Source organism: Notamacropus eugenii, chromosome 6 (genome assembly GCF_028372415.1).
Source record: "Notamacropus eugenii isolate mMacEug1 chromosome 6, mMacEug1.pri_v2, whole genome shotgun sequence".
In the NCBI taxonomy this organism is placed as follows: Eukaryota; Metazoa; Chordata; class Mammalia; order Diprotodontia; family Macropodidae; genus Notamacropus; species Notamacropus eugenii.
The window spans coordinates 237,383,172-237,527,350 of record NC_092877.1 but is presented as its reverse complement, the minus strand read 5'-3'; the positions used below and the strand labels follow the sequence as shown (position 1 = coordinate 237,527,350).

General features: G+C 37.1%; 1 long non-coding RNA gene across 1 annotated transcript; it reads left to right on the top strand.

Moving 5' to 3' along the window:
• The first annotated feature begins 28,098 nt into the window (after positions 1 to 28,098).
• LOC140512775 (uncharacterized) lies at positions 28,099 to 123,370 on the top strand. The gene is made up of 4 exons (XR_011969908.1): positions 28,099 to 28,569; positions 30,000 to 30,185; positions 44,589 to 44,675; positions 122,371 to 123,370. It is a non-coding gene; the product is annotated as an uncharacterized lncRNA (long non-coding RNA).
• Positions 123,371 to 144,179: the final 20,809 nt, after the last annotated feature.

Genomic DNA, 144,179 nt, shown 5'->3' with positions numbered 1-144,179 from the left:
CTATGATCAGGGTCCCCATTCCCTTGTGGCTGCAAATTCTGGTATACTAGTGCTCCTTTTAACTCTAGGACTGCCATAGAGGATTGCAATCTAGATCCCTGTACAGGCAATGCAACAGAGTCTTGCACCCAGTGCCAGCAAAAGGATTCCTGTAATCTCCTTCTGACCAGTTGCCCAACCCCCTTACTGTCTGTGAACTAAGAGCTCTGGAAACTGCTGGGCTGCAGCTAATTCAGTCACTCCCCCAAGGCCTAATGATGGTTCAGCTTGCACTGAAGCTAGAGTGTGCTCCACTCCCACCTTAGTACAACATACATTTCCTGTTGATGTTCTAAGTGGTCTTGGGATGGAAAATTGTTTCACCACATTCTTTTGTGGGTTTTGCCATTCCAGAAATCATTTTGAGGTGTTACCTAAAGTTGCTTGGAAGGGAATTTGGAAGTTCAGTGAGTCCCTGCCTTTTCTCTGCCATCTTAGCTCTGCCCCTTATTATTCCTTTTCTAACATATTCAAGTATCTTCCTTCTTTATAACTATTTACAAAACATTTAAAAAAAACTAGTTTGGTATTCTGTACTTCCACAGATTGAGGGTTTGTGATTTTTTTTTTGACAAAAAAAATGGATAATTCCCTTGGTGATGAAAATTTCTCACTTTAGGTATAAAAATACCCCTGTATCCCTTTTTTCCTCTGAGCAGTTATCATTAGTATGCTATCCAGCTAAAGTGCCACCATCTGCCCTGCAACCGATAATGGCTGGTAAGAGTAGGATGTGGTGACCATAGTGGTTCTCTGATTATGACTGTGATTGACAAGTGTCCTAAACCACTTCCTTTTCATATCCTCAGGTAATGCTAGCTCCTTGGTTTGGGGACTTCCTCATTTCACATAGCACTTTTTAAAAGATGATTTTCTTTCCAAATCTAACCTCTTTCCACAATGAAAATAAAAGCAAAATTCCAATAGAATTTTTTTAAAGCCAAAGTATTAGGATGCAAAATCCCAAGGGTATAATTTAAGACACTTTGATGATTATAATAGAACACAAGTCTGTTCTAAAAGCTGATATTAAAATCAATTTCTTCCTTTCCCCACTCTGCTCTCATTTCTTCCAACCCTTTCTGAGTCTCCCCTTAGGCTTCCTTATCTAGCTCATGGGAACTGGCAGCTATGGAAAATCACACTTACAACAACATCTCTTTCCACAGTCTTCCAGGATTTGTTGTAAACAGGTTTCCCTTTAATGATTTTTGTAAATCATGCCACATAACCATTGGCCTCTCAGAGGAAAACTGATCTCTCTTTAAATGATTTAAGAGCCATATACAGTTTCAGTCTTCCATGGTTTGTATATGTCACAACACAATTAGTTCTATAAAAATCATGTTTGACAAGACAATATAGAAATTTCCTCTCAATATATTTCACAAAAATCTAAGTATTCATAATTATAAACCTCCTAGAGCTTAGTTAGGATAAGGATCAGGCTGTTATGTTTGTTTGTTTATTTGTTAGTTTGGACAGTTAAGTAAAGATTTACTTAACCATAGCAGGGGAAGAATATTCAACATAGATATTCAGCAGGGATACCACTTTTATTCAACTGAGCACAGCTCCCTCTTCAGTGTTCATTCCAGGCTGCTGATCTACTGAAAGTCTTCATAACTTTAATTTATTTTTTTTTTTAATTCTCAACAGAATTTTAAACAAAATAAGCATTTCTGATTACATTGCAGAATAGAAGGGATATCATTGTTATTCAGTTGTGTTCAACTCTTTGGAGTTTTCTTGGCAAAGATACTGAAGTGGTTCATCATTTCCTTTTCTAGCCCATTTTACAGATGAGGAGACTGAGACAAATAAGAGTAAGGGACTTGCCCAGGGTCACACAGCTAGTAAGTGTCTGAGGCTGGATTTGAATTCTGGAAGATGAATCTTCCTGATTCTAAGTTCAGAGCTGTATTCACTGTGCCACCTAGCTGCCTATAGAAGGAACAGGAAGAAGGAATAAGCATTAATATGGCCCCTAAAATACCTCAGGCACTGGCCTAAACACTTTATATATATTACCTCATTTGATCCTCATAAGTGTTATTATTACCCCCATCTTACAGTTAAGGAAACTGAAGCAAACAGAGATTAATTAAGTGACTTGCACAGATCCTGCAGCTAGTAAGTGTCCGAGGCCAGACTTGAATTTATCTTCCTAACTCTAGCCTCACTGGTCTATTCACTGGGTTACCTAGCTGCCGAAAGAGAGGATTATACCTGAAATTCTACACTTCTGGCTCTAACATTCTGTAGTTCTAGAGTATAATATAGTCTGAAACCAAGAAGGGGAGAGGGTCTGCAGAGTCAAGGCCCTTGCACATGGATGGCTCTTGCACTGCACTACCCCAACAGATCTGTGATCTCCTCAATGTGGTCATTGTCTTCAGTGAAGAAAGTCATAACCTTAAAATCCTTTCTCATCTTGTGTAGCTGTCATTCAAATGCAAGTCCCAAGACTTCTTGGTGGCTCCTCTCCTACCATGATAATGGTAGAAGCTTAGTTTAAAATGGCACCTAAATTTGGAAGCAGTCACATGAAGATAAGAGTTAGCATTTGGAAAGTTTGTTTAATTTTCACCTTCTTTACCTTAAATTCTAATTTAGAATCTTAAAGCAAGTTCCATCTTTTGAAACTACATATTTATCTCCCCTCCTTTTTAATCATATTGGGATGTTATGATGTTAGCAGAGTAACAGATGGCAGTTGCTGTGTTCTACAGAAACCTCACATTAAGGAATCATAAGTAATTGCAATAAATAAAATAAGAGGAACTTGATATGACACTTCAGGAATAAAGGTTAGCCTCAAACGGAAATTCATCTAAAAAAATGATTGCATACAAAACAGAAATATTATAAAATGTCACACATGATTATCTATTCACTTTCTGTTTTAAGAAATGGAGATTGCAAAAGAAATGGGGTTTGCTTTTGGTATGTCCAACTTGCAAACAGAAATGTCTTTTAGCAAACAGAACTTCCTGACCTGAAAATAGGACTTTTAAAATTTGAACAAGATCCCTCCTTTTTTCGATGGTCTTGAGTCATTTATTCCTTTAAAATTTGTTTCATAAACCAGAACTTAAACCTCAAAAAGTTTGGAATTTAGGTTTGCCAAAGTAGCTAGGACTATGATACTGAGGCAACACTTCTCTGAACCTTGAAAGAATCTTCCAACCTCTTCCTGGCTCTTCTCTTAAACTGAAACAATAACCTTATTTCCTCATTTATTTTCATCACATCTCTTAATATGGCAGTCTACTTCAGGCTTTATTATCTCCACTGTAGTGATAGGGAATAAGGACCAAAAATAGAAGAGAGAAATAGAGAAAGAGAGACAGAGACAGAGACAGAGAGAGAGACAGATGGAGAGAGAAAGAGAGAGAAGAAAGAAAGAAAGAAAGAAAGAAAGAAAGAAAGAAAGAAAGAAAGAAAGAAAGAAAGAAAGAAAGAAGGAGAGAAGGAGAGAGAGAGGAAGGAAGGAAGGAAGGAAGGAAGGAAGGAAGGAAGGAAGGAAGGAAGGAAGGAAGGAAGGAAGGAAGGAAGGAAGGAAGGAAGGAAGGAAAGGTTCACTCTCCTGGGGGAAGGGAGCCATTCAGGCTCTCTGAAACCAAAACAATAAACTGAAGAGTTAAATATTTCTGTTAAACTAGTTATATAGCTTTACGTAGACAAAATAACCAGTTATGTTTGTATATTTTTACTGGATTAAACATTTTTAAGAACTGAATTTAGCCCACTGATTATACACCTTAACATATGAATTCATTCATTCAACAAACAATAACTACAGTTATGTAACACTGTAAGATTCAGGAAACATTTTATGTATACAGTTTAATCTAAACTGGTCTATCACTTCAATAAGACAATCCTTATACTCCTAGTCACTCAGATTTTCAACCTTAGTGTTATCCTCAACTCCTCGTCCTAACTCATTTTACATACCTAACCCACTGCAAAGCCTTGTCATTTTCCCCTGACTATTTCTCTTATACCTTTGTTTATAACTCTCATTGTTCACACAGCTACCACTCTAGTTCAGGCTCTCATCACCTTTTACCTAGGCTATTTCAATAACCTCCTAGTTAGTCTCCAATCTCTCATTCCATCGTCTACACAGGTGTCAAAATGATCTTATTAAAATATAGATCTGACCATGTCATCCCCTTTCAATAAAGACCAGTGGCTCCCTATTATTTCTAGGATCAAATAAAATTCCTCCTTTTTGGCATTTAAAGCTCTTAATAATCTGTCTCCTTTCCTATCTTTCCAGTATTCTTACACATTACTCTCATCAAAACACTCTTAGATGCAGCCATAATAAAATGCTTGTTCTTCTTTGCATGAGATATGTCATCACCCATCTCCATGCTTTTGCAGTGGCTATCCCCCATGTCTGGAACTCTCCCCTCCCCCAACCTTTACATCCTAGAATCCCTGGTTTTCTTTAAGTCAGTTCAAGTGAAGTCTTCAGCAGGAGGCTTTTCAGGGTATCCCAATAGTTAATATTTTTTTCCTCAAAGGTTAATTTATATCTCCTTTATATGTATTTTGTATATAGTTATATATGGATCTGTTATCTCCCCCTTTAGAATGAAAACCTAATGAGGTCAGGAACTGTTTTACTGTTATTTTTCTTTGTATCTCCAACACCTAACACATTATCTGGTATATAATAGGCACTTCATAAATGCTTGCTTGTTTATCTCACAATACCACTGTGAATTAGATGTTGTTATGACTATTTTGTTACTGTTTAATTGATTGGTCAAATATAAATCTTTGTGACCCCATTTGGGGTTTTCTTGAAAAGGATACTGGTGTGGTTTACCATTTCCTTCTCCAGTTCATTTTACAGATGGGGAAACTGAGGCAGAACTAAGCATCAGGGAAACATAACCAGTAAGTATCTGAGGTCAAATCTGAACAGAGGCCGTCCTAACTCCAGAGCCAGCACTCTAACCACTGTGCCCTTTAGTTGCCCCCATGACCACTTTACCAATGAGGAAAAGTGAGATTCAGAAAGGATAAGTGACGTCTTAGAGTCACATAAGTATAAAATATATAAGGCAGGATTGAAACTTGGGTCTTCCTAACTCCACCTCTAGCACTCTTTAATAATCCAAAATCTCTGACCTTTTTAAATTCACAAAATGTCCCACTAGTCAATAGGGGAGAAAGGCAAGAGGCAGAGGCTCTCTCCTCTCCCTATTCCACAACTCATGCTCTAAGTAGTTTCCTCTTTGGAGCTTTGTTTAAGGTTCTATCATCATAGCTGACCCAACACTCAATCCTGGTTCTACAATGGCTTGCTATTTTACCATGTACTCAAAAAATATAACAATATCTTCTTCAGCCAATTCCAATCCACTGTAATATTACGATTTCATTAAGTGTGAAGAGAAGAGTTTTAGAATGAAATTAATTTCCTCTGCAATGGAAGGATGAAAAGGATAGGATATTTACTGACTATTTTTATATATTTAAGTTGAGTTCTGAGAAACTTGGATTCAGAGTAAGGATTCAGGATAAATGCAAAACTAATACAGTAAATGCTGTGAATGAAAAAAATGAGATTGAATATAAAAAGAAATTATGTCACTTAGAAGTGTAAATCTAAAAACTAATTATGGGTGAGGAAATACAGAAAAAATGTCAAGTTCTAAATTTTACTGAAAATCTGTGTGACTTATAAAAAACCAACAAAATACCTGTGAGTGTAATATCATTTCACATGGTATAATTTTTTTTCTATTTCTTCAGTAGGAAGAATTTAATAAGAACAACTACTGAGCTATTAAAACCCAGTTCAATCTTATTCAGTCTTCATTCTCTTTAAACTCTCTGGTTCTTTTGATATCATATGCCCGTGCCTCCTTGGCACTGATCATTCTCAGTCCTCCTCCTATGTGACTGAACACTCTTTATAGGTCTATTTTGTTGTATAATTATTCATCTTCTACCCTCTTAATGTTGATATTCAATGGGCTCTGTGCTGAATTTCTTCTCTCTCTCTCTCTCTCTCTCTCTCTCTCTCTCTCTCTCTCTCTCTCTCTCTCTCTCTCTCTCTCTCTCCCCTTTTTATCTACCACCCCCTTTCCCCCTTTCTCTTTTCCTCCCCCTACCTCCCAGTGTCCAGCCTTGGTTCATTGGACATCTTTATTTGAATGTTCCCTAGATACCTTGACTTTGACATCTCTTCAAATGAATGCATTATATTTTCCCCTACATCTTTCAAAATCTCCTCCAAATTCCTTTTTTTGTATTAGAGACGTCAGCACATTTCCTGAACTTTAAAACACCAAGAGTCATCTTCAACTCTTTCCTTTACATCAATCCCCTCTCCCTATATCCACTTAGTTGCCTAGTGTAATCAATTTTATCTCTTTTTGAGATATCTCTCAAATCTGTCCTCTTCTCTCTAGTCGCACTACTACTACACTAAAGGCCTTCAGCACCTCCTTCCTGGACTATTGACTCCTAATTAGGGTCCCTTTGTCCCTCTCTAATCCATCTTCCACACAGTCAAAATCATTTTCCTCAGACAAATATCTGATCATGGAATTCCTTGGCTCAAAAGTCTCCAGTACCTTGCCACTTCACCATAAAATACACAAACACTTCAGTCTGTCATTTAAAGGCCTCCACAATATGGTTCCTATCTAACTTTCTATCTGTACTTCAAACCATTCTCCTTGACCCACTCTATGAGCCAACCCAATTGGACTTCTACTACCTTCTCCCTGAACTTGTTCTTTTGTTTGGTAATTTGTGTTAAGAATGGGTCTCTCCATCTTACCCAAACTGGAAGTGCAGAGGCCACTCACAGCCCCAGTCCCATCCTCATCATCATGGGACCTCTGATTTAATCCATCTCTAACTTGAACTGCTTCACTCCCCCTTAGGCAACATGACACTACCCCTCATTTGCTTCCCCCAGGGGCATCAGTACCAAATTTAATGCCAATACCTGATTGATTCAGCCTACTACTATAGTCTAGAAAACCTAGGCTCAAGAGATCTGTCAACGTGAGCCTTCCCTACATCAGGAATAGCAAGCATGTGCCACTACAGCAGGTTTCAAGTACTGGTTACTACATTTCCTGACTTTTCCCATTTTTATAGGTAACTATGGGGTATGGTAGATAGAGTGGTGGGCCTAGAGTCAGGAAGACCTTTGTTCAAAACCAGCTTCAGGGGCGGAGCCAAGATGGCAGAGTAGAAAGACACACATACACATAGCTCCGAACCCACAACCCATAGAACATCTGTAAATAGCAACTCACTGAGAATTCTGCAGGACCAGAGGCCACAGAACATTGGAGCAAAGGAGATTTCTGTTCCAGAGGGACCTGCAAACCTCTCGCAAAAAGGTCCTTTGTGCCACGGACTGGGCGCCACAGACTGGGAGCCAAGTACAGCCCTGCCGTGGCCGTGGCACCAAGATGAGCAGATCCAAGCGGGCTTCAGGGATGGGATCTCCAGCAGCTGCGCGGGTCCCTCCACCCACAGGTGATGGGGGTCAGTGAGAGGGTCTCTTTGGCGGGTCGAGAGGGGAGTGGGGTGCCCCCATAACTCAGGCCCCCTTGGGAGGCAGAAGCAGAGGTGGGAGCAGACCAGGGCTCCCAAAGCAGGCAGGAACCTGGATCCATTGTTGAAGGTCTCTGCATAAACCCCCTGAGGGAACTGAGCCCCTGAGGCATCCCTGCCCCCACCTGAACACCTGAACTTAATCTCACACTGAATAGCAGCCCTGCCCCCACCCAAAGCCCTGAGGCTGGGAAACAGCATTTGAATCTCAGACCCAAAGCGCTGGCTGGGAGGATCCGGAGGCCAAGTAGGTGTGAAGAGAATATTCAGAAGTCAAGTCACTGGCTGGGAAAATGCCCAGAAAAGGGAAAAGAAATAAGACTATAGAAGGTTACTTTCTTGGTGAACAGGCATTTCCTCCCTTCCTTTCTGATGAGGAAGAACAATGCTTAAAATGCTTACCATCAGGGAAAGACACAGCAGTCAAGGCTTCTGTATCCCAGCCCACTCAATGGGCTCAGGCCATGGAAGAGCTCAAAAAGGATTTTGAAAATCAAGTTAGAGAGGTGGAGGAAAAGCTGGGAAGAGAAATGAGAGACATGCAGTCAAAGCATGAACAGCAGGTCAGCACTCTGCTAAAGGAGACCCAAAAAAATGCTGAAGAAAATAACACCTTGAAAAATAGGCTAACTCAATTGCCAAAAGAGGTTCAAAAAGCCAATGAGAAGAAAAATGCTTTCAAAAGCAGAATTAGCCAAATGGAGAAGGAGCTTCAAAAGCTCACTGAAGAAAATAGTTCTTTCAAAATTAGAATGGAACAGATAGAGGCTAATGACTTTATGAGAAACCAAGAAATCACAAAACAAAATCAAAAGAATGAAAAAATGGAAGATAATGTGAAATATCTCATTGGAAAAACAACTGACCTGGAAAATAGATCCAGGAGACACAATTTAAAAATTATGGGACTACCTGAAAGCCATGATCAAAAAAAGAGCCTAGACATCATCTTTCATGAAATTATCAAGGAAAAGTGCCCTGAGATTCTAGAACCAGAGGGCAAAATAAATATTCAAGGAATCCACAGAACACCACCTGAAAGAGATCCAAAAAGAGAAACTCCTAGGAACATTGTGGCCAAATTCCAGAGTTCCCAGGTTAAGGAGAAAATATTGCAAGCAGCTAGAAAGAAACAATTCAAGTATTGTGGAAATACAATCAGGATAACACAAGATCTAGCAGCTTCTACATTAAGGGATCGAAGGGCATGGAATAGGATATTCCAGAAGTCAAAGGAACTAGGACTAAAACTAAGAATCACCTACCCAGCAAAACTGAGTATAATACTTCAGGGGAAAAATTGGTCTTTCAATGAAATAGATGACTTTCAAGCATTCTTGGTGAAAAGACCAGAGCTGAAAAGAAAATTTGACTTTCAAACACAAGAATGAAGAGAACCATGAAAAGGTGAACAGCAAAGAGAAGTCATAAGGGACTTACTAAAGTTGAACTGTTTACATTCCTACATGGAAAGACAATATTTGTAACTCTTGAAACTTTTCAGTATCTGGGTACTGGGTGGGATTACACACACACACACACACACACACATGCACACACGCACACACACATAGAGACAGAGTGCACAGTGAATTGAAGAGGATGGGATCATATCTTAAAAAAATGAAATCAAGCAGTGAGAGAGAAATATATTGGGAGGAGAAAGGAAGAAATTGAATGGGGCAAATTATCTCTCATAAAAGAGGCAGGCAAAAGACTTTTTAGTGGAGGGAAAAAGAGGGGAGGTGAGAGAAAAACATGAAGCTTACTCTCATCACATTCCACTAAAGGAAGGAATAAAATGCACACTCATTTTGGTATGAAAACCTATCTTACAATACAGGAAAGTGGGGGACAAGGGGAGAAGCAGGGTGGGGGGGATGATGGAAGGGAGGACATAGGGAGGAGGGAGCAATTTGAGGTCAACACTCATGGGGAGGGATAGGATCAAACGAGAATAGAAGTAATGGGGGACAGGATAGGATGGAGGGAAATATAGTTAGTCTTATACAACACAACTATTATGGAAGTCATTTGCAAAACTACACAGATTTGGCCTATATTGAATTGCTTGCCCTCCAAAGGGAAGGGGTGGGGAGGGAGGGAGGTAAAGAAGTTGGAACTCAAAGTGTTAGGAACAACTGTCGAGTAATGTTCTTGCCACTAGGCAATAAGAAATACAGGTAAAGCGGTAAAGAAAGCTATCTGGCCCTACAGGACAAAAGAGAAGATAGAGACAAGGGCAGAGAGGGATGATAGAAGAGAGACCAGATTGGTCATAGGGGCAATTAGAATGCTTGGTGTTTGGTGGGGGAGGGGACAAAAGGGGAGAAAATTTGGAACCCAAAATTTTGTTAAAATGAATGTTAAAAGTTAAATAAATTAATTAATAAAAAAAAAAAAAAACAGCTTCAGATACTTGGTAGCTATGTGACCACTGGGCAAGTCACTCAATCTCAGTCTGCCTCTGTTTCTTTAACTGTAAAATGGTGATAAAATAGTACCTATCTCCCAGGGTTGTTGCTAGGATAAAATGAAATAATATTTGTAAAACACTTAGCAAAGTGTCTGGTACACAGTAGGCATTTTCTCCCTTCTCCCCTCCCATAAGCTGTTCCCCTTAAAACAGGTAGGGAGTGGATATTGTTCTGCAATTTTTGTCTTTCTTCAAGGTTCAACTTGGTCGTGACTTTTATTTCATATCCTGTCCTGATATCTATAATTTTGAGTACTCTACCAATTCAATAGCATTATACTTGTACATATACTGTATCTAAGTTCCCTGAGGACAGCAACTGTATGGTTGTGTCTTTCAATCCCAAACACAGTGCCTTGTATAATAATAGCTAACATTCATATAGCACTTTAAATCACCTGAGTCAATCCTTATAACAAGCTTGTGTTAGGTGTTATTAACTTCCTCATTTTACAGATGAAGAAACTGATGCAGGAAGCTATTAAGTGACCTACCCAGCGTTACCCAGTAGGAGGTAGAATTTGAACTCAGGTCTTTCTGACCCCAGGCCCTGAGCTTTATCTGCTGCACCACCTAACAGCCTCACAATAGATACCTAATAAATGTTTGTTGAATTGGAAGAATACTTTGACAATCATATAATTTTTATGTATCTTTCATATTAGTTAATGTTACTGATAGAAGTACAAAAAAATAAACCAAGAATGCACATGACCAAAAAAGTCTACTAAGAGCTGGAGGTTTGTTGTTTTATCCCCATTCCTGAACAGCTAAACTTTAAGCAAAGAGATAACCTCCAAAGGAATTTAATTCTGCATGTGTGCTGACCCAACAGTAAAAGTCCCTTTTTCAATTTCACAAAAAATAAATGATGGAGATAGATTGCTCATTGGAGGACATCTGCACTGACAGCATCAGGGTGGATTGATGAGACAACAGTTCTCTTCCTATTTCTAGCCACCATGATGGATGGGATATCCAGAACACAAACAAAATAAATATAATGCAATTTGTAGCATTTTGAAAACTTATTCATCCCCTTCCTCATTCTTAGTAACAAAAAAAAAATTGTTTTATGAAGATATTTTACCAAAGTTAGAAAGAAAGGCTCTTTGAAGACAGTTTGGTACAGTGGAAAAAGACATGTGAATGTGGGCTCATACGCTGCCTGCTATATAGTATGCACTTAATATACTATCTATCTATCTATCTATCTATCTATCTATCTATCTATCTATCTATCTATCTATCCTTTCCCTCCACATTCGCCTTTAAAGGACTAGAATCCCTTTGCTTGAACCATTTTTATTTTTCTTCTTTTTAATTTATGCAAAACAGAGGCAACAAACATTCCTGAGTACTGCCCCCAAATAGAGTTCTTATCTGAGTTTAACATGTTTACGTTTTAATAAAAAAAGAAATACATGAACATGTTTGTCTCTTTAGTCTTTTTTTTTGGAGATAATCAGGGTTAAATGACTTGCCCAGGGTCACATAGCTAATAGCTGTCTGAGGCAGGTTCTCCTGACTCCAGAGTTAAAGCTCTATCCATTGTGCCACCTAGCTACCCCTCTGTATAGTTTTCTAAGCCACAGGGAACCTTATTATGGTTTAATGGCCCTCATTTTCTATTTGAGTTTGATACTACTGAAGTAGAGACAGAATGATGGAATGGAAAACAAGCTTGATTAAGAAACAGAGACCTGGATGTGAATTCTGGTTCTGCCACTTACTAGATGGGTAAAGTTGGGCAAGGCACTTGATCTGTAGGGCTTAACTTCCTCAACATAAAATGAGAAGAAGGATATCACTCAATGATCTCTAAGATCCCTTCCAGCCCTAAATTAATGGTTCAGCTTTAGCTCTATATTTCATTTCATCTGATTTTCTTCTAATACACATCAATTTCATATTCAGCAAGTCATCTCCCAAGATGTCCTCTGCAATTGTATTAATATACATGACTTTTCCTATACAACAATGATTATTGAGTTTGTCCTTCATTCTCAAAGAGGACCATGATATCAGCAAAATGACGACATGACTTGTATTTGATGTTGATTTGAAGGAGGGTTGTACAAGGTCATCAGCCTCACTTTCTCTTCCAGAGCCACCTGGATGAAGTGACCAGATATTCATCAGGATGACTAGAGATGGTCCAGAATGCAATGGGGAGCCCTGGCCCTTTTAGGCTTCGGCCTTTTCAGGTACTCTTTTAGAGTGAGGTAATGACCATTCAGTGAATAGGTCTCTTTAAGAAGTAATCAGAAGATGGTGGAGTAGAAAGTCACATAAACACAGGCTCTCCCCACACAGCCCAAAAAAGACCTGTAGAGAGGGACTCTCAACAAATTCTGGAGCAGCAGAAGTGCAGAACAACAGAGAGGAGGAGATTTCCAGCCCAGGGTGACCTGAAAGGCCCATGGGAAATGTCTGTTGCACCCAGCGCAGAGTGGATCCCAGCCCAGCCTTGGCCATAGGCCTGGCTCCCAAACAGCCCTCAGGGGCGGAATCTCCAGTTGCGGAATCCCCAGTCCCAGCAGCATCAGGTCCACAGATCCCTCAACCCACAGGCACCAAAGGTCAGTGATGGGGCTTTGTCAGTTGGCCAGGAAGGGAGAAGGGCGTTCCCACAGCTCTGGCCTTAGGTAGCCACCACAGAGGCCATATCAGTAGGAGCAGAACCACATCCATTGTTGGAACATAAAAACCCTGGGGGCACTGAGGAGCTGATTCTTGCCTCAGCCCTGTGTAGAGGCCCTGGGGGAGCTGGTCTTTGTCTACCACTGAATGGTGGCCCTGCCCATCCAGCTTCTCTGAAAATCAGCCCCCAGTGCTGACTTGGCAGAACTGGAGGCCAGGTGACTGTGGAGAGGTAACTGCTAAGATTCTGGGCACAAAAATCCCTCTCTGTGCCCAGACAAGTACACGCTTGATTGTGCCACCTTGGAGGAACTGAGATTTTACAAATTGGCAGAGTATACTCTACTCTTGACAAAGGGCCCAAAAGTCAAGTAACTGGTTGGGAAAATGCCCAAAAAAGGGGAAAAAAATAAGACTATAGAAGGTTACTTTCTTGGTGAACAGATATCTTCTCCCATCCTTTCAGATGAGGAAGAACAATGCTTACCATCAGGGAAAGAGATAAAAATCAACGCTTCTGTATCTCAAACATCCAAAATAAATATTCAATGGGCTCAGGCCATGGAAGAGTTCAAAAAGGAGTTTGAAAATCAAGTAAGAGAGGTGGAGGAAAAATTGGGAAGAGAAATGAGAGAGATGCAAGAAAAGCATGAAAAGCAGGTCAACACCTTGCTAAAGGAGACCCAAAAAATGCTGAAGAAAATAACACCTTGAAAAATAGGCTAACTCAATTGCCAAAAGAGGTCCAAAAAGTCAATGAGGAGAAGAATGCTTTAAAAAGGAGAATTAGCTAAATGGAAAAGTAGGTTCAAAAGCTCACTGAAGAAAATAGTTATTTCAAAATTAGAATGGAACAAATGGAGGCTTATGACTTTATGAGAAACCAAGAAATCACAAAACAAAATCAAAAGAATGAAAAAATGGAAGATAATGTGAAATATCTCATTGGAAAAACAACTGACCTGGAAAATAGATCCAGGAGACACAATTTAAAAATTATGGGACTACCTGAAAGCCATGATCAAAAAAAGAGCCTAGACATCATCTTTCATGAAATTATCAAGGAAAACTGCCCTGATATTCTAGAACCAGGAGGGCAAAATAAATATTGAAAGGATCTGCCAATCACATCCTGAAAGAGATCCAAAAAGAGAAACTCCTAGAAACATTGTAGCCAAATTCCAGAGTTCCCTGATCAAGAAGAAAATATTGCAAGCAGTTAGAAAGAAACCATTCAAGTATTGTAGCAATACAATCAGGATAACACAAGATCTAGCAACTTCTACATTAAGGGATCAAAGGGCGTGGAATATGATATTCCAGAACTCAAGGGAACATGCACTAAAACCAAGAATTACCTACCCAGAAAAACTGAAATAGAGGACTTTCAAGCATTCTTGATGAAAAGACCAGAGCTAAAAAGAAAATTTGACTTTCAAACACAAGAATCAGGAGAAGCATGAAAAGATAAACAGTAAAGAGAAGTCATAAGGGACTTACTAAAACTGAACTGTTTACGTTCCTACAGGGAAAGACAGTATTTGTAACTCTTGAAACTTTTTTCAGTATCTGGGTAGTTGGTGGGATTACACACACACACACACACACACACACACACACACAGAGAGAGAGAGAGAGAGAGAGAGAGAGAGAGAGAGAGAGAGAGAGAGAGACAGCACAGGGTGAATTGAATAGGATGGGATCATATATTAAAATAATGAAATTAAGCGGTGAGAGAGAAATATATTAGGAGGAATGTTTTTTAAAAACATGAAGCTTACTCTCATCATATTCGAAACAGGTTTAGGTTTTAGGGAATGGGGCAAATTATCTCTCATAAAACAGGCAAGTAAAAGACTTTTCAGTGGAAGGAAAAAGGGGGGAGGTGAGAGAAAAAACATGAAGCTTACTCTCATCACATTTGACTCAAGGAAAGAATAAAATGCACACTCATTTTGGTATGAAAATCTATCTTACAATACAGGAAAGTGGGGAAGAAGGGGATAAGCAGGGTGGAGGGGATTATGGAAGGGAGGGCAGTGGGAGGAGGGAGCAATTAGAAGTTAACACTCTTGGGGAGGGACAGGATCAAAAGAGAGACTAGAAGCAATGGGGGGCAGGATAGGATGGAGGGAAATATAGTCTTACACTACATGACTATTATGTAAGTCATTTCCCAAACTACACAGATATGGCCTCTATTGAATTACTTGCCTTCCCAAAGGGAATAGGAGGGGAGGGAGGGATGAAGAGAAGTTGGAAACTCTAAGTTTTAGGAACAACTGTTGAGTATTGTTCTTGCAACTAGGAAATAAGAAATACAGGTAATGGTGTATAGAAATTTATCTTGCCCTACAGGACAAAAGAGAAGATGGGGATATGGGAAGGGAGGGATGTTAGAAGGGAGGACAGATTGGTGATAGGGGTAATTAGAATGCTTGGTGTTTTGGGATGGCAGAGGGGAGAAATGGGGAGAAAATTTGGAACCCAAAATTTTGTGGAAATGAATGTTGAAAACTTAAATAAATAAATTTAAATATTATATATATATATATGTATATATATATATACATATATATATATATATATGTATATATATATATATATATAAAAGAAGTAGTCAAGGGATGACCCCTTTAAGTAGAAAAACAAAAAATAAGTTAGAAGAGCAAGACCCTCAGGGTTGGTGTTCCAAAGAGAAACAGCTACCACTCATAGTCATTCTAAGCCAAGAGGGCCAAAAAACAGAAATTAAGTGGAGCTTGGGCAGGGAACTATTGTGGTCCAATCTATGGGCTTCAGAGAGAAACAGGTTTAGGTTTTACAGAAAGAAAAGAAAAGGAAAGAAAAGAAGAGAAAAGGAGAGAAACGAAAAGGAAAGAAAAGAAGAGAAGAGAAAAGAAAAGAAAAGAAAAGAAAAAAGAAAAGAAAAGAAAAAAAGAAAGAGAAAAGAAAAAAAGAAAAGAAAAAGAAATCTAGGCAGTAAACCCCAAGTTAACTAGGAAGTTTCTGGCCACCAAAATTTACCTTCCTTTGGAGAGGACAAGGAAAGGGAGAGGGAGAAGGAGAGGACAAGCTGAGTTACCCAGCTAGCTGGGTCCCCCTTCAGGCAGCTTAGGTCTACTACAGTAATGAACATTATAACAAGAAAGGGACCATGCGCACATCTCTTGTAACACAAAATTCCTTTACTCCATTTTACCTTTATGAGTTCTGGGGTTTGTATCACAAAAGAGGAGTAGGAGTAGTATAAGGCAAATGACAACAAAAAAGCAAAACCTCTCAGACATATAGCTGTCCTTCAGTCTTTTCTTTGACTGCTAGCGCCTTCTTACCTGTCTACAATTATACCACACATAGTCCCTCCAGTCATAAAGAAATTCTTCCTCTGAACTTTCTTCCCTCTACAGCGACTTTGCCATCTCCACGTTCCCCTTCATAAACAAACTTATTGAAAAAATTACCTACTTATAGCATCCATTTTCTCACCACTTAGTGTCCCCTGAATCTTTTGTCATTTTTTTGTCATCTATTCCCACCACTCAAACCTGCTAATCACTAAATCAAATGTCTTCTATCCAATACTGATCTGCTCTCACAGCTCCCTTTTGCTAGATACTCTCTCCTTTCTTGGCATTTGAGACATCACCATTTTTTGAAAAAATAAGAATATTTGCCCATTTCCAGACCTGTGAGATGTCTCTTATTCTCCATGTTTTCAAAGTCTATGAACAATGAGCAATTACATCAACTCATTTGTTAAGGATGATTTACATTCATGAAAACCAGGTGCCCTTTTACAATCTCCTTGATTGTCTTGGATTTTTTTGTTTCATTTTTAAATTTTTTTTTTTTTTACCATTTTTGTTGTATTCCTCCCAGGCCTAAAATAGTTCTCCTTTGGTAAAGAAAATGGAGGTAAAATAAGAGTGAGCAGTTTGTACTACTCTCCATCTTCTGTTGGTAGTTAATTTATTTTTTAAATTTTTAATAGCTGGCATTTGTATAGCACTTTAAGATTTGCAAAGCATTGTGCATGTCTTATTTCATTTGATCCTTACAGCAACACTGAGAGCTCAGTGCTGTTACTATCCTTATTTTATAGATGAAAAAAATTGAGGCAGAGATGTCATGTCACTTACTCAGGGTCATACAACCAGTATCTAAGATAGGATTTCAGCTCAGTTTTTCCCGAGTTCAAGCCCAACACTGTACTGATTTCTCCACTATAGCAAACTTGTGAAATGGAAACTCCTCCTACCAATGCAGATCAATGCCTTCTCTGTAACTTATATGGCCTTATAGAGTTGTTTGGGGTGCCGAAATTACTGTGATTTGCATAAGGTCAAATAGCCAGTGTGAGTCAGAGGTGAGTTTTAAACTGGAGTCTTCCCTAGGCTGGCTCTCAAGACCATAGACAATAGAAACCTTGTGTCTCATAAATAACCCTACAGAACTGTGAGATATATCCCAGACCAACTTCCAGGCCTCCACTATTGAGCCCTTTTACTCAGGCATTCTTAAATTCTACCTCATATAACCATACAGGGAGCTTGGACTAGGTTGTATCTGTACACTCAGCTCATTCTTTATATATGTATGCATGTATGTATGTATGTAGATAGATAGACAGACAGACAGACAGACAGACATAGATAGATAGATAGATAGATAGATATAGATAGGTAGGTAGATGATAGATAGACAGATAGATAGATAGATAGATAGATAGATAGATAGATAGATAGATAGATAGATAGATAGATAGATAAATAGACAGACATAGAATTTATTGCAGAAAAAATAGCTTCACACTGAAGTTTATAATTGCTTGTCACATTCACATATCTTCCAAATTAAACAAATCCCCTAAAAAAAACTCCTTTCAATTTGCATCAGTTCAGTCAAAGCAACAGATGGTCAAAGTCTCTGTTCTTCTCTCAGGCTTCTTTTCTGTACAGAATTTCTCTGCTGTTCAAAGCAGTGTCTTACTCTGCCCAGATCAGTTAGAGAAGGAAAGTCCAAGGTGCCAACTAAAAAAAGATAAGCCACTGCTGGCAGAGTAGACAGGATGAGAGAATGTAGCACAACTCTTCTGAGAAATAATAGTTTTTAAAAAATCAATCAACAAGCATATCTGCTGTGGCACCATTTCAATAATAGCTATGATGTCCAAGGGGGATACATCAGATGAAACTGATTAGGGAGAGTTGAAGACAGAGTAAATCAATATCGCACTCTGATCCTCTGGGTGATTCTAAAGTAAGCAAAGTGAACCTCTGTAGATGTTCCCCCCTCCTTTTATTTATCCTACAAAAAACAAAAACCCAACTTTTTTCTCCCTAGACATTGCACAGGTGTATGGGTCTCTTTCATTCACTTGTTGGCTTTTCATATTTAAATGTTTTCTTTGGTTTCTGTTTTTTGATCCTTGACTTGGTATTAATTGATTTGAAGCTGTTAGTTCTTCAAGGTGTATGTGCATATTAATTCTGAGTGACAGACAAGCCTTCAAGAATTAAAGGAATAAAGTTCTTTTGCTAGAATTTCAGGCCATGTGGCCCCTGGGTGGGGAAGTTATTTTTAAACAAGGGGCAGATCCAACATTCCTCAGTCCGTGTCATTTCAGTATGTCAGGAGTGGCCTGTTTTCCTTGCCCATAAGGCCTGCCTTGTTCAAGAGCTTCTTGAACATGGACCAGCCCCCAAGATCTGTCCTACTTAGAGGTGAAACAGGGATAACCAAACTGAATAGGCTCCCCTGACCAGGGATACTTCAATAATTTTAGAGACTCTATAAAGGACCCATATCCAAGAGTCTGACTGGCAGGGAGATAGGACATAGAGACACAGAAATTCAGTGGGCAGGTGCTGAACTTAAATAGGTTAAGAAGGTCCAAAAGGACCAAAGTAGTTCAAAAAGGAATAGGAAGAAAAGCCCTAAGGCCCATGCACAAGGAAAATCCCAAGTCAGGACTGCTGAGAGAGAAAAATCACTAAAAAGAGGGACAGAACTTCTGGGATAAAGGCAATGTCCAAGGCAACAGCTGTCATGTTGAATGCCAAGGAATGTCTAGAACAAGCTGGGGGCTATGGGACCCTGGACAACTGCGGGCCTGTGCTAGGAGATGACAGCAGCCTGGCAAAGAGTAAATGGTGGTAGAGACCAGAACCTGGATAAAAGCCCAGATGCCACAGTGGGGGAGAAAACAGATCCTAGGGAAGAGGAGGGCAGCTGACATGGAACTGGCTCCAATACTTACCATAACAGTTCACTAGGCAGGGCTGGACTACTCAGTGATGTGAGTTCATAGGCCTGTGAGGCGGGGGAAGGGAGAAGGAAGAGGGATAGGAAGAGAAAGAAATAAGCCTAAGCAAAAAGTAGGATATACCTTTTCCTTTGCTAACCAGGTACCAGAATGACATTGGATGTGTGAACCTCCTGTTGTTTTCATCCCTTTAAGAAAAAAATAAAGTTAAAAACCAATTGCTTCTTCTAAGTCTCTGAATACTGTTAACTTGATTTTCATATTGGAGTAGAAGATTCCTGGGGAAATTCAGAAATGAGCAAAGCCTAAGCCCCACACAGGGGCATATATAAGGCACAGGGATTTTTTTTTAAGCCCAGAGCTATGGTTTTTGGGTCCCAAGTTATAGAACTTTAGAAGTAGGTGGGACCTAATAAAAGATCTAGTCAAGCTTCATCATTTTACAGCAACTAAATACTGGTGCCACATGTTCAAGAAATAGCAGCTGACGTACTAAATTTTGTTGCAGTTAACATAAGATTAAAGCATGGCAGAACACCTCAGTGTCTTCAGTAAGATTTCAAATTATGGATCCATGTAGAAATCTCATTTAGCTTGTACCTCTTTTCCTTAAGCAGACTTATCCAATTCCATGTGGATGAAATCAAGCTGTTAATGAAGTTGAGTAAGCCTCATTAGAGTCTTTTCTGTTGTTTTTAGGCATATACCAACTTCCCTCTTAAACTACCTCTGGATTCAAAGCAATTCGGAAGTCAGTTTGTCAATTCTCAAAGATACTGGAACCAAACTTGGGGTAATGGGAATCTAATGAAAAGGACTGAGCTCTGACTTTCAATTTTTTTTAAAGAGGATTGCAATGAAGCCAGGACACCACCAGAGGTCATCCTACAGCTATTTCTTTGTGCTGTACTGTACACTACATACTACAACAGAATCAGAGAGTAACAGGCCAAAGTTATAGTGTTTAAAAAAAAAAAAAAAAAGTGGAAACAACTTCTATTTAGTTTTATCAGCCATACTCACAAGGACAGGTTGCTCCAGTAACAGCAGTGTCATTATCAAATGTGAACAGATGCTAATCTGATCTATTCCCTCATTTAGGAGATTAAAGAAAACCTTTACAAACAAGCCCAAATCCTGAACCTGGAAGCCACTCTAGTGGAATAACACTTTCACTGCCTCTGCTAATCAATATAGATTGACTTGTTGGCACTCTTGGTTAATTCAAACCCATACCACAACTATGATGCCTGCATCCTTTCTTCTAGTTTCCTGATGTGTATGCCATGTGACAGAACCAAAATCCTTTCACAAATGAAAATAGATTATATTAGTTTACCCTGATATGCCAAGCCTATTAAAAATGCCATGAGGCACTAGACTGGCCTCACCGAATTTATGCTTCCAAAAATCCGTTGCTGTTTATTGACAAGTTCTGTTCTTTTTTGGAATTATTTGAAAATTCATTGTTAAATAAAGTCTACCAGTCCCTTTTCATTTTCTCCAAAATTCTTGACCCCCAACAGCTGATAAGTCAAATGTTATTTAACACTGACATATTGTTATACTGACTACAAGTATATTAAAAAAAACTTTATAAAATCATCTCTGGGAATAGATTAAATTATATTTTATATTTTAAAGAAATTTATCTTACTCTCAAAATTATATAATATACCGTTTACTTGCACATTTTTCTAGGCATCCACATTGCCAATAGCAGATATTCTAAAATTCGGAGGTGGTAAGAGTAGTGGTGACCTTTGTAAGAATGGATTTATAGCACTTTACCTTTAAAAAGTCTGACACTGCTTAGTATTACCTAGAGCATTATTTCCCAATCTGTCATACTGTAGACTAGTAAATTATCTGAATTCTCTACTAGAGACTACTCTACCCTTCTTAGTTCTAGGATAAGGGCTTTTGGAAGCCACACTGAAGTCAGAAGCCTTATGTGAAAAGGGAGCTGAGAAGTGGTAAAAGCAGAAGTCAGGATTGTCACTGTTTTCTTTTAAATTCATGGGTTTTACTACTCAAAGTTCTTACTTCTTAGGGAATATGAAGGAAATTTTGTCCAATTAAAAAAATACACTTTTACCACCTAAAAGTTCTACTTCTTCAAAGTTATTTCAAATGGTCAAAATGGTCAGATTCATGCAGTCCCATAGGCTAGTAATTGAGAAAAGTTGGTTCAGAGGAAGAATCTCAAACAGAAAGGCATCTGATGTCTGCAGGTCTTATGGTGTGACACAGTACAGAATAATGTGCAATTGTGCTGAGTCTTTTATTATCTTAAAAAAAAAAAAACAACTCACTAGTGGTACAGATAGATTGGTGATAACAATAATCTCTAGGATTCCATTTTTTGTTGAAGGTACCCCTAATAATCCCACTCAACTTCATATCCTCAGATTTATCCTCAACTTTCCCCTCTCTGCTTCACTATCCATACTCACCAATACTCATCAAATATTGTCAATTGTCAATTATCTCCACGTCTCTAGCATATCACCCCATAGTTACCTCCCTAGTTTAGAACCTCTTTTTCTTTGACCTGGATTATTGTAAAAGTACTAAACTGGCCTCTCTTACCAATTTCGTTCCCTAGTCTTCCACATTTTCCACATAGCTGCCAAAATAGTCTTCTTAAAGCAGTATACCTTATCATTTCCCTGCACAAGAATCTTCAGTGGCTCCCTATTGCTTCAAAGATAAAATATAAATGCCTCAGCTTGGCATTTAAAATCTCTCACAGTCTGGTCTCAATGTGCCTTTCTAAACTTAGTTCACATGATTTCCATTCATACATTCCAGTCAAATTGGTATATAAGCTAGTCCCAAAATTCAACATTTTATCTGCCAGAACTTTCCATTTCCGTTGGCTCTTCCCATACCTGGAATATACTTCCTCCTCACTTTTTCATTTTAGAATTACAACTTCCTTCAGAACTCAACTCTTATGCCACTTTTTACAGAAAACCTTTCCTGGTCCCACTGTTACTTTTCTGTCTCTCCTCAAATTACCTTATTATGATTTACCTGTGTATATATAGCATTTACCAGTTCCATTTTGAGAAAGTAAACTTCTTTTTTTTTGTTTTCTTAAATCCAGTGCCTAGCAAGGTTCCTTGCAATATTAGATGCTTACTAAATGCTTGCTAAATTTAAATGAGTGTATGAAACTCATTTAAACTCATGTGCAACTTACAAATAATTTCATTGAATTAAATTAATTTTTCTAGAAACATAATATCACATGTCAAGGGAAGATACATACAACCATGGAACTTTTGCCTATGAAGAAAAAAACTAGTTTTTCCTACATAGGATTATTTGCTAAAAAACAAAACAAAAAACAGAAAAGCACCATGAATTGCCTTGGAATAAAATAAGCAATTTTTATGTGAATTCTCAGGATTACCCCATAGAATAGTGTTATAAAATGATTAAAAAATAAAATGAAAACAGTTTTAGACACATTTTCTTACTTAGCCCCTGCATAATTTATCGAGTCATTTTATATCAAAATTTGGAGAGGAGTTGGACAATGGAAATGATCCTTAAAACTACAAATTTCATTCAAAGAATGAAATGGAAGTAATGTAAATTTGATTATTAGAGGAAATGGAAAGTGAATACAGCAAAGTGATCTGTCCTCAGTGTCAGGTGGCTAAGGCATGGAAATTGTCCTGGTGTGATTATTTGAACTGTTAAAGAAAATAAGTATTTTGTGGCTGAGAAAAACCAATACATTAAAGACTTAAAGACTTAAGTAACGATCTATGAATAAAAGATTTAACTTTGCTCGTTGATGTAACACAACACCTGCATTGCCTATAATAAAATACAATAAGAAAAAGACTGGTCACAGGAATGTTTCACTGCCTTTAGCTTTCAAGGTTAAGTTTCAATTATCCCCAGATCATTTAGAAGTCATAATTTTTTTCACTCTTAAATTTTAAATACATTTAATGTGTTTCCTTTGTAAATGCTCAAGAAAATACCCTTACTGCTGTTCAATCAAAGTCTTAAAGATTTTCTAGATCTTAAATCTGAATTTTCATTTATTTTTACTAGTTTTGAAACTTGATATTGAGAAGGTTCCAGGAATTTTGCAAATGGAGTTGATTAATTTTCAATGTAACATTATAAACATTCAAAAATTAGGGGGAGTAAAATTATTAGATTTTTCTTAATATTTGACAAAATGATCCATGCTTTATGTCTTTGTATTGCATATGATAGCTATGCTGATGGTATTTATCTGTGCAAACAATTCTTTTCCAAATGAAACATATATCTAAAGAAACTGAATTAACAAAAAATTTGGAGACAAAAAATAAAAGTAGTGTCTAGAAAGTTTTTTCATAATGGATAATTTCCCAAAATCAAAATGTCATTTCTAGCTAACCTTATAACCTAAATTAAGTTGTTAATTTTTATTTTTAAACATCTTTTTGCTAGGTTTGTACCTTTTGATTCTTTCACTTTTCCTTTTATTTTATTTCCATTTTAAATTAAAATGGAGAATTGTTTTATAATAGTAATCTAATAGCTGACATTTATATAGTAGTGGAAAGTTTGTAAACTTTACATTCACTATCTCATTTAAGTCTCACCATAATCCTGTGAGATAAGTTATTTTCCTCATTTTACAGATGCACGAACTGAGATTCAAAGAGACGAAGTCACTTGCCCATAGTCACACAACTAGCAAATGTCAAAGAGAGGATTTCCATCAAGGTCAAAAAGGCATTAAAATGCCCTACTCAAATGCCAAATCATATTATGTTACCAACCCTAGATACTTGAAGGATGGTTCTACAAATTCTAAGCTTTAACATTTCCATTAAACCTGGAAACATTAAGTATGAATTCAGTAATGGACTGTATCAACTGAGGAATAGCCTAGCTAAGTGCGGAGGAACTCAGTTCCAGAAGATTAGTTTTCATATTGTGGGTCACATGGAAAGAGTTGTGATCTATTAACAGCAGACTAGCCACACCAAGGAAATCATGGAATTTTTGAAGTATTTAAGAAGCATATACAGAACATGAATACATACAGATTTATATATTTAGCCAATTATAGTGAAAGTCTGATAACACTACCCTACCTACAGAAATGGTCAGCTTTCCTATATGTTACCAAAAATAACCAGAAGGATAAGATAGAAAAAGAAATTCTAGCAAAAAGAATGAACTAAGGTATAAATATTTGAGAGTCAATTCACTAAAACACACATAGGAGTACAATTTATAAAGAATTCTGTACAGAAATGAACAGCTTTAAACAAAGAGATATGAATTGTTCATGAGTGGGCAATGTCAAAATAATATAAATTAAAATACCATGTAAACTAATTGACATTCAGTGTCATACTAATCAAATTACAAAAACATTGGTATATAAATATTTTAAAATTTATTTGAAGAAATAATAAGTTAAGAATCTCTAGAGAAATTATTAGACTAAAACTGCTGAGAAAATTAGAAAGCAGTCTGTTGAAAATTAGGTTTAGACCAAAATCTCACACCATATAACAGAATACATTCTAGATGGATTCATTACTTGAATATAGATAGTCATGTCATAAACAAATTAGAGGAACAAGGACAAGATACCTTTCCCAACTATAGAAATGAGAAGAGCTCTTGAACAAATACGGGTAGAGAAAATCAAAAGAGATGAAACTGACAATTGAATAAAACTGGAAAGTTTTGCACAAGCAATATCAACATACTTAAGAGAAGAGAAGCAGTTCTTGGGGATAAAATTTACAGAAAATCTCTAATAAAAGTTTTATATTTCCAATTTGCTCTATCAAATGACCTAATAAATTTCTTTCTAAAATAATTTCAGATTTTGGAGCTTGTTCTCAGAAACAACCATACAAACATACATACATACATACATACATACATTCCAAATTCAACCTTTTGTCTGCCTGAATTTTCCCTTTGTATTGGTTCTTCCCCTCACCTGGAATACACTTCCTCGTCACATTTAGAATCCATTTTAGAATCCATGTGTGTATATGCATATGTACATACATATATACCTATATATATATACATGTATGTATGTGTATATATAAACACATATATTCTGTATATATACACATATTTTTAGATTTTATATAGAAAAATATAATATACAGATTAAGATTTTAAGATTTTGTGTATATATATATATTATAGGTATATATATATATATATTTAGATTTCGATGCATACACATACATAAATACAGAGAGAGACATAGATATGAATAAGAACTATTTCCAATAGAAAGTGGTCAAAGGATTGAGACAGGTCTTCTCAGAAGAAATTTTACATAATCAATCATGTGAAAAAAATGCTCCAAATACTAATAATACTATTAATAAAATGAAATGCAGATTACAGTTCTGAGATTCTATCTCAGATCCATCAGGTTGTCAAAGATAACAAATAAGGAAAATGACAATCATTGGAAGGACTGTGGGAAGACAGGAAAGATATTGTACTGTTGGTAAAATTGTGAATTGTCGAATCACTCCAGAAAGGAATTTGGAATGATATTTTAAAAGTTCCTAAACTTTGCAAACCCTTTGACTTAGGACCATCACTTCTAGTCATATACCCCAAAGAGATCATAGAAAGAAGGAAAGCACTCATATGTACAAAAATTATTATAGAAGAGCTTGTTCTTGTAGCAAAAAACTAAAAACTGATGTTGCACCCAGAAATTAAGGAATGACTAAACAAACTATGGTATATGAATATAACAGACTATTACTGTGCTATAAAATATGATTAAGGATATGGACTCAAAGAAGAACTGCAAGAATTATTTATATAATTATTACAGTATTAGAAAGAAAAATAAGTTAGAAAAGCTTAAAAACTCTAAAAATTGCAGAGCAACCATGATTCTAGAGGAATGGTGATAAAGCATGAAAAGCATAAAGTATTCTACTCACCTCTTGAGAGGTAATGAACCAGAAGTGTAGAGCAAGACATACATTTTTAAACCTAGATAATGTGTAGATATATTTTTTTATTTAAATTTATTTATTTAAGTTTTCAACATTCATTTCCACAAAATTTTGGGTTCCAAATTTTCTCCCCATTTCTCCCCTCCCTGCACCCCAAAATGCCAAGCATTTTAATTACCCCTATCACCAATCTGCCCTCCCTTCTAATATTTCTCCCTTCCCTTATCCCCATCTTCTCTTTTGTCCTGTCATTTCCTAGTTGTATGCAAGAACAATACTCAACAGTTGTTCCTAAAACTTTGAGTTACTTCTTTTCCTCCCTCCCTCCACAACCATCCCCTTTTGGAAGGCAATCAATTCAATATAGGCCATATCTGTGTAGTTTTGCAAATGACTTCCATAATAGTCATGTTGTGTAAGACTAACTATACTTCCTTCCATCCTATCCTGCCCCCCATTGCTTCTGCTCTGTCTTATGACCCTGTTCCTCCCCAAGAGTGTTGACTTTTAATGGCTCCCTGCTCCCATTGCCCTCCCTTCCTTCATCCCCTCCACCCTGCTTATCCCCTTCTCTCCCACTTTCCTGTATTGTAAGACAGGTTTTCATGCCAAAATGAGTGTGAATTTTATTCCTTCCTTTAGTCAAATGTGATGAGAGTAAGCTTCATGTTTTTTCTCTCACCTCCCCCCGTTTTCCTTCCACTGAAAAGTCTTTTACTTGCCTCTTTTATGAGAGATGATTCGCCCCATTCCATTTATCCCTTTCATTTCCCAATATATTTCTCTCTCACCCCTTAATTTCATTTTTTTAACATATGATCCCATCCTATTCAATTCACCCTGTGCTCTCTATCTGTGTATGTGTATGTGTGTGTGTGTGTGTGTGTGATCCCACCAACTACTCAGATATTGAAAAAAGCTTCAAGAGTTACAAATATTGTCTTTCCATGTAGGAATGTGAACAGTTCAACTTTAGTAAGTCCTTTATGATTTCCCTTTGCTGTTTACCGTTTCATGCTTCTCTTCATTCTTGTGTTTGAAAGTCAAATTTTCTTTTCAGCTCTGGTCTTTTCATTAAGAATGCTTGAAAGTCCTCTATTTTATTGAAAGACCATGTTTTCCCCTAAAGTATTATACTCAGTTTTGCTAGGTAGGTGATTCTTGGTTTTAGTCCTAGTTCCTTTGACTTCTGGAATATCATATTCCACACCCTTCGATCCCTTAATGTAGAAGCTGCTAGCTCTTGTGTTATCCTGATTGTATTTCCACAATACTTGAATTGTTTCCTTTTAGCTGCTTGCAATATCTTCTCCTTGACCAGAGAACTCTGGAATTTGGCCACAATGTTCCTAGGAGCTTCTTTCTTTGGATCTTTTTCAGGAGGTGATGAGTGGATTCTTTCAATATTTATTTTGCCCCCTGGTTCTAGGATATCAGAGCAGTTTTCCCTGATAATTTCATGAAAGATGATGTCTAGGCTCTTTTTTTATCATGGCTTTCAGGTAGTCCCATAATTTTTAAATTGTCTCTCCTGGATCTATTTTCCAGATAAATTGTTTTTCCAATGAGATATTTCATGTTATATTCCATTTTTTCATTCTTTTGGTTTTGTTTTGAGATTTCTTGGTTTCTCATAAAGTCATTAGCCTCTATCTGTTCCATTCTAATTTTGAAAGAACTATTTTCTTCAGTGAGATTTTGAACCTCCTTTTCCATTTGGCTAATTCTGCTTTTTAAAGCATTCTTTTCCTCATTGGCTTTTTGGACCTCTTTTGCGAATTGAGTTAGCCTATTTTTCAAGGTGTTATTTTCTTCAGCATTTTTTGGGTCTCCTTTAGCAAGGTGTTGACCTGCTTTTCATGCTTTTCTTGCATCTCTCTCATTTCTCTTCCCAATTTTTCCTCCACCTCTCGTACCTGGTTTTCAAAATCCTTTTTGAGCTCTTCCAAGGCCTGAAACCATTGAATATTTATTTCAGATGTTTGCGATACAGAAGCCTTGACTTCTATGTCTTTCCCTGATGGTAAGCATTGTTCTTCCTCATCAGAAAGGATGGGAGAAGGTATCTATTCACCAAGAAAGTATCCTTCTGTAATCTTATTTTTTTTTTCCCTTTTTGGGGCATTTTCCCAACCAGCCGCTTGACTTTTGTGTCCTTTGTCAAGAGTAGGGTATACTCTGCGCATCTGTAAAATCTCAGTTCCTCCAAAGTGGCACAATCAAGCTTATACACTGGTCTGGGAGTAGGGACAGATTTTTGTGCCCAGAGTCTTAGCAGTTTCCTCTCCACAGCCACCTGTCCTCCAGTTCTGCCAAGCCAGCACTGGGGGCTGATTTTCAGCCTCTACAAAGGGCTGAGGTAATAATTAGCTCCTCAGTGCCCCCAGGGGTTTTTATGATCAAACAATGGATGCGGGCTGCTGTAGGGGCTGCCCTGGGAACTGCTGCCACCCACCTGATGTGGCCTCTGTGGCCACTGCCTGAGGCTGGAGCTATGGGAAGGCCATTCTTACTTCTCAGCCTGCTGAAAAAACTCCTGTCACTGACCTTTGGTGCCGGTAAGTTGAGGGATCTGTGAACACTGCCACTGTGACTAGAAATTCTGCCCCCGAGGTGTCCTCCTCCCAGAGCCACACCACACAGCATGGCCAAGGCTGGGCTGAGCTCCACTCCATATCCCGTGCAACAGACATTTCCCATGGGCCTTTCAGGTCACCCTGGGCTGGAAATCTCCTCCACTCTGTTGTTCTCCACTTCTGCTGCTCCAGAATTTGTTGAAAGTCCCTCTCTACAGATATTTTATGGGCTGTGTGGGGAGAGCCTGCATATGTGTGTCTTTCTACTCCGTCATCGTGGCTCTGCCTGTGTAGATATTTTTTGCTTGACTATACTTATTTGTTAAAAGTTAAGTTGGAAAGAGAAAGAAGACAGGTCAATTGATAGTGATGGAGAGAGAGAGATACAGAGAGAGACAGAGAGGCAGAGAGAGAAAGACAGAGAGACAGAGACAGAGGGAGACAGAGAGAGGCAGAGAGAGACAGAGACAGAGAGAGGGAGAGGGAGAGGGAGAGAGAGAAAATGTCAGTGAAATATTTTTTTTAAAAGAATAGAAGAAAATTTAAGGGGAGACACAGGCAAAAGCAGGATAGCTTTGGAACCAGGGTGCTGAATGTATCGTATACTACATAGTGGATACTTACAATTTCATATACAATGTGGCAACTGGGTGGCACAATGGATAGAATGCTGGACCTGGAGTCAGGAAAACTCATCTTCCCAAGTTCAAATTTGACCTCAGACACTTACCAGCTGTGTGACTCTGAGCAAGTCACTTAACCTTGTTTGCTTCCTTTTCCTCATCTATAAAATGAGCTGGAGAAGGAAACAGCAAACCAGTTCATTATTTTTGCCAAGAAAACTCCAAATGGGCCAGACACAGCTGCCTTTGTTGCACCATTCTCCCCCATTCTGGGACTTAGTGTTCCTCCTTCCTTGTTTTCCACCAGGTATCCAGCCTGTGTCACGTTCTCACAGAGCTCTTTTTCCAAATAATGTTAGAGAAAGTACTAGCTGATTCACTACTGTTCCTTTCAGTTCTTCATTGGGGTGAGGGCTAAGCCTGGGAACCGCCATGGGCTGGACCAAGTACTTTTAATAGACAGCTTTCTTGCCTAGAGTGTGGGGAAAGACTGAAAGCCAGAAGTACTGCTTACGTTAAAAACATTTGGTAAAGTTGTAGCTACACACATACTGGGTGTAGAGTTAATGTACCTGAGGTAAAAGGTGCTATCTGGATCAAAGGCAAGAGTTCTAGCAGGATGAAAACAAAGTTCAAAGAGTAGGTAGACATACCCTGTCTAGTAAAGTAAAAAGGCTTGATTCCAAGTGTATTTCACAGAGCTCTCTCAATGAGTTGTTTCTAATTTCCAGCAGGCACATATATGCTTTTAGGCCTGGCCACAGATGGTTTCCCTTCTTTTTATTGCAGCTCCTGTCACTACCAGCATCATCACTTTTAAGAAACTGCAATCCTAAGCATTGGTGGACAGACAATAGTTTATGCTCTCACCTCTTGTGATGGGATAGAGGCTACAGCATCAAACTCTGAAGTTTCACCATCTCATTGAAGGGTAAACACGGTAACCCCATTTGGAATCACAGCAAGGGAAAACAGGTTAGAAAAATATATGAAAATTTATTTGTTTATTTAATTTGTGCCCCATTTGCTTCTAAAAAGAATTTAAGGAGGTTTACAAAATTTGAAACATCTGCAAAAGAAAAAACCCAACTTAGAGGAGCAAATAAATGGATTCAGTACTAGTAATGAATTAGCTGCAGTGTGAATTTAGCTCTAGGTTTTCTGAAAGATACAACAAAGAGGGGAGCACATCAAGCTACATAGTTCTCATTTTCTGATAAAAAAAAAAAAGCATACAAGGTCATCTGAAGAGAATTACTTTTTTCCTGGCACTGTTCTTGGAAGAATTTACTGCCAACTTCCTTATATAAGGGACATTGGGTAACATATTGGACAATACCTTCAACTCAAAGAACTGGATCGATGGTTTTGCAAAAGGCACAGAAATACTGTTCAAATGGATATTTCTTTTATCAAGCCTCTATAAAAGCTGAGGGCATAACATTAAATCTTAGTGAAGGTGTTTCAGTAGGAAACTAAAATGGTATGACCCAGGCATATAGCTTTCTGATTTTCTAGTTGAATATAGAGATATAGCTTAAGATATGAAATAAGTGGGAGGCATAATAGTTTACATTCTACTTTGAAAACATAGGAGCCTTTTAAGCAAAACAGGAAGCATCCCACTTTTACTCGAAGAAAAAGGTACAGAGATGCTGGCGATAAGGCCAACATTTTTCTCATAAAGAATCATTGGATCTTCTTATACACCTGGCAAATTACTCTTCTAAGACCCCAGAGTTCTACACGATAAACCTAACATCTCCTCCAGGCTATCCTTAAGTTCACACTTGCAGATTATATCCATGAGGGACAGATAGAACCTAAAGGATTAGGTTCAGGATACTCTGTGTGCCCCAAATCCAAAAACAATAGTTCCTTAGCCCCTAAAGGTACAATTGCCTTTTATGAGCAGAGGACAGAATTCATTTGAATCAAAAGTATTTACTGAGATAGCATTGTAAAAATGGTGTCTACAAGACATTCCCTCCATAAACACAGGAAGCACTACCCCACAAATACATACAGTATGAACAGGCACACACAGAGAGTACACTAGAAGAGAGGCACATATTAGGCAACATATGTGACGGAGAGAATTTATACGGCCAGTGCTCCAAGCCTTGATACCCTTCCTGTTCTGAGTGAATCTTCTTGCTAAGCCCTGCTGAGCAAACAGCTCTCCTGAAAGAAACCATATGCCATAGCTGATGGGAGAGGGAATTAGGGAGAGAAATCTGTTCCCTTCCCCAGAGATGAGGAGTCATTCTCTCTTAAGAGATTCTTCTTCCATAGCTAGCTCTCTCCTTGTTTTCCAAAGCTAACATGACTCCAAGCTCTGTCCTGCTTTGACTGATACCCTAGAAAATGCAACTTGCTTTCTGCAGGGCCCATCAGGCTTACCCAACATCCTACCAATGGTGTGTTGTTCTCATCATTGTTCTCTAATTCCATCAAGCATTATTGAAGAATTTCTTCATTCTTAATAAAGTGAAAACAAAGTATAGACAATCCTTTAGACTTAAGACCCTAATACTCTCTTCTCTCTCTCTCTCTCTCTCTCTCTCTCTCTCTCTCTCTCTCTCTCTCTCTCTCCATACACACCCACCCACACATATACATTATACACACACACACACGCATGCACACACGCACATATTTGGAGGGAGGATTTTTTTTTATTTTTGTATACATGACAATATTTTACACCAAAGAGTTAAACAGTACAAATTTATATTTATGAGGAGCATTAAAAAAAAAATCAACCAAAAAACCCAAAAACAAAACCCTGTTTCTTCCTGTGACCCATATTCCTGACATTTTTACAGTGAAGGGGATTAAAAAAAAAACAAAAATCCCATTTTTAAAGAAAAATGACAATTGGCAGGCATTGATGGTTATAAAAATAATCATTATGTCATCCTTGAAACATTTAATAAGTAATGCGGCTACCCTAGTGTGTCCATAAGGATGAGTTAACTGTTAAATATACTTCAAATAGATAAGTAATTCCATTAAATGCATGAAGAAAACAAGGATTCCCACCTTTCCCTTCTAATATTTTATAGTTCTAGAAATGCTTAAAATAACAATAAGACAAGAATGAAACTAAAGGAATAAAGATAGGCAAAAAGGAGACAAAATTATTCCTAGATGCTAAAGTAGATGATTGAATTACCTTGTGACAGAGTTATCTTTCTCCCTCTCACAAGAATGCAGCATTATTTTATTTGTCTTTAATAAAGGTTTTGTTAAATGAAAATAGATTGTACTGAACCACACCATAAATAACGTATTTAGTAACTATATTTAAATTAATTGCAGTGCATAAAATACCATAACTTTTCAGTCACTCCAAATTTCCATCACAATTGCTAGTCTTCACTCTCACTTATTTTTCCTCCTAGTTAGTTAGCATAAACCCTGGTTTTCTGATTCTACCCTTTTGCATTATTTCAGAGAGCCTTTCCAGATTTGTTTTTATTTCTCATACTTGACCTTAATTGCATCACAGCATTACATTACATTAATGTGTTACACTATTTAACCTTTTCCCTTTTATTACACCAGTTGCTTCTAGGCTGTTAATGTTTGTTGTCAGGTTTGTGTTGTTGCCGTTTATAATGTTGCTATGAAAATCTCTTAACAGAAAGATTTTAAAAATTATTTTGATGACACTTTCTATGTATAATCTTCAATATGAAATTAACAAGTGGACAGAATTATTTTTATTTTTTTATTAGTGAAGGTTATCCAAATCCAGCTACCTTAGCTTTTGTATTACTGCTAACCTTTAGTTTTAAAAAATAATATACCAAGAGAATTAGTTGTTTCTTCAGTTCACTCCTGCCTAGTTCAAGGTAATAAATTCATCTCATCAGTATAGATGAGTTCTAGCTTTCTCGTTTAATTAGAAGACATGTATCCAATTTATCTAATAGATTTATTAATTTTTAAAAATAGAAATCAGAAAGTTTTGTGACAGTCCAATTTTGCATCCTTTAGAATTTGAATTTCATCTGTCAAAAGACCCATTTGAGTCCATTCTTACTCTGATAATAATAGTATAATATGGGCTTTAAGGAAACATAATAGCCTAGGTTGAATGTCAGGGTTATATAATACTTAATTGATTAGTCCTAGCTATGGAATCAGGAGCAAGAAAGACAGAACAAACATGAATAAAAATAATAGTATTATTCTAAGTCTAAACTATTTTCTTGGTAATTTGAGACAGATATAGCAATCAGTCATTCAGTGGGGAAAAAAGAACTTATTAAGTACCTACTATGTGCAAGACATTGTGCTAAATGCTAAGGAATACAAAAAAAGACAAAAAGCAGTCCATGCCCTTCAAAGAGTTCTCAAACTAATGGGAGTGAGGCAACATACAAACAACTATGTGTAAGTAAGATAAACAGATATAGATATAGATAGGATAAATTGTAGATAATCACAGAGAGAAGGCATTTATATTGAAGCAGAATGGGAAAAGCTTCTTTTAGAAGGTAGGATTTTAGCTGAGATTCAAAAGAATTCAGGGAAACCAAGAGGCAGAGATGCGAAGGGAGGGAATTCCAGGCATGGGGATAGCAAATGAAAATGCCTGGAGTCTGGAGATGAGAGATGAAGTGTCTTCTCTGTCACTAGAGCACAGAGTACTTAGAAAGGAGTGTGGTGTAACAAAACATGAAAGATAAAAAGGGACTAGATTATGAAAGGTGTCATAAAAGTTAAATGGGAGATTTAAAAAATTTTATTCTGAAGATATTACGGAGATAATGAAGTTTATGGAAAAGGGGGTTATAGAGTCAAACCTGTATTTTAAGAAGATAATTTTGATAGCAGAGTGGAAAATGGTTTGAATCAGTAAGACCAAGCATTAAACTATTGAAATAGTTCAGGGGTGAAGTGATGAAGATCTGTAATAGGCCAGTGGCATTGTCAGAGGAGAGAATGGTATATGATGAAAGGATCTGGAAACAGACTGGATATGGAGGAGTGAGAGAGTGAGAGTCAAGTACAACACATAGATTGTAAGCCTAGGTAACTGGAAGGATGGTGGTGGCCTCTATAGTAATAGGAAAATTAGGAAGAGGGGAAGGTTTGAGGAAAAGATAATGAATTCATATTTTGACACATTGCTTTAAAAATGTCCATGGGAAATCCAAGTTGAGATGGCTATTAAGATATTGGAGATATGAGTTGGGAGGTCAGGAGAGAGGGAAGGTCTGGCTGGATAAGGAGATCTGAGAATCATCAACATGGAGGTAATAATTTAATATTTAATTCAGGGGAGTTGATGAGATCACCAAGGGAAACATGGAGGTAGTAAAGGGAGAGGACCCAGGATAGAACCTTTGCATATGTCCACTGATACTGCTATCACACCTGTGCATGATCTAGATGAACACCCAGTAAAGGAGACTGAGGAGTAGTCAGACATGTAGAAAGAAAACCAAGAGGAAACAAATCTAGAGAGAGGAGAGATTATCAAGGAGAAGAGGATGATTGATAGTGTCAAAAACCTCTGAGAAGTCAATAACGATGAGGAACTAGAAAAACTCATTTGATTTAATAGTTAGATTGTTAGTAACTTTAGGGAGACCAGTTTTATTGAATGAAAAAGTTGAAAATCAAATTGTAGAGATTGGAAGTAGTCATGAAAGAGAAGGGAGATAAGGGACGTTAGTTAGTGGGGATGGATGAGTCAAGTAAGGATGTTTTTGAGGATAGGGGAGAGACGTGTGTCACATGAGTGTCAGAGAAGCAGACAGTATATACAGAGAGACTGAAGATTAGCCAAAGAGTAGGGATGATAGGTCAGGAAATCTGCTGCATAAAGTGGGATGAAATGGCAGCATTTGAAGGGTTTGCCTTGGCAAGAGGCTATGTCTTTATATGTGAAATGAGTAAAAGAATAGATTGAATAAGGCATCTGAATGATGTGAGATGAAAAGGACAGGCAAAGAGGAAGCTCAGTGAATGAGCTTAACTTTATTTTTTAGTGAAATATGGACCAATGTCATAGCAAAGATCTACAATAGACTAATTATGACTTAATGTGTTTGATCTTGATGTAAGATATCAGCTAAAAAAGAGCAAGTCAACCTCCTCTGTGTATTTTTTGTCAGTGACATCATTAACTCCCATGGATTTAGGTAAAATCTCTGTGCAAATGATTGCCAAACCTATACATTCAGCTCTCATTCCAGTTAAACATTTCCAAATGTTTGTTGGACATGTCCATCTGGATCTTTCACAGACATCTCAATCTCAACACATTTTAAAAAGAACTCATTCTTCCTTCTATCCTTCTAAATTCAACCATCCTCTCAAATACATCCTCCAGGTGAATTCCAAATCAGTATTTCTAAATCACAGATCACCGTACCATTACCCTGTTCAAGAAGGTTAACAGTGGCTCCTCATTGCTTTCAGGACAAACTACAAACTCTTCTGTCTGGCATTTAAAATCTTTCATAATCTGGCTCCATATCCTGTCTTCCGAGGCTGACTAGCTATTTGAATCTAATAGCTATTAGATTAGATTAGATATGTGACATTTCATATCATTTCCAAATGATGATAATGATAGTAATGATAACAATGGTAAATAGCTAACATTTATTTATAAAATTTTATGTGCCAGGTACGGTAACAGGTATTTTACAACTACTATTTCATTTGATCCCCTCAACAACTCTGGGACACAGCTGCTGTTATTATTCCCATTATACAGATAAGGAAACTGAAGCATATAGACTAAGTGACTTGCCCAGGATTGCACATCTAGCTTCTGAGGCTGCATTTAAACTCTCCTAATTCTCTGCCCTCTTCACTGAGCCACCTAGACATGAATTCGCCTTTACACAAATTTTTCCTAGATCTGTAATGTTCTCCCTCATAATCTTTACCTCCGATAACCCCAAGCACCCGTCTAGACTCTGGTCAAGTACCTTTTCCTTCAAGAGGCCTTTTCCAGTCCCCTCAGTGACCATTGCCCCTTTCATAATCATATGCATCTGCTGCATTTATTTGCTGTATCCCTTGGGAGAATGTAAGTTCGGGGGCACAGACTTTATCACCTTGCTTTAATATAGCAGCTGCTTAAGAAATGCTTATTAAAGCATGGTTGCAAAGAAAACATAAGAAAATACACACTCCTTTGTTGAGTAGGGAAATCCATAGGTGTGAAACACTGTCTTTTCACCTTTTTTTCAAAGTACCGATAAGTTTTATGTATTCTTTTCTTGATTTTTAAAAATGTATTCTTTATTTATTTTTAACATTAAAAAAATTTCAGTTCCAAAATCTCTCTGTACATTCAGTTGGCTTTTCTTTTAAAAAAAATTCTTTATGATGGGGATGGCTCTCTTGGCAAGGAAAGGGAGTGCAATAATGAAAAAAATTTGCAATGTCAAAACAAAAATACGAATAAAAATCTATTTTTAAAAAATTACTGACTTTTTAAAAGTCAAGTTATTTTTAAGTAGTCAATTTATTTTTAAAATCCTGTTGACTTAATTCAACAAACATTTATTAATCCCCTGTTTTCAAAGCACTGAGTATTATACTAGATATTTCCCCAAAAATCTGTTTGATAGTACTTATTAAATACCTCTCTTTCTCTTAAAGAAAATTGTCAGGGGCGGAGCCAAGATGGCAGAGTAGAAAGATACACATATGCTAGCTCTCCCCCCACAGCCCATAAAATACCAGTAAAGAAAGACTCTCAACAAATTCTAGAGCAGCAAAAGCCACAGAACAAAAGTGGAGGAGATTTCCAGCTCAGGGTGACCTGAAAGGGCAAATGGAAACATGTGTCCCATAGGACACAGAGTGGAGCCCAGCCCAGCCTTGGTAGCTCAGAGAGGCACAGCTCTGGGAGGAGGATGTGAACAGGGCTCAAGGGGGAATCTCCAGTCACAGTAGCAGTGGTTTGCAGATCCCTCAACCCACAAGCGCCACAGGTCAGTGATAGGGTTTTTTCAGCTGGCTAGGACGGGAGAAGGGCCTTCCCATAGCTCCAGCCTTAAGCAGCAGCCTCAGAGGCCACATCTGGCAGGCATCAGCAGCTTCCACAGTGGCCCCTACAGCAGCACTCATCCATTGTTGGATCGTAAAACCCCTGGGGGCACTGAGCAGCTGATTCTTACCTCAGTCCTGTGTAGAGGCCCTGCAGCAGCTGATCTTTATCTCACACTGAATGGCTGTCCTGCCCCTGCAGCTTATCTGAATCTCAGCCCCCAGTGATAGCTTGGTAGAATTGGAGGCCAGGTGGTTGTGAAGAGGAAACTCTGCTAGGATTCTGGGCACAAAACTCTCTTTATGCTTCCAGACGAGTGCACATGCTTGATTGTGCCACTTGGGAGGAACTGAGATCTTACAGATCCACAGAGTATACCCTACTCTTGAGAAAAGACGCAAAAGTCAAGTAACTGGTTCGAAAAAGGCCAAAAAAGGGGGGAAAAAATAAGACTATAGAAGGTTACTTTCTTGGTGAACAGATATCTTCCTCCATCCTTTCAGGTGAGGAAGAACAATGCTTACCATCAGGGAAAGACATAAAAGTCAAGACTTCTGTATCCCAAACATCCAAAATAAATATTCAGTGGTCTCAGGCCATGGAAGAGCTCAAAAAGGAGCTTGAAAATCAAGTAAGAGAGGTGGAGGAAAAATTAGGAAGAGAAATGAGAGAGATGCAAGAAAAGCAAGAAAAGCCTGTCAACATCTTGCTAAAGGAGACCCAAAAAAATGCTGAAGAAAATAACACCTTGAAAAATAGACTCAATTGGCAAAAGAGGTCCAAAAAGCCAATGAGGAGAAGAATGCTCTACAAAGCAGAATTAGCCAAATGGAAAAGGAGGTTCAAAAGGTCACTGAGGAAAATAGTTCTTTCAAAATTAGAATGGAACAGATGAAGGTTAATGACTTTATGAGAAACCAAGAAATCACAAAACAAAACCAAAAATATGAAAAAATGGAAGATAATGTGAAATATCTCATTGGAAAAAAAACTGACCTGGAAAATAGATCCAGGAGACACAATTTAAAAATTATGGGACTACCTGAAAGCCATGATCAAAAAAAGAGCCTAGACATCATCTTTCATGAAATTATCAAGGAAAACTGCCCTGAGATTCTAGAACCAGGGAACAAAATAAATATTGAAAGAATCCACCCATCACCTCCTGAAAGAGATCCAAAAAAAGAAATTCCTAGAAACATTGTGGCTAAATTCCAGAATTCCCAGGTCAAGGAGAAAATATTGCAAGCAGATAGAAAGAAACAATTCAAGTATTGTGGAAGTACAATCAGGATAACACAAGATCTAGCATCTTCTACATTAAGGGATGGAAGGGTGTGGAATAGGATATTCCAGAAGTCAAAGGAACTAGGACTAAAACCAAGAATCACCTACCCAGCAAAACTGAGTATAATATTTCAGGGGAAAACATGGTCTTTAAATGAAATAGAGGACTTTCAAACATTCTTGATGAAAAGACCAGAGCTGAAAAGAAAATTTGACTTTCAAACACAAGAATGAAGAGAAGCATGAAAAGGTAAACAGCAAAGGGAAATCACAAGGGACTTTCTAAAGTTGAACTATTTACATTCCTACATGGAAAGACAATATTTGTAACTCTTGAAACTTTTTTCAGTATCTGGGTAGTTGGTGGGATTACCCATACTCACACACACACACACACACACACACACACACACACACAGAAACAGAGAGAGACAGAGACAGAGAGTACAGAGTGAGTTGAATAGGAAGGGATCGTATCTAAAAAAAATTAAATTAAGGGGTGAGAGGGATATATTGTGAGGAAAAAGGGAGAAATGGAATGGAGTAAATTATCTCTCATAAAAGAGGCAAGAAAAAGACTTTTCAGTGGAGGGAAAAGTGGGGAGGTGAGAGAGAAAACATGAAGCTTACTCTCATCACGTTCAACTCAAGGAAGGAATAAAATGCACACTCATTTTGGTATGAAAACATACCTTACAGTGCAGGAAGGTGGGGGAGAAGGGAATAAACAGGGTGGGGGGATGATGGAAGGGAGGGTAATGGGAGCAGGGAGCAATTAGAAGTCAACACTCTTGAAGAGGGAGAAGATCAAAAGAGAGAATAGAAGAAACAGGGGGCAGGATAGGTTGGAGGGAAATATAGTTAGTCTTACACAATACGACTCTTATGGATGACATTTGCAAAACCATACAGATATGGCCTATATTGAATTGCTTGCCTTCCCAAAGGGAATGGTTGGGGAGCGAGGGAGGAAGAGAAGTTGGAACTCAAAGTTTTAGGAACAACTTTTGAGTATTGTTCTTACATACAACTAGGAAATGAGAAATACAGGTAATAGGGTGTAGAAAGTTATCTTTCCCTACAGGACAAAAGAGAAGATGGGGATAAGGGAAGGAAGGGATGTTAGAAGGGAGGGCAGATTGCTGATAGGAGTAATTAGAATGCTCAGAGTTTTGGGGTGGAGGGAGGAGAGAGATGGGGAGAAAATTTGGAACTCAATTTTGTAGAAATGAATGTTAAAAACAAATAAATAAAGAAAAAGAAAAGAAAATTATCTAGTGATTTGGTAGGATTCACTGTCCAATATCCTAGTGTTCTATTGGTCTCTTGCAGAAAGTCCCATAAGAAAAAAGTGTCCTGAACAAAAGAGACAAAATGTTGTTTTAAATCCATCTTGAAAGAAGAATACCTGTGGAATTTAGAGTAATTATTTTGACAAGAACTGGAGCCTAGAGATCAAATAAGCATCTAAATTTCTGGGTCCTATTTAGGGAAAACCTTGGTGCCTTTTAAATGTAGAGAGATCATCAAGTGAGTACAAATACCTTTAATGAATGAAATAACCTGTATCCAGTTAACAGAGATTTGTACTTTCATGATTCGAGCAAGAAGGTGACTGTGCCAATTGTTACTTTTTATTGTTCAGTCTTTCAGTCATGTTCACTCTTTATGGCCTCATGGGGTTTTCTTGGCAAAGACACTGGAGTGGTTTGCCATTTTCTTCTTCAACTCATTCAATAGATGAAGAAATTGAGGCAAACAGTGCTAAGTGACTTGCCCAGGGTCACACAGCTAAGTGTCTGGTACCAGATTTGAACTCAGGAAGCTGAATCTTCCTAACTGAAGGTCCAGCACTCTATCCACCATGCCACCACACCCCAATGTGCCAATATCTTCATTCAGTTGTCACCCTGATAGAATAGCCCAGTATTTAGGTCCTACCACTTAAGTAGTATGGAACGTTATAGGCAGGTTGAAGTGAACAATATATTTGCCTAAGAACACCTATTGCCAATGAAAAGTAAAGCATGCAACTTGGCTATGGAAGGGGTAGAGGGAGGGGTGGCAAGGCTTGACAATAGGTAACTTCCAATTTTAGCTAATTATTCTTACTATCCCAATACTAATTTCCATTGTTTCTATATTGCTGAAGGATTACAAATGCTTCCAGCATCCTGTAAGTCAGCACCATCAAAATTAAGTGCCCTGGGTCACAGTTTGGGTTACCCTTCTCCATTGTGATTCCTTAGTATTTTATTTCTTAGATCTGGCTTCTATTTTTCTTTTCTCCAGACCCCTGAATTTGATACCATGAACCAGGTTTCTGATTCGCTTTATGTGGGGAAGTTTACGTTTTCTATGTCTGGGTTTCCTTGTTCAAATTCCTGGCTTGGGTTCTCTGGATCTGCCTTATTATTAGACTCTGACTTGACACTCTTCTACAGTTATATACATGAAAAGAACATTAAAACTGAATTACATGTTGAATAATTCAAAGGAAAGAAATGAGGAAGCCCCTCCCTCTTTGAAAAAAGGAGCAGAGAGAGACTAAATTCAAAAAACTGTATACACTGTCAGAACAAATGGGGCAAGGGTTTTCATTGGTTAGTGAGTGGAGAGTTATCAGGTTATATAGTTATGCCTGGTGTAAAGACAGAAGGCATTAATAAAACTTTAAAAATCGAGTCAAAGCATGATTTTTGAATTCCATTTGAAATGTCTCACTTGTTTTGGCAAGGTTTCTGAATCTCTAGCAAGTTTTATTGAATGTATTAAATAATATAGGCAGTGTTCTGATTTCTAGGCACAGACTAAGCAGTCATCTCTGGTTTCATCCAGTCTTCAATTCCAGGAGATTGTGAGAATAGAGTGTTAAACTTTTATTTTTATCTGAACCTGTGATTTTATTATTGGAGGGAATTCCTGGAGCAAAACTCCCTTTACCAATGATTTCAGAAATTAGAGATCCTCATTCCCTTTTAGGTTTCTAATGCCCATCGTCTCACAGTTCTAGTCATTTATATAGTCAGTCTCAGGTCCAACGATATTTAAAGTGACAATAAATCTATGGGACAATGTTATCACTTTAAAATTTGAGTCTAAAGTTTCCATATCCATGGTGGAGATAAGTAAAGAGAGGGCAATTCTTAAATAATCTATAATGCTAGTACTTTTTTGGAACTAAAAATTCAATTACTTTCACATTTATCTTATGACCTACTATGAAGCAGTGTTACATTGTGAGGATAAATTAATTTGACCAGACTTTTTTCCTCTTTGAAATGGAAAGCAGTCCCTAGAGAAGTCATTCTTAGGGTAACAATCTCCCTCACTCTAGATTTCTTACAGATAAAGCTCTGGAAGAATCATTACCAATCCTGACTGTCACATCTCCTAGAATTATTATGTCAGTTAATGAGTACAAAGAGAATATATAATTCAAAAGACCATCATAGTTCCAAATACCTAAAGAACTTGTAGGTGCATTAGTAGGAGGAATATATATATATATGTATATGTATATGTATATGCATATATATACACATGTATATATACATATATATGTATATATTAAATATATAAATACATATTAAAACATATTTGGTCAGTCTTGTCAAGAAACGGAATGAGGATTCATAGGAGTAAATTTCCCTAAAAATCTTAAATAAGTAGATCAGGAGCTGGTCCTTTAATGTTAATCAAGGTCATTGTGGCTAGCCCACCCTAACCTCTACCAGAATAACTTTGCCAGAAGGCTCCATAACAAAAGGGCCCTAAACTTGGAAATGAGAATTCATTTTCTAAAAGCCATTGCTGTTATAAATAAATATAAAGGCCAATAGGAAGGATATAAGGTCAGGGTGTCTGTTTTGCTTCCCATCCTGCCACATTCCAGGAAAGAAGTTTTAGACATTGGGAAATGAGTACTCCCCAAAGCCTCAGGGTCAAAAAAATATGTAACCATTTGTATTTGAGGACTGTTGTTACATGATTTCAATGCCCACAAGAACTGGACAGATCTGATTCATCTGGAATGAGATGTAATACATTCATTCAAAAAACATTTGAGCAACTACTATGAGAAGGGCATTATGATAGCCCTGTATGAAATATAAAGAGATAAGACAGTCCCTACCCTCATCGAGTTTTCGTTCCTTGCAGTGAGTAAACTTAAGGGCTGCCAAAGGTAGTTCATCCTAGGAGGAAAAAGATTCAGTCAGGACTCAATCAATTTCAAAGAATGATTCTTTTGTTTGGTTGGTAGGACTTTAATAGGCAATGGTTAATGTCAACATAAAGAGCTGGTTTATGATCAAAGAGAAAATTCCAAAGAAAAATGACACTAAAAAACCAGAGTAACATCAGTAAGTAAAATTATCATTGTATCAAACTTCACAGACAAGACAGGGTTTGGTACCCACTGTGGTGAACACTCAAGGGAGGTGGAGACAAAGAGACATTTGGATGATAAAAATATTGTCAAATCTTTCCAATTTAGAAATATGAAATTGAAACATAGGCCCTATATGTTGGTCACCAGGAACAAAACATAATTTTCTTTATTTCCCTCTAACTCCTTATAGCATAGAATAAATTCCATGTTGCAAGAAGTAGGAATCATACTCTGTGCATGATTGAAAGCAGCTTTATGCCTGGCACACAGTAGATGCTTAATAAATGTTTAAAATACTCAAATAGATCTGTAATTTCATTACTTTGTATATTTCCCTCAATGATGCAACTGTAACACCTCTCTTCAACTTTGGCCAGTCTCTTATTCATGTTCCCCTGCAAATTATGTTCTTAATGTGGGGGATATGTACTTTTTAAAAAATAGCATTTTTTTTAGTGCTATTTAAATAAAATTGGTTTCCTTTGTAATCCTATGTGTTTTATGCAGTTAAAAGCATCCTTTATTCCTAATCTCCTTCAAAGTTCTTTTTCTCATAGGTCCTTACCTTACTCACCTTATGTATTTCTATTGCCCTCTGAGTAGTACTCTTTTTTATTTCTTAGGAGATTATTGTGTTCTATGTATTAGAGTCCTATGTATTGCTTAATGCTATACCTTAGCCCAGATGAAGTAGGCCTAATTTTGGTAGTGTGATGTGGGTCTAACCCAAGTTAAGTATGAAGGGAAAGGCATGAGAAACCCTGGTAGAAATTAGATCTATCACAAAATTGCTTCTTATTTTGCCCTTTAGAGCAATAGCAATACCCCTCCCCCAAAAAAGAGGGACATTGTAACCTTTTAAGAATATGCACAGATAAATAGTCAGAGGATCTTAATAGACAGTTCTCAAAGGAAGAAATCCAAACTATCAACAGCCATATTTCAAGAAAATCTTCCATATCACTTATAGTTAGAGAAATGCAAATTAAAGTAATTCTGAGATTCCAACTAACAGCCATCAAATTGCCAAAGCTGACAAAAAAGGAAAAATGACAAATGTTGAAGGAGCTGTGGGGAAATAGATACATTAATGCACCATTGATAGAAATGTGAATTGGTTCAGCCATTTTTAAAGCAGTTTGGAACTATGCCTCAAAGGTGGATACGCTTTGATCCAGCAATGCCACTATTAGGCCTATATCCCAAAGAAATCAAGTAAAGAGGTAAAGGACTCAGATGTATATAGTATTAGGTGATGGCAAAGAATTGGAAACTAAAGATATGTCCATCAAATAAGGAATGACTAAATGGATTATGGTATGTGAATTCTGTGGTGCTGTGAGAAATTACAAAAGGGGCAGTTTAGAGAAACCTGGAAAAATCTGTATGAATTGATGCAGTGTGATGTGACTGGAACAGGGAGAACAAGTTCTACTATAACAACGTTGGGAAAATAAACAACTTTGGACTTAAGAGTTCTCATCAACACAGTGACTAACCATGATTCTAAGGGGATCAGTGATGAAAAATGCTACCCACTTCCTGACAGAGAGGTAGTGAACTAAAAATGCAAGTGAGATATATTTTTGGAGTTGGTCAATGTGTGATTTTTCTCTTGCTTGAACATGTTTTATTCCAAATGTTTTCCTTTTTTCTTTGTTTTTGGTAGAGGAGGAGGTGAGAGAGAAAATAAACACTTAATTTAAAAGAAAATCTTTAAAAGGCACAAAGAGAAAAGAAAAAAGTTGAGAAAGAGGTACGTATAAGACAGTTTTTAAAATAACATGTAGAATTTATTATATACTTTTTTGGAAGAGCAAGAAGTGTGAGAGATTCACAGTTTCAAACAGATTTCTCTTTTTGAGTTCTGCTCTATCCATATGGAAATAGTATTGTTCAGTGTTTAAGATCAGAATAATAAAATTAAGGGGAATCAAATTTAAGTCTGAAGTTAAAAGGCTATTAACAAATTCTTGGGAAGCTGAGGAGTTGAAATTGAGTTTTTTCATGGAGAAAAAAGTGCCTAGATATAAGACCATATGAGGTCCTGGGACTGAGGACCTTAGGTGAGAATTAAACACTCAGTAAATTAAGGGAATTTGTGGACTTATACTCAAGATATTTGTGCATTATATAGTCAAGGGCAGCTTCTTGTGAAACCTCAGATAAGCCACGATAGAAACTTGGAAACATAAATTTACTGCAGATTCTAGAAATCATATATCTAATTTTATATTCAATCTATCAATCTTAGCTACAAAATGCCAAACAAGTCATCAATCAATCACCTCTGGAACCCCTCAAATAAAAGCGAACCCCTTATGACTTGAGACAATAAATTTCTTTGGGGTACATTTCTATTAAGTTCTACCCTATAGTGAGCCAAAAATCTGTATTTCCTCCCAGTAAACCTGGTCCAGGGGCTGAACTAAAAGGGAGACCTGTGGTTTAGCACAACTTTTTGTCTTCTAAAGGAAGAGTGAATCTTTGGTTGAGAAGCAAAAGTCAGGTCCCAGGACTAAGGCTAATGCAATAGAACCACAAAGCCTGTGAAGTACAGCTTGGGTCTTCCCCTCTACACATCTCCTTGGGTCAGATGACAGAAGAATGCCAGATGTTCAGGAAGCAACTTCAATAGATTTCTAATAAGTGGAAATAATGAGCTAAAGACCTGGCATGATTGAGATTTTAACAAAAGGGTAAACCAAGGCAGATGTCCATGCAAGATAACATTTATTAGCAGGGGCATTGTAACAGAAAGGACCCCCATCATACACAGGAGGGCTTGTTAACACAGCTTCTTAGATTTGCATTTCTAAAAGGAAAGGTAACTTTCAAGGGGTCAACAATTACTTTAATCAAGCACATCTATCATTCACTTTCTTCAGAGGAAAAAGTCAGAACCTGAACTTCAGAGAAAATACAGAGAAATCAAGATCAACAGACATGGCTTCCAACATCATAAATCAACAGACAGATCCAACTGTCTGACCATTCCATGCATACATGGTTACCAGAGAGAAAAACACCAACATCTGGGTTTTCAAAGCCAAGGCCAGGGTAGAGATGGGGGAGTGCATGCTCATTAGCATCTGCCCAGAGTCTCATCTGGCCACAGATCAGTAAACTCCAGAGTAAAATCTCACCTCAGAGAACTTATACATTTTTCAGAGCCAGAGGGCATCACAACCCTTGAGAATCAGTGCCTCACAAACAAAAAGTGTAGGCCTTTCTACAAATCTTCCCAGGCCCATTAATGGGTGGGGAAGATCTTCTTAATCACGTTATTCAATCAGAGGCACTTGACCATACTAAAATAAAAAATGCATCGTCAATGAGACATTCTACCTGTCAATAAATGGGTCCATGGCTTGCCTCCATTAATGGCAAAGACCCTAAGGAGTAAACTCCACTTTTAAAGGTTTGGGGAATACAGAAAAAGAACAGAACAAGATAGGTCACATCATGCAATTAAAGGCAATACTACTGTTACAAAACTGAGACAAAGGGAACAACATGATTGGTTGGAAGGGTGGTAATAGGAGATTAGCAATGACCTCCCCTTCTTCTCTCATGAGACTCAGAAGTGCTCTTTGTCTGAGTCCAGGTGCAAGACAATGGCCCAGGCTTTTAGACAACAAACTAGACATCCTTAAAGGATAGCTTGGTGGCATAAAGATAGTAGGCCCTACCTAATTTGGGTCATACATTCTCCAAGGTCAGTTAAATTCCTTCAGGAAGGAGAGCTGGATTTTTAAATTTAACCCATTATAGGTTAATTAAACTCTGAACTAATCTCACAGACAAATAACCATAGTAGGCAGTTACAGGACAGAAATAATTACAGGAAAAATCAATTACTTATAAATAAGATCAATAAAAAAGGATTAAGGATCAATTTTAATCTTCTCAGATCTGAACCTGAAAACTAAGTCAGCCACTAGGAGATCAAAAGCAAACTTCTAAGCAGTGCCAACTAATTAGAGACAATTTGCTTTGCTCAAATGTCTAGAACATCCATTGCTTTTTTTTAAGCTAAAAAGGATGGAGTTAGTTTTGTCAACCTATCTTGCTTGATGGACTATTGCTATCCTGCTCCCAGAAGTATAGACACACCTAGAATCCTAATTGAACCTATTATATTGCTTCTCACCACCCCGTGGGTTCTAAAGGAGCAAAAATCATTCCTCTAAAATAAGTTCTGGGCTTTCAAAAATAGCAGAGGATTTCTTCAGTTGATTAAGGACTGAGTAGTGACTAGGGCACTAGACTTGGAAAAATAAGGTCCTGCATTCAAATCCTACCTCAGACGCTTATTATCTGCATGACCCTGGTCAAATTCTTTAACCCTTCTGTGTCTCACTTTCTTCATTTACAAAATGAGAGGATTAGATTTGGTGGCACCTAAGGTCCCTTTCAATTCTAAGAGCTTTTGACTGTGGAATACCTCCACCAGTACTGGAAGTACATAAATGATACACCAACCTCCCAGATTCTGTCATTCCACCACTTTCCATAAGAGTACAGAAATTTTGAGATCAGGATTGCTTCTAACCCCTCCAGATCACCAAGAGAAGGGGATTAACATGAGGAAGTAAACAGGATTGAAGCTGAGCACATCATCATAGTAGGAACCACTGAAAAATCAATGGGGCAGAGCCAAGATGGCAGAGTAGAAAGAAACACATATGCTGGCTCTCCCCACACTGCCCATAAAATACCTGTAGAGAGGGACTCTCAAGAAATTTTGGAGCAGCAGAAGTGGAGAACAACAGAGTGGAGGAGATTTCCAGCCCAGGGTGACCTGAAAGGCCCACGAGAAATATCTGTTGCATCAGATGTGGAGCAGAGCCCAGCCCAGCTTTGGCCACATGGTAGGTGGCTTGTGAACAGCCCTCGGAGATGGAATCTCTAGTCCTAGTAGCAGCAGTTCACAGATCCCTCAACCCACAGGCACCAAAGGTCAGTGACAAGGTTTTTTCAGCTGGCTAGGAAGGGAGAAGGGCCTTCCCATAGCTCCAGCCTTAGGCAACAGAGGCCACATCTGGCAGGCAGCAGCAGTTCCTACAGCAGCCCCTACAATAGACCTCATCCATTGTTGGATCGTAAAAACACTAGGGGCACTGAGGAGCTGATTATTACCTCAGCCCTGTGTAGAGGCCCTAAGGGAGCTGATCTTTATCTCACACTGAATGGCAGCCCTGCCCCTGCAGCTTATCTGAATCTCAGCCCCCAGTGCTGGTTTGGTGGAACTGGAGGCCAAGTGGCTGTGGAGAGAAACTGTTAAGATTATGGGCACAAAAATCTCTCTGTACTCCCAGACCAGTGTACACACTTGATTGTGCCACCCTAGAGGAACTGAGATCTTACAGATCCCCAGAGATACCCTACTCTTCACAAAGGACCCAAAAATCAAGTAACTGGTTGGGAAAAGGCCCATAAAAGGGGAAAAAATAAGACTATAACAGGCTACTTTCTTGGTGAACAGATATCTTCTGCCATCCTTTCAGATGAGGAAGAACATTGCTTACCATCAGGGAAAGACATAAAAGTCAAGGCTTCTGTATCCCAAACATCCAAAATAAATATCCAGTGGTCTCAGGCCATATAAGAGCTCAAAAAGGAGTTTGAAAATCAAGTAAGAGAGGTGGAGGAAAAATTGGGAAGAGAAATGAGAGAGATGCAAGAAAAGCATGAAAAGCAGATCAACATCCTGCTAAAGGAGACCCAAAAAAATGTTGAAGAAAATAACACCTTGAAAAATAGGCTAACTCAAATGGCAAAAGAGGTTCAAAAAGCCAATGAGGAGAAGAATGCTCTAAAAAGCAGAATTAGCCAAATGGAAAAGGAGGTTCAAAAGTTCAGTGAAGAAAACTTTTTTAAAAATTAGAATGGAACAGATAGAGGCTAATGACTTTATGAAAAACCGAGAAATCACAAAACAATGAAAAAGTGGAAGATAATGTGAAATATCTCATTGGAAAAACAGCTGACCTGGAAAATAGATCCAGGAGAGACAATTTAAAAATTATGGGACTACCTGAAAGCCATGATAAAAAAAGAGCCTAGACATCATCTTTCATGAAATTATCAAGGAAAACTGCCCTGAGATTCTAGAACCAGGGAGCAAAATAAATATTGAAAGAATCCACCTATCACCTCCTGAAAGAGATCCAAAAAGAGAAACTCCTAGGAATATTGTGGCCAAATTCCAGAGTTCCCTGGTTAAGGAGGAAATATTGCAAGCAGCTAGAAAGAAACAATTCAAGTATTGTGGAAATACAATCAGGATAACACAAGATCTAGCATCTTCTACATTAAAGGATCAAAGGATGTGGAACAGGATATTCCAGAAGTCAAAGGAACTAAGACTAAAACCAAGAATCACCTACCCAGCAAAACTGAGTATAATACTTCAGGGGAAAAAATGATCTTTCAATGAAATAGAAGACTTTCAAGCATTCTTGATGAAAAGACCAGAGCTGAAAAGAAAATTTGACTTTCAAACCCAAGAATGAAGAGAAGCATGAAAACGTAAACAGCAAAAAGAACTCATAAGGGACTAACTAAAGTTGAACTGTTTACATTCCTACATGGAAAGACAATACTTGTAACTCTTGAAACTGTTTTCACTATCTGGGTAGTTGGTGGGATTATACACACACACACACACACACACACACACACACACACATACACACACTCACACACACACACAGAGACAGAGAGCACAGGTTGAATCAAATAGGGTGGGATCATATCTTTAAAAAATGAAGTTAAAGAGTGAGAAAGAAATATATTGGGAGGAAAAAGGGAGCAATGGAATGGGGCAAATTATCTCTCATAAAAGAGGCAAGTAAAAGACTTTTCAGTGGAGGAAAAAGAAAAGAGGTGAGAGAAAAAACATGAAGCTTTCTCATTACATTCGACTAAAGGAAGGAATAAAATGCACACTCATTTTGGTATGAAAACCTATCTTACAATATAGGAAAGTGAGCGAGAAGGGGATAAGCAGGTTGGGGGGATGATGGAAGGGAGGGCAGCGGAAGGAGGAAGTAATTAGAAGTTAACACTCTTGGGGAAGGACAGGATCAAAAGAGAGAGTAGAAGAAATGGGAGGCAGGATAGGATGGAGGGAAATATAGTTAGTCTTATACAACACGACTATTATGGAAGTCATTTGCAAAACTACACAGATATGGCCTATATTGAATTGCTTGCCTTCCAAAGGGAAGGGGTGGGGAGGGAGGGAGGAAGAGAAGATGGAACTCAAAGTTTTAGGAACAACTTTTGAGTACTGTTCTTGCTACTAAGAAACAAGAAATACAGGTAAAGGGGTATAGAAAGTTAATTGGCCCTACAGGACAAAAGAGAAGACAGAGACAAGGGCAGAGAGGGATGATAGAAGAGAGGGCAGATTGGTGATAGGGGCAATTAGAATGCTCGGTGTTTTGGGGTGGGGGAGGGGACAAAAGGGGAGAAAATTTGGAACCCAAAATTTTGTGAAAATGAATGTTAAAAGTTAAATAAAAATAAATTTAAAAAATATCATGGAACAACAGTCAGGATAACACATGATTTAGCAGCTTCTATATTAAAGAATCATCTGGCTTGGAATATGATATTCTGGAAGTCAAAAGAACTAAGATTACAACCCAAGAATCACCTACCCAGCAAATCTGAGTATAAGTTTTGGGGGTGGGAAGGAATGGACATTTAATAGAATTGAGTATTTTCAAGTATTCCTGATGAAAAACAGAACTGAATAAAAATTTGAGATTCAAACACAAAAATCAAGAAAAACATAAAAAGGCAAAGAGAAAAGAAAAGAAAGGGGATTTAATAAGGTTAATAGGATTAAACTGCTTACATTCTATATGGGAAGATGATACTTGTAACAACTAAGAACTTTTTTTCATTATTAAGGTAGTTAAGAATCTACATAGACAGAGGCATGGATGTGAATTGACTATAATGAGATGATATATAAAAAAAATTAGGAGCTGAGGAAAGCAATGCTTTGGGAGAAGGGGAAAAGGAGAGATACAATGAGGATAAATTATCTCACATAAAAGACTTATGAAAGTTTTTACAGCCCTTTATTTTTACTCTCTGCATGTCTTTCCATTTTAAATGTGTTTCTTATAAACACATTGTAGGGTTCTGTTTTTTCATCTACTCTGCTATCTGCTTCCATTTTATGGGTGAAGGAGAATTTATTTTGCTGTAGCTGAAAAAAGAAAAAAAACAGGGGTAGCAATCATGATTTCAGACAAAGCAAAAGTAAAAAAAAAAAATAGATCTAATGAAAAAAGAGAAGGAAGGAAAATACATTTTGCCATATCATAGCCAAAGAGGTAATATCAATAGTAAAAAATTTATGCACCAAATGATATAGCATATAACTACTTAACAGAAAAGTTAAATGAGTTTCATGAGGAAATAGACATTAAAACCATACTAATGGAGGACTGCAACTTGCCCCTTTCAGAATTACATAAAGCTAAGCAAAAAATAATCAAGAAAGAAGATAAGAAAATCTATAGAATTTTAGAAAAGTTAGATATCAGAGACAGCTGGAGAAAATTTAATGGGAAAAGAGAGGAACATATCTTTTTGGCCATGGTACGACACCTATGCAAAAACTAATTTTTTATTAGAGTGTAAAAGCCTCACAATCAAATGTAGAAAAGCAGAAATATTAAATGCATCCTTTTCAGATTATAATACAATAAAAATTACACTCAGTAAAGGACTGTGGAAAGATAGATTAAAAATTAACTGGAAACTAAAAAATCTAATTCTAAAGAAGTGGGTCAAAGAACAAGTCATAGAAACAATCAATAATTTCTTTAAAGATAATAACAACAATAAGACAATATGGTGCAATTTATGGCATACAACCAAAGCCTATTAGAGAAAAATTTGTATCTTTAATTGCTTACATCAATAAAAGAAAGATCAGATCAATAAATTGGATGTGAATTAAAAAAAATTGAAAAAGAACAAATTAAAAATTTCCAACTAAACACCAAAATAAAAATCCTGAAAATCAAAAGAGAGATTAACAAAAATGAAATAAAAAAACCATTGAACTAATAAGTAAAATTAAGAGCTGACTTTATGAAAACACAGTAAAATAGATAAAACTTTGGTTAATTTGTTTTAAACAAATGAAGGAGAAAATAAAATCATTAGTATCAAAAATGAAAAGGGAATAAATTAAAGCAACTATTAAGAGTTATTTTACCCAACTATATACCCCAAAATCTAATAGCCTAAGTGAAATGAATGAATATTTATAAAAACATAAATTGCCCATATTAACAGAAGAGGAAATAAAATACCTAAATAACCCCATCTTAGAAAAAAAATTGACCAAGTCACCAATGAGCTCCTTAATAAAAAGTTCCCAGGGCCAGATGGATTCACAAATGAATTCTACCAAACATTTAAAGAACAATTAATTCCAATATGATATAAACTATTTGGAAAAAATAGATCAAAAAGTCCTTCCAAATTTCTTTCAGGACACCAATATGGTGCTGATACCTAAACCAGGTAGAACAAAATCAGAAAGAACATTATAGACCAATTTCTCTAATGAATATTAATGCAAAATTAAAAAAAATACTAGCAAGAAGACTACAGCAATATGTCACAAAAGTCATACACTATGACCTGGCAGGATTTAAGCCAGGAATGCAGGACTGGTTCAATATTAGGAAAACTATCAGCATAATTCATCATATCAATAACAAACCAATAGAAATTATATGCTTATCTCAATAGTGTGCAGAAAAAGCTTTTGACAAAATGCAACACACATTCCTTTAAAAAAGCACTGGAAAGCATGAGAATAGATAGAGTTTTCCTTAAAATGCTAAGTAATATCTATCTAAAACCATCAGCAAGCATTATCTGTAATGAGGATAAGCTAGAAGCCTTCATAATAAGGTCAGGGATGCAAGCAAGGAAGCCCATTATTATCACTGTTATTCAATATTGTACTAGAAATGTCAGCTATATTAATAAGAGAAGAAAAAGAAATGAAGGAATTAGAATAGACAGTGAGGAAGCAAAACTATCACTGAAGATGAATATCCTAAAGAATCAACTAAAAACCTAGTTGAAACAATAACTTTAGCATGTTGCAAGATACAAAATAAGACCACACACATCATCAGCATTTCTATATGTCACCAGCAAAGTCCAGCAGCAAGAAATAGAAAGATAAAAAGAGATAGAAAGAAATTTCATTTAAAATAACCATAGACAATGTAAAATAGAGAGTCCACTGCCCAAGACAAACCCAGAAACTATATGGACACAATTATAGAACACTTTTCACACATATAAAACCAGATCTGAATGGGAAGACCAAGATAATGTAATAAAAATGATGATTTTTCTTAAATTAATTAACTTATTCTGTGCCATACCAACTATCAAAAAATTGTTTTGTAGAACTGGAAAAAAATAATAAAATTGTTCTGGAAGAGCAAAAAGTCAAGAATATCAAGGTAAATTAATGGGGAAAAGTGTGAAAAAAGATGGACTAGCCATAACAGATCTCAAACTGTATTATGAAGTGGTAATCATCAAAACAGTCTGATGCTGGCTTGAAATAGAGTGGTGGATCAGTGCAATAGATTAGATACCCAACGGTTGGTTGATTGCAATGTTGCCCTTCATTATCAAAGAGGACCAAAATGACATCACTGATTTAGAGTCAAATTACAGTGTGTCTGACCGTGACTGATCAGACCTATATAAGCTCACAATGTTCAGGTGAGGCACAGGTCAGGCACAAATAGTCCATGAGAACATTTGGGATGGATTTTCTTAATTTGCATATCTCACATTTCTTTCAAGCTACTTCAATTCTGCTTTGCTCATAGAGCACAGAACTGTCTTTGATGTGGACACGCCATGCTGAGAAGCCTTGTGCCAGTGTCTCCTGTGTCACACAATCAATTTTTAAGAGAGACCTTGAGTGTGTCCTTGTATCACTTTTTCTGATCCCCATGTAAACACTTGCTCTGTCTGAATTCTCCATAAAATAGTCTTTTTGGAAAGCATACATTTGTCATCTAACAACATGGTCAACCATTGGAGTTTCTTTCTCTGCAGTAGAGTTTGAATGCTTAGTAGTTTAGTGCAAAAAAGGACCTCTGTGTCAGGTACCTTATCCTGCCAGATGGTCTTCAGAATCTAAGACAATTCAAATGGAAGTGATTCAGATTCCTGGATGGTGCTGGTATACTGTCCAAGTTTCACAGGCAGATAGCAATGAAGTCAGCATAACAACTCTGTAGATCTTCAGTTTGGTAGTCAATCTAATACCTCTTCTCTCCCACAACTTTCCTTCAAAGCCTCCCAAACATTGAGCTAGGTCTGTAAATGCATGTGTCAACCTCATTATCAATGTGTACATCCTTGGAAAGTATACTGCTGATGTAAGTAAACTTATCCACATTATTCAAAACTTCTCCATTTGCTTTAACTGATGGTTCCATGTATGGATGGTGTGGTGGTGACTGATGGAAAACCTGTGTTTTCTTGGTCTTAATTCTGTTAGGACAGAATTGGCACAAGCAGCAGAGAACTAATTCATACTTTGTTACATCTTAACTTCAGAGGCTGCATTAAGTGCTCAATCATCTGCAAACAAAAAATCATGCACCAACACTCCCTCCACTTTAGTCTTGGCTTGTAGCCTTTTCAAGTTGAAGTATTTACCATCAGTGCAATAGCTGACCTTGATGTTGTGTTTGTTCTCATTGAAGGCATTTGATAACATGACTCAAAACATCATACTAAAAGCAGAGAAGCAAACATATAGTCTTGTTGCCTTTGGGCAACCAAATTTTGACATAACGTTCCATAAGCTCTCTTGACTGATGGTATTAAAGGCCTTGCTCAGATCTACAAATGTTGTGTAAAACTCTCTTCAGCTATTGGCATTTCTCCTGGAATTGCTCAACAGCAAACACCATATACCAAATACCATATTGGTTATTCCTTGGACTTTCTGAAGTCATACTAGCTCTCAGGTTGATGGCCATCCTCCAGGTAAAGGATCAGCCTATTAAGGAGGACTCTGGCAAGAATGACTGTGACTATCACAAGACAATCTATGTCCTTTACCTTTATAGAGATGGACAACAGAGTCATCCTTGAACTCCTGGGAGATAACCTCCTCTTGCCATATAAGCAGGATATTTTTTTCCAGCTTTGGTATGAGCTAGTGGACTTCCTGACTTGCAAATCTCAGCTGCAGTACAATCAGCCAGGTGCTTTGCCCCATGAAAGGAACCTAATGGCATTTAAAGCCTCTTTTTCAGTTGGAGCTTTAGCTAGGGAGTAATGATTTCAACCTGAGGTAAATGGTCAATGGTTTCAGCATTGATTGATGATGGTCTATTAAGAACACCATGGAACTGTTCAGCCCATCTCTCTAGGATCATGTCCTCAGCACTAATCAATGTGGCTCCATCAGCACTCAGTAGGTGACATGCACTGTAATGAGCGTTTGGCCCATAAATAGCCTTCAGGGCATGATAAAAGTACTTTGGATTGTTACTATCAGCAAAAACTAAATTTCATCTGCCTTTTTACTGAGCCAAGAATCCTGAATCTCTATAAGCTTTGCTTGTACTTTACTTCTGATGGAACTAAATGCTGCCTTCTTAGAGGCTGATGAACTCTTCTGCTGGTAAACCTTCTAGAGTTCTCTTTTTTTTCATTTAGGACCTTCTGAATTTCCCCACCATTTTCATCAAACCAGTATTAATGTTTGTGAGTGTTCTGACCCATATAAACAAATACAGTGCTGTACACCAAATCTCTGAAAGCTGCCCATTTCTTTCTGCTCCACTGTTGCCAACTGTGTAATGGCTCAACTTTCCTTCCAAGTTAGCAACAAACTGTTCCTGCTCAGAGAAATGCTCTAATACGTTGACATTAATTCTTCTCATCATCACTTTGCAGCAGGGTCACCACTTTTGTTGAATATGAATATTTAACTTGGAGAGGATAAGACTATGATCAGTCCAACACACTGTGCCACACATTGCCTTCAATACTCTCATATCCTATCTCTTCTTCTTATAATCACATGATCTATTAAATGTCAATGTTTGCTGCAAGGGTGCACCCATGAAGTCTTATTGTGTTTAGGTAAATGGAAGACAATGTTGATGATGAAAATGTCATGAGACACACAAATTTTCGATAGTAAGTGACCATTGCTATTGCTGTTTCTAATTTCATTCCTCCCAAGAACTTCCTGCCATGTCTGGTACCCTGAGCTTACTATGGCACTATTGTCATCCAGAATGATGTTTGTCCTCTTTTTGGACATTGATGACAAAGATCTCCAGGTCTTCATAAATTTTTCCTTCACTTCATTAGGGTTCATCGTGGTGGAATTATCTTTGCAGAAGTTTTTGTACATCTTTTTGTGTTTCGATCACAGGATGGGATCCCTACCTGCTATGGTAATCAGGCCAGGGATGGGCAAGCATATAATTTTTAGGGCACCTTTTCTAGTCTCTTCCTCACACCAAAAGGTGAGCAGTAATATCCTTAAAAGGTTGCTCAGACACCCAGTCCAGTTCCACTATTGCTTCCAGTGAGAAGGGGACTCTATGGCCTGGGCCACCTGTGTCCAGGATCATGACTACAGCTCCCAGTATATCCATACCTGCTGCTTTTTGCTGTTGCCACAGGACGTTGAGATAGGTAAAAATAGTAAAATGGCATGGGTAATGTCTTTTGATTTATGTGTAAATTGAATATAAATAAGGCAGAGTTGAACAAAGTTGTCAGCCTCTCTCTTCCAGAGTCATCACAGCCCAGTGGCAAGACAGAGCCAAGATGACTACTAATGGTTCAAGATGCAGTGGATGACCTTGGCGTCTTTGATGTCTAACCAAGCTCTAAGCACTCCATAGTTTCTATTTCAGCGGTCTTCCCAGCCATTGAAACAAATTGTTCTCATCTGCCCATTCTACCAGGGGAAGTCTTCACATGCTTTGCGTAGACACCCCCTCTAACTCAGAGACTTTTTTGAGACCCCTTGGCTACCCTCAATCTCATTTAGCCCATCTGCCAAAATACTTTACCCAGAGTGTGAGTGCTATGCACACTATAGCTGCTTATAGTGGTTCTTATAGGTGAGGGTTATATAGCTTCTTATAGGTGAGGGTTAGGTGGGCCAGGTGGACATCAAAGGTGGAAAGAAGTCCTGAAAAGGGCTCAGCAGCTCTCACAGGATAGGTACTAGTCTTCTCTGAACCCACCCTATACCTCAGGTACCCAATACATAGTAGCAAATGACCATAGCAATCTAGTATTTGATAAACCCAAAGATCCCAGATTTTGGGACAAGAACTCCCTATTTGACAAAAACTACTGGGAAAACTAGAAAACAGTTTGGCATAAATTAACATCTCACACTGTATACCAAGATAAGGTCAGAATAAGTACATGATTTATACATGAAGGTGACATTGTAAGTAAAAGAGAAGAGCATGGAATAGTTAACTCTAAGATCTCTGACTAAAGGAAGAATCCATCATCAAACAAGAGATAGAGCATTATAAAATGTAAAATGGATGATTTTGATTATAGTAAATTAAAAAAGTTTTGCACCAACAAAAGTGATGCAGCCAAGATTAGAAGAAAAATGTGATTTGGGGTGGGGAATTACGTATAGTTTTTTTTGACAAAGGCCTAATTTCTCAAATCTATAGAAAACTAAATCAAAATTATAAAAATACAAGTCATTCTCCAACTGATAAATGGTAAAGGGATATGAACAGGTAGTTTCGAGAAGAAATCAAAGCTGTCTATAGTTGTATGAAAAAATGTTCTAAATCACTACAATTTAGAGAAATGCAAATTGAAACAACTCTGAGGTGCCACCTTACGTATCAGATTGGCCAATATGACAGAAAAGGAAAATGGCAAATATTGTGGAGTATGGATGTGAGTGTGGAGAAATTAGGACACTAACGCACTGTTGTTAGAGTGGTGAATTGATCCAGTCTTTCTGGAGAGCAATTTGGAACTATGCCCGAAGGTCTATAAAACTGTGCCTACCAATTGAACTGGCAATACCACTATTAGGTCTGTATTTCAAACAGATTTTTTAAAAAGGAAAAGGACCTATATATACAAAAATATTTGTAACAGCTCTTTTAGTGGTGGCAAATAATTGGAAATTGAGAGGATGCTCATCAATTGGGAGTAGCTGTACAAGTTGTGGTATATGATTGTGCTATAACACACACACACACACACACACACACATATATATATATATACAATTATATGTGTGTGCATATATATATATATACATATGTATGTTTATATAGTATATATGTGTGTATATGTATACATTATTGGTATGTATGTTAGACATACTGTATATACTACTGTGCTATAAGAAATGATGAACAGGATGCTTTCAGAAAAACCTAGAAAAGCTTACATGAAGTGATGCAAAGTGAACTGAACAGATCCAAGAGATTAGTGTATACAATAACATCAAATATTGTACAATGATCAGCTATGAATGATTCAGCTATTCTCACAATACAAAGATCCAAGGCAATTCTGAAGAACTTATGAAGAAATGTGTGAACTGATGGAGTCTGAATACAAATCAAAGCAAACTATTTTTTATTTTTTCATGTTATTTGTGTGTGGAGGTCTGTATCTTCTTTCAGAACATGACCAATATGGAAATGCATTTTCCATGATAGCACATGTATAACATATATAAAATGGCTTGCCAGCTCTCATGGCAGGAGAAGGAGAGGGAGGGAGGAAGAGAATTTGGAACTTAAAAGAATTTTAAGTGAATACTAAAAATTATTTTTACATGTAATTGCATAAAATAAAATAGTATAAAAAAGAAAGTAGTCTCCAACTAAATGTACAACCTATCATTAAATCTGTTTTTAGGTCCAAATACTTAATAGTATATCCTAGGTCCAAAGTCTTAATAGTATATTCCCTAGAATTTCAGTTTATAACAGCAGGGTATAATTATTTCCTTTGTGAAGTATAGACTTAGAGTAAATGTAGTCATTTTCTCAATATTATACTCAAGGTGTGGCATTTTGGGTTATTCTTAGTTTTGCCTTCTATACAACAGCAGGAACACAGTAGGAAACATTTAAATGGCTTTCTTCTCATGCATATTCCCACCTGTGAATATTTATCTGTGTTCAACATTCCCAGAATGGTTACTAAGTGTGAAACTCAAAGAAATGAGAACATTTAGGACTATGCCATGTACCTCATAGTACAAACTAAATATAAATAGAACTCAAAGACAAATAGGAAGACTCATATATAATGAAGGATGACTATTAAACCCCTGAGTGGAGTTGCTTCTACTCCTCACGACTATAATTCTATATTAATAAAGGTAGCTAGGTCATGTAGTAGATAAAGCACAGGAGTTGGAATCAGAAAAGGCTAGCTTCAAATCCTGTCTCGATAACTCTGTGACCATGGGCAAGTAAGTTACCTAACTTAGGTGAGACTCAGTTTCCTCATCAATAAAATTGGGAAAATAATAGCGCTTACCTTATAATAGCACTTACAAATTAGATAGCATAAGCAAAGTGTTTTACAAACTTTGAAGCATTGTATGTAATATTGAAAACAGCTTTTATTCAGCTCTCTTATTTTTCTACATCAGCACAGCATGGAGGGGACCCTAAAATCTCAAAAGGTATGCCATTGGAATTAAAACTCTGGAAAATATTCAACATGGAAATGTGTCCAGACTATTCTAAGTACACATATGTGTCCAGACTATTCTAAATACGCATATGTGTCCAGACTATTCTAAGTTGTCTGAGGACCACTCTCAATAAGTTGGGAAAAAGGTCTCCAGAGAAGAGAGATTACCAAATGATTTCTACAGTCCCAACATGACTCACAAAGATTATTTACTAATGTCTGGTAGGAATATCTACATCCACAAAATCATGAATCCTTGAAGTAGTATGGGTTATCCAACAAAGTCCATCTCAATAGAATTTTAAGTGAATCCTTTTTCAAGATTATCTGGCTTCTATTTTGAGTCTGTGAATTTTTTCTAGTGCTGTGAAAATCGAATAATAACTATTTTTTAGAGTTTAACATAGCCTAGCACTAATGCAGTCACTGCTTTGGCTTAACTTCTCAGTTGTCCAACTATAGTATTAGGTAAGTTTAAACTGCAACTGAGTAAAAATTCTAGCATATAAACCAGAATCTTCTATATATTCAATACTATGCTAGGTACTTTATGGGGCAATAATATACCCACAGACTTGTTAAAGCCAATGGCAAAAGAATAAACTAATGCATGCAGATTTGAACAAATACCCTTCCTGAAATACGCCAATGTAAGACTATAGAAATTAGAAAATATGTCCAAAACATCAAAGTCCTTTTCAATTTATTTTTTTTAAAGAAAAAGGTTGGGAAACCTAGTAGTTCAAAAAGAATGAAGTAATATGAAACAAGTGAAATTTTTCTTTTCTCTCCTCCAATTTCAGGACTTACTATAGTTTACAACTAGTATGAACATGCATAATGACAACCTCTCAGCAATCATTATGTGATGACTTTCCCTAGTCTTGTTAGATTTATCTGATGATTTTATTGTCCTTCATTCTAAAATGCTATTATCCTGAGTGCATAAAGGGTACCATACAGTTAGTCATAGATGATAGATGAATTCATTATCCTCAGCCAATTTTAATGGGTCATCTAGAAAGGAAATCACCAGTCAGGTTTGGCTATAGAGTGCTGCTCACTCAAGTACCTTATTAACCTAAATAGAAAGAGGACTTGTTTTTCCCCCTTCAGACAACTAAGGTCACCTAACAGTAGCCTGAGAGAAATGCAGGCTTATTTTTCTTTTACCTGAAGGAAAGGATATTGTGGAGGTTTTATTGTTGTGCATTATGAGCTGAATATTTCAGAACTGTGCACTATGCAAGGAAGGACAGAGGTTTTTCACAGGAATTTTGAATGAGGAGAAATCTCAGGAAAAACAAGTGGAGGCTGACAGACTAATGTGTTCACTGGGTGACACTGTTAATGTGGTGGCATTATCAAATTCTTGAGTTTCAGCCCCATCATTAAGACCTGGAGGTAAACATATTAATTTGGAGCATAAACACCTGCAGCTAGTATCTATCACTGCCTATTTTCCAAGCTTGCATATTAGGAAAACCAGAACTGATTTTCTCTTCCCAGACTCTGCATAGAACCAAGATAGGTAAAGCTTACTTCCTTTATTTTTAATGTTCATTTTTAAATGTGACTCATGCATTTTGACTTTTGATATCTGTCCTAGAATTTCCTGCTTTTAAGTAGCTAAAGCTATTATTATATTGGAATCAACACAAGTAGAGGTATAACACAAAGTTGCCCTAACCAATGATATTTCATAAGAGCATTATTAATATACCACTATTAACCTCATCATGGCACAGCAAAACCCCACTATAACTCTTTAGACTTGAACCTTGGATAAAAAATTTTCCTCCACTCAATGAAAGGCAGGATGGTTTTATAGACGGATCACTATACTTGGAGTCATGGAGAACTGGGTTCAAATCCTACCTCTGATATTTCCTAAAAGAAACTTTGGTTTCTTCACAAGATAACATATGTTCAATGCTTTATGGACATTAAAGTACCATGTAAACAGTCTGCTATTATTATATACAAAAAGAGTGGATTTACATATTGAGTTCTATAGTTCCTTCTAACTCTAAATCTGTAGTCCTATAATTAGTGAAAAGCAGAGATTAACTTAAAAAAAGCCTTTTCTATTCAAGCCAATTTTTAGAAATAGCTACTGAGCAGGGTCAGAGAAGTATTTTAAAATCATAGGCAGAGCTATGCCCCTTTCAACCTAATTTCCTTTTTCTAAGGAGGCATTAGGGACTGTCACAGTGGGAACCAACGCCTCTCCTCCATGTCACCAGAACTGCCATAAAGACTGTGAGAACTGGTACTCTAAAGACCAGTTTGCAGCATCTACCCAAATTCAATCCTATCCAACTAATGAGACACATTTGAGTCACAGGGGTTGGGAAGATAGTTTGGAGAAGTTGATATTACTATTTTAAATATTATACAAGGTCAGAACTTAGATCTAATTTAAGCTTTTATACTCTGAATTTTGACCACCAAGGACAGATCTACAAATTACCACCTTTTCTGTCCATGATTAACTTTGGGGACTTCACTTTCCAGTTATTTTCAAAGTATTAGTGTTCAATTACCATCTTTTATCTTTTATAATGAGACATGAAAGCAAATCTGTACAGCATACTAAAAGGTAGAGACATTGCCTTGTCAACAAAGGTCCATATAGTCAAAGCTATGTTTCCAGTAGCAATGTGGACTATAGGAAAATAAGCACCACAGAATGGGCACTTTTGCAGGGTGGTGCTGGAGATTTCTGAGCGTCCCTTGGACAGCAAGGTGGTCAAATCAGTCAATCAGTCAATTAATTCAGGATATTCACTAGAAGGTCAAACATTGAAGTTAAGCTTAAATACTTTGGCCACATGATGAGAAGACAGGACACATTGGAAAAGTCCCTGATATTGGGAAAGATTGAAGGCAAAAGGAAAAGGGGATGGCAGAGGATGAGGTGAGCAGATGATGTCATGGAAGTAATGAACATGAACTTGGACAGACTTTAGGAGATGGTGGAGGATAGAAGAGTCTGGCTTGCTATGGTCCATGGCATCATGAGTAGTCCAATATGACTTAACAACTGGACAACAACACAAGAGTAGAAGAAATATTTATCAGTATTTGCTAATAAGACTAATTTGGTGAAAACCCATGTGGTATTTGATGTCATCTAATTCATATAGATTTTCAAGTTTAAAGTTTGAGTTCATGGATATTTTGTCTGAAACTTGGATAAGTTTGGTTATATGCTTATGGTCTAAAGACTTCCCATAGATATGGTTAACTGAGAGAGTCTACTTTTCTACTCAATTATGCTTTTTAACAAAAAACTGAATTGTGTATTAAAATGGTACAGGATAGATTTTAAAATGCAATTTCTATAGTCCTAAATAATTCCTTTTTATTTTGGTAGGGAAACTGCTTTTAGTTTTACCCCTAATTCTGCTTCCCCAAAATTATTTGATGACCAATAGTCCCTGTAATTGGGCAGCTAGGTGGTGCAATGGATAAAGCACCAGGCCTGAAGTCAGAAAAACCTGAGTTCAAATCTGACCTCGGACACTTGCCAGCTATGGGATCCTGGGCAAGTCAGTTTAACTCAGTTTGTCTCAATTCATTCATCTGTAAAATGAGCTAGAAAAGGAAATGACAAACCCCTTTAGTTTGTTTGTCAAGAAAACCCCCAATGGTGTCATGAAGAGTTGGACACAAGTGAAGCAACTGAACTGAATCCTGGTAGTCATGTTAAACCATCAACTTAAATTTTCAGACATAATTGAGGACATACAGTTTAGGCCAAAGTTTGATGGACTCATTGGATGGGGTTAGAGTCAGAAGGGGTCTGTTCAGATTTTTTACTCTGCCACTAATAAGTTGTGTAGCTATAGGCAGGTCACTTAACTTGTCTGAGCCTGAATTTGTATGTCTGTAAAGTAGGGATAATAAAATATGCATCATTGACTTCACAGGATTACAAGGAAAATATCTTGTGAATTATAAAGCACAATATAAACATGAGATATTATTTTCATATAGCTATAAAATGATATAAATATCTAGAAGCAAGAAAAAAGTATACCAGGATTCAAGAAAGTAAAATGGAAAGAACACAGGACTGGGAGTCAGGAGAGCTAGATTCTAGTTCTCGTTTTGCTGCTAAGAAGCCCTCTCTGGGCCTCAGATTCTCTAGCTACAAAATAAAGGGCTTGGACTAAGATGATTCCTAAGTTCCATTCTCCTTAATACTGTATGATTACTACGCGTATCTCTTACAGAATAAACAAAAGCTCACACCAGAATATCTTAAAATACATTTTTTAAATAGCAAAGTCTTAATGTAAGTAATGCTGACCACCTTGTCCCTATTGCCTGAAGGCCAAGTTTGTTGTCTCTGCCCCAGGGTCTTTGGCACACTTAGGAGATTTTAGGGGGTGTCTAGGCTCTCTGCCAATGCCTCTAGCCCCAATGATGGTAGTCTCTCAAGTGTTGTGGGGAGTAGTCCCTGGTTCCATTTAGCCAACAACAGTCAGATTATATCTTTAAAGAAATTTTTTCTTCATAAAAGTTAATGACAAATGCATAAATTTAATCTCTGATGCCTAGAGAATAAGTCCCTTTCCCCCTTTGCACCACCTAATATTTTGGAGAAGGGAAAAAGATTAAATTCTTAGCTTAGCTCAGTTCCTATAGAGCATAGTCCCAGTTCCAAGTGCAAAGTTCCGTTGGGCTCAAGTCCAAGGTAACCCGGTTACTCAGGGTTTCCTTGCTGGGCTGGCTGTCTTCAACCTCTTACCTAAAATCCTGGCTCCAAGATCGCCATGGCTTCATTCTGAGTCTGGTGCTGGCATCAAACTGTGAAGATTCAACAACACAGCACAGAAATAAACGCTGGGCCAAGAGGATCCTTGGAACCAAGAGTTAAGAGGCTGATCAAAAGTAGAAAGCCCTTCCCTTCTCATTTGTTCCATTCATGGCATCTGCACTGCAAATGAATTGTGGTCTTCATTCTCTGAGCAAAGCACGAAAGAGCAGGCAGGAAAAAAAGTGACTGTCCCAGTCTGGCCAGTTATGGAGGTTTATGCAGCCAATCAAAGGAAGTTCCTCTTACCTAGTAATAAGGAAAGCAAGCTGGAAGTAGGAACCCTTCCCAGGAGTAGGCACCTGCATGTTAGGTAATCTAGGCACTCTCCAAGCCTCATTACGTAAGTATAGAGACATTTCATCACAATCTTTTTAGATATAAATATGATCAAATGAACTTGGGGAAAAGAGTTTTAACAGAAACATTTCTGGGCTCATTAGAAAAGGTAAATTAAAGTAAAAATTAATTTTACAAAATATTTATTTCAAATGGGGTACTAATATACATTAATTTCTTAAATATCATTTCAAAATTTTAAATTATAATTTTCTGCATACTCTTTTTAAATAAGGAATGTTGATCTTATTTTACATTAAAGCTGTCATTTGACCTAGTTTAAAGTTTCTTTACGTTTGATTATTAAATTCCCTAGGAAACCATTTGTTCATCGATCAGTGTCCTACTTTGTCTTTTTACAGTGGTGGAAGGTCTGGAAGGTCTGCTGTCTAAGCTTCTTGTCCTAACAGTATTATCTAATTTAATAGTCTACACATAATATAAAAATATTAAAGTCAGGATTCCCACTACATTTCTCAGGATCTTATCCTCTCATACGTGGACTGCCAAAAAAACTTTCTATCTAAAAATCATAATAATAAACTGACACTTACATAGCAATTTAAGATTTGCAAGTGCTTTGCATCTGTTATCTCATTTGATCCTTACAACAATCCTATGGTAGGCTTTTTTTATCATTCTCATTTTCAGATGAGAAAACCTAAGAGTTTAATGAGGGAGGGAGGAGATAAGGAAGGAAGAGATAGACAGTTCCACAAATAAGTATGATATAATGTAAAATGTCATGGGGCAAATGAGAGATCAGACTCTAGGAAAGTGTGTTAGAAAAATCTGAGAAGAGAAAGAACACTTTCAATTGGGGACATCACAGGAGGCACCATGGAGGAAGCAGCACAGACTTGAAAGGTCTTGAAGGAAGAAAAAGACTTCGCCAAACAAAGACAGGGAGGGAATTTGTTCCAGTTGTTCAGACCAGCTGTTCTGATTTCATGGAGCTTAGAGAATGCAGGAGAAGTTCATTTAACAGCCACTATTTGGCCAGAAAGTGTGTGACAGGAAGTATTGTGAAATTAGGCAGGAAAGGTAAGCTTATGAAAGGTTAGGGAAGGTTTCAGACTTTCCAGATTATAGAAGCTTTTAAGTGCCAGATGAAGGAGCTTGTACTTTGTCCTAGGGGAAATGATGAGCTGTCCTAGTTTTGTTTAGCTTTGTTAATCAAAGAAATGACATGCACAGACCTGTGAATTAGAAATATTATTTTGACATCTACGTGAAAGGATGGGATGGAGACGGAAAAGACTAAGGGTAGGAAGAACACTTAAGTGTCCATAACAAACACTAGTCCAGGCTGGAAGTGGTGAGAGCCTGGTCTCAAGTCATGGCAGTATGAAAGAAAGGGACAGATGGCAATGATACTGCCAACAGCAGTGACCATGTTTCATGTTTCATTCTCTCTTCCTCAGTGTAACAGCTCTTTGTATGGTGGTTGCTCAGCAAACACTTCCAGAATGATTTATTTACATTCTTGCATATAGCACAACTGCATTCAGGTCCAGATTCTATTTTAATATTTCCTTTTCATCAAACAGGAATTTGCTAGACAAGTGTCTGTATTCTCCCCTTTGAACATTATAATTAAAACATTCTCCCTTGCTTACTCAGCTAAAGCAATGTCACCTCATTTTCCACCACACCCCCTTTTCTATACTGCTTCATTTATGTTTGATGACTCCAAAAAAGCAGAACAAGTATCATCAAGCTTAATAACTGCATTGTATGATCTGTCCTACTTGTCTTCAAAAACTAATATTCCTCTCTGTGTTTCCAAAGTGGTACCAAGGAAGGTTGTGGGGCACAAAGGAGAATGGCATTTCTTGAGATCTTGCAGTATATTGTAAACTGCTTTTAGTTCTTTGAATATAAAGTAATCTCATTTAATGGTTCCTTAATTCTTATTAATCCCACATGTAGCAATCATGACAATACCAGTTAAGTTCATACTGTGTACTTCCCACACTTTCATTAAACTAATCATCCTAAAATGTAATTAGCTAAGTATTGGGCAAGGGCAGACAATGATAGTGAATGAAATATAAAGATAAGAGTATGAATAACCACACTATCCACACATCCAGGTGATAAATTTCTGAATTGGCAGAGAGGTTATAAATCTTCAGTAACTTATAGGATCTGTTCTAACCAACATTGCTACCCTGTTATTACTGCTATGAAGGCTTCTAGGTCCTGCCTTTTGAAATAAAACTCCTTTACATTCATTGTTTCGAATGATTGGCTAAATAAACTTCTGAAGTAGGCCAATTTGCAGTTAATAGGTCACATTTTCCTATAGTTATTTGATGTACCCTTTCATTTTACCTTCTTAGAAAGTTTTATACTCAAGTTTTCCTTTTTATTTAGTGTCATAGTGATGCAATTAATTAAAATAAAATTACAATATGGTTAAAAAGGAACATTAAAATTAAAACATTAATTAAATCATTTATAAAATCATTATAATTAAAACATTTTAAGTCATATATAAAATCATTTACTTGAAACCCCAAAGACTGGGAAGAAAAAATGTTTTTTTCAGTTAACTGGTTTGGGGTTATATAGATGCATATAAATGTATGATGTATATGCATGTATATATATATATAAAATATGTAAGACATGTATACATAAATATATGATGTATATATACATATATACATACACATGTACACACATACACACTCTTATGTGTGTTTCCATGGCATATGTATATACACACATATATTGTTCCTTCTGGGCTATCACTTCCCCTCCAACTCATATTCAAAATCCCTAGGAAATGATTACTTCAAGGTTCAAAGTATGCTGTGGGTTTGCACTCTTAACACTATATAGCTCGTGAGCCCCCACTGGTATGCTCACCTTCAACAGTCTGCCAGTAAATGTGATTAGCTCACAGCAAAGATATTTCCTGAGATGATGGTCATTGTAAGAATGATAAAACATTTGCCCCATATACTTAAGTTATACTCTTCTACAACTATGTACAAAATTAATAAGAAGAATGGGTACTTACATGGGGTATATACTAATAGGGAAGCATAATTAGAGAATACAAGAGAGCTAACACCTCTGGTCCTAAAGGGCCCTGATATCCCTTCCTTTCTGGTGATATACTCATACTCTTACCCCTGGGCATGGAATGTCTGCTGAGCAGGTTGCTCAGAATTGGGTTCACTGTGTCAGTTTCTCTCCTTAGCTCAATATCCAACAATCAGGCTGGCTCTCATCTTGACTCACAAAAATCATGCTTCTCAAAGCTATCCCCTGCTTTGACTACCAATATTTCCTTAGTGTATTTTGTTTTTAATGGGATCCTTTGGGGACATGGCTAAAACGTGATCAATCAGCAGCAAACTCTCTTCTAATTGTGTATTCGTCCTTTGTTGCTGAAGAAGACCATGCCATCAGAGAAATAATGACATGATTTGCACTTGACTTTGTTTTGAGTGAGGGAGGGTTGTAATTACATTGAGCTTGACTAAGAACTTCACACTTCATAAAAGGCGAACAAAATGCAAATATTTCTTTTCACTTTATTTAAATATAATGACTAAATCAAGATGCTAAAATGCAGGTGTTTCCCTACTGTGGCAGTTATTTTATGAATTTAATAGGGCAAGAGTTCCAGAGGAAAAGATACACCACCACCCTGAGAAACTGTTTCTGAACCTTCTAAAGTAGAAAGGACCAAGAAGGCCTAAGGCTCCTTGACTGGCCAAAAAGATCCAAATTTGTGAGTTATAAAATTTATGTAGGTCAGAGATGAAAGTGAAATATTTACTCAGTAGTCTCCCTTTACTTTGGGAGAGACAATGATGGCAATGGGTGATTATTTTGTGTCTTATGCATTAATGCATGCTTATGAGTCTTTTGTGTTTTAAGTACTTATTTTATGGTATAAGAAATAAATAGTTGTCTCCTATCTGACATGGATGTGTGTGTATATATATATACACATATATGTATATATATACACATATGTATATATATACATATGTATACACATGCATACAGAGAGAGAGAGTAGTTTAGTTGTTCAGTGTGTGTATGTATATATACACATATGCACTTTGAACAACTGAATATTCTTTCTGTAAGACGCCTTATTAATCCCTTTTAGGACATGAGTCACACCTGAATTTTGTGTAGAAATTTTCCCTGAAACTCTGGGCTATGGTCGTAATAAGATAGAAAGTCAGAAAAAAGCTAGATCCACTCTTAAGTTTCAGGTCACACCAGAAGAATTCAGGCCCTGTATGAATGTAGAGGCCTCTTGTGGAAAGAGAGTATGGAGTGTTCAGGAAGAACTAGCACCTTTGGTGTGAGGACCTGTGAAGCCCTTTTCAGGGCTTCTCATCCATCTTTGATGTCCACCTGTCACACAACTCTCACCTCTGGCTCCAAGAAGCTGTAGCATGCACAATGACCATACCCCAGTAAAACTGCCTTAGCAGAATGTCTAAACCAGGTTGAGGGTAACTGAAAGGCCTCAAACCTGTCTGAGTTAGTGGAGGTTTACCCCAAGGCTGTGAAGACTTCTCCTGGTGGAGTAGGTAGATGAGAACAATTTATTCTAGCAGTCATGAAGATGACTGAAACAGAGTGCTTAGAGCTTGATCAAATGTTGAAGACACCAAAGTGATGCCCTGCATCCCAGACCACTTCTAATCATCCTGATTATGTTCTGCCATGGGACTTTAATGACTCTGGAAGAGAGAATGAAGCTGACAACTTTGCACAACTCTGCTAAAGCCAATTCATGTGTTGGTCCTCTTTGAAAACAAAAAATAAAGCAACAACATCTATATAATAAATACACATATAAATACCATATATCTCACATATATATATATAATATAAATATACACACATTCTTATTTACTGAGATACAAGGGAAAAACTAATCAGATAGGATCTTGAAATTATTTTGAGTTATTTAGAATTTTGAATAAAGCTCATAGCACAATCTTATTATGTAAAGTTCTCACTATGTAAAATCAGTGAACATTTCCTAAGTGAATGAATGGGTGACAAAGTAGAAGTTAGACATTCGACTGGTTTTAAGTTATAAAGATAATACCATAAATCACTGTACATAAATGGCTCGTTATGTGATAGTCCTCTGTATGATAGAAAATAGTAAACTGAGAAAGTTTAGGGACAAAGCAAAATTAAACAGTGGATAAAGTTTACCTTTGGCTCTGTGAGCCCTCCAAATATATATTTCTTAATGACAATTGTTATTTGAAAATAGTGATACAGTTACTTTTGTAGCAACAGGCAACATAGCATAGTAGGTAACAGGAGGGACTTGGGGTTGAAAAACCAGGATTCAAATCTATTCTCCAACAATAACTCTGCAAACACAGGCAAGTTATTTACTCTCTGAGCCTCAGTCTTCCCATCTCTAAACTGAGGATATTGTTTTCACTACTTCACAGGATTGTAAAGAAAAAGAACTTTGTAAAACCCAAAACACTATTAAAGTATGAGCTACCGTTTTGTTTTTGTTTTTTGGGTTTGTTTTTTTTTTTTGCGTTACCATGGAACTATATTCTACATCTAGACTCATATTCTCTTATCCGCCAGAGTTTACCTCTGTTAGGAATAACAGATCATTCATTAGTTCATAATACAATCAATATAAATTACCTGACTGATTGCTAGGTATAAGACTATGATGCACCATTTAGATGAAGTCTTAAATAAATACACATATCTCTGTTCAAACTAAATACCTTCCTGACTAAACTTAGAATCATCATATCATATGTTTTAGAGGTGAAAGGGACATTCAGTCATTCTCTTATCACTATTAATTTAATCCTGACTTTCTTTACCAGAGCTAAGTTGTGAATGTCACGCAACTAAACCCGAGCATTTTCTTGTTATAAGTAGCCTTCCAGATCTCCTGCACAGTTCAGTTCCAGTTTTCTGAATCCCCTTGGGTGAACCCCAAGGGAGTCTGTGGCCAGCCCTATACACATTACAGGAGAGGGAGGAGGCCCTGCAGAATGGATAGAATTTCAAGGGAGAGTTCCTAGGCTGGGGAGCAGATAGAATTACAAGTTATATGGGAATGAGAGATGCCACTGACCAGTAGTCTTGCCATGTAGGCAGCCAGAGCACAAAGGTTTCTTTAATTCATGCTTAATAGATGGCTTTGTACTGATGACACGGTCCTTGGCATTCCCACAGGCAGATAAAAATAATTCCAGGGAATGGGGCCCTTTGCCTCTTCTTTCAGTCCTAACAAGTGTTCCACCTCCTATAGAGTACACTAGTCACAATTCTTAGCATGCTTCCAACAGGGAAAGGAAGACAAATGGAGGACAGCAGTCAATTAAACCAAAACCAGAACCAGAGTCAGGATTGTCAATGTGAATCTTAGCAGTGTGTTTGACAACTGTACAAACTTTTTATACCTTTATGCTTATATCCACTCAGTCACTTAATATATCCCATGCTGATGCCTGGGTTTAGGATAGCCTCTAGTACTCCCTCTTTTCATGCATTTATTTATCTAAATTTATGCATTTGTTTTTAACATTCATTTAAAAAATTTTTGAGTTCCAAGTTCCCTCCTTCTTCTTCCCCCACCCCCTTTCCCACTCATCCAGTATTCTCTTAAGACAGCCTTCAAAGTGAATTTAAAGGAGGACCTGAGAGAGAGTCGTACAGAATGGACAGACAAGAATGGTTTGCAATTTGTATCCCTGAAAAGGAAAATCACACTGATGAGGGAGATTACAGATCCATTGGAATATTAAGTATGTAATCCTCTCACAAAGGCTGTCATACACTGGTCAAGACAAGGTTAAGTATTGCTTTTAGGCCTAGCCTCAAAGGTGATCTAGCTAAAAGTGGGAACTGCTACTAAGGAGATCAGAATAGGGAAGGTTGGAAAGGACAAGAGCAGATGTTGCCAGATGATCAACTGAGGAATCAAATTTGGTCCAAAGTATGGCTATATCATAGATGAAAAGGTTAAAGATCTTATGGTGTCTGCAACGGTCAGGCAAAGCGTTGCTTCCTCAGCTTCCCTCTTTTTCATGTGGTCCACACACACTTCTTAAAATGCCATCATGGTAACAAGTGCTGAAACAAAGACATTTCTATAAAAGGATAACTAATAAATTACCAGCACCCATATTGATTGATATCTAATTTTAATTTATGAAATAAAATACATTTCAAATATGAAATACAATAGAGCAAGTCAAAATAATAAAAGGCAGAAACAAATTGATTCAATTCAATTTATCAAACATTTATAAGCATTTACTATTTGTAAGGCATTCTGAATGTGCTAAAAATGTGAAATGTAGAAAAGAAAAGAAAAATAAGTACAGATCCTCTCCTCAAGGAACTTATAACCTAATAGCAGAAATATGACATATACATGAGGTAAGATACAATAACAGTAAAGGAGAGAGATGGAGGCAAAGTGCCTCAAGAAACTAAAAAGGAGAGATAAGCTTCAACAAGGGAATATTAGCAAAGATTTTATGGAGAAAGAAAAATTTCAAAAATCAGAGATGAGGAGGAAGTGAAATGAGGCCTAAAGATGAGTTGGATCAAGGTTAGAGAGAGCTCTAAATTAGGCTTAGAAGTATAATTTTTTTTATTTTTCTGGGGCCAGCAAACTATGGCCCATGGACCAAAACCAGCCCATTGCCTGTTTTCCATAGCCCCTGAGTTAAGCTTTGGGCTTATGGGCTATATAGTCTCTTGTTTTAGATAAAAGGAAAACCACTGAAAATTTTGAGCAGGAATGTGACAATTAGCCATATATAAAGATAGTATTTTGGAAGCTCTGTGAAGGGTAGTTGAGAAAGGGGATATAATAAAAACAGGAGGTCCAGAAACAAGATTGCTAGAATAATACAGATAAGAAGTAACTAGGGCCTGAAGTAGGGAAGGGGAAAGTGTGAATTGAGAGGAAGAGATTGATGTGAAGGATATTATGGAGATAGCACTGACAAAATTGGACGAATGATTCCAACAACCAGGGTGAGGAAGAAGAAGGAGTTAAAGATTATTCTGAGGTTTTGAGCCTGAGTCAATGGGAGGATGGTGACAGGTTTAGTGAGAAAAATTATGAGTTTCACTTTTGACACAGACATGGTAAATTTGATGGTGATGGCCAACAGGCATCTGAAAATTTGGGACTGGAACAGAGAGGCCAAAATTGGATTGGAAATGAATATCTGGAGTCATATGTATAAAGGTGATAATTGAATCCATGAAAGTGGAGGAGATAATGAAGTAAAGGAGTACAGAGGGAAAAGAAAAAAAGAGCCATGGACAGAGCCTTGGGGGATATCTACATTTAAAGAGAAAGAGAATAATGATGAAGGAAACCAAGAAGTAGTAGTCAGAAAGGGAGGAGGAAAGCCAGGAGACAGCAATATAACAAAAGCCTAGGAAGGTGACAGAATCCAGGGAGGAAATGGTCAACAGTGTTGTGTCACCAAAATATAAAGGAAGATGAAATGAGAAAAAGTCATTAGATTTCCCAGTTAAGAAGTCATTCAAGTCTTTGGAGGAACCAGTTTCAGTAGAATGATGGGGCTTCCACTCCACTAAAGAATGGAATCGGAAACAGCAAGTATAAGTTTTCCTTTTAGAAAAGAAATTCCTAACTTCTTTGTGCTATGGACCCTTTTGTCAGTCTGGTAAAGTCTATGAACCCCTTCTCAGAATGTTTTAAAAGCAAAACATAAAATATATAGGATTACACTGAAATCCAATTATATTGCAATATAGATATAAAAATATTTGAAAAAATTCACAGATCCTCTTAAATATATCCATTGACCCTTTGGGAATCTGTAGATCTTAAGTAAGGAACCCCTATTTTAGAGGCTTCTCAGTGATATGGCAGAACTATAGATATAAGGGGTGTGTGTCCATGTATGGGCCCCATAGCTCTAAAGCTCTAAAGCTGAGAGACAGCATATTAGATAGAGGGAAAGGCCTGGAGTCAAGGTGACCTGAGTTAAAATCCGGCCTTAGACACTTATTAGCGTGTGATTCTAAGCAAGTCATGTTGCCTCTATCTACCTGTTTTCTCAACTGTAAAATAGGGATAATAATAGCACCTACATCTCAGAGTTGTTATGAGGATGAAATTGGATAATATTTGCAAAGTGATTAGCACAGTGCCTGATACACAATAGAGACTTAATAAATGCTTGTTTCCTTGTGTCTTTTCCAAATAAGACTTTCTCATTAGAGTAAATCTTCTTGGCAATTCACATCCCAGAAGTTTTTGTGTAGGCTTCACAGTGTAGCATCACCTGCTGATACTTTGATTAGGTGGACAAGCTTCCAGCATACTAGTTTAAAAAGGAGGGGTATCTCATAAGATGAGACAAAATGCAGTTTATAATAAATGATTAATCAGTATGAGTAAAGCCAGGGAAGACAAGAAAAAAAATGTGAACAAGTGGTGGCTTCCTCCAGACCATGCTGAGGGTACAGATACACAGAGTGTTGGACCACATGGATCAGTTAGTAAGGTTAGGAATGGAAAGTGCTATTGGTTCTAATTGGCCCCAAATACGATGGCCAGTCTTTTGTCATAGATTGAAGCTTATATATCCACTACCAATACCTAATTAGCATACAGCACCTCAGAAAGAAATAAGAAATTTGTAGCACTTTTACTCAAAAAAATAATTTATAATTTATCATGTACTGGTATGTATGTGACACACACACACACACATATCTTATTTGAGATATCTGTGTAGAAGTAGAGGAGTAAGAAAGTAAATTTAAATTAAACTAATCAATTAAAAAACAATAGATAAAAATATCCGACTAGGTAAACGAAGAGGTGGAGTCTTAGTTGTTGTTCTATTTATTCTTTCCTTTGCCATTATCAGGTCTGTTATGAATTATTCCCCTGTGGATATAAAGGTTTATTGATGTGTTCTTTGAATTTTCTTTGAAAAATGTTCTGTGAAGTTAGTAAATCCTTATACTCAAGCTGCATGAAACAGATCAATGATTATTGAATTTAGGGCTCAAGATATTATTGTGTATTGTTTAAATGATATATTTTAAGCCAGATATGTTATGATTTAAATGGAGTATCAAATTTTCTAGGATTAAAGGATGACAACATAACCTGACCATTTCTGAAATGAGGGTTGGTCCCTCCTGAACATGTTCTGAGTAGCACTGTTAAGAGTTATCAGACACACGAGAAAAAACAGGGAGCTTCATTAAATATCTTCTTTACTCAACACCTATTACAAATTTCATAAGAAATGACTAGAAGTGGTATTAAATGAGGAAGGCAAGCCAGAGAGATTGCAACTCAGTGTTAGATTTGGAACCACAGGACCGGGCTCTGATTATATCTCTGATTTACCAGCTATAAGTTTATAAGAGTCAGTGTGGTTAAAATGCGGGCTTGGAAGCAGAACTAACTATCCTTGGAACCAATTAGCTGTATGACCATGGGCAAGTCACTTAATTTTTCTGAGCCTCAGCTTCTTATCTGTAAATGGTAATTAGCACAATAATTTCTGTAGTATCTATGTTACACAATTCCTGTGAAAGTCCAATAGAATATATATATAAATGGCAGTTGTTAACTACTTTTATGGCCCTGAACAATCACTTACCCTCTCTGTCCTCAGTTTCCTCATCTATAAAATGATAATGTGTTGATTTAAATGACTTCTAAGGTCCCTTCCAACTCTAAATCTACGATTCTATGACAGGATACTATATTGTTCTCTTGACATCATTCTTTGAGAGTAGGAAATAAGGCAAAGACTAAGGGTCAACTCAAAACCCTAATAACTCTAGTTTGAGATTATTTCTCTCCAGCAACAATCTGATCAACTCAGACCAGACCCTGGTTCTTTCTCTGTACCCACAAGCACAAAGACTGCTTTCCTGGGAACATGTTTCTCTTATACCAAACCCGAATGGGCAACCCCAGAGAAAGACTCACAAACTCATCTAATATATTAGACTAGTTCAGTGAAGGGTCCCTAACAATAAAAGCTGGAAATTTCCTGTATAAATATCCCAGCAGCAAAGTACACACAATTCCAGTTCTGTAATATTCATGGCCTAAAGGCCAATAAGGGTAGTCAATCCAGATCTGTAACTCCACAAGGAGGAATTAGGCTAGTAATGCAAGGGTGTAAGGAGAGTAATGCATAATCCATACAGAAGTATTAAGAGAAAAAAATGGAATAAGAAGACATGCATGGCTGAGTTCAACAGATCTCACATATGGCTGTGCTTGAAGTTGTCTGATAAACCTTGTGCCACCCTAGGCCTATTATCAATTATCACCTCCCACACTGGTGCCATGGCATGAACTTCTATTGCAGTATGACAATCTAGATTCATACCACTGTGTATAAGCTATGCCCCATGCACTGAATACATCCCCTCTTCACCTCCACCAGTATCCTTTAGTATCACTAACTCTTCAAACTTCACATTGGGTGCTACTTACTACAAGAAGATTCTTCGAATTGCTAGTGTTCTCTCCCTTTTAAAGCTATTCTTTATGTACTTATTTAACTATCTATCTATCTGTTTGTTTATTTATTTATTTTGAAGTTATATCTATCCCCTAATAGAGTGTAAGTTCCCTCAGGGCAGGGCTAGTTCTTTTTTGCCTATCATTAGCTGCAAAGTATAGTGTTTTTCATTTACACACAAAAGTAGATGCTTACTAAATGAAATTCAAATGCAGCAGAGGTTGGATAGGAGTTCATCCCATTGAGCATGCCCTTAGCTTTTCTGACCACATCCAGGAACATACTTGTACTTTGAGTGGACACTGAACAACTGACTCAGTTCAATTTAAGAGGGAGGAACTAACTACATATTGTCTCCATCTCTCTCTTCCTGTCTGCCTATCAGATCTGGATTTTTTAAGCCTCTCCTACGATGGATGAGGAAGGGGCTACCCTTCCTTTGCCCCAACAACATAGCACCTGCAAGCACATGTGTTAATTTAGGACTCAGGGGTAAGGAACCTGTAGCCTCAAGGCCACATATGGCCTTCTAGGTCCTTGGGTACAGACTTTTGACTGAGTCCAGGTTTTACAGAACAAATCCTTTTATTAAGAGGATTTGTTCTGTGAAGTTTGGATGCAGTCAAAGGACTGCACTTAAGGACCCAGATATGTAGCCTTGAGGCCACAGGTTCCCTACCCCTGGTTTAGGTGAACCTGAGAGTGTATCTGAAAGCTCCACTTGCTTCATCTGTTTTGTGTCCTATTCCTCAGGATAAGCAATTGAGCAGTGATTCTAAGATGGATGTTTCCAGACTTGGAAGCAATCTTGTGAGTTCTAGAGGCTCAGATCTAGGACATTGTACTTTGGAGGGAAATCTCCAAAAATTATTTAAACATTTATTTTTGGTGAAGGAAAAACATAGCTATCCTATATCTTACACTGTATATTAAATAGCTTTTTACTCCCCTCCTTTATAGGAACCCAGATCAAGTTTTAAGGGATCATCCCTGAGACTCTGGGGTAACAATGTAAAGAATCAGAGAGCTTAAGAAAGAAAAACTTGACCCATTTCTTTAGTTATCAAGCTCCCCCAGAATTGAACTCAGTGATTTAGAATTGGAAAGTGTGTTAGGGGAAAGGGAGAGGGCATGTGCTCCAGGCCCACTGGGTCCAGCAACAGTTCTTTCTGTTGCACAACAATAACCTTTCTCAACAGCATCCATTGGTTTGGAGATCCTGTGTTTCAAGTAGGCCATGTCCGTAATGCTGCAGGGCAAAGGACAAGAGCTGAAGAGTTGGGGTAAGAATGACAGCAGCCTATGAATTTTGGAAAGAAAAGGGAGTCACCCAAAACAGAATATATAACATGGCATTCAGAAGAGAGCTAACAATAATAGTTTATATTAAATAGTGCTTCAAGGTTTGCAAAATGCTTTAGAAATATTATCTCATTTTATCTTCATAACAACCCTTGAAGGTAGGTGTTATTATTATCCCTATTTTAAAGATGAGGAAACTGAGGTTAAGTAGTTTGACCAGGGTCACATAACTAACAAATTTTTGAGGATGGATTTGAACTCATCTCCCTACTCTGTCTACTCTCTATCTACTGTGTTCTATCTACTGTGACACCTAGCTGCCTCTATAATAGATATGTTGCACCTCTGGACTTCTCAGGATGCTAGAAGTAAGACTAGTAGGTGATATAAAGGTAAAAATGATAGTCTTTGGCAACAGATTGGATTTGGGGGGTGAGAGAAATTGAGAAGCTGAGGATGACACCTAACTTGTGTGCCTGGGTTATTGGGAAGATGATGTCTAAGAAGCCACCCAAGATCAGTCACATCATGAGTTCCCTCAACTAACCCATGTGGACTCATGAACATGAATCATCTGACTACCCTAAGTGGAACATCATTGGGAAGTGTTTGATTGCTCCTAATAGCAGAGACTTTGGAGAAAATGGAGTTTATGCATCTGACTCATATCCAAGAACTCTAGTTAAAAATGACTGTAACTACTGTGAGTGCACTTGGGCATATAGGCTACACATTGTATATCCAGGAACTATCTCCTTTAATTACTCTATCTTTTTCACACAAATCTTACTTCTTCCATCATATAGTTCTTTCCATCAAGCAAGATTTGAGCACATAAAAAAACTACACTCTAAAGAAGAAGAAAATGGTTGACTAAGACTGCTTTTTGCCACTTTTGGTCATTTCCTTCTTTGGGGGATATATTTATACAACATAAGCTAGCTGTACATAAAGTTACACAACATTGTTCATATTTCTGCAGTGCTCGTTTTCTTGCTATGACACTTTATCGAAGTAGTAGATGTCTATAATACAGTTTCCTAATATTTTCTCTTTGGAATACAGTCTGATTTGCACGTATGTAGTGTCAAAGTTAAAATGAATAAATATAATAATGATGTACTGTATAATACAGCAGAGTCTGTCTTCCAAAAAGCAAACTTTTAAAATATTGATTCATCCTTTGGTGGAAAAAGAGAAATATTTATATTTTTCCTTTTAAGAACTAGGATAGAGAGCAAAAAAATATATATGCTTACATCATAGAGAAGCATCATAGTGTAGTATCAGGTACATTGGACTTAAAGACAGAAAACTTGGTTTCAATTTTAGCTCTGATGCTTACCAATTATATGACCTTGGTCACATCACTACTCAACCTCAGTTTTCTCATCTATAAAATGGAAATAGTAATTTTTTTCACAGTTGTGAGGAAAGCATTCAATAAGTTTTAAAGCTCAATATAAAATTTGAGTTATTATAATAATCTTGACTCTTACATCTATGATTCATCCATTTGAACAGTGGTTATCAAACTTGCCCACCCTATGGTCTCTGTGAGCTGTCTCTATGTTAATCTTGGTTTTTGTCCTTCAACTCACAAATTTAAAAAAAATATATCCTTGCAGTTCACCTTTCAGATGAGGTGTTTAGCTATTCAGAATCCTGAAGTTTTATTTTCACCACCCCCTTCCTTTTCTCAGCATCACAGCAGACTATAATGATTTGGTAGTAGAGTGTACAGGAAGAGGCGATCAGCTCACTTCATTCATTTAATCAGTAGCTCTCTTCTGCCAAATGCTTATTTGGAGTTAAATTAAGCCAGCAATCATGAGTGCCAGTCTGTCTGTTATGGGCTCCATATTATACAGTACCTACTCCTTCAAATATCCATCTCCATGACCTCCATTTGGAGCAATCCTGCATATTCTGAATAAGACACAGAACCTTCCACCAAATAGCTTTACCTACAGATCTCATAATTTATTTTTCCATTTCGGTTACCAAAGCACTAATCCCCACAACACTGGACAGCCCAACATATTTGTTCCTTTAAAAAAAAACTAACTTGCCAAGAATACCTATGGAAAATTTGCCAGAAATAGTGGCATTCTGTGGCAATAATTCAATTTTGAATTAAAAGATTGATCTTTTTTTTCTATATTTATGAACCAAAAACCAAAAACCAAAATGCCTCCAATGAAGTTCTATTGTCATGCAACATTGTGGTGTGGAGGTAAACTTCAATTTCACTGAACATTCATTAGATGCCTACTATGTTCCAAGCATGGTAGAGGACACTGAAGATATAAAGATTTAAAAAAAAATATCTCTTGGCTTATGTTCTGCTCTAGGTGGTATAGTGGATAGAATTCAAGGCCTGGAGTCAGGAAGAAGAATCTTCCTGAGTTCAAATCTGGCCTCAGACACTTGCTAGTTATGTGACCCTGGGGAAGTCAATTTAACTCAGTTTGCCTCAGTTCCTTGTCTGTAAAATGAGCTGGAGAAGGAAATGACAAAACACTCCAGTATCTTGGCCAAGAAAACCCCAAATGGAGTCACTGACTGAAACAACGGAATGACAGTAACAAATGCCAACAGAACCCAAGTTATCACAATTCCTATGCATCTCATAAAACTCCAAGTATGGACCAACAAGAGAATTCATAGATTACCTATCAATTCATTAAAGAATTCACTAATTCAACAGCATTTATTTAATATCTACCATGTGTCAGGTACTGTGTGAGGCACTGGGGGCACTATTCTATACAAATAGAATAGTCCTTGCCTTCAAGAAACTTACATTCTAGCTTACATTGACCTAGGACTAGCCTAGTTAAGTTTCAAAAGGTCATCATCAGAATGTTGGCTACCAAGTAATGACTTCTTTTTCACAGTATGTAAGGAAGGTGAACATGACAATATGTTTGCTCAGTTGAACGTTGAAAGATCTCTGCTCATCCTTTGTTTTCAAAGAAGACCTCGCCATCAGATAAATGATGACATGACTTCCACTTGACTTTGTTTTGAGTGAGGGAGGGCTATGTAGGTCACCAGTCTCACTTCCCCTCCTGAGCCATCTGGATCCAGTGACCAAATATTCCTCAGGATGACTGGAGGAGGCCCAGGATGCAATGGGAGACCTTGGTCTATTCAGGTACTCACTTAAAGTGAGGTAATGCCCATTCAGTGAAAAGGCCTCTTTAAGAAGTAAACAGGGAATGACCCCTTTAATGAACAAAAGAAAAAAAAATAAATCCAGGCAGGAAGGAAAGAGTAACAGTTACTTGATAATCACTCTGAAGCCAGGAGGGTTCCCTGAAGAGGCCTTAAGTAGAGCTTGGGCAGTGATCTGTTGTGCAATGAGTGGTCTTCAAAGTGCACTGGGTTTAAAGTTTTGGCAAAGGGAAGGAAGGAAAGAAAGAAAGAAGGAAGGAAGGAAGGAATCTGGCTTGTAAACCCCAAGTTAACTGGGCATCCTCTGGCCATCCAAATTTATCTTCCTTTGGAGAGGAGAAGGAAGGCAGTGGGGGGGGGGGGGGAACAGAAGGGAGCAGATGAGCTGAGTTACCCACCTGTCTGGGTCTCCATTCAGGCAGCTCGGTCTACTCACAGGTCTGTGTTCATCCTTCGTTTTCAAAGAAGACCATGCCATCAGAGAAATGATGACATGACTTGCACTTGACTTTGTTTTGAGTGAGGGAGGACTTTGCAAAGTTACCAGCCTCACTTCCCCTCCTGGGCCATCTGGAAAAATGTGGAAAAATATGCATTTGTGGGAAGGGAGAGAGATGCCTCTTGGAGCTGCGTCAGGGATGCAATGAGATCATTACAAAGAGCCTTTGGCACCCTATAAGTTTTGGAGCCCTGTGTCAAAGTCTCAGTCACCTAACCTTCATTAGGGCTCTACCTACTCTGTTCCTCCTTTTTTATCTTTTCAATTGGAGCAGGAAGTACATATGATGATCAAGAAATAGTAGCTCAAGCACCCTGACTCTGTAATGGGCAGGGAAGGAAGCAATACTAAGAGAAAACACAACAACAACAACAACTCGACTTTTCCTTTTGAGGTGTTTCTCTTTGGGAGGGACATTTTTTTCCTTGTAAGAATTTCCACTATAATTCATAGTTATTACTTAAAAAAATTCCATGGATGAGGTCATTTGAAAGTTGATATCCTATATTTATATTTATTGGCCTCTCCATCTATTCAATAGTTTTATTTCTGAGATAGTTTTTGATGATTTTTTTTTTTTTGGTGAATCTACAGTGCTGATGACACTCCCTCTAAGTTTTCTTTCTTTAACAAAAATAGTGACTTAAAAATTTCTTCTCATGAGAATCCATCAGAAGAAATAGAGATGATGCATAGATAAATACTTCATCTTTACCAACTGCTTCAATCTTCCCTTTACTGGACATAAACTAGAAATGTTAACAAGTAGCAAAATGGACTAGATTTAATTGTATTTTTCCCTTTGCTTATAGTAAAATGAGATAGTTTGAACCTAGGCATTCGTAAAGAAAGAAGAGGGAAAGAGCCCAAATAATTTATCACCACAATGATACAATTTATTAGAGTTAAAAGTAGGGGGTACTTTGATCTTTAGGGGGAAAAAATAAAAGAGATATTAGGAATGTTAAACGAATTTTAAAATAACAAGTCACTAGAAATATAAAGTTTAAAGAAACTTTGAAAAAAAAAGAGGTCACGAATAGGAAAACCAAGATGCATAAAAAATGCTAAAAGTGGTGCTTGATTCCTCCAGGTTTAGGTTGGACATGGAAACTCAATAATGATAATGAAAGAAGAAAGGATGGACTTCAGCTAAAAGTTAGAATCCTAACTCTCACTTCTATCTACCAGGGTCCAGTTATATAAATGACTGAACACGTCCATTTGAGGAAAGAATACTGTCTTGTCTGGTTGTTGTAGATTTGCTTTAAAAATGGATAAATGAGAGCAGGTACAAAAAACATAAATGAAAATAGGAAATAAGCTTTGCTGAGGTATTTCTCTATTAGCAACCTAGTTTTCTATACTGTCTTTCATTAACCCAAGATGAGATGGAAAAAAAAAAACACAAACCCTATGATGAAGATTGGTATAAAAATCTTACTTGTATTAAATTAAATGAAAATCTTTCTGGGACTCTACACTATTTCTCAGGAGACATAAGGAAAGATATATTTCTCATCTAGTTTGGTTATACAATCAGGTATATGCTGATTCCTTAGAACATGCTGCCATCTAGAGACTAAAGTAGAAATCATTGCAAGCTAAACCATATATGTTTATAAAATTAGTAGGGTAGATAGTTTTCAAGAATATATACCTATGTGATACTCATTTTAAATGAGTGAATGAATTTATGTATTGAATTCTGATTTGCATATGCACATTTGCTGTTGCTACTTGACAGGTGTTACTGTTTGTATAATAAGTGTAGCCCCCCCTCTGAGCTATTTCCCCCAGAGAGGGGCTATTCCCAAAAGGTTCTACTAGTCCATAGGGCCATTCTTCTAATAATATAGGTCAAAAACCTTCTCTGGTCAACTTTACCTTAGTAATTAGATAGAAGACAAAATTAACTCCTAGCAAAGGCATTTACTATGATGGCATAGAAAAATCAGTAGCTATAAAACATACTCTCCCATAAATCTGGGGTATATTCTCCTACAAAGATCTACAACATTCATGGGAAGATTGGAATCCAACATGGAATATAATGTTAGTGAGGCATATGTGTAGGACATGCATATGAAGCAGTAGAAGACCACAGAACTTGGAGTCAGAAAGATCTGAGTTGAAATCCTGCCTCAAATACTAACTGTATGACCCTGAAAAGTCATTTAACCTTTCTCAGTCTCAACTTTCTAATGTGCAAAATGGGGATAAAACTAACCCCTAGTCCCAAGGTTGCTATGAGGATCAACTGAAATAACATACAAATATAAAAGTACTTTGAAAACTTTAACACATTATATAAATGCTAGCTATTAAGTGGCAAAGGCAACTCACAACTTCAAGTCCTATAGCATGCCCCTCCTCAGTCTGCTCTCCCACCTTGCAGGGTAGGTCTCCAGAGGGTGGTTACTACATAGAGATTAAAAGGGCAGACACTATTGGTACTTACTCCTAACACTTTAGCCCATGAGCCCCCACTGTTATGCTTCCCATAACAATCAGCCAGTAGACACACTTAGTTTTTAGCAGAGGCATTTACTAAATGAGTATAGTAAAAAATAGCATGAATGTTCCCCCTATAAATCATTGTTCATAGGAACAGTGGACCCAAACTTAACAATATAAAGATAATGAAGAATACAAGTGGGAAACAAAGGTGGCAAAGACAGAACCTCAGACTCCCTGCTTTCTTTGTAGAGTCTTTACTCAACTCACTTGGGGTACAGCATCTCAGCTCAACATATTGCTTAGCTATGCTACTGGCTTCTGCTTCTTCCATAGCACATTCTCTTCTCTGCTGCCAGGGGATCCATTCCTTGAAAGTACTTTCTCCTTTAAGTGATTATCTCTTTGTATCTTTATGGCTGGAATATGTGTTTCTGTTCCTTACAGTCTTCTCCTGCTCAAGTCGTTGCCTTTCCCAGCTATGCTGTTGATAGGAAGGGGAAGAAAGGATTTCTCTCTTGGGGCTTAGCCGTTGTTGCTGCTCATCCTCCTCCTCATCATCATCATTATCATCTTCTTCTTCTCCTTCCTCTACTTGGAATTCTCTCAAATTTCTCAGGGTTTTACTATTTAAAACCCCCTGTAAGTCTAGTTTGTTTGCAACCAGTGAATAAGCATTTATTTTGTTTAATTTTTTATGTATTTATTTATTTTCAGTGTTCCACAATCACTACCACACAACATAGATTTTTTCTTTCCCTTCCTCCCCCTCCCTCCCCCCCACCTCCTCCCTCCTTCCCTGAGATGGCATACAATTTTATATAGGTTCTACACATATATTCCTATTAAATACATTTTCACCATAGTCATGTTGTACAGAAGAATTACAATGAATGGGAGAAATCATATAACAAACCATAATGTAATACAAAAGAAAATGATCTGCTATAATCTGCCATTGAATTCCACAGTTCTTTCTCTGGATGTGGAATTTTGCCTTAACAGACCATTGGGAATTTTTTAAGTCCTTGCATTTTGCAATGAAGTTCTAATTCTACCAGAAAAAGTCCTCGCACACTGTGATTGTTGCTATGTACAAAGTTCTCCTGGTTCTGCTCTTTTCACTCAGCATCAAATCATATAAGTCTTTCCAGGCCTTTCTGAAGTCTTCCTGTCATCATTTCTTATAGCACAATAGTATTCCATTATATTCATATACCATAATTTATTCAGTCATTCCCCAATTGATGGGCATCCCCTTGATTTCCAATTTTTGGCCACCACCAAGAGAGCTGCTGTAAATATTCAACAAGCATTTATTAAGCCTATGTGCAGGTACTGGCACTATGCTAAGCACAAAGAAAGGCAAAATAAACTAAAACCAGTCCCTTTTTTATTCAGTTAGTCTAGTGATTCCCTTTTTAACTCATCAAAAAAAAGATATTCATACTTCATAAAAGTATCACAGGTATAGTTATAAATTATTCTACCTTGTGATTCCATTTGGGTCTTTATTGGCTGGACGTTATTTAAAGATAAGTACTCCTATACAAATATGGCTGATAATTTAATGGGTTTTCATTGTTAAGAGTAATAGGATCCCTATAGCGTAGTAGCTAGAGCACTGGATTTGGAGTCAGAAGACCTACTTTTGAATTCTGATTCTAATCATCTATTGATGATGATGATGATGGTGGTGATGGTGTGGATGATGATAATACATAAATCTTTAAAATTCATAAAATACTTAACATATATTTTTTTCATTTGATTCTCATAATAGCCCTATGAGTTAAGTGCTTTTATTATCCCCATTTTTATAAAGAAGAAAATAGCCACAGAGAAGTTAAGTGATTTATCCGGCATCATACAGCTAGTAGATATTTAAGACAAGATTTAAACTCAAGTCTTCCTGGCTTCAAGTTCATCATTCTACTGCCGAGTCTTATTGAACCACTTAAAACTTTGTGAGCTTCCTCATTTATGAGAACAGATTGGTCTCAATGATCTTAAGTTTCCTTCTAGTTCAAAATCATATGAGTTTGAGAGATAAGAAAGAAATCTGCTGCTGACGATAAGCACCCCAACATAAACAAGGGGGACTGCTATCATAGGTTCTTAGATCTGCATTCATAAAAGGAAAGGCGACTTTTGAGGGGTTAAGAATCACTTTAATCAAGCACATGTATCATTCCTTTAACCAAGCACAGATATTGTTCACCTAGTTCAAGGGAGTCAGGGCTCTGAACTTCAAAGAAAATACAGAGAAATCAAAAAGTCCACAGACATGGCTTCCTCTGCCTGACCATAATTCAACAGATGAGCCCAAATGTCTGACCATAGTTACCAGAGAGGGAAGCACTGACATCTGAGTTTTCAAAGCTGGGGGACTCCTTAAAGGGCCTTCACAGAGGTCTCCTCAGGCACTCAAACCTTCTTACAAAAACTAAGTCTCAAAGTAAAACCTCACCCTCTGAATATTTATACACTTTTTAGAGTTAGAGGGTATAAACCTCCCACCTAGTGCCTCAATAGAAAAAACAAAAGGTACTTGGGACCCTCTTACAAAACAACTTCCATAATCAAGTTTCCCACAATGGGTTGACCTATCAATGGGTGGGGAAGATCTTCTTTAATCACATTATTCAATCAGAGGCACTTTTAGTAAAACAAAAACAGCAAAAGATCCTAATTTGATTGACATCACAGTAAGAAAGAAAGAAGCAAGTTTTTATGTCTTCAAGGAAGAAAGCACTGATGTACTAATATTCATAAGTCTGACACTAGTAGAAATGGGGGTAAAGTTTCTTTTATAGGCATCAGGAATGGGTTTCTTCCACTTCTTGGCTAGAATCTTGCTTTATATTTCTTTCTTGTGAGATCATGCTCCAAGTCTAGACATGCTGATCAATGTGGGCAACTGAAGTTGTGGAGGAAATATCCATTGCCCCTTTTTGTATGTGAATCACCATCATCATGGAACTACATCTTCATTTTCACCCATTACCTACAAACAAAAAATATTTACTTTATGTGAGTGCAGACAAAGTGGCAAAAACATATACTGCCAAGATATATACAATCCAGCCAGGAAAGAAAACAGAAGGTGTAAATAAAAAATAAATAGCAATGTAAGGATTCATATGCTAAAGGCTGAACAAGGAGTCTAGACAGTAAGAATCAGAGTAAATGTCTATACCACTTTAATAGCTCAAAAGAAGAAAGCATTTGGGGCTGAAAAAGCTGCAGGAGGATTTGCATAGAAGCTAGGGATTAAAATGAGCCTTGAAGATAGTATAGGATTTAAATTAGTGAAGAGAAGGTAAGGAGGAGAAAGGTATTTCCAAGAAAGAGATTGGTTCTGGGGTCAGAAAAATCAGGGCATGCTTGGGGAACAATGAGTAAACCGGTCTGATTGGCAGAAAAGGGTCAAGTTTCAGATTAAGGAAAGATAAGGTTGGAGAAATAGCTTAAGGCTAGAGTTTAAGGCCTTAAATACCAGACTAAGAGGTTTAGACTTTATTCTCAATAGGCAATGGGAAACCATTAAAAGTGTTTGAGAAGGGAAGTGATATGTGAAAAGCAGGATTTTAGGGGATTTAGGAATTGACCGCAGTGTGTGGTTTTCATTGTAGGAGAAGGAAGATTTCACAGGGAAGACAGGAAACTAATCAGGAGGTTGGAGTTCAAATGTGAAGTTATAAACTAGTGCCTAATATATGCAGTGCATTGTTTCCAGAAAAGGCTATAAACAATTTTCTTTCAGAATTTTTTGTGAGTCAGGGTTAGCAAACTATAGGTCAGAAAACTGAGTTTAAGATAATTCACACCCTAATGATCATTGATCATTATTACACTGATTCTCCAAGTATGATTCAAATTTAAATATTATTAAAATATATCCACCATAAAAATATCTCAATATATCAAGATACATTACCTACAAAAGTATTTTTACATGAACACCTGACGTTTATTTTTAAAAACAGGAAATAAAAGGCACTCTCTTTAGCATCATATATATTATAAAGGAAATAAAGGAAATGTATAAATTCTGAAACTTTGGACCTACAAACTGCTATGGTTTTCTATAAAACCTTCCTAGAGCATCTGCTCCTTATGGCAGAAGACTTCCTTTAGGTCTTTTTATATTGCATGGGCACCAATGCAGTACTTAGTATACTAGTGCATTTGTTATCCCTCAATCTCACTTCATGAATTCTTTCCTCTTTTAATTATATGCTTACCTAATGATCTCCCTGAACCCCCTTTTGGCACATCACTCATCACTGGAAAGGTCTTTTCAGTCTATTTACACCCACCAATGGAAGCTTCATTTCCCCCTGTAATTACATCTTTGGTTTGCTTGAGATGGTTGCGTTTGAAGATTTGTAAGCATACATTTCTGGGACAGCATTTGAGTCAAAAAGTTGGTTTTCTGTTTTGCTGTTGCTTTTGCCCTGAGAAGTATTGTGGGACCACTATGTAATTGCCTATTAAGCTATATAATTGCCTAAATGTAATCTATCCTATTCTCTTCCTCATCTTCAAGTCTTGGCCTGAGCCATCATCCACCTGAGTCACTTCTAGGCATATTTCCTGATGTAATAACTCAATTGTATGCAATAGTCTGGACGAGAGGCATTTTATTCTTATATTTTTTTCACCAAGGACACCTTCTATATGTGTGTAGGTCATTCTCATAAAAATTAGGTAAATATAAGGTAAAGGTGATTTTCCCCATGGATATATGATCAAAGTATATAAAAATTCAGTTTTCAAAGGAAGAATTTTAAACCGTAAACGACCGTATGAAAGATTGCTCTCAATCACTTACAGTGAGGAAAAGCGAATGAAAATAACTCTGAGATTTTATCCCACACTCGTCAAGCTGACAAAGATGATAAATGAAAGTCAAATTTGGAAGGACTGTTAGAAAACAGGTATACTAATGCACCAGTGATAGAGGTATGAACTGGTCTAACATTCTGGGAAATGACTTAGAATCATACAATTAAAGTCATTAAACTGTTCATGACCTTTGAACCCAGTCAATTAAAGAAAACCAAGAGAACAGTACACACAATGACGACAGCGATACAAACAAACAAACAAACAAAAGAACAAAGGGAAGTCTAAATCCCGGTAATAATAGTGACCCATCGTCATTATGGAGAACTGATAATGAAAGATGCCTCCATAATCTGGGTAGGGATAGAATCCTACTTGTGTAGAATGTTGCATCCTATATTAGAGTTAATCACAGTGTCAGTTGGCTTTGTCTAACTATTTTTCTTTGTCAGGAGAGAGGAGGGGTTCTAGGGAGAAGGAATATTCAGAAATGATATAAAAAACAAAAGGCATGATTATAACTTTATCAATCAACAAATATTTATCAAGCCCCTACTATACTCACCAGGCAATTTGGTAGCCTTACAAGTACAAATGTTTAATGATAAGTCCTTGTGTCCTCAATTAGAAAATAAGCTTCTTGTGAGCAGGGACTGTTTAAATATATTCATATGTGTATGAAAATTCATATTCATATGTATGAATGGTATATGCTTGTCTCTCATATATATGATAAAAATATATATGTATATATGTGGAATATATATAGATATACATATAAAAGTATATATTATTCATGTATATGTATTCATATATATGAATTATGTATATATCTGTGTATGTAAGACATATGTCTTCATATATGCGAATGATGTGTGCTTTTAGGTATATATCATATTCACTTATGTATATGTATACATGCATATAACTATTACATATTACTATATAATACATTGTATATAATTATAACATTATATAATACATATAACTATTATGCATAACTATATAACTATTTATATTATAAACATAAAGTTAATAAATAAAATACATACAAAATAGTTAAATTCAAAGTGACTTTGGAAGAAAGCACTAACAATTATAGGAACCAGAGAAGCCTTCATGGAGATAAAGATGGTGTTTGAGCATGTCTTAAATGAAGTGAGGGATTCTATGAGGCAGACAGAAGGAGGGAGTACATTCAAGCACGTGGAACAGTAAGTGCAAAAACAAGAAGATAAGAGATAGAGTCTACTATGTGAGAAATAGATGTTGCATGGACTTGACTGGGGCAGCTATGTGGCACAGTGGATAGAGTTCTGGAGCTAAAATCAGGAAAATCTGAGTTCAAATCTGGCTTCAGACACTTAATAGCTCTGTGATTCTAGGCAGGTCACTTAACTGCTATCTGCCTTAGTTTCCTCAACTATAAAGTAAGGATAATAATATCACCTTCCTCTCGGGGTTGTTGTCAGGGTCAAATGAGAGAATATGTATAAAGCACAGTACCTAGCACACAGCTAGTTAGTGTTTGAGGCCCGATTTGAATTTAAGACCTTATCTCCCAGCCCAGAATTCTAACCACTTGGCAATCTAGCTACGTGCAATCAGTTACCACGTAGCTGCCTAGCTGCCCCACATTTATCAGTCCCCACTATGTGCCAGGCACTGTGCTAAATACTGGTTTTGTGTGTGTGTTCATCCTTGGTTGCCAAAGAAGACCATGCCATCAGAGAAATAATGACATGACTTGCACTTGACCTTGTTTTGAGTGAGGGAGGGCTGTGCAGGTTACCAGCCTCACTTCTCCTGCAGAGCCATCTGAATCCAGTGACCAGATATTCATCAGGATGACTGGAGATGACCCAGGAGGAGGCAACTGGGGTTAAATGACTTGCCCAAGGTAACACTGCCAGTGAGTGTCAGGTGTCTGAGGTGAGATTTGAACTCAGGTCCTCCTGAATCCTGCACTGATGCTCTACCCACTGCACCACCTAGCTGCCCCTAAATCTTGCCTTAGATACCTACTAGCTATATGTCTTTGTGGTGACTGCTTTCCTTTGGCTAAACTCCTACAGATAATACTGATAAGTCCCAAATATTTTTTCTATTTCTCACTTTTTATTATTATGGATTAATTATTTATAATTAATACTTAAATTTATTTAAATTATTACTTAAATTGCAATTATTTATAACTATTGTTATATATTATCATTATGGAAAGTTCATTTGAATTGATCAATTTGAAGCTGTAGTATTTGTTTTCAGTATCTTCTCATGATTTTTTTCCTAATTTGAGACTGATTTAACTCTAGTCAACTCTCAGATTACACACAGACTACTGATTCTGATATAATTTTCACATCAATAACCAATCGTTTCCCATCAAGATATGGTCAATTATGTTTTAAACTTTATTCAGTTTTTACCATGTCCAATACTTTCTGACTTTCTTCTGGAAGAAAGCTTTCACAATATCATATGTGATAGATAGATAGATAGATAGATAGATAGATAGATAGATAGATAGATAGATAGATAGATAGATAGATAGATGGCTTCTAAGGCATCTACAAGCCCTTTGCTTCTTTCTTAAGTCTAGACCCTATTTTTCCACATGCATTTTGCTGTCATCCCTTTTGCCCACTTTTGTACTAAATTCACCAAGTATCCAAGTATATATTGGTTAGGAAGATTTTTATCAAGTCATCAAATTTCTCTAGTTTCTCACCTTCTGCAAAAATTTGATACATAAACTACAACTGCCTTCTTACTGGTCTTTTGGCTTCTTCTAAGCACTATACTGTCTCATCAGCAGCACTGCAAGATGCAAGGACCAAGGGTTCTATGACCTGATATTTCTTGCAATCTTTGAGTGAAGAAGGAAACCACCTTTGCTAGGGCCTTTGTTGGTTTTTCCAAGGAGAACCCATGAGCTAGACTTCCACTTTGCAATAACTTTGTCTTTTGATTTCATTTACTGTGAGAATGTCAATGCAGACATATTTCCATTCTTTCAACAATATCATTGTATACATTCATTATGTATCTATATCCTTGCTTCTGATAGCTAGCCTTTCCAGAAGAAGGAATTACCAAATTTTACCAACAAAATTCAAACAGAACAATAATAATTCACTGCAGTTCTCCCTTTGAGTATGTAATACACCTTCCAGAGCTGTGAGAATAAAATAACTTATAGAATACCATAGGATTATAGGATCACAGAAGTAGAGGTGGAAGTACACTCAGATTGTGTAATATAAGCCTCTTATTTTACATTAGAGGAAACTGAAGCCATGAATTATCCAAATTTACATGAATAGTGTCAGAGACAAGATATGAGGAAGATGAATTTCCTATCCCTTTATAAACCTGTTTAGCTCCTTCTTCAGATTTACAATAATCCACCCTTCTACTACATCCTATAAAATAAAGAAGTATATATATTTTTCATTTCTATCTTAGAAATACTTAATCAACCATAAGACAAAAAAATTATTTAATTATATGTAACCAAAATATACTAGCAGGTATTGCCTGTAAGGATGTTTCCCTTTTTTTTCCTCAAGATTGTTTTTAATCTCATGGTTATCTTTATGGATTATGCATAATGATTTTACATATTTTGACTGTGTATTCTGAATAAGTACACTTTTCCTTATGTATTGTCTAAACAAAATGCTACCCTACACCAAGAAGAGTACGTATGTTGTATGTTGGTATGAAATAAGTACCTTGTCAGCCATAAAGGATGGCACTGAAAGCAAAATGACCTTCCTACTTGAATGATCTGTAGTATTGCTGTTGTGAATATGCCCCAATGCAGACCACAATCCATGGAGTTCACCCATCCTCAGTAACTCTTGTCTATATCCTTTCATAAATCCTTCCCTAGGGATATAGGATCCTTCCTTCTTCCTATAGGTCTCGACATTATATTAGAATAGCCATGGAGCAGGCAAACTGTACATCAGGCTACCCCTTGCTCTTATGACCAGTTACCATTTTTTCCAGTCACACATTTTTTAATGATGTTTGAATAATTTTCTGTTTGTAATGGGCTGTCTGCTCAAGCTTACCATATTGCCTCTTCACTGCCATTTTAAAATTAGACTTAATTAAAATGGAAGACTTTAACTTTAAATTTTTGAAAACCTTTATATTCCATGATTCATAGCCATATCACATCACTGTAAGGATACTGTTATTAAAAAGATAGGCCAATGTTTCAGGGAAAAGCTGAGATTCTTAAAAGTACTTACTACATGATCTCCTAACGGTAATACACTGCAATATTTTTCTGTTCAACTCTGGGCCCAGCTCACTGTCCATTTGCAGCATCTGGCCAAGGTATATATAGCTAACGACTAACTATACATATTGTCCATTAAACTGTATATCATACTCTGGACAATAAACTATAACTGAAGCAAATTTTCTCCCCAACCAGACTGAGTTCTCATACCTCTAGTTTCGTTCATTTTTCCTTGCTCCAGAACTGGTTTTTCTTATCTGGAATCCAATGCTTTGAATTCTGACTAAGTCCACCACTTCATCCCATTGATAAAACTTGGTTTGTTTGGTTTATAGAACACAATTTCTCTCTATTGTTCAGATCCTAGTTGAAATGGCATCCATTGATCACTGGAATAGGCCAGGCTTCCATTTCTCTGATCCTCCCCATCATAGCCCAGACACATAAAATACACCTAGAATACAACCTTTACTCTACTTTTCTATTTTAATTTATACATTTTCAAATCTCTAGGTAGAAGATAAAAAGATTAAACTACTCTGAAACTTTAGTGACCAATATTACCCAGAATATAACTATAATATGTAAATATGTACATATAGTGAACTTTTTTAAATGGCTAAGAATAAATAAATAAGTAAAATAATTCGGTGGCTTACTTTTGTGGCTGATATTCAGAGTAATATGATTTTACATGTTTTGCAAAGTAGAACTTCCACTAAAGTCCTATTCTGATGCTTTGCTCAGCACAGAGGTGATTCTGGGTTCATACTGATTGACAAGCAGGCCTGGGAACAATGTGACACTGAGCCAGAATACCTTTCAATAATATGACTTTCCTATTGAAAGTGATCTATAAAATGGTAACTATCTGGTTTAGAAGATATAGAAGTAGGGGCATATGAGTATATGATATAAAATGAAAAAAGGAAGATCTTTAATAGTTAATTATGAATGAGGGAAACCTCATACAAATATCTTTTATTCTCTAACAGTAGTTCATTCCTTAGAAATGAACCAGAAATGAATATTCATTATGAACATTTTAGACACCCTAACAGCAAGAAAAAAATGACAGCATTCAAATATGCCTGGCTTCCTTCAGGTAAGATCTCACTTCCTACAGAAAACCTTTCCTGATCCCCTTTAATTCTAGTGCAGGGATGGGGAACCTGTGACCTCGAGGTCACAGGTGGAATTCTAGGTCCTCAAGTGCTGCCGTTTGTCTGTTTGGATTCGGTCAAGTTGCACTTGAGGACCTAGAGGGCCACATGTAGCCTCGAGGTCACAGGTTTCCCACCCTGTTCTAGTGCCTTCCATGCTGTTCATTACCTCCAGTTTAGCCTGAATATAGCTGGTTTGTACACAAGTGTGTACATTTTGTCACCTTCCTTAGACTGGGCTACTTGAGTGCTAGGATTATATTTTGCCTTTCTTTCTCTCCACTGTTTAGCACAATGTCCAGTACATAGCATGCTCTTAATAAGTGTTTATTAACTAATTGCATAATTAAAGTTTTTGAGGATTTTCTCATGTAAAATACTTATTTCACAACAAAATGTTGTAAAAATAAACTATCTTACATACAGTTGAAAATATGGCATGATCTCTAATCTCTAGATTTAGTAATAGCATTACATTTAAATACGAACAAAACACTCCCTCAAAACAACAACCTTACCCTAATTTAAAAAAATAAAATAAAATGTAATTTTATATAACAAAAAATAGTGATAGGATGCATAAAATCTCCAATGCTTTTCAAGTTGTTGGCACTCCTGAATATTAAACAGAGGAAATAATCTCTAGCTCCCATCTCTGCAAAAAGTAGATCTGGACACCATAAAAAAGTCTCCTCTACTGTAACCATTTTACCACCATTAGCAACTTAAAAAAAACAAAAACAAAAACTTGCCTTTAGATTAAAATTCAGCTAAACAGTATTAAACCTATGTGCTGAGTGTTGGAGACAGCAATAGAATATGACTTTTTCACCTTGTGATGGCTAAGACAGAAAGGAAGTAATCTTTTCCCCATATCTCCCCCTCCCAAGTTCTAGATGTTAATTACAAACTCAAAGCAAAGCTATCACTCACGTACAGTTAGGTGAAAACCAGAAGAAGTACAGCTGCTGTTGCACCTCCACCAGAATTGCAGCTGTGGAAAGATGGATGCAGGCACACCTGTACATGTCCTCCTCACAAGGTAGAGGCTTCCATTAAGGGTTTCTAAGGGATAGCTTCAAAAGGGGGAAAAGGCAGGAATGTGAAGTGATGGTGTGTGCACACATGATTTCCACATTTGAACTTTTTCTTGTGCTGAGATTAGCAATGTCTAGGAGTTAAAAAGGTCAGGGGCTTCATTAGACGAACTGCAACCTTGCTTGCCTCAAGAACCTCAGCTGGGGTGGAGAAGCTGCTCAAAGATGTATCTTTTTTTCTCTCTCCTCCATCCCATTCCCTTTTTCTTTTTGCCTTCTGGAGAAGCTTCATCTTGGGAGAGCAAAGAACATATTGTACATTAAAGACATAAGTGAAAAAAATGTATAATCTGGGAAACTATCCAAATATGGGGAAGGATCCTTTAGTAAGAATTCTTTGATTGTAAAGACGCCTCCAGCTCTTCTTAATATGTATACAGAGCAGATGATGATAAATGAGGCACAAAAGGGTTTATCTTTTTTTTTAAACCACCATGCACAACAATAAATTAAAAGACCTTAGCTTGGATAGAAAGCTAGAGCTTCATGAAAGCACTAGTCACCACTAGAGACCCTTACTGGTACCTGAGGTAGCTTTATATCATTCCAGACAAACAAAATATCTTCTAAGTAGGATCATTGGTTTCTCTCATTATTTTAAAATTTTATCATATTTTTAGTGATATCTTTTGTTTTTATATCACATCCGAATATAGCCCTCCCCTTCTGCACTGCCACCCAACCTTCCTTTAAAGTAAAGATTTTAAAAGAAAAGAAAAAACAAAACAAAACACTGCAACTCTGTCTGGCAGTATATTCAATATTCCATACTCATTCCCTCACCTCCCAATGAAGACCGTGAGATTCATTGTCTGAGTCCTACTCCAGGGTTCAGTTATGTGTATCTTCCATTTATATTGCTGTCGCCATTGTATAAATTATTTCTCTTATTCTTTTGCACCCTGAATGAGTCTATATAAATTTACTGGTTTCTTTTTAACACAAATAGGTGACATTTATATAGTCCTTCAATGTTCGTTAACTATGTCATTTAGTTTAAGCCATATAACAAGGTGAGGTGTTACTACAGGTATTTTATTTTACTCCAGTTTCATGTACCAAGAGGGTTAGGTGATGATCATACTTAGAGTAGCAAGAACCAGATAAAAACATAATTGGTTAAAACAAAATAAATAAAAATACAATAGAAGATAGATAAGTTTAAATGTAGTTTTCTAAGTCAATATGGGGCTTATAGAGATCCTTTTGTATGGAATAGGGGGCCTGTTTCTGTTTTGAATCTCACACCATTGGACTGCATGATCTCCAAGATTTTATGGAAAATTTTGTAAAGTCCAATGAATTCTTATTTCAATTAGCAAATAATAGATGACAAGAACTTTAAAGGAAATTAATCAGTGAGTTAATGAAAAACTAAATAACCTTTCTCTCCTATTATTTGTTTGGTGTCTATTTATGCCCATTTTAATTTGTAAGGGAACTCATAATTCGTGTGTACACAGTACCAAATATCTAGATGAAAACAATATTTGCTTTTAGATACTTTTCAGATTTAATCCCCAAATCAAACGTGTGGAATTGAAATGACTGTCTATTTTCTGTTTCTAACTGGATATCCAACATCATACAGACATGGATTGAGTGTCTCTACTGTGCTCAGATGTTTGTATTTTTATGGTGATGTTGTTAGTTCTTCATTTTCGAAGAGGACTGATGATTTAAGTGAGACAGAGTTGCACAAACTCATCATCTTCCCTCTTGCTTCCAAAATCACCAAAGTCTGTTGGCAGGAAAAAAAATCAGGATGTCTGGTGATGGCCCAGGTTGCAATGGATGACCTTGGCTTCTTTCATGTCTGACCAAGCTTTAAGCACTTCACCACGCCTGCTTTAGCTTGAAACATTTTGTTCTCATCTACCCATTCTCCTAGGGGAAGTCTTCATGCGCTTGTGGCAAACATATTCCTAACTCGTTGATGCGTTTGAGGCCTCTTGGTACCTGCAACTTGGTTTAGCTTGTGTTCTGAGAAGGTTTTACCTGGGTGTGGCCACTGTACATACTACAACTTTTTGGAATAACAGATGAAAGCCGGTTGAAAGGTGGAGACCAGAAATGAATGAGCAGCCCTGAAAAAGGTTCAGCAGGTCCTTGCACCAGAGGTGCTAACCCTCCTTAAATATCCTCCTTGCACTCCATGGTGATTCAAGAAACAAGAGAAGAGTAGAGGCAATAAGAAAAGAAAGTAGATGATAATCAAATCACATGTGCCTAGTAATGTGCTGATAAATGTTTAACAATCAACTCTGAAAAAAATGTAGTCATGACATAATATTAGTTGTAATCTGCACCTTTAACATTTTTTCAATCACTTCTTAAGTCTAAACAATCAGCAAAACAATAAACCAAGCCCTGATTTATAGAATGTGCTGATTTCCAAGGTATAACCATTTATACTGAAAATTTAACAATAGGATCTTTTGAGCTGCTTCAAGCTGGCTCCATTTCAGCATACATCCCAATAGGAATTTGCAAGCTAGTGAAAATATGAAGGATATTGATATATAGATTTAAAGGACTTATTTGCAAGTCTGAACAAATGCTACGGTACCAGTACCATCTTAAACTTTAGCCTTAGTTTAACTAGAGTTAAAAAGTCTGCTGAAACAAGGGATAAATATAGTATGGTATAATGGATAGAGTACTAGACTTGGAGGTAGGAAGATCTGGGTTCAGATCCTGCCTACTGTCAACAAGAACAAGTCACTTCACCTCAGTTTAACTTCATTTTATCTGTAAAATGGAGACAGCAATACCTTTGGTTCATATCTCACAGGATTATTGGAAAGTTCAAATAATATACTGTATACAAACTGTCTTGTTATGATTATTAAAACTCTAACCATCTTCATTTTTTTTTATGTTGTTTTTCATTTGGGCTTCAATCCATTGTCTCTGTGTTAAAGACTACTACTATCCAGTACAAGTGCCTATTTTTGTAAAGAGGTCATTTCTTCTGGATGATTTTTCTTAACAAAAAACAAAGAGTCATTCCACTTAATGGAGTTTCGGAAAAATATCTAGGCTACCTATAGTCATGTGCAGTTCTCTGGTACATTCCAGGAATTTCCCCTGGGTACTATAAATTGAAACTGTAGCAAGTAGTAAACAAATCATTTTTCAATGGGAAGGTCATGACAGCATCTGCCTTGGCTATCATTCTCATGCTTGTACTGCATGTAAAAATATCTAGCCAAGAGTTTCTACATTAGTCCTCCTATAGTTCAGAGCTCCTATTTGTTGAAATTTTGTCCAAGTTCTGTCTCATTGCATGCAGTTCAGCAAGCAGGCAGGATGCCCATTATCTATTGATTTTTCAATATCATTTCCAAGAATATAACATTCTGTTTTTTCCACCAAACAATGAGGAGTACATCTGAATGGCTAATTTCCAAAAATCTATTTACACTTGCTCTGTAAACCTTTAGCACTGACGGTACCTGTGTATGATACACAAGGGCATGTATAAGTTAGTAGCTTCAAAGCATTGAAGCAGACTCTGGTTATAAAAAATACTGACATTTGGAAAAGATTCAGAAATGTAATCCATATCAATTAATATGGAACAATCAGCCCAATATTTTTAAAAAGATATTGAAATGGACTGAAAATGAATCAAAGTCCCTGGCAAACAAGAATTTCAATAAAAATGAAAAGGGTAAATGAGGTGTAATTTCACCTTGTTGAGCTACTGATTTTCATTGCCGTATGATAAATCATCACTATGGCACCACTTAGCAGGAAAAAGATCAGTAATTGACCATGAGTCAGCAATGTAGTTCTGCAAATTAAAAAAAATATATCAAGGGCCATATGAAGATAATTAGGAGTGGACAATTTCAGAAGAATAAGATGATTCTCCTATATTGAGCAGCGGGAGATAGACCCTTATTTTGTACTAGCATGGAGATCTGTAATCCATTATTACCGGAGGAATGTCAGGAAGGTGATCAAAGCTAGTTAGAAAATAAAACCTATAAAAATAGTTAAAGGACCTGAGATGGATTATGTTGATAAAGAAAAGAATAGGAACTAATCTTCAACGTATAAAGTATTCTTAAGTTGTGTCCATAAGATAGATAAATATATAGAGATGAGACTGAGATGTGGTATATATTTAAATATATAAATGTGATATATATTAAATAATTAGAAATATTAACAGTAAGCTCCATCTTGCCTTTCCAGACCTATTGAATATTATTCTCGGTCACATACTCTATCTATATTCCAGCCAAAATGGCATTAAACTTCCCTGCCTCTAATGCTTTTGTACAGGCTGCCTCCCATGGCTGGATTGCATTCCTTTTCTACATCTAAATTTTAGAATTCTTTACTTCCTTTGAGGTTAAACCTAGTTGTCACCTCCTTTCCTTATCCCCTTAGTTATTAGTAATAGCTTCCTTAAATTATTACACATATTTAGCTATTTACCCCATTAAACTGTGAGTTCTTTTAGAAAAGAGCCTGTCCCTGCATCCCCAGTGTTAAGCCTAGCACAGTGTCTGGTGCATAGAAAGGAAATAATAAATGGTTATGTATTATTGTATCCCCTCTCTTCTTGAATTGCTCCTTAAGGGCAGGGACTCTTTATTTTTTCACATCTCCAGTGCTTACCTTATACACAGTAGATGTTTCATGAATGCTTGTTGGGTGTGATTGTATCAGAAAAGGCAAATTAGAAAAAACAATATTAAAACACAAGTACAACGAACTTGCTTAAGCACTAATATTTAACTATTATTAATTATTTACCAGTTCTAAAATTCTGCTGATCTCATAAAGCAGGCTACAGCTGAGTGCATGGTGTAGGCAGTGTCTTATCAATAAAATTCAAATTCATTCTTTTCTGATACAATAAAGCATTTGGGATTTAAGAGTACAATGAACTAATGACAATGTGCAAATCACTGTGCTAAATGTTGAGGATTCAAATAGAAAATCTCCCTGCTTTTCACTGTCTAGTTAGGGGAGACAGCATATAAAAACAAAATTCAGCTAGAGAGCAGATGAAAGAGTCGTAGAAGAGAAAAGGATGCAGCTATCATCCTTGGGTTACAACAATAGGTCAGATATAATTCCAGTGTGTGCGTCATGGAAAGGCGAGGAAAATGGTAAAGATTAGAAGACCTTACAAGGCAGTAGTATGGCAGATGATGGGGCCTGATGATCCTCCTTATCACTTAGAGAAAGAGAATTGGAGATTTTTATCTTATTGAAGCCATGTGAGCAATATTAGATGAAAGAATGAATGAAAGTATTTGTAAATGCTTACTAGGTGCCAAGTACTATGGATGAAAAGCAAGATAATTCCTGCTGTCAAGGAGCTCCTAGTTTAATTGAGGAGACACTGCATACTTGCGGTCCCTTTTCACCTAAGAAATTTTTATGTGATCCCAGATATATAGGTACATAAAATAGGCATACAAACCAAACATTTGCTGATAATAAATCATGAAGAAATTCTTTGACATACATATAATTTTACCATTTATTAAAGATGAAAGCAAATTTGCCTGCTAATGAGATGGATGTGCCTGTTTATTTTTACAATAAAGAATTAAATCTTAGAGGAATAGTTGATACTGCAGGACATAGAGCATCTTCAGTGTTTTTCAGAGTTGATTGATATTTTGATTTATAATCATCAATACTGAGAATACTTCTTTGCATAAATACATAGTATAAAATGGCAGAAGTATATTTAGGGCCATTTCAGAAATAGTTGGAAATTCTGTCCTAATCCCAAGTCAAAATTCATTTAATTTTTTTTTGAGAAACTCAAGTTTTAAGCCTCTGTCACTTGATAACTCAGCAAATTCTTCTTGAACTTTTAATGGCAGATAAACTGACTTGTTTAAATTTTAACTGAGTATGGTTTATGAACCCAACTTAGTTTTTTAGAATCAAAATTTGAAAGGAAGCATTTCTGAAACTGTATCTCCAAGTACTTCAGATGATCAGTTATAACTCTTACAATTAAATCTTTGGGAAGATTATTTTTGATTATAAAACTATCTGTAGCTGTAAACATTTCTAATGAACCATTTTTCACCCTATTATTCCATATGTTAAATTTTTAGTAAAACTTTCAGTTTTATCTTTTTAACATAAATATGTTACAATTTTTCCCCCCGGAAATGATGTTTGAATTACTTAGTTTTTTGAAAATATCCAACAAATAACACAGTTTTGAAAGCCATAGGTTATTATGAAAAAAGTTAACAAAATCAGATTTCTGTTCAATCAAAAATATAACTTCATCTTTCAATTTCAATAATCTGTTTAAACTTCACCTGCTTGAGAGCAACCTTACCTCTGCATGTAGTAATAAGCTTTTGTAATTGAAGTCCATCTCTTTCCAAAGGTTTGAAAACAAATGACTGTTAAGGGCACAGTTTTTAATAAAGTTGATTTTGATAGTATCACGAAGCACAACATCTAATTCTGGTGATAATTTTTTGGCTATGAATGCCTCCCGATGGATCAAGCACTGAGTAAAAGTGATATGTTCATTGCCACCAGCTTTAGCTTTTGCTACAAATCCAGTATTCTCACCTGTCATTGCTCCAGCACTCTCTGTACAGATGCCAATGCAATTTTTCCACTGTAAACCTCCATTTGTGAAAAATTCATTGACTTTAAGATGCATATCTTGTGCTTTTGTGTGCCCTTCCAAAGGGGTCAACAGAATAGTAATTCCTCATGTATGCTTCTTTCATAAACATATCTTATATAAAGTAACAACTGTGTCATGTTAGAAATATCAGTTATTTCATCTGACTGAATTGCAAACTTTGAAGTGCTCTTAAGACTGGTAATGAGCTGCTCAAATATGTCATTACTAATTTCAGAAATTCTTTTGGAAACAGTGGCATTCAATTAAAGAATTCATGATTTTCATCCCCATACTTTTTCCCATGAACTATTTCTGACATTTTAATAGTGGGAGATAACAAAACATCTATTGTGTAGGGAATTTTAGTTTTTGCAATTAAATAAGAAGTTTTGTAGGATGCAAGGAAATGCTTTTTGTTGACAGTAACAAATTTCTCAAAACATTGTTTTTCTTTATTTGAAGAATTTAAAAGTCGCTCAAAATATTCCTTTGCTTTATTGCAGTATGCTGCATGCTTGGAATTGAGATGTCATTTTATTTTGACTGGTTACGTACTCTCTACATCCAAAACTTCATTACAAATAAAGAGGAGTCACATAAAACCGAGTCCAAATCCAGCCTCAGACAGTAGCTGTTTTTCCTCTTCTGTAGATTGTAATAATAGTACATTTCACAGGATTGTTGGGAGGGTCAAATGGGATAATATATGTACACTGCTTTGAAAACCTCAAAATGTCATCTATTTATTACTATTACTGTCCTTTTCTTAACTTGAGGAAGAATGTCTCTTCTGTAAAGCTAACTTTATCTTTTGGACCTCTCTATCCTTTCCTCTATCATCTAGAAGACTATGTTCCATTAATGTTCCCTTTTCATTTGGCTCCTATCTTTCCCTCTTTTCTTTTTTTTAAAGAAAATAATATCAATATAAAATAAATAAAATAAATTTTAAAAATAATATAAAAAATAAATAAAGCAAACAGGCTTTTCCATGCTATCATCATTATTAGAAGTAAATCCATATTGCAAAAACAATTCTACATATTTTCTTTTTCTTGTCAATTTACTATAGCCTGGTAGTGAAAACTCTGCCACACTGTCATCAGTATCATCACCTCTTCTGTCTAAATTCAGTCACTTATCCATAACCAAAAAAATATTTTTTCCTAAAATATAAATATTGCTAACAATTTCTCAAATAAATACTAACTTTAGTGTATGAAATTACATCTGTTTGTGTTTAATTTTTTTAAAAATTGATGTTTACACATGCAGTGATGTTGGTGGAGAAATATTATTAAAGGACTTTTGTCTTTACTTGCTACAATTAAATATTAGTATTTCTGTAAAAGAAGGAGATAACAACAATTTTTAAAATCAAGCATTCTAATACAATTCTAATTCAATCTAATTTATTCTAATACACTCCAAAGATATTCTAATTTGATAGTTTCATGCTGAGGAGTAATTGTAGGAAAATATTAAAAGTCTTTTTTCCCCATAATTAAACTATTATATTTCTGTATTGAATCCAAAGGGTTTCTTCAGTGATGGTCCATTTGCATCATGCCACTCCACTGCAGCCTTGCTTCTGAACACACAACATGTGCACTTTGCACTGAGGATGCCATCATGCCATGCAATGCCAACAAATGCTACCAGAAACACCTTGACTCAGATTTAAAACTGCCACATGTTATGAATTGCTGTGTTTTTACTTTACATGCATTATGAGTCTGATTTTTAATTAATTTTTGGTTGTCATGTGTTCAGGAACCTTTTACGCTGCCAAAATTTTTGCAACCCCTACATTCAGTTATGCAACTCCTTCTGGGGTCGAAACCAACAGTTTAAGAGGCACTGCACTACATCGTGTTGCTAATTCCTAGCTTACCACATGTGGTTTCAGAAAACCAAGAGGTCATTGTGGGCTTCATGAAGGAGAAAGGGACTTGGGCTATACCTTGAACGGTACTTGGATTTGGTTAGACACAAGGGCAGAAAAGCATTCCACATAGATGAACCAAAATGGGAAAGTGTATAGTATGTTTAGAATAAGCTAATTTATATGAATGTAAGGCTAAAAAGTGCAGGTTGAGAGCAGATGGAAAGATATTTCATCAAGCTAAAGAGTATGGAATTCTACAGTCAGTGAGAAATTGTTGGTGTTTGTAAGGTCTTTTAAATTAAGAAAATGATGGAAACTGTGTATTCAGAAGTTTGATCTGACAAGGAAATGCAGAATGTATTGGAGGGGAAGAGAACAGAGGAAAGGTTATTGGAAGTAACCAGTGAGTGAGATGTGCCCAAATTAAAAAAGTAGCAATGAGACTGGAAGGAAGGGATGCATATGTGAGGCATCATAAAGAATTTTCTTGGCTCATTGATTACACTTGATCATGAAAGAAGAAGCAGTTCAAGCAGTTCAAGATTTTTGAGTGTCAGGGACCCTTTGAGGATGGGAGAGCCATTGAACTTTAATATGGCCATGGAACATGCAAATGAAAATACATAGCTGCTGCTAGAGACTGGGTCTGGGGATCAGGAGAGTTTGGGAGTGGGGGAAGGATCTATATTTGGTTAGTTACATGTAAGATAGTTAAACTCATAGGAAGTGCCCAACTAATAATGAATTCTAAACAAAATCTCAACTATTATATACCTCTCACCCTTGGCTAAGATTTTATTAGTACTTTAAGATTTAGTAAAAATTGAGAGTTTTTTCATTTTCAAAAAAACCTATTTTGACATTTTATATTGCTTGTCTGGCTCTTTGTTCTGTCCATGGTATTTTTCCCAAGTGTATTAAAAATGAATTTTAGAAACTACAATGGAAATAATTTATCTCATATCCACAGATGGAAACTCCAAAATGAAAATATCGTATTTGCTAACATAATGTGCATAGTTGAGCAAATTATGGCGTTGCTCTTCTTTCAGTGGTCATAAAGAAAGGATTTCTTATGCACCTAACTATGCATGGTGTTTCTCTAAGCGCCATACTAAGTAAATTTAATACACATGGTCCTTGTGCTCAAGAAATAGAAAAGATTTCTTGAAAAAAGAAATTGCCACCTTGAAAGGTATCCTTGCCAAAAAATCAACTTAAGAATTCTGCAACATCCCATTGACGTATATATATTCAGGGGTTAAAAGAGGAAGGGAATGAGCACTTTTATAGGGCCTACTCTGTGTTTGGCTCTGTGTGAAGTACTTTATAAATGTCATCCCATCTGGTTCTCACAGCAGCCCTTCCAGGTAAATGTTATCATCCTCATTTTACAAGTGAGGAAACTAAGGCAAATAGAAACAAAATAAGTAACTTGTCTGGGGTCACAAAACTTGTCAATGTTTGAGGCTGGATTTGAACATTCAATAATAGTAACTAGTATTTATATACTGCTACGTTCCAGGTAGTGCTAAGCTCTTTACAATTATCTCATTTGTTCTTCAAAAGAACATTGGGAGGCAGGTGTTATTCTTATCTCTATTTACAGACAAGGAAACTGATACTAACAAAGATTTTGCCCAGAGTCACACATGCAGTAAGTGTCTAAGTCTAGATTTGAACTCAAGTCTTTCCTACTCCAAGCCTAGGCTCTCTATCTGCTGTTCCATCTAACTGTCCCAACAGTATTGAAAGGGTGTTTGAAAGGATAGCTTGGCAATACAGGTGGCACCCTTTTGTAATTTTCAAGAGTCAAGAACATTTCACTACTTTTTAATGGTAAAACCTAGAACAAGATGGTCTAGTCATGTTCTGGGAAGGTTTCAGCTCACTTATTTTTTTTTGTCAGTGCAATTTCTGCTTATTATTGTCTCCTCATGGCTAATACTAGCCTCCTAAAATTCCTATTGCAGAAAAGAGGTCTCCTACACTCCCCATGGGGAACACAACTTAACTAAATTTCGTATGAGGAATTGCTATTTCCAGGAGTCAAAACAAAAAATTTGGCAGGAAGCGTACTTCTCGCCACCACTCCAATTGCCACTCTCCAGTTCTGTAACCATGAATAACTCAACTCTGTCTTCTATTTCCAGACCAAATGCCACTTCCTGGTCACTACTCTCCTTTGTATGTTGTCTCCATTGGAATGCAACTCTCTGCAAGCAATTCTTTCCTTTTGTATTTGAAGTTCTAAGGCATGGTTGCTGTTGATCAACTCTTGGTTGACCCCATTTGGGGTTTTCTTGGTAAAGACACCTGAGTGGTTTGCCAATTGAGGTAAACAGGGTTAAGTCCAGGGTCACACAGTGAATAAGTGTCTGAGGTCAGATTTGAACTCCTGACTCTAGGCCTAGCACTCTATCCACTGAACTACCTAGCTCGCATGTGGTACAAGTGCTTATTTAGTGGTTTTCTGAAAATTCATTCAGTTAAAAGAGGGATACTGACAATAGAGTAAGAATGTTTACTATTGGGGAAACCAAGAAATAGAGAGCTGCAGTCATCCCACTCTCTTAGGGGCTAATTAAATAGGGGCTAATTAAATTACATCTTCCCACAGATGTAACTTGCTTCCTAACCTCTGTGGAGGAGGCAAAATCATTAACCAAATGACAAGCTCTAAAAACTGTTTGAACAATTCCTCATCAAAACCCGAGAGTTTGTATTAATATTATAGCTGACATAGATATAAGCCTTTTCAGGTGTGTGATGCACTTTACATATTGTTATTTCATTTAATCTCATAATAACCCTATGAAGTGGGTATTGTTTCCGCATTTTATAAAAGAGGAGACTGAAGGTCAGAAAAGTTAAGTAACTAGATCAGGAAAACATAGCTAGTAAATGTCTCTAACAGGAATTAAACCCATGTCTTCCTAAACCCATGCTCAGCTCTCTATCCTCTGTGCAATATGATGCTCTGCAAGGTTCTATGCTGAACTGGTGTTATTTGATACAATTGATGATTTGAAGGAGGAAGGGGCAGTTGAAGAAGCTATCTTATATTTGTGGCTAGAAACCTCTTTTGTAATCTGTGACTATCTTTTAAATTATATATATTCTATGAAAATAGGTATGATCTATTTAAAATCAAAGAAAGTGGATTCTAATCCTCTATTTTAAAAGAACGCCTTCCCTTGACTTTTTACTTTTATCTAGCTATGGTTTCATTTTTTTCTCCCCAAATTTCTTGAAAGAGTAGTATACACTTGATTCTCCTGGTCTTTTGGTATACACACTCCATGGCAGTCTGGTTTCTTTCCTTAGTGTGCTATTGAAACAGTTCTTTGAAGGTCAATCTCAAAATCTAATGGTGTGTTTTTCAGGTGCCTTCCTCGACTTCTCTGCATTGTTAATGTTGACCACCTCCTTCTGGATACTTTCTTCTTTCTTGGATTCCCAAGCATTCTACTTTTCTGGTTGTATTTTTATCTATTTACCTACTTCTTCATCTCCTTTTCCTGTTCCTTGTTTTTGCCTTTTGCACTTCATGGTCCTGATCTCTTCTCATCTGCGGACTCATATCAGTGGTTGTGTGCAGGACATCTCTAACCTCATGTTTCATTGACAGCTCATGCTTTTTGAGTCCAAAGCTGAGCTTAAACTTGACTGTATCCTAAAAAGATCATGGGAAGAGGGAAAGTACTAATGCCTACAAAAATACTTACAGGAACTCTTTTTGTGATGACAAAGAACTGGAAACTAAAGGAGAAGCATCAGTTGGGAAATGATTAAACAAATTAGGGAATGTGAATGTTATAGAACAGTTGCGATGTAAAAAACTAGAAGGGACAATTTCAGAGAAATCAGAGAAGACTTGAATGACTTGAGTGGAACCGGGAGAGCAATTTATACAATGACAATAATATTGTAAAACTAACAATTTCAGAAGACTTAAAAATTCTCAGTAGTGCAGTGACCCACCAGGATTCCAGAAGACCAATAATAAAGTATACCACCTGACTTCTGACATAGAGATGATGGTACAGAATGAGATGTACATTTATGTATATGGTTAAGGTGGGAATTTGTTTTGCTTCACTACTCACATATGTGTATGTGTTTTGATAGATTTATTTTCTTTTTTTTTCCCTTGATGATAAATGGAGAGAATATAAATGCTTTTTAAATTGGGGGAAAAAAACTGAGCTGAGTATCTTTCATTCAAAACCTGCTCCTTCTTCCAGATTCATTATATCTGTCCATGGAGCCAGGCTCACACATGTAAAAACCTTTGTATTATCTTGGATTCTTTCATGTCTCCTGTCAATACCACCTTCATTTCTATACCTTTAACATCCTTCTGTCTGCTCTCTTTTCTCAGTATAACCATACTAAAACTTTCATTATCACACAATTGAACTAGTGTATTAGCCTGCCTACAAGTCTCCCTTTCTCTAACCTGTCCTCTCTTTCATATATTATACACTTTTCTGCTATGTAAGTCTTTCTTATATATAAATCTGGATAGGCAGCCCCTATGGATATAATTATTGCTATGTAGATGACTCATGAACCTATTCATCTGGCCCTATTATTTCTTCTGAACTCCAAGCCTATATCACCAATTACCAGCTGGATATTTCCAACTGGATGTCCTACAGGCAACACTACCAAACACAGTATATTCAAAACAACTATTCTATCTTATTTCTTAAATGCATTCCTCCTCTAAATTTCCATATTTCTGTTACTATCCTTCTAGGCCCTTAAGTACATAATCTCAGAATTATCTGCAGTTGTTTACTTTTCCCTAACCCCCACCATATCCAGTCAATTGTGAAGTCTTCTTAATACTCTCTACCCTATATCTCTCCCATTTTCCACCTTTCTCTCCACTTATCCTACAATTAGCCTAGTGCAGGTTATCATCAGCTCTCCTGCCACCTCTTGTAAGGATCTCCTAATTGATCTCTCCTCTCTCCAATCCATTTTCCACACACGTGCCAAAATAAATTTCTTAAAGCAGAAGCCTCACCATGCCACTCCTCTGTGGCTTCTAGAGTAAGATACAAACCCCTAAGCTTGGCATTTAAAGTTCTTTGTAGCCTGTCCCCTGCCTATCTCTCCAGGCTTATTTCATAATACCCTTTCTTAATGCCAAACCTGTTTAACTGCTTTCCTGAATTTTGCATTTATCTCCATTCTCCCTGACTTTTCATAGGCTGATGCTGATGCCAGGAATGTATTTCCCCCTCATAATAATAATAATAGTAATAGCTGGCATTTATATGGCACTTATTATGTTCCAGGCACTGTAATAAGCGCTTTACAGTTATTATCTCCTTTCATCCTCACAGCAGCCCTGGAAAGTAGGTGCTTATCTCTGCTTCTTAAAATCCTTAGTTTCCTTCATGGCTCTCATATGTCACCTCCTATAGAAAGCTTTTCCTGATCCCCATAATTGCTAGTATTCTCTCTCCTTAAATGATATTGGATTTCCTTAATTTGTGTAAATACATCCTCTTTGAAAGACTGTAAAGTGCTTGAGGACAGGGATTATTTTTCATTTTGCCTTTGTATCCCCAATGCCCAACACAATGACCAGCACATAGTAGGAATTTAATAAATGCTTGTTAATTGATTTGAATCATCATCTCATTTCTCTGATAAAATTATCTTCAATGGCTCGTAAGAGAACACCCATTTTGGAATTATTTAGTGTTAGGAAGACCTAAAATCTAATCCTGCCTCAGACAGTGTGGCTCTTGGCAAGTTACTTAACATCTCTGTACCATATTTCCCTCATCTGTAAAACGAAGAGTCTGAATTTAATGTTCTTCAAGGTTTCTTGCAGTCCTAAATTTGAGTTACAATAATCTTCATTCTGGCACTTCAGAGCTTGCACAATCTCAAATCGCCCGAGCTTTCAGCCTTATTATTCTCCATATTCTCTATACTGTAACCAAATTGGACTATCTGCTGTCATATTTGCTGTATATGAGCACGCTTTACTTTTTTCCACATCTGTGTATGCCTCCATGAGCCGCTAGATGAATTAGGTAGCACAATGATAGAGCACCACTCCTGGAGTCAGGAAGACCTGAGTTCATATTTGATTTCAGACACTGGCTGTGTGACCCTGAATAAATCACTTACTGCTGTTTGCCTCAACTCTGTAAAATGAGCTGGAGATGGAAATGGAAAACCACTCCAGTATCTGACATACAAAAAAAAATCCAAATGGGATCACAGAGAGTCAGAAATTACTGATAATTACTGAAAATAACAATAATCCCTCACTACTATCTGAATTCCAAACATCCTTTAAATATCATGTCTGAAGAAACTTCCCTAATTCCCCCACACTTAAATGCTTTGCCCCATTCTAAATCACACAAATCTCTTCTTAAATCTCTCTAATGTACTTATTTTTTAATTAAAATTTATATTTTTCAATTAACAAACATTTTTCTCTCCCTACCTCCTTCATATCATATTTCCAATGGAAGAAAAAAGAGAGAAAACAAAACCTGTGTACCTATTTTGTATATTTATTTGCATGGATCATTTCCCTCTAGTAGACCATAAACTCCATGATGGGCCATAACTGTATGTATCTTCATGACTGTACCTCTCTTAGGGCCTAGCACAGAACTCTGCATACAGTAGGTTCCCATTTTGTCAGTGACAACACTATGAACTCATTTTCCCATAACTAAAGCCTTGATCTTTTATTCTTCTAGCTTTCTCTTCTCTTTATTCAGTCATTTTGTCAGCATACACTTTAGTGAAAGTTTCTGTAGCTTTCTTTTCCTCTGAAGATACTTGAGTAATAGAAAACACCTCAGCTGGAGCTCAGGGAATCACTTCTCACTGTAATGATAAAAGGCTGTCTCTGTAAGAACCCTAAGCAGACACTAGAGATACTCATTATACCTCTATCATCATCTGCTGCTGATTGCTCTTCTATGGGTGAGAATATTTAAGCTAGCACTTAGGGCCAGTTGGTGTTAATGATTATTGAAACCAATCCTTGTAATTTATTGAGGCAGAAGAGTGGCAAAAAGGGGTCTGATGCTCAGAGATGGAGTAGGGTTCAGGACTAAGTTTTCTAACTGTAGCCTGAGCTAATGTGAAGAAGAATTTTAAGAGGAAGGTCAGTTTGTTATGAGTGAAATAGGTTTACTGGAGTTAAAATGAAAGGGAAGAATAAAGTGGGATAGGATCATAGGAAGAATATGGCAAACACAAAAGGGAATGAGGGAGTAGGGACTGAAGGTCTGGAAGTAGAAAAGGTGTGTCTTCAATCTAGACAGCTCATGAATTGAAAGGATTGTGAGTGAAGCCACAGGGAAGTAGATTGTTTCAACCTTCCCAAGAGTGATGGAAATATTGATTTATTATTCCCTGAGGTAGAGGCGAAAACAGGAGGAAATGGGAGATAGGATGAGGTGAGGAAAGTGCATGGAAAGTGGAAGGGCACATGGAAAAGGGCTTGCCCAGATAAGACCTCAGTCTTGGTCAGAGGTTGGAGGATGGATGACTAGAGGTAGGAACTCTCTGTTAAGAGGTGCCAAAGGAGCTATTACATGGTTTGATATAAATAATAGCAAAATCTCCTTTCTTCCTGGGTAATATATTCTGGATTATGACAGTGAGCGTCCCAGGAGGGAGAGGTATCAAGGGAACTATTAGATGACTTGATATAAACAATAGAGAAGTCTACTCTCTTTTAGGCAATATATTTTTTGATATGACAAAGGGGCTCTTGATATATTTTAAATCAAAGCAACACTTCCCCTTCCTAGAAGTTCATGTGAAAATATGCAACACCACCAACATGATTCGAGAAAACATTGCCCAGGATTTTTAAATCCTTAGCAGCAGCAGTAACAACAACCCAGAGAATGTGAGGGCACCAATTGTTATTGGCAACTGAAGTTAGGGGGTTCAAAAGAAACATGCAGATTTAGGAAATGAGGAGCATGCTAAGAAGATGGACTCTGAAAATGGGATTTTGGATTTCTGGGCCACATGTAGGAATGATGGGCTCTTGGATGGGGATAGAATGAGTAAAAACATTTGCTTTCAGTCTTGTGAATCCAGTTAAGAAGGATTTAACTGGAAATGACCCAAATGGATCTACTAATCCTGTTAGAGAAAGTAACAACTTTGGGAGAAGAATGGCTGAAAAGAATACAGCATCCAAGAAGTGAGGCTGCTATAAAATCCCTGCACTCAAATGTCCATTCAAATGTGTAAGTATGGACAATACTATTATTTTATTTGAAAGGGGGAAGACAAGGCAATTGAGGTTAAGTGACTTGCCCAAAGTTACACAGGTAGTAAGGGTGTCAGGTATCTGAGGTTGGATTAGAACTCAGATCTTTCTGACTTCAGGGCAGGTTATCTACTCATTGCCACCTATCTTCCCCTATAAGAATGATTAATAATATAGGATGGCAGTGATACTCAAAAATATGCCTCACAAAAGTTGATTGAGATAACTAGGAATATTTAGCCAGGAGAAAAGTAGACTTATGGGGAGGGTGGGAGTGGGAGCAGGGAACATAGTAACTGTTTTCTGGTGGTTGAAGGACTGTTATGTGGAAAATGGTTAAAATCTGGTATGGTTGGAACCAAAGTGTAAAACTATGAGTAGTAGAAATTGCAGAGAGGAAGATTTTGGCTTGATAAAAGAAAAAAACTTAGCAATTAGTACTATCCCTAAATGGAAAGAGATACCAGATGGCCAATAGCACAAGTTGGATGACCACTTGTGGAGGATATTGTAGAGAGGATCCTTGGTCAGTTACCATTTGGCACTGAGCCCCCTTTCCATTCTGAGACTTTGTGCTTCTGTGGATCTTAGAAGGCTAAAAAAGAAACACTTTGATTTCAACACTGAAGTTATTTTGCTACTCAGCTAGTTTCTTTCCTCATACTAGGGTTTTACTAATATTCACCTTAATTACAAATTAGTAAGATATTTTAAAATATTCAGGTTCACAAAACTTAACTACAAAAAAATCTATTGTGCATTGACCATCCTGAAATTTACCAATGCTACACGTTATCCCAGATGTATTGTTTCCCCATAATATCCTAAATCATAAGATTTAGAGTGGGGAGGTATGTTAAAAATCATCTAGTCCAACATCCTCAATTTACAGAAGAGAAAACTGACACCTTGAGAGAGAAAATGACTTATTCAAAGTCACATTTTTGGTAGAGCTTGGAAAAAAACAAATACCTACCTGAAACATACATATACTAAATTCACCCACAAGCAGAAAGATAATGAAGGACTAAAAAGAGGCAGGAGGTGATCATTAAAAATAAATGGAACTTTTATTGTACCCTGTGCTTGATTTTTAATACATCTGCTCCCCCTCATCTGCTGATTTTTGTTGCAGGCTTGTGTCCTTTATTTACCTCAAAATGTTATATAACTTTCTTACCAAACTACATTTTAGTAAAACTGCTCTAGTTTTCTGATGTGCTTTGGTAGATTCCACCTTGATAAAGCAACCCACATAGATTTCTGCTTTTGAAAACAGTATTTGTTGAATACACAGGACTAAAGTAGACTTTGATTTTCATTCATCAATTTGTATCTATTGTAACTCACTGTGACAAGAAGCTTACATCCACTGAATAGTAGATCAATCAGTCTTAAACTCATAAAACTTCCATCTATGTCCAAACAGTTAAACTGTATTTCATCTAACTGAGATTTTGGCTTAATCAGATATTTATATTTTCTTTCAATCTAAGCTCTAAATTGGAAGGGCCATCCTTTTCCAAAATCCATGCCATATTACTTCACAGATTCTTTTTGTTTTTTAAGTTACTCTACAATGCATCTGCCACTCTAACCTTCTATACATCACTGTAGTTGTTATGAAAATAAAGTAAAGATCATTAACTAGTTCAGGATGTTTTAGCTCATAAGCAAGTGTGACAGCCTCCCCAAAATGAATTCTATACACAGAAAATTTACTAAGTCCCAATAGATTGACATTAGTATTAGAAACGCTGAAATTCCAGGAGAATGGACGACAACATCCTGCCTGGAACCTTCATGCTCCATCTTCTCTGGCTGCAATACATTTGTCATCTTTACACAAAGAGAGAAAATAAGCCCATGCTTGTCCTTTTACTCTAGTGAATCAAATGTCATACTCCATATCAAAGGTCAGAATCTGCCTTTAAAATTTTTTTTCATTTCTGTGCACTCCTAAAGTTCTCTTAGAGGTCAAAGGTTAAGTATTCCACATTCTGCCCACATTCTACATGAGACTATGACCTGATGTTTTTGGTTGCACCAACCTCAAGCCACATAATCAGTGAAGATTACAGAAATGCTTTCCTTTCATTCACAGGAATCCTTCTCTAATCCAACTGTGCTACTGCTTGAAGTTCTTCTCCCAGGACATGTTCTGGCTTAGATTTCTCATTCCACTGGATACTACCAAGTATGAAGATCTCTAGTCCAGAATTGACTCTAAATATCTAGTGGACAAACCACCAACACTCTGAATTGCCTAATTATGCTACCCCATTCCCTTTTATTTTGCACCTACATAAGGTCTTTTTATTGTTACATCTGTTGTCTTCCGGAACAATACCTTTTGGTGAGATAACTACCTGGTACAATTCCTAGTTTGGTCATTCCTAAGACTATCTCTATTATATTTGGTGGACTAATTTCCATTTGTAAAGTTCAGATATTTAATAATGTTAAGAGTTATAAATCATCTGGGAGTCATTACTCATCTTGCTTCACCTCTTTTATCGGAAGCATTCCTGATGTTAATGGCATCATGATCACTTAGATCCTAAAACTTAGTGTTCATCATTATTACTGAAGAACTAGTATTGGTATTGCTGGGTCAAAGAGTAGAGGCCAGAAGTGGGGAACTTGCAGCCTTGAGGTCACATGTGGCCCTTTAGATCCTCAAGTGTATCTCTTTGACCTAATCTTTGTGGAGTTTGGATTCAGTCAAAGGGCTGCACTAGAGGGCTACAGGTTCCCTACCCCTGAGGCAGTTTAATAGCTCTTTGAGCATAATTCCCAATTGTTCTATAAAACAGTTGGATCAGTTCACAATTATACCAACAACAAATTAGTGTCACAATTTTCCCACATCCCTTCCAACAACTGTGGCTTTCCCTTTCAATCATTTTAGCCAATTTAAAAGTTGTAAAATGATATCTCAAGGTTTTTGTTCAGTTTACATTTCTCTAATCAATAATGATTTAGAGCATTTTTCATACCACTATAAATTGTTTTGATTTCTTCATCCGAAAACTGCATGTTCCTATTCTTTGCCCATTTATCATTTGAGGAGAATGACTCGCATTCTTATAGATTTGACAGAGTTCTTTATATATTTGAGATATGAGATCTCTTTCTGAGAATCTATTTTTTTCTCCAATTTTCTGCTTTTCTTCTAATCTTGGCTACATTTGTTCTATTTGTACAAGATCTTTTTAATTTAATCTTTTTTTCTATTCTACTATGTTATGGAAATGCTTGTTTTATTTCTTAGGTTCAAAATAAAATAAATTAAATTTAAAAAATTATTAATGAAGAGCTTACTGCTGATCTTTGACCAACAACTTGATTTATAATACTGTCTTTTAATGAATCTTCCTTTTACATTATGATTCTTGGGAAATATACTTGATGCCCTTGGTATAAGAGAAAAGTTACTATATACTTGTCTGAACTGGAAAAAAGTAACTTCAAATGATCTTTTTTCCTCTCTTTTTTGTAGCCCTTTTCCTGGACCAATCATTTTCTTTATGAATGAATGAATGAATGAATGAATGAACGAATGAATGAGGCATTTGTTACATTTACTGTGTGCATAGCAGTGTGCTGAGCCCTGAAATTATAAACATAAAAACAAAACAGTCCCTGCTCTCAAGGAATCACGTTTTAATGAAGGAAACTACATTTACAGAAGGTTTCACTGGCAAATCAGATGAACAAATTCCATGATCTTTAAGGTACAGGGGCAAAGCAGATGTTAATGCTTTTTTTGTTGCTATTTTTCACTGAAAAAAATCCTATTAGTTTCCAATGTTGAACCATTTGATAGGGCCAAGGACTTCGGTGGCAAGAATTTTCCTTGCTAGGTCTTCAGTAGCTGTGACTGTAGTACCTGCAAAAGCAGGAACCAGGTACATCCCCACAGGGATTGCTCCCTATGATTATGACTAGGGGCACTGGGGATGGAAGCCTGGCAATTCCTGAGACTCTTGAGTTTAGGGTCCTGGGCTGTTTCCATCAGGATCTGAGGGGAAATGGCCCTCAAGGTGATGGTGGTGTGATTTGCCTAGTACATGGTGCCTCTTCTCTCTTCCTCAAGGGGCCTTGCTATTTTAGCTAGTTTGCTTGCCTTCCTTGTTTATAGCAATTGGTTGTCTATGAGTAGGGATGGCCAATCCTTTCTCCACAGGAGTTAGTTCTCCAGATAATGGCTGTGAGAGCTGGACTAGAAATGAGTAATGGTTTGGGGATTGCTACCACTCTTAGGGCTCCTGTGCTCCCTCTCTGCAGTGCTCTCTCCCCTCAATAGCTATGGGGACTGGGCTGTAGGCAGATCTGATGGTTCAGGGGAAGGAGGAGGAATGCTACTCCCAAGGTTCTGAGGTTCAAGGTCCTAAGGTGTCTCCATCTTAATCTGAGAGGAGATGGTGGTGGTTTGACTTTCCTGGCACATGCTACCTTCTAACTATCATAGGGTAGTAGCTTCTACCCTTTGAGTAACTATTGCCATTGGGTCTCTGGATACTAAAAAGGAGTCAGACACTTTATATTGTGCCCAGTTCATCTCTTTTCTCACCATGGAGACTTTAAAACAGCCTCTGATTAGCAGTAGGGAATTTAATAACTATCTACTAAGCAATCTCCTCCTTACTTGTCTCTTCAGGGATGTTAGAATGCACAGTATCACCAAGTACTGCTGCCACTTTGTCTGGTACTCTCTATGCCTGATTCTGTAACTAATGTTCCCCCAAATTGTCCACCTCATCTTAAAATCTTTTTGGCTGTCACCATAACCATGGTCACTAGAAATTCATAAACCCAGCAGTCCAAATGCTTAAGAACAATGAATGGAAAACCCTAGTTCTGGTTGTGTATCTCCTGTGCTTAGCACAGTGCCTGGCACTTAATAAAAATTTATTGACTCACTGACTGACTGCATTTCCACCCTTTCTCAATGTTCTGACTATATTCGGTCGTCTGTGATGGAGGCCTTCCAGAATTTACAGTCTGGTACTCCTAGAGGTGACGCTGACTATCAGATGTTTGCAAGGGAAGGAGTTGTCTTCTACACATACACACACACACACACAGACAGCAAATGTCATTCTTTCATCATTTCTCCCAAATCCTTCTGCTAAGCACCAGTTCTCTAATAATTGAACAGCCATGGTGACTCTTTAATCCCAGGACACGTTGCACATTATACAATGTGTAATGAAAACTTAACAATATCACTTCAAACACATAATTTCTCACATCTTGACACTGTCACTTACTGGGAGTGAGATCTTGGGCATATTACTTATACTCTCTAAGTCTCTGTTTTTTTATCTGTAAAATGAAGCGATGATTTAGACATTCTCTAAGGTCCAGACCTAAATCTATGAATCTATGATCCATATAATCAGCTATTCAACTTGTGCAAAATTATATAACTTTTCACCAAAGTTATATAGGCACAATAAACAATGTCATTTCAGCAATGAACAAATGAAAAAAAATCAGTAACATTTTGAATGAATGGAATTTATAAAACACTTATGTGTCAGGCACTGTCCTAAAGATGTAGGGGCATAAACATAAAGGGTCCCAGACCAGGAAGTATAATGGGAAGGAGGGGGATAAAAAAGTATAAGGAGGAGATGTGAACATATGCAGTGTCAAGCTAAATGACATTAAGATGACTAGGGTTGGGTGGATGAATGGGATATGAAGTATGCCCTAGTGTAGGTATGACTAGATATACTGGGTTATGTGAGTTTGTACTGGTTCATTCATTTATCAATTAGTCTGATTTATACCCAAAATGGGAGTCCCAAAGCTAAATGGATTAGCTTCCTTAAGGCATTGGTCTCTGGAATTCTAGTGGTTCAGATGAATCAGTAACAAGGCAAATGGCAAGAAAATAGAAAGTATATGGCTGGATGAGATGTGGTACATTATATACCTTAATCAACTTGCATGGCCTGCAACAGGAAACTAATAGACACAGAATGCCTACTTCATTTGTCAACAGAAGGGACACTGACAGTGAGACTGTTATGCCATTAATTTATTGGAGTTTGGGGCTTTGAGTTGAGCTATCATTGATAACATCTGAGACTATCTGATTCTTACTTTCAAGTCACACAGAAATAATCCCCTGTCATATTTTGACATGTGTTAAATTGGATTCTGGTTGAGCCTAAGTCCTTTTCAGACATGGTTTGTTTATGACTGAGTTCTTGACTAATGCCTTGATGCTCCATCATCTTGGATATTGGGTAATTTCTGACTATTTTGACCCATGGCTTCTTTTACTGATGTGCTTCTGGCTCCACCTGTCTGGTACTGTTTATATTGTCTCTTCCTTCTCTTTACATCCAAAGAAGATTCTTGTGTAATTGAGGGTATTGGAGTTCTTGCCCAGAGGTCCCTACTCCTGGGGAGGATCAGGTAGAATGAATTTAATCAATCAAGTGTTTCTTAAACCCTTACTATGTGCTAGGTAGACTTTGCTAGGCTCAGGGGACACAAAGAAAGGCAAAAATAATAAAAAGTCCCATATTCAGAATTGAAGGAAGGTAACCTTAGAGGGAAAGGCTCAAGTGAAGGTGAGGCTGGAGAGGTGGTAGAAAGGCCTCTTGTGGAAGGTGGGTGTTTGAGCTGAGTCTGGAAGAAAGTTAGGGACATCAGGAAGAAGTGAGAAAGGAGAGCACTCTGGTCAGGGAGACAACCAATGCAAAGGACTGGAGATGGGAGATAATCAAGAGCATCAGAACTGTAGAGTGCATGGAAAAGTATAAAACATAAGATTGGAAAGGTGGAAAGGGGCCAAGTTGTGAAGAGTCTTCAGTCTTAATCAAAGAACTTTACATCTGGTCCTAGAAGTAATAAAGAGACTTTGGGGTTCGTTGTACAGGGGTGACATACTTGAATGTATGCTTTAGGAAAATCACTTTGGCAATTATGTGGAGGATGGATTGGAGTGGGGAGTCTTGAGGCAGACAAAACAATTAGAAGGCTTTTGCAGTAGACCAGATAAAAGGTCATGATGCCCTGAATTAGAGTGGTGCTTGTGTAAGTAGAGAGAAGAGGTCATATGTGCAGGTAGAAACAAAAAGATTTAGCCACTGATTGGATATATGGGGCAGGTAACAGTGAGGAGCTGAGGGTGATGCTAAGTTTGTAAATATGGATGAATGGAAGGATGATGGTAGCCTCAAAAATAAAAGGGAGTTTCAAAAGAGAAGATGGTTCAGGAGGATATAGAATGAGTTCTCTTTTGCACGTGTGTTTGTGATACCTACTGGCCATCCAATTTGAAATGCCCAATATGTACTTGGAGATGTGGGATTGGAGGTCAGAAGAGAGGTTAGGACTGGATTTATAAATATGGGTATCAGTAGCATAGAGGTTGTAACTAAACTCATGGCTGTTGTTTGTCCATCATTCAGGAAGGTGATGTCATGACTTGCAAGTGAATTGGATTGCCGGGCTGTGCAAAGTCACCAGCCTCACTCTCTCCTCCAGAGACATCTGGATACGTAGATATAGATTAGGATGACTGGAGATGGCCCCAGATGCATTGAGAACCTTGGACTTTTTTAAGCAAAGGTCTTTCCAAGGTCTCAGTTTGACTGAGGCAATGCCCATTCATTGATTAAGACTAGGTGAGAAATAAAGCAAAGAATGGCCTCTTTTACCTAGTCAAAAACCAAAACCAAAACAAAATCAATCTGGGAGGGGAAGACATGCAGGGTTTCTGGCCAAAACAAAAACAACAATTGTTATTTACACTCACACTGAGCCATCAGAGTCCAAACAATGACCAAGTGAGACTTGGGCTGGGATCTTTTGTTGGTCGGTCAATGAGAGCCAGAGTGATATGGGTTTAAGACATGGTCCATAAAAAAGAAATCTAGCCCATAAATCCCAACATATCTTGCTAGGTTTTAGCAATCAAAATTTATATTCCTTTGGGCAAAGCACCCACACGTAAAGGTATGATTCCCCACATCAACAAAGGAACAGGAAGGAGCGAAGGAAGGAAGGAAGGAAGGAAGGAAGGAAGGAAGGAAGGAAGGAAGGAAGGAAGGAAGAAGCTACATTGCCTAACTGGAACTAGTTAGCTGGGTCTACAGGGGGGCAGCTACTACTACCCACAGGTTGTTGCTTGTCCATCATTATTGAAAAGGTCCATGACCTCAAAAGGAGATGTCATGACTTACAAGTAAATTATGTGCAAGTATGGGAGGTCTGTGCAAAGTCACTATTTTCACTCTCTCCTCCAGAACTATCTAGATCCAGTGGCAAGATATAGATAAGGATGACTGGAGATTAAACCCACAAGATCTGATGAAACCAAGTGAGATGATATAGAGGGAAAAGAAGGTCCCGGAAAAGGCCTTACAAAACATTCACAGTTGGGGTGTGTGTGTGTGTGTGTGTGTGTGTGTGTGTGTGTGTGTGTGTGTGTGTGTGTGTGTGTGTGTGTGTGTGTGTGTATGTGAGAGAGAGAGAGAGACAGAGAGAGAGCGATAGAGAGAGACAGAAGAGGGGAGGAAGATATAGCAAAAGCTATTGAAGAGAAACAGTTAGATATTGGGCAAGAACCAAGAGAGGGCATTGTCAAGAAATCAAGTATGAATAACTTTTTTTAGGAATTTAGCAGATATAATGGAGGTTTGGCACATGCCTAGATAGTATTATCCTCATGGAAGATGCTAGGGGATCTACAAACTATAGGATGATAGTTTGAGAGAACAATAGGATCATGTGAGGGTTTTTTTAAGGATAAGGAGATGTGTATGTAATATATGTATGTAAGATAAAAGATTAGAGAAAATTGGGATGATGATGTGGGCAATTTTTTGGAGGAGAAAGGAGAAAATGCAATCATGAGTGCATGTGGAGAGACTTTGGCCAGAAGAGAGGCTACTTCTTCAGAGACTACTGTGAAAGAGAAGATAGTAAGGGATGATACAGAGATGTGAGATAAGAAAAGGAGAGAAGAGGAAACTCTTGGCCGATGGCCTCATTTTTTTTCACTGAAGTATGGTAATCATGATTTCATTCTTATTTATCTTTATATCGCCCCTACCAACTGGCAAAGTGCACAGCCACTTTTGCGCAACGTGTTGCACAAAACAGATATTGACTATTGAATTTAATTGAAAAGAAATAGACACTTATTATTTCTCAATTTATATGCTTGTAAAAATCAAGTATTCATTTTACATGTCACAAAACTAGGTTTAATTCCTTTGCTTATGTTTTCCATAATTCTATTCATTGAGAGATAGAATGTGTAGTGGAGGGGACACTGGACTAACAGTCAGATGATCCGAGTTCTAGTTCTGGTTCTGTGTCCATCTGGTCAAATTGCATCACTCTCTGAGTTTCAATTTCCTCATTTGTGAAGTGGGGGTTATAATCACTCCCTTTCTTTATAAAGTTGTCATGAGAATTAAATGAGATAATGAATGTGAGAATGATTTCCAGAGTATCATGGTCTGTTTGGCAAGTACAAGCACTCAGGCCATTCCTTCTTCTAGGAATGAATGCACTTCTGGAACCCTCTTCACTAGAAGTGATCACTTTTTCTTCTGAACTATCACTTTACTAATACCACATGTGGTCAGACCAGTGTCTTCATGATCCTGACTCAGTTTCCTTTCTTCATGAAACCTGATTGGCCCCCAGTTGGGTTCCCTAATGCAATTTCCTGGTCTGGGGTTATCAAAGGTCTCAACCTCATGTAATTGCTGCTTCTCAGACTTGGTGGGTATCTCAGACCATGCAAGTTGAGATATTCTGATGGCTGACTCATCAGAGGTGTTCCCATATGGAGACAAGGGTGGCCACATGCAGAGAAACTAAGAGACTCCATAAAGTAAACCTCCCCATCTGTTAAATGTCAAGGGCTTATGAGTGTTCATTTTATCCTGGGATTGAACTGGAAATAAACGGTGCTAGTCTTAAAGCTGTGTCTATGACACCACTTATATGGCACTTTCCACTACTTTTTTTTTATCTGTGTGAAATGGATGGAATGTGCTCAGATTTGCCCTGCCTGAAGAACGTTCAGATATTCTCTGCCTCATTCTGATCCAGCATGGTGAACTTTTGAAAGCTTGTTCCCAGCCATGGGATTGATAACAGGACTGAATGACTTCTAATTGACAAAGGAGCAAGAACGGTGACTCAGGAGTGACCAAGGCAGAACTGAAAATGTGTACCAAAGGGATGGCTTGTTCATCTCTCAGTTTCTTTTTTTTCTGGTTGTAAGGTAAGTACTGCTTTGATCTTCCTGGTATGTTTGGAGCATCTGGCCATATCCCCCATGTGCTATCTCTGTTTATTTTGTATTTATTCTTTCCTGATCTTAGGTGAGTGAATATTCCAAGATGGAGGTGCCCACCCAATCTTGTGAGTTCTGGAATTCCAGAGGTCCTACTGCTGACTAGAGACCAGGCTAATGGACCAGAAGTGGTAGACTGCATAGAAAGTTTCTGAAGACTGATGTTTCACCAATTACCAGAGGCAGTAGCAGTGGCTGCTGGAGTTATAGAGGCTGACCACAGAGGAAATACCTTCAGAGTATATGGAAAGACAGCTACCTGAAGACAGAGATAGCTTCAGAGAGTAAGACCCTTTATGGAAGAGAGAAGTGCCAGCTATGAACTCTAAAAAGGTGTTATCCTCTGGATCCCAGAAAAGAACCACATTTTAGGGAAACTGCATGAATACTCCCTAAAAGGAGAAAAGGCCTTCCAGGAACAAAAGTTGAAAGTTACTTCCTGGAGGACGTGAGTGCTTTCCTGCCTTTGTGTGTGCCACACAAAGAGAGATCTTAGAGACCTTATGTGTGAAAAGGGGGAGCATGCCTCCAATTTGGGAAGGGTGCTTTGGAAAAACTGATTTTAACATACTTGCTTAGTAAATGACATTTGCTAGAAGTTTGATGAGGCTACTTCAATGGAAGGCACAATTTTGGGGAGTGATGAGCAATAGTACTAGCCCTTCAGGGTCATCCCCTAGATACTTGAAGGAGTAGTAATTAGGCATTCTCCAGGGACCCAACTGCTAGTAGAGTTGGGAATATATCCTAGGAATAGGCTATTGTTTACGTGTCTTACCTCCTGCATTGAATTACAAATGAATTGAAGACAAAAACCGTGTCCTATCTATCTTTGTATCCTTCACAGAGCCTCCTACAGTGCATTCTGCATCATCAACATTTAGCAAATAGACATTTAACCAATAAATCAACAAGCATTTATTAAGCACTGATTGGATGAACAAATGGTTTTAAGTACAGGGACAGTCTAAAATGTTCAGCTAAAACATTAAAATGGCTATCATTTAAATATAAATTTTCTCAAATAAGCCATCTACAATTTAATCAGAAGAAAGAAAACTTGAAGGTAAAGACTGCTTTCCCAGTAGCTCTTTTAAAGATAAGTAGGAAAAGATCAAAATTAAAAGTTGTGTTTTGTTTTTTCCTTGACAATCCACATTTTGAAATCCAACAATGTAAGAGTCTAGAAATCAGCCATCTCTCAAGAAAAAAGTCTTATTGTAGAATAAATTTTATAATGTTTTTTACTAGATGGTTGCTAGAATTCAGTGACAGCAGACCTAATAGATTATATTTGTTGTTTTTCAAGTTCTATCACTGACTAATTAGATCCAAGCCGTAACCTTTAGATGACTCAACTTTTGTTCTATATGATTAAGACTTTCTATGTCCTACAGAGAAATGTCTAATAAGGAAACTTCCAAAAAGTAATTCCATTTTCTCATATGAAAATGAGGGCGTTGTATGATGATCAACTCTAAGATTCCTTCTAACTCTAAATCTATGATCTTGATATCTAAGGCACCTGGTAATAAAGATTAAATATAAGACTATTCTGACATTTGCTGTCACATTACAAGTTTGAGTTTACTAGGCTAGAATTCATAAAACTTCTTTGTTCTTTCTAGGAGTTTGGCTTAAGTTTAGGGTTATTGACTGTTATGTCAGAAGTGGTTTTGGTTATGCCCTCCTGATAGAAACAGCTAGACTTTCCATGAGTGTGGTTTGTTGATGGAAGGAAGAAATCAACAGGCATACCTTAAACTCATCATGTCCAAAACTGAACTTGTCATCCTTTCCCTTAACCTTTCCCTTCTTCTTAACTTCCTTATTATTGTTGAGGGTCACCCAGGCTCAAAACCTCGGTGTCATCCTCAACTCTTCCATTTCTTTCACCTTCCATTTCCAATTTGTTGCCAAAGCTTGTCAATTTGACCTTCATAATATCTCTAACATACACTCCCTTTTTTCACTAATACTGGCACTTCTGTGGCACAAGCCCTCATCACCTCATGCCTGGCCTATTATCATAGCCTACTGGTTGGTCTCACTGACACAACTCTCCACCTCCAGTCTATCCTTTCTTCAGCCATCAAAGTAGTGATATTACTAAAATGTAGGTCTAACCATGTCATCTAACCCTCACCCTTGCTAACCTACACCAGTAAATTCCAGTGACTCCCCATCACCTTCAGGATGAAATCTAAAATCTTGTGTTTGTCATTCAAAGCACTTCAATATTCTGTCCTTCCCCACCTCTCCCATATTTCCAATCTTCTTGTACCTTATTGCCATCCATTCTACTCTCTTATCCGGTGCCATTGGTCTCCTTGCTTTTCCTCAAATAAGACATTCCATCTCCAGACTCTAGAAATTGTTAAACTTTCCCCTTTGCTTGGAATGTTCTCCCTTCACATCTCTACTTCCTAGCTTCCTTGGCTTCTTTCAAGCCCCAGCTAAAATCTCATCTTCTTAATCCCTCAATTCTAGTGCCTTCCTTCTGATTATTATCAATTTATCCTACCTCTAGCTTGTTTGTACATAGTTGTTTCCATATTGTCTTCTTCATTAAGCTGTGAGTTTCTTGAGAGCAGGGATCATCTTTTGCTTTTCCTTATATCCACAGCACTTAACCCAGTGCCTATCACAAAGTAGGTTCTTAACAAATGTTTGTTGACTGATGGATATTTATTAGGCATTAACAAAGGGCTGCTATCAGTAGATAGAGAATTGGACCTGGAATCTAGAAAGCTCATTTTCACAAGTTCAAATCTGATCCTAAACATTTACTGTGTGACCCTGAGCAAGTCACTTAAGCCTGTTTGCTTCAGTTCCTCGTTTGCAGAGCTAGAGCTATAGAAGGAAGTGGCAAACCACTCCAGATCTTTGCCACAAAAACCCCAAGTGGGTTCACGAAAAGTTGTTCAATCTTTTGAACAAGCAACAATAGTGTTCCAGGTACTGTACTTGATGTTAAGAACACAAATACAGGCCAAAAAAAAGCTAATCTCTTCTTTCAAGAGGACAAAAAAGGTAAGGAGATAGGAATGACGGTATGAATGGCCTAGACCTTCCTTAAAATGGAGGTACTGGGAGAATCTAATCCTTTAGAAGTAGGGGCAGAGGGATCTTCCAGGGATGGAAGACAGATACATCATAGCAGAGAAAGAAGGTTAAGCAAAACCAACAAGAGGGACCTTGTCTGCCAGTTTAGGCAACATTCCACATTTATTGAACCATATATCTCTGTTGAGGAAAGGGAAACACCTTTCATCATCTATTCTCCAGAACTAGGATATTAAATTAATCAGTTTGCCTATGCCATTTATTAAGCAGTCATAGTATAATGGAAAAAAAAAACATAGCCTCTAAAGTCAGAGAACCTGGGTTTAAATCTGAGCTGCTCTGCCACTTGCTGATTGAAATCCAAAAAGATGAAGTGATTTAAATGCTCAGGTTCAGACTGGCCAGTTTCCTCTACTGCAAAGTGAAGAGGGAACAGGGAGTAGGGGTGGAGTATTGGACTAGTATTGAGTCTAGAATTTTTGTGTTAGATAACTGGTCTCACTGACACTAATCTCTCCTCTCTCTAATCTGTCCTTCATTGGGCTGTCAGAGTAATTATCCTAAAGTACAGGTTTGCCCATATAATATACACACATTCCACCTCCAATAAATTCTAATGATTTCCTATCACCTTTAAGATCAAATGTATAATGTTCTGTTTGATGTTCAAAGCTGAGTTAGAACAAGTTAATACAAGTTAGAAAGAATAGGAGAACCTAAAAGTTTAAGAAGCACCTTCCCCTCTCCTCTCCCCTCCACTCTCCTTCCTTCTCTTTCCTTCTCCTCTCCTCCTCCCCCTTCTCCTTCCCTCCCCTCCCAATTTCTCTCTCTCTCAAGTTCTTTGATGAATCTGTGATTTCATTGTGTAGCAACACCCCTTACCAATGCAAACTGGCAAAAGCTTATCTCTAATTTATATACTTTGAGTTACCTGTGAACCCTGAAAGAGTAAGGGACATGCATATAGTCACACACCTACTCTGTGTCAATGGCAAGGCAGGTCTTAAACCCAAGTCTACCTGATTCCAAAGTCCTTTAGCCTGTTTCTCTATGTGCTAATACATATATTGAGAGAATATAAAAGTAACCTACACTGGTTGCTTTTCATCTAGATAGTGAGATCTTGATTAAAGGGTATTATCAAAGGAGAAAAGTCTGGAATGATCCCATATTTTGGGATCTTTGAGATCTGCTTACAGAGAAAAGGCACAGCTCATGCCAAATCGGTTGGAAAGGACTGAAGAAGGGCAGGAATAAACTCTCAGGAATCCCTTCATCAAAAGTTTCACTTATACTACATGTATTTTGTATGTATACAGTTGTTTTCATGTCTCTTCCATTAGAATATGAGCTCCAGAAGAGCATCCTCAGTGGTTAGCAAAGACCCAAGAATAGGGGTGGGAAACCTACCACCTCAAGGTCATAGGTGACCCTCTAGGTCCTCATCTTGACCCTTTGACTGAATCCAAACTTTACAGAGCAAATCCCCTTAATAAAAGGATTTGTTCCGTAAAACTTAGACTCCATCAAAAGGCTACACTCAGGGACCTAGAATGTGGCCTTAAGGCAACAGTTTCCCCACCCTAGGCCTAGAACATGAAAAGTACTTAATAAATGTTATTTGACTGACTGCCTGTTTCCTCTTGGGTGAGAAAATAAGACAGTTTGGGAAGAACGTACATCTAAGTTTAAATGGCTGACTGAATTTTGTTTTTCTCGTCTATAAGATGGAGGTAACAATATCAGTGCTATCCACTTCCTGGGCTGTTATGAGGAAAGTTATGCGAATTGTAAAATGCTACTAAGTAAGAACTACTGTTAGGTTTTGGTACAGGCTATATGGAAGTTGTCAGAAGTATGGCATAGACACATAATTGTGTGATTATAGAACATCCACACATTGCCAGCTGTATATTGAAATATCTCCCCAGAGTATTACTAATAATATCTTACATTTATGTAGCATTTTACTGTTTACAAAGTGATTTTCTGACAACATCTATTTGCATTGTACAGATAAGAAAACCAGTACTAAAAAAGAGAAAATGACTTGCTCCAGGTCACACAGCTAGTAAATGTAAGAGCTGAGAATCAGAACAGACTATTAAATCCAATGCTCTTTCTACTGAACTACATGTAGAAGAATTGGTCAGATATTGTCACTGTAATTCAGCATCTTTACACCATATGTACACACCCTCCACCTATTCTCCTGATGAATTTCATAGTTATATTTAGAAAAATATGTTGTATTTAGATATTAGATGAGAGGTGAAGAAAATAATACATATCTTCATAGAAGTAAAAGGATGACATCTCTGCTCCCAGAAGAAAAACCAGATCGGGTAAATAAACCTGAGTAATTTTTGAGATATTTTCTGTCATAGATATAGAAATAGAAACTGATTATTTTTTCCTAGGCATTGGAATTGCAGTTGGTAAGTACAACCTGGTGATTTGTAGTGCCCACTAATAGGCATATAGAACCTTATCAATGGAAATTCCTTGTACACTAAGAATTGAGAGTTGCAGGAATAATATATGTGACCACTAATCATGCCTTTCCCATTTTCAGAAAATGTATTTTTGTTATAATAAATAAGTATAAATCTTAACAATTGTTAATTAATACCTTTGTGTTACAAAATTAGGTCAAGATATATGATATAGAAGGATTTAAAGCCAGGTGTGATAAGTCCTTCCATTAAACTTGATTGTTATGAACTTTTTAAAAGTCTGGTATTCTTTCAGGACTAAGTGAAAGTGATTCTAACACTTCTGCCTTTGCAAATGAGAAATCTTTTGGAGCACATTTGCTTAAGACATGGTGCATCTAAGTTTCCCACCCTTTCTGAATTAAAAAGTGACTAGTCTTTACTAAGATGTTCTACGTGATCAGCGTGAAGACATCAGTATATCTCCTTAGTTGTTCTTCAACTGAACAATCAGAAAATTATGACTCAGACCACTAAGAGAACCAAAAAGTCACGGAACTTTGGGCACCATCTTAGTTCCCCATAATGATATCACACAATCTGATGAAGTTACCTATAGCAACCTAACTTCATTCATTAATGTACAACCTCTAGATAGCATTCCAGCAGTCACTTGAGTTCCATTTTCGATCCTTGGTACATTTCCTTTTTGAACATTTTGATCCCTCAAAAGTTCCAGATTCAGAGTCAGAGGATTTGTGTTCTAATCTTGCCTTTGCCTATAAAGGGCAAATGTGACTTAATATTATTATCTTCTTCAACTGCAAAAAAAAAAAAGAAAATGAGGGGCTTGGATTTAGATGATCTCTAAGGTCCCTAATAGCTCTAAGTCTAGGAATCAATATGGTAGAGAGGAATAGACACTGACTATGGAATCCGAGGACCTGGCTTAAAATGTCCTCTTTAATGCTATTGTATTGAGACTATGAACTTACTCTGCCAGAACAAGGCTAGCTACAACTCTTCTAAGGATTTTCTAATACTATAGAGTTGAACCTCAATTCTGGCAAGTTCTCCCCACTGTTCACCATCAATGATTAGAACCTTGGTTCCATTTGATCAATGAATATCAATTAGCCTTCAGAAAGAGATATTTATTGTGAAGGTATAGCAAGGACAGAAGTACAGAATTTTCCCCAAACACCCAAAGGCAAACTATGCCTTACACCATTCCAAACTTGGGAGGAGTGGGATTGGACTTAATGTAGTTTCCATTTAACATTCACTCCATTGAGTTCAATTCCAAATATGGCATGACCAATGTTTGTTGAAGTCTATATCATTACTACCGCCAGACTGGGTCAAGCAAGTCTCTCAAGTCACCCCTCCTTATTATCTGGCTTTTATCAAATCCCAGTATGGTGGTTTCCAGTTCCCAGACTTTTGGTAGCTCACACTCCTTTCAGGGCTCAGAAGGTTACTGCCATCTCCAGCCTCCTTCATCTAAAACAGGAAATGGCAACTGCAAAGAAGCAAAGAACAAAGGTCTTTGTTGTTCACAGATCTAAGGCCTCTCTCCATCCAGAGAATGATAGCATGTCTTTTTTTTCTCCCTATGTACTGCCAGAGATTAAAATAACAAAAAGCAACACCTTCACTTGGATTGGTTAGTGCCTTTATAATGCTTGCCTTCCTGAAGCCCCCTTCATCTGTTTAAAAGGGGGAAAAGCCGTTAGACTAGATGACTTTTAAGATCACTTCTAGCTATAGCTGAACATCTCAGATTCTCTAATGATCCTTTGATCTTGGGGCAGGCAGTATCTCTCCTCCATGTTTCTCTGCCTGTAGTATTTCTGAGCTCACAGCAGATGGCAGCCAGCCTCTATTCCCATTTTCAGTCCTTCCTCTATCACCCTCTGTGGAACTCCCCAGCATCCCTATGTTAGTAGTGCTCATCAGCCAGAGGTGACTCAGTGTCTCAGTCAGATCTCATCCATCAACATTTTCCTGGAGAGACAGGGAGAATATCTTCAAGGTTACTTTTGTATCTTCATGGAACACATGAACTCCCTTCTTTCAGCTCCAACACAGAACTGATAAAAGAACCTCCTATAGGTTCTCTTTATGCCATAATTCTGCAGGCATTCATCTTCAAGAATAACTTGAACCTGTGTGCCCACAAGGTCCTCCTCAGTCAACTACATGGGCTTGTTGCCTCTTCCCAAACACCACCCAGTCTTTCTATGACAATTGAGTTGGGAGGCTAAGGAGAGCCAGTTCCAAGGTTTCTTTAGTTACTTGGCATGGGAGAATGGATGGAGAAAACCAAGGATAATCTCTGTATTTATAAATCCTTCTTGTTACACAGAGTATGGTTCCTACATTTAAGGAACTCTCAGTATACTCGAGGAAACAAGAACTATGAAAATGAGGAGATTGGACCCAGGTACCTCAGTCCCTTTCATTTGTAAATCCATGATCCTATGAGAAATAAACTCATAAAAAGTAACAGTACTTTAAAAGCTTACATATGGTATCAGGAAGATCCAAGTTTAAATCCATCCTCCGATACTTACTGTCTTTGTGACCCTGGTTGTTGTTCAGTCATGTCCGACTCTTTATGACCCCATGGACCACAGCATGCCAGGTCTTTTTATCCTTCACTATCTTCCAAAGTTTGACCAGGTTCATGCTCATTTCTTTCATGACACTATCTATCCACTGCATCCTCTGCCATCACCTTTTCCTGTTGCCTTCATTCTTGCACATCAGGATCTTTTCCAATGAGTTGTCTTCTCATTATGTGGCCAAATTATTTAAGCTTCAACTTCAGTATCTGATCTTCCAGCAAATAGCCTGAATTAATTTCTTTAAGTATTGATTAAATTGATCTCCTTGTTGTCCCAGTGATCCTCAAAAATTTTCTCCAGCACCACAATTCAAAAGCAGCAGTTCCATGACACTCAGTTTTCCTTGTAGTCCAACTCTCTCTACTGAAAAAACCATAGCTTTGACTATACAGGTATTTATTGGCAAGGTGATATCTCTGCACATAGTAGGTGGTATATAAATGTTTATTCTTTTCTCTTCCCTTACTTTGGGCCAACCACTATACTAAATGTTGGGGATGCAAATAGAAGAAATACAGTCCCTATCTTGGAACAACTTATATTCTAATGGAAGAAGACAGAACATAAGGGGAGTGGAAAAGGGGTAAGGTAAGGAGGAGGGTGCAATGATAAAGCAGATGTACTTTTAATATCTCTTTCACTGACAAAATAATACCTGTGTCTGACTTTAAACCATTTGACAGTGACAAGGATTTTAGTGTTGAGTACTTACAATTTTGGTGTCTCCAGTGATTGCTGAGGATGCGGGGGTCAATTTCCAGGTTGCATATTCACAAAGTTTGCTTCCTGAGAAGAGAGCTGCAGGAAATGGTTTGGAAACAAGGATCCACGATCTGGAGCCCACTGGCATCCTCAGGGCTTTTGAGCTTAGAAGCATGTTGGCAGCAATTGGTCAGTGGTTAATTCTGGTGGTGGCAAAATAGACAGGCCTTTTCTTCACAGGAATCGCTCCCTTCAGCGATGACTGTGGGGAACAGACTGGAAGCATTGCAGGTGGCCTGGGGAATGCTTTTATTCATTCCCAGTGACCTTGGGCCTGTGGTCCTGTGAAGTGCTTCATTCAAATTTCATTGGGCACTGAGGTAGTTAAGGAGGGGGCAGTGGTTTCGGGCACCAGGCACTTCCTGCCAGCTTTCTCTCAAGATGTATTGCCTCTTCATCTAGACTGGCTTGCCTGCCCTGAAGGTAGCAGTGGGCTGGCAGTTGGTGGGAATAGTTGGCCCCTTTTTCCAGCTGCTTTCCAGGATGATGGTTGCAGGGGTTGGGCTGGAAGCAGGACCAGGGATTTAGGGAGCACTGACATTCCTGGTGCTATTGAACTTATCAAGCAATCGGTGGCTTTTGGTCAATGCTTAGTGCTGAATATCAGATTCAAGAAAGAACTGAGCTTTTGACCAAAGGTATTTGGAAGAATGGTAGTGGGCAAATCATCAGGAGAAGATGAAGATTTCAGTTTTAGACAGGCTAAGTTTGGATGACCATAGGATCATAAATTTAGAATTGAAAAGGGTCCTTAAAGACTTTTGAGTCCCACTATCTCATTTTACAGATAAAGAAACCTAGGTGTAGAGAAGTTAAGGGACTTGCCTAGGGTCACACCACCAAGTATGTGAGGTGGGATTTTAACCCAGGTCTATCTGACTCAAGTTCAGTGCTCTATCCACTTGTCTATGCTACCTTAGTGATGACAAGGGTTGGTTGGATTTGTGGTCTGAACAGCACTGATACTTATTTACTTGCCTGGTGATAGGTAATTTACCTAACTTTTCTCAGTTTTCTCATCTATAAAATGAATATTTCAAGGATCTGCAATTTTTGTTGGAGATAAAAATCTTCACTGACAGACTGACCTAGAAGGAGAAGGGAAAGGGAGGAGGTAATAAGCATTTATTAAGTATCTATGTGCCAGGCACTGTGCTAAGGACTTTATAAGCATCTCATTTGATCCTCACAACAACCCTGAAGGGTAGGTGCTGCTATTATCCCCATTTTACAGTTGAAGAAAATGAGGCAAATAGATTGAGTGACCTGCCTCAGATCCCAGTTAATAAATATCTAAAGGCAGATTTGAATTCAAATCTCCCTGACTGCAGATCCAGGGCTCTCTATCCATTGTGTCACCTTTATGTATCTGTCTTGGCACATTATGTTTGAGAATTACTGTGTCCAAAAAAGATGGCACCCTGAGACCAGCTGGTGAAAAGTTTCTCCAGATTTAGCTAGGCTGGTCATTGGATGATAGTCACATAACTCAAAACCTTTCCAGCTTAGTGTATCCAACAACGCTTGTACTCTACTGATAAAATCTTTAAGAACTCAAGGTCATTTCCATGCCACTATGCCAGAAGAAGACTTAATGGAAACTTAGTAGTAGAAAAAATAAAATCTTTCTACAATTAAAACAGTTTTTTCTGAAGCATTCATATTCAAGATAAATAAAAAACTGTTTCTTACTAAATTGTATTTTTAAAAATAACATGGTAAAAAGTGTTGTTTTCTACTATTTTTCATTTAAAATATATAGTATTTTAGATATATGACAAGGTTTTATAGTAAGTCCAACCTGGGAAACTAAATACCCATTTATAACTTTGTATCTCTAGGGAAAGTTTATTGAATTTCAAGCAAGCAATTTAATAGTTTTGGCGCACAAAGTAATTAAGTTGAGAACTTCCTATAATGATACTATCTGAGGGCAAGGGGCTGAGCCTCAGATTACTGTTTTGTACAACAGAGGAGTTAGTTCAGTTTGAGTTTGTGCTCGAAGGTCACTCTCTGATCTACCATGTTAGGACTATGAACATTCTGTATCAGAGTGGTTCTCTGACCACTGTGGAAAGTCAGAAACCACTTTAGCCAAGGGCTCCAATGGAAAACCTATATCACCAGCTCTTTCTTTACACTAGACGTGGGCAGAAGTGAGGAGAAGGAAACTCACCTAAATCAATAGGACTGCTCTATTTTTGATGAACTATCAGTGAGGTAATATTTGGGTTTATTAAGTATTTAAGTACAGTCATTTCTCAACATGCATCGGTTTCACATTCGAGGTTTTGGTTTTATACAAGTTGACCATCGATAATGAAATGGGAATTTTTGGAGATTTGCAGGGCAATTCAGAAGACTGCCAATGACACACATATGAAAAGAAAACTAAAAAAATAGTAAGTCATAAATACTATATTTTCTTAATCTACTTTATCACTTACTACCATAAGTATACATACATAAATTTATTACAAACGGTTAAATTTTGTTAAAAGTTTCAGTGTTCTGAAGAGCTATGGGCTCAAGTACTCTCTTGGAGAATGCCTTCTCTTTGTCTCTCTACTCGTTAGACCCAGTCATGTGATTTTCTTCTGCAGTGATCACTGTGTCTTGAAAATAGGAAAAGGAAATCCATGAAGCAGTTGCTGCAGCTACCCAGGTAACTACAAAGACTCTGCATAGTGTGCAAGATATTAATCTCTTTCTCTTATAACCTGCAACTTTTTATGGGTACAGTGTGTTACTTTGTTTTTTGGGCTAAATAAACATAATCAAAATTATTAAAAATAAAGGTCTGGGATGGGGCCTAGAGTTATTTGTGATTTTTCACATTCATGGGGGTCCTACGTATATAACACCTACAAATGTCAAGGGGTGACTATAATTATTTGTTACTAAACCAGAAATGTAAATGGTGGTATATATTAATTAAAGTTAAGCAATATTAATCTTAATGCTAGAATAGACAAGTGAAATAATCATTTTAAAAGACCATGAAAAGCTGCTAGTGGTCTGTAAGAGAATTACATTAAAAACCATGGGTTGGTGATGAACATTTATTAAGAGCAGAGAGAAACCATCCTTGTTAATGAGAATGATCCATGACCTCAATGTCTCATTATATGCATTATGAACAAATAAATGATCTGCCTTTTATTTGCTGTAAATCTACAATAGCTTACTGAGTTTTCTCCTCTGTATTTTAAATTATGTGTCTGGAACTGCCAAAGATGATGTACTGATAACAACAATTTCAGCCAAAAATTTTCAACATATATTTTCCTTTTAATAATTAGGCAGTAAAAATTATGCTGTAATATATTTTGTGTATTAGATTAATGTTATAAAGGGATATAATTACTGCATTTCCTGACTCATGCATGTAAATTTCATCATTTTTCATTATATTAAACTGTTGTATGCATTTGGTTGCTTTGAACAGGGAGGGAGGTATAAAGAGGAGGCAGAGGAAAAAGAAGGATCCTCTATATATTCTTGTTTCCTTTCCAAAGCAGTACACATAACTTTCCTAGAACTTTTTAAAAACTAGCCAAGATTGAGACACAGAAATGTGATTGCCAAGTAATGACTGTCATGACACTACCCAATCCCTAGAGAAAGCTGAAATGTGGCAAAGTAATTTTCAGCAGCCACTCCACTTTGCTCAAACATCATCCCCAAACAGTTGGAGCTGAAGGTATACCTTGTGCTGAATGCTTTCTCAGGTCACTTCTATCCCTCCAGAAAGATAAATAGAATTTCAGAGTGAAGATTGTGAAATAGACAGTGGTTGAAAAACAAACAATGACACAATGTGAATATACTTGGGACACAGAACTGTGTGTGCCCACACACATATGTCAAGGTACCCTCCTTGGTCAGTTTTAGAATCCTGTCTTGTTTTGGTCCCTTTAGCTTTAAATTCTCTTACTATTTAAGTCTACCATTCATAGGAAGGATCACAGATTTAGAGATGGAAATAGAGGTTATCTAACCCGACTCTATCATTTTGCATTTGAGGAAACTGAAGTCCAAAAGGTTAAGTGACTTGCCTATAATCGCACTGGTGATGAATGGCAAATCCAGGATATAAACCTAGGTCCTTACACTCCAAACCCTAAATCCTTTCCATCACACTGTGTGGTCTTACTAGTTGGTAGTTATTCAACCTTAAGATTAAAAATCAAGTGAAGTAAATATTTAAAATAAAACAATCATTTACAAATAGATGTAACTATAATAATAATATAAATAGTTATAAATACATAATAAATATAATATAAATAGTTACTAAATTAGATTCTTTAGCGATCCTAACTGTCAAAACTAATTCTAAGACAGATTCAATATGTGTTGATTTTGTTAGGAACTTTTTAAATGATTGATATGAGACTAAATTTTGTTTTGTTCTTGGCTTTATCCTTTATCAGAAGATAGCTTGAATTGGAGGGCATAGGTTTGAATCTCAGCTAAGTTAGTCTTTTAAATCTCCGGACCTCAGATTCTTCATTTGTAAAAGTGAAAGTGAATGTGTCGGACTAAATCAGATATGCTCCTATCATATTTGGAGTCACTTGCAAAAGCATCGTTTCTTCATTTGCAGTTCTGTGTTATTCATTTTTGAAAGTTCCCAGAGTGGGGGAAAAGTGAATATACAAAAGTACATTTTTCTGGGAGCATCTTCATCGTTTGAGCAGCTAGGTGGCACAGAGGATAGAGTGCTGGGCTTGGAGTTTCAAAAGTCTTTGTCTTCCTGAGTTCAAAGCTGACCTCAGACATTGTCTAGCTGTGTGACCCTGGGCAAGTCACTTAACCCTGCTTACCACAGTTCCTCATCAGTAAATTGAGCTGGAGAAAGAAATCACAAACCGCTCCAGTGTCTCTGCTAAGCGGGGTCACAAAGAGTTGGACATGAACGGAAAACAACTTAATGACAAAAATCCCCGTAGTTATATAACAAGTCACTGTTACATCCAGTAAGTATTCCTTATTTTCTAAACTTTGACACAAAAAATGTCCAGCATCACTGCTTAGTTGACATTAAAAAATATTCAAACCTGAGTATATAAGTAAATGCTTCTATTAAAGTTCTTACTTTTGGTGAAGCATCCTACAGTTGGGTAGAGTTCAATTTTCTATAAAAGGGCAGTGGGATGAAAGGAACTTGGGTGCACCTTTTATCTGCTTCATACAACAAGTTTATGGGGTCTGACAAAAATTATAGTGTAACTGTAATTATATAAAATCTAGTGATTAATTATTAATATTGTTATGTTACTATTTAATGCTATATATTCATTCATATATAATTCATATATCATCATTATATTATATTATTATATAACATATTATATTAAAATATAACTATATTTTTGTCATATATATGATCAAAATAGTTATAGCACTAATTAGTTTGGTGCAGCTGGTGTCACAGAATTTGAGAGCAGGAAGGCATCATCTAATTTAACCCCTTCCTTTTATTCATGTGGAAACTTAAAGCCAGAGGCACTGACATGTCTAAGGGACACATAGCTAAATTAATAGCAGAGAAGAAATAATAAAATCATAAATTTAGAGCTGAATGTGACCTTAGAAGTCATTTAGTCAAATACTACCCATTTATTATTTGAGGAAACTGAGGCCAGAGAGGTTGTGTCTTGCCCTACAATCATGTAAGGAGCTGGTGATAGCAAAACTGAGATTAGAACCCAGGACCTCTGACTCCCAAGGCCACTGTTTTTTATGCTATACCACACTAATTAGAGCCCAGGTTTCTTAAGTGCTGGTCTAATACTCTCTGTATTATGCCTCACTGTTCTTGCATCATTTCCTGTAGTAGACATATATATTTATTTAATCTTGTACAACTCAGTCATAGTAAGAACATGACAAAAAGTCAAATGGGAGGGGGAATTCCCTATAGCATACCTATATTTCTCACTCACTGTAAATATGTGGAAGTTTCCAGAGTCAATAACTGTGGTTCAAGTTTAGCAAGAAATACCAAGTGATATCTACAGCTTTTGCTATTTATATATAATCTCGGAATCTATTAGTGAATATGTTCAGTTGCTTTTTAAAATATTTGTAAATTATTTTTCTTAAATTAACTAGCATTTATTTTCTCTCCTTCCTCTCTCCCCCAGCCCCTCTCTGCCCCCAGCCCCACCCCCACCATAACCTCATTCTCTGCATTCTGAATAGATTTCCAAAAATGCTTCTAAAAGGGGGGTGTGAGAGGAGAAAGAGAGGCACTTTGATTTCCAGTCTGTCCAAAATAATACTTGATGGGTAACTAGGCTTATTCCTATAAGTGTTTAGCTATTTCTAAAAGACATCTCAAATAAATGATTGTGATTCTGTATGACAATATAATTATGATGTTTTCATGTTTTAATTTTCTTCATCAAAGACTTACTTTAGTTCTTCACTCTGGTGCATGAGTGGCTTACTCAAAGATTTTGAATATGGGCCCTCTGCTAGACTGGATCTTCTCTGTTAAGTAAAAGGAGGCTTATTATGAGAAGGCTGAACACTTTTATTTTTGGTCATAGCTACCCATGAAAGAGAAAAAAATACAGCAAGGCCATCAATCTAATAATCCTCTTTTGCCTCAGTAGTGATAGAGAGAGGGGCCAGAAGCTGAGAAACATCATCATTTTGAGAACATCTACAAACAGTATATAATGTTTGACAATGCCTAAAGAGTTGACATCATGGCATGGTAGTAGAGGAAACATTGACCTTAGAATCAGGAAAACCTGAGTTCAAATGCCACCTCTGACACTTAATAGCTGTGTGACTTCAGGTAAGTCGCTTAGATTTTTTGATCCTGAGTTTCCTTCCCTATAAATTGAGGAGGTTGTTTAGATGACCTCTAAACTCTCAACTTAAAATCTATGATACTTTGATTTTATGAGTGGACACATTACATTATTGATGAACTATGTCCATATTGGCTTTCTCAGCTTTAAATCAAACCAGAGGACAGCAAGGAGGCTGTAGATAGGAAAGAATGGAATTCAAAGATTCCTTTTCAAGGTATCTCAAGGAGAGAAGATTCCAGAAAAATGGAAAAGATGGTGTTTATCTAAAATGAGCTATCAAGAAAATTCCAGTCACTGCTGACTCATAGTTCTGTTTTTATATATCTACAGATCTTTACGAGAATGGCTGTGAACACTTAGATGTTAACGTTGATGAAACTATGAAAAGAGAATAAGTGAACTTGCTACAGATGATTATAGCAAACTACTTCTTTATGAACTCATAATTGACTAAGGAGGGCTGAGAATGTGAGAACCTATTATACCTATTATTTATTGACTTTTTTAAAGCCTTTAGCGGGGAAGACCAATAAAAAGTGTTTTCAATGCATATAACATTACACAAGACTGATATAGCTGTGCCTCTTGAGATAATTCTTGTTCAATAGTCAGTTGGGTAGTATATGAGACTGGAGAAGTAGTGAATGAATTGATGCAGGACTTAAGGGCCAGATAGGCCTGGGCTCAAATCCTTCTTTAGACAATTACTGGCTATTTGACGTTGAGTTAATCACTAAGTTACTATGTAGCACAGTGGATAGAGTGCTGGGCGTGGCATCGAGGACTCATCTTTATGAGTTCAAATCCCACGTTAGATGCTTTACAGCTATATGACCCTGGGTAAGTCACTTCATCCTCCTTGCTTCAATTTCATCATCTATAAATGGACCTTGAGAAGGAAATGGCAAACTGTTCCATTATCTTTGCCAAGAAAGCCCCAAATGGGATCACAAAGAGTTGGACATAACTGAAGCAATATAACCACACAAAATCACTTAACCAGGCTGGGTCTCAATTGCCTCCTTCCAAGGTCCCATCAAATTCTGAATGTGATCCTATGAATATTGACATCAAATGAAGGATAAAATGGAGAGAGACAGAGACAGAACTGGAAAGAGACATGTTCATCTTAGATCTTCCTCCCTGTTATGGAGAATGGCCTAGAACAAATCCAGGCAAAATAAGGATTCCTTAGTGATGGTGAGGTTCTCTAAGTGCCCCCATTAAAAAAATGACATTGTGCTACGTTTGAATCCTATGGTACCTTGGGTAAGTTACCTGCCTTCTCTGTGCCTCAGTTTCCTATAAAATGAAGGGGTTGGAAAAGATGACCACTAAGATCCCTTTCAGCTCTAAATCTATGAGGTTGTGTACTAACTTTATTGACATCCAAAATACTGCCTTCTCAGTAAAATCCATGACAATGCAAAATATATTGGTCTAACCATCTACCTGTAATAATAAGAGTATGGGGAAAAAATATATCCCAGGCTATGAAAGCAGTTGAAGAGGCATACCATCAAATTGGTCCTTGAATATATGTTGTATAGATGAATTAGGTTCAGAGTTAGGTCACTGGAAAAGATTAGATTGGATCACGTTTGGGAAATTGCCTAGTACTTCCTATTTTTTCTAACTTCTCACTATTGTGAAAGTACGTCTTCTTAATGTAAATGTTTCCCCAGTGGTGTTCTATAATTATGAACAATGGAACATTACCATCTTCAAAGAAGTAAAATTGCCAGAAACCCAGAGTAGGAACTCCTAGTAGGTACAAGTAAGCTATAGCACTTTACCAACAGTGACTTATAAAGGATAAGTAGCATTAAAAAATATCGTCAAGGACACATATTATCAGAAAGGTGCGTGGGCCTGCCATTCACTAAGAAGGAGCCAGAAAGCGGTTAGTCCAAGGGTTCATTGGTCCCTGGTGGCCGTAACAGGTTGAGTGAATATTGAATAGAGGACTTATAGAAACACATGGAAAAAAAATTTTATAGGTTTGGTGGAGGGGGCAGTAATCTGCACAGGTGAATGATGTACATTTAGGTTTCCTGTCATTATTTTCTTTGTATCATGTTTGTGAATTGTGAGTTTGGCCAAATGTGAACTATTTCATTTGCAGTAATAACCTCTATGTGATGGGCCATGTAGGACCATTTTATATTCTAGACTTCATTTACTATCTATAGAATAGATTATATATTATTATTATTATTTACTATCTACAAAATAGATAATATTTTATTCTAAGCAGCTAGGTGGCACAGTAGACAGTATTAGATAGAGTCAGGAAGACCTGAATTCAAATGTAGCCTAAGACATTTCCTGGTGATCTGACCCAGGGCAAACTATCAATCTCTGTCTGTTTTAATTTCCTCATCTGGATACAGGTATAATAACAGCACTTTCTATGGCGGGGATAAGGTGAGATCTTATTTGTAAAATACTTTGTATATCTTTTAAATTACATAAATGTGCTAGCTATTACCCTCATCATTACCATGATGAGGGTATAGCTTTAGTAATTCTTATATTTTGTTAATTTAATAAGGATATATTTCATTTCCTATCCAATAATTCATAGTATCATTGAGTAACAGTTCTAGAACAGGCAGGGATATCAGAGTCTGTCTAGTTGAAAGGCAATTCTAAAATTCTAAAGACAAAAACACTGTGACCCCAGGAGGTTAAATGAATTGTCCAAAGAATACTCAGATAGTTAATGTCAGAACTGGGATCTGAACTCAGATTCTGACTTCAGAATTAATACCCTTTGCTCTGTACCATATCCTCTTCCTAGATTATAATTCTTTTCTTTTTGAAAGACATGTGTGTATACACATATAAGCATATGTGTGTATTTATATATATGTATATATGTATGTATACATATACACACATACATACACTATATGTGGGGGTAGGGTAGGGTCAGAAAGTACATTTTTTTAATTAAATGTTTTATTAGAAACATTATACATGAAGACAGATAACTACTTTTGTATATTAACTATTTTTATTTAAATTAATTTATTTCAGTGCATAATTTATCATAACAATTTCAGTCAGTCCTTAAGAATCCCTATCAAAACTCTTTGCCCATTCATTCTTATTGACTTTTCCTCATCTCATTGTGCTTAGGTTTCCTACAACTTTATTTTTCCTCCTCTGCTCTTTGTGATTTACATTATGTCATAAAGATCTTTCCAGATTTTTTTTTGTAATCCTTGTCCACATTCATTACAGTATATTTTTATATTACATTCACATATCACAGTTTGTTTAAGCATTCCTCTGTTTTTGGACATTAGGTTACTTCTACGTTACTTCTAGGTGGGGTGTTTTTTGCATTATGTATAACCCTATTATTGCAATCTTAACGTGAGAGCACTATAAATATACCTGTCATGGCATATTTCTAGAAATAAAGATATTAGATCCAATAAGATGATTTTAAAATTATTAATACATAAAGATAAATAGTGCTCCAAAAACATTCCCTAAGTTTGCAATTCTACCAGCAATGAAGAAGGCTATCTATGTCTTCAAAATCCTACTAGCATTGAGTTTTTGGTTTTTATTTCTTTTTGCCATGTTAATGTTATACAGTGGTACATCAGAGTTATTTTGATTGTATCTCTGATAATTAGTAAGGTCGGGATTTTTTCTCTCCCATCCCACCCATCCCCACCGAGAAGACAAGTTGTTTGATATAGGTTATTAATGTGTAGTCATGCAAAACACTTCCATAATAGTCATGTTGTGAACGACTAACTATATTTTCCTCCATCCTATCCTATTCCCCCATTTATTCTATTCTCTCTTTTGACTCTGTCCCTCCTCAAAAGTGTTTACTTCTAATTACCCCCTCCTCCCATTTGCCCTCCCTTCTATCATCCCCCATACCCTGCTTATCCCCTTCCCCCCTACTTTCATATAGTGTAAGACAGATTTGCATATCAAATTGAGTGGGCATGTTATTCCCCTCCTTAATGTGATGAGAGTAAGGTTTGCTCTTTCCTTCTCACCTCCCCCTTATTCTCCTCTATTGAAAAAGCTTTTTCTTGCCTCTTTTATGTGAGAGATAATCTATCCCAATGTATTTCTCCCTTTCTCCTCCCAATATGTTCCTCTCATACCCCTTAATTTTATTTTTTAGATATCATCCCTTCATGTTCAACTCACCCTGTGCCCTCTATCTGTATGTATATAATCCCTCCAACTACCCTAGTACTGAGAAAAGTCTCAAGAGTTACAAATATTATCTTTCCATGTAGGAATACAAACAGCTCAACGTTAGTAAGTCTCTTATGATGTCTCTTTCCTGTTTACCTTTTCATGCTTCTCTTAATTCTTGTGTTTGAAAGTCAAATTTTCTATTCAGCTGTTTTCATCAAGAATGCTTGGAAGTCCTTTATTTCACTGAATGACCATTTCCCCTCTCAATTATTATACCCAGTTTTGCTGGGTAGGTGATTCTTGGTTTTCATCCTAGATCCTTTCACCACTGGAATATCATATTCCAAGACCACCAATCCCTTAATGTGGAAGCTGCTAAATATTGTGTTATCCTGATTGTGTTTCCACAATACTAAAATTGTTTCTTTATGACTGCTTGCAATATTTTCTCCTTGTCCTGGGAACTCTGGAATTTGGCTTACAATATTCCTAGGAGTTTTGCTTTTGAGATCTCTTTCAGGAGGCAATCAGTAGATTCTTTCAATATCATTTTACCCTCTGGTTCGAGAATGTCAGGGCAATTTTCCTTGATAATTTCTTGAAAGATGATGTCTAGGCTCTTTTTTTTTATCATGGCTTTAGGTTAGTCTGGTAATTTTTAAATTGTTTCTCCTCTATTTTCCAGGTCAGTTGTTTTTTTCAGTGAGATATGTCACATTGTCTGCTATTTTTTCATTCCCTTGGTTTTATTTTATAATTTCTTGATTTTTCATAAAGTCATTAGCTTCCATCTGCTCCATTCTAATCTTTAAGGAATCATTTTCTTCAGAGAGCTTTTGGATTTCCTTTTCCATCCGACCAATTCTGCTTTTAAAGACATTCTCATTGGCTTTTTGGATCTCTTTTGGCATTTGAGTTAGTCTATTTTTAAAGATGTTATTTTCTTCAGCATTTGGGTCTACTTTAGCAAGCTGTTGACTCACTTTTCATGATTTTCTTGCATTGCTCTCATTTCTCTTCCCAATTTTTCCTCCACCTCTCTTACTTGATTTTCAAAATTCTTTTTGAGCTCTTCCATGACCTGAAACCAATTCATATTTTTCATGAAGGCTTTGGATGTAACATCTTTGACTTTGTTGTCTTCTTCTGTTTATATGTTTTGGTCTTCCTTGTCACCAAAGTAAGATTCTATAGTCTGATTCTTTTTTCCAGTTTTTGCTCATTTCACCAGTCATTTACTTGACTCTTGAGCACTTTGTCAAGGTAGTTCTCTGCTTCCAATGTATGTATGTGGGGGGTATACTGTCAGCTGCTCAGTTCCCCCCATGGTCTGTGGGCCTAGAGCTCCAGAAGAAACCCACTGCCACTGCCCTCAGCTCCTCCACCCTGTCTACCTCCCTAGGACTGGGGCTAGACCACTCTCTTACACAGGTCTGACAGGTGTTTTCCATTTATCTTCCAATTTTTCCTTAGTGTTTTGGGGTTGTGAAGTCTGAAAACTGCCATAGGTATCAGACATTCAGTCTTCTTACCCCACTTCCAAGGCCTGTCTAGGTCCCATCTATGCCAGCATGGCCCACACTGGACTGCATTCTGTTCCCAGCAAGGTGCAATACACATTTTCCCCTGAACTTCAGGGCTATCTTGGGTCGGAGATTTGTTTAATTCCATTATTCTGTGGGTTCTGCAGCTCCAGAATTTGTTTTGAGTCATTTTTTGCAGGTATTCAGCTGGGTTTGGGGGGAGAGCTCTTGCAAGTCCCTGCTTCTACTTGGCCATCTTGATTCCACCCCCCAAGGGCAGGAATTTTTAAAGTGATTATTGATTCTTTGTGTTTTTTTTGTCTGTTCATTACTCATGACCATTTATCCATTGTAAAATGGAAATAGCAACAGTAACTTTTTACTTGATCCTTATAAATTTAAATAT